Raw genomic sequence first — 144179 nt, forward strand, 5'->3', positions numbered from 1 at the left:
CCTTACTGTATGTAATTATCGCTCGCCTCCATAGTCAGTCAGCTGCCCCCAACAGTCGGCTGCGTCGTCAGTTCCGCCTTTTCCGGATTCAACACAGAACGCTTTACCGCTCTGTATACCACACGACTGGCCATCGGTGGGTTCCCGTTGTTCCTCGCTCTCTCAATCATCAAGTGTTGGAGGCTTACCACAACGATGCCACTGCCGGTCATTTAGGCCATCACAAGACGCACGACCGTATAAAAAGCCGCTACTTTTGGGCCGGGCTTTCTACCAGCGCCGCAAAATACTTATCATGTGCGCCTTGCCAGCATCGTACGCGGAAAACATCTCTTCTTGCCGGCCCCCTGCGACCTCTTCCTTGCCCATCCGTGCCTATCGATTTTCTCGCGACTGATGTAATCGGCCCCCTACCACTCACGCCCGCCGCTCATCGATGCGTTGTAACCGCTATCGACTATCTGACGTGTTACGCTGAAATAGCCCCTCTTTGCTCCGGTGCCGCTTGTAAAGTTGCGGAGATTTTACCTGCGGGCGCAATCGACTTGCGCCATGGTGCTCCCCGTATCTTGATTAGCGACCATGCCAAGACATTTCTTTCCCAAGCCCTGGCGGAAGTACTCCGCGCTGCCAACACCGTTCACAAGGAACATCTAGTTATCATCCTCAGACAATTACCTCATCGAGCGCTTTCACCACACCTTTTCCGACATGATATTCGTGTACGCTAGTCCTGATTATGTATAAGAACTGGGACTCCATTTTGCCTTTCGTTGCCTGTGCCTATTAATCCGACAGTTCAGCTCATCACTAACTACAGCCCGTTCCTCTTAGTTTATGGCCGTTAGCCCACAACACTAATTCGACATCACCTTATTCCCTGCTCCTGCCTCCCCATCGTTGGACGCATCGTTAGGCGACCAGTTTTCTCCATGTATGGTCCACTGCTGGCAAACTGCTCGCCGCAGCATTGAAGTCGCCCAGCAAGAACAGAAGTACCGCTATGACCAGCCCCCCCCCCCCCCCAAGCAGTGCCTGCTTCTCTTCACCCGGTGATGGAGTTCTACTCTGGACGCCAGTCCGCGCTCCTGGGTTGTGCGAGAACTTTCTCGACAGCAATATCGGTGCTTACACCGTGCTCCAGCAAGTATCTCTCGTGAACAACCGCGTTGTCCCATCGCATATAGTTGCCAATTGGCGTCGGCGCTCAGAAGTTCATGTTTCGCGCTTGAAGCCATACACCCGCCGCCCCGCTTCCATCTAAACAGCGACCAGGGTGGCCGTTTCCTAGCCGGGTAGATTTTTGAGAGCGCGGTGCCAGAACGCTCACCCTTTTCACGTGTACATATGCAGGATCGTCATCTTTCACCGGTTTTCGGAAGAGAACGCGCACAGGTCTAGTTTCGGGCCGGAATAAAGACTTTTATTCGAGCAGTAACTCACAATTTATATATATATATATATATATATATATATATATATATATATATATATATATATATATATATATACGTATATATCGCTACCGACACATCGCTACCACCACTATGACTACTGACGCAGCTACATCTACTGCCGCCACACCTGCTGTCGTCATGGCCCATCCCCGTGACCCCGGAACCTTCTGTGGGACCGACGACGTTAATGTCGATGACTGGCTGGCCCTATACAAACGAATTAGCAAGCACAACAGGTGGACACCCACACTTCTGTTCGCTAATATCATCTTTTACTTGACTGGGACAGCGCGGGTGTGGTTTGAAACCCATGAAGAGGACATCACATCTTAGGATATCTGTAAACAGAAGCTCCACGACCTGTTCGGAAAGCCCATTGGCCGTCACCTCGCCGCCAAAAAAAGCGCTCGCTTCTCGCGCCTAAACGCCTACAGAGTCTTACATCACTTATATAAAAGACGTCCTATACCTGTGCCGCAAAGTCGACCACGCCATGCGTGAGGAGGATAAAGTCGGCCATATAGTAAAAGGCATTGCAGACGATGCTTTCAACCTCCTTTTATGCAGGGATTTTTCCACAGTGGACTCTGTGCCACAAGTGTGCCGACGTTTCGAACAGGCGAAACGGAGGCGCATATTCCATCGTTTCGACCGGCTACCGAACGCGGCTGCCAGCTCCTCCTGTGTCGATCTTCAGACTCCTCGACCGCCAGCTAACGACACTACTTTGACCCGCATCGTCCGCCAAGAGCTTGAGGCAATGACTCCCGCAGCTTCACTCAAGCATACCTCCGACAAAACCTTGGCTACAATATCACTCATTCAGGCTGTTGTTCGCCAAGAGGTTGCGAATATGGGTCTCCCTTCTACCTGCCGCACCGACACCGTGGATTCAGGATCTACCCCTCCAGTGATTGCAGCTGCCTCACCCACCGCCGGTTTCACGCCCTGATATCGGTACCGCAATCCGAATGAGTGCCGTACCCATGACAATCGCCCCATCTGCTTTACTTGTTCCCGCGCCTGCCACATTTCCCGTCACTGCTGTAGCCGTTGGTACAAGCCATCTCGTATATTCACCTACGTCGACCGCCGCGGAGACTATGACCCTCGCTATTCCTCACCTCGCCCCGACCAGACCAGTGTTAATCCCGGTGTGCGTGTTTGTGCTGCCAACTGCTCACCACCCCCGCAAACCCGACGCTCGCATTCTCCTCTTCCTCGCCGCAGTTCGTCCCCGTCCTATTCCGGCCACATACTGGAAAACTAGCCAATGCAGCTCCTGGAGGTGACGCTGCATTTGTGACTGTCATCCGTTAATAATTAGGGGGATTAATAACGATACGCCCTTAATGGTGCGCACACTCCCAGACACCCTTAGAGTGAGTGGGGGTAGCTGTCTGTTCCGGTCACAAAGGAGATTCCCTCGACCTGCGTGCAAGCTTAGCCGGAATTCAACTACCTTGTAGTGACAGAAGGGGGTGGCCGTTTGGTGCCCAGCTGCCGCCGGTTCAAGCCAGAGTAACGTTCGGAGTCAGAGGTAACAAACAAAACAAACTTTATACACAGCAAGAGACGATACATAGGAATGCACAAGAACACTTGAAATGCAAAGACGAGAGGTTCACAGTATACAAACGCCAAGCATGCAATTACACAGGTATTCAATATAACACAGAGGCTTTACAACACGGATGAAACACGAGAGAGTCACAAGAACAAACACCAAATTGTTCACCGGGCACTGTTGCAGTCCGGCGCCTCGAGAGTCACGATGTGGCCGCCATAGAAGACTACCGCCGCTCCCTCGCAGGTACGTAGGCTTGCCAGCAGCGGGTGATCCCCGGGAATCCAGTCGAAGCACAGGCGAACATTCCACAACCACTGACTGACTGACTGACTGACTGACTGACTGACTGACTGACTGACTGACTGACTGACTGACTGACTGACCGACTGACCGACCGACCGACCGACCGACCGACCGACCGACGACCGACCGACTGACTGACTGACTGACTGACTGACTGACTGACTCAACAAGCGGCGCGGTCTCTTTAAATAGGGCGCGCCGCGTCTGTGTTAACACGTGCCAAAGCTAGCGCGCACACACATTTATTTTCGCTGGTTAGAGTGCTCCCTTCTCCTCCCGTCGAGCCGCGCGTCGTCTTTGGCCCCGACGCGTAGAAACGTCTGGAGATCTCTGGCGTATTCCTGTCTGATGAGTCGCCGTCATCCCCGGGCAATGGGAAAGAGGGTGACGGCGACGCGTACAAAGCTACGCTCTCTCTCGCGCGGGGAAGGAGGCTTTTTCTCGAACTTTATGGAACCGTCCATGCGGCGGGGACCTCGCGCCGCGCCGACTTGATAAAAATGTGCGCCGATTTCGTGACAGTGACCCGGACTGAAAAACCTCTGCTGACCCCTGCCCTACAAAAAAATGGCACTGACGTCCTTGTGGATGGTGTTCCCGTTTCTGCTCTTATTGATACCGGTGCCCAACTGTCCGTTGTCAGCTCCTCATTTCGCCGTCGCCTCAAAAAAGTCCTTACTGCAGCCGTCTCGCCCATAGTTCGCGTCGCCAATGGAAGCCCTGCTGTCGTGGTTGGCATGTGCACAGCGCGAGTTACCATTGATGGTTGTCATGCTCCAGTGTTGTTCACCGTCCTCCAAGAATGCCTCCACGACGTTATCCTTGGCATTGACTTCTTAACAGCCCACCCTGCCCTCATTGACAGCTCTACCGGGTTACTTCGCTTGGACCTTCCTCTCTGCTCTGAAGACCCCTCCAGCTCACCTCGCCTTCGATCAGAACAGTTCTGCCACCTTCCTCCTGAAGCTGCCATTTACATCCCTATGTCGCCATTCCCACCCGTCCCAGACGGCGACTATCTCGCGTGTCCCATTACTGATGTCAACCTGCAGCGGCACGTCCCCCTTCCCTATCTGATTGTGCACATCTCCGAGAACCGTACCACTCTCTCGGTCCTTAACTTCAGCTTTATGAACTCAAGTTCTGCCAGAGGGAATTTTACTAGCAGCGCTGTCCCTGATGAGTTGTGCCATTTCAGCTCTGACTACCGATAATCCGAATGCCGTCCTTGCAACCCCTCCCTCGTCCTCTACATCGCGCCCTAATCCTGTCAAAAGCATGATTGCAGCTGATCTCCATCCTGAATTCGCCGCAGAACTAAAGCAGCTTTTGCTCACCTACAGTGACCTTTTTGACTTCGGTATCCGCCCATTGGGTCAAACTACAGTTGTCAGTCACCGCATTGACACCGGTGACGCCAGTCCTATTCACAGGCAGCCCTATCGTGTTTCGCTTGCCGAGCGACGTGTCATCCAAAAAGAGGTCGACAAAATGTTGGCGAACGACATAATTGATCCTTCCAGTAGCCCCTGGGCATCCCCTGTTGTGTTGGTCAAAAAGAAAGATAACAGTTGGAGATTCTGCGTTGACTATCGTCATATAAATAAGATAAACAGAAAAGATGTCTATCCTCTTCCGTGTATTGATGACGCGCTTGATACTCTGCACGGAGCTAGCTACTTTTAGTCCATCAGCCTTCTTTCTGCCACTGTCAGATCTCTGTCGACGAGAGAGACCGTGAAAAAACAGAGTTCATCACCCTTGACGACCTTTATCAATTCAAACTCATGTGCCGTTCGGCCTTTGCAATGCCCCAGCAACCTTCGAACACATGACGGACTCTTTGCTCCGAGGCTTCAAGTGGACCACTTGTTTGTGTTATCCTGACGATGTAATAGTTTTTTCGTCTACGTTTGAAAGCCATCTCCGTCACCTTTCTACAATCCTAGCGCTTTTTCCTCCGTGCCGCACTGCAACTAAACTCCAAAAAGTGCAGCTTGGTCAACAACTAATCAAAGTCCTTGGTCACTTGGTTATTGCTGCCGGCGTTCAGCCTGACCCCGACAAGATTCGTGCTGTCAGAGAGTTTCCCACTCCACGTTTATACAGCGATGTTCGAAGCTTTATTGGCCTATGTTCTTATTTCCGACAATTCATCCCGAACTTCGCAGCCCTAGCTCGTCATCTCACCAATCTCCTCAAGAAAGACGTTTCATCATTTTGGGGGCCCGAACAAGTTGCAGCTTTCTCGGAACTTATTGGTGCTCTCACAACTCCATCCATACTGGCCCATTTCAATCCATCTGCGAATACTGAACTCCGCACTGACGCAAGTGGCCATGGCATTGGAGCTGTACTTGCCCAGCGACAACACGGCCGCACAAGGGTGATTGCGTATGCCAGCCGCCTCCTATCTACGTCCGGACAAAATTACTATATCACACAGCGAGAGTGCCTGGCACTTGTTTGGGCTATTACAAAATTCCTCCCTTATTTGTTTGGCCGCCCTTTTTCTGTTATAACAGGCCATCACGCCTTGTGTTGGCTTTCCTCCCTCAAAGATCCTACAGGCCGTTTGAGGCGCTGGGCGCTTCGATTACAAGAGTATACATTTTCTGTCGTTTACAAGTACGGCCGGCTTCACCAAGATGCAGACTGCCTGTCCCGTCATCCTGTCGACTCCCCTAGTCCTACCGACTCTGACGATGACGCATGTGTCTTGTCTGTGTCGGCCTTTTCTAACATTGCCGACGAACAACACTTAGATCCTTTGCTCCATTCCATTATCCGCCATCTGACCTGCGACCGCCCTGATATATCTCTTACAACAACAACACTTAGATCCTTTGCTCCATTCCATTATCCGCCATCTGACCTGCGACCGCCCTGATATATCTCTTTGCTCCATTCCATTATCCGCCATCTGACCTGCGACCGCCCTGATATATCCACGAGAACATACTATACCGACGCAATATGCGACCAGACGGCGCTGTTCTTTTGCTCTTCGTTCCTCAACATCTGCGTTCCCCCACCCTTGACTAGTTTCATGATGCTCCTACGGCTGGCCACCTGAGTGTCTCCCGCACATACGACAGCCTGTGCCGACGTTTCTACAGGCCGGGGCTCTACAGCTTCGTCCAGCAATACATTGCCGCATGTGAATTGTGTCAGCGTCGAAAGAAGCCCACAATTTTGCCTTCAATTCCCATAACCACTGACCCGTTTTCCCTTTTTCCCGTTGACCTTCTTGGGCCATTTCCATTTTCCGCCTCATGGAACAAATGGATCGCCGTCGCCACCGATTATGCTATGCGGTATGCTATTACCCGAGCCATCCCGACCAGCTGCGCCACAGACGTCGCTGACACCCTCCTAGAAAACATGATTCTACGTCATAGTACCCCTCGTGAACTACTAACTGACCGTGGCCGCTGCTTCCTGTCGTGAGTGAATGACGAAATTCTCCGTTCGCGCTCCGTTCGCCACAAATTCACCACAGCCTATCACTCCCAGATCAACGGCCTCAAGGAACGTCTAAACCGTACCCTCACAGACAGGCTGTCCATTTATGTGTCTAACGACCACCGGGATTGGGACGTTCATCTGTCCTTTGTTACATTCGCCTACAATTCATCTGTCCATTCCACCGCTAAATACTCTCCATTTTATCTGCTATTAGGCGACACCCTTTACTGTCCACGACATCTCACTACCCGCGGCAGACGCCCCCAGTACTTACGCCAGTGATGCCGTAGCCCGCGCTCATGATGTCTGCCGGGTAGCTCATGCCAGGCTCTCTGCTTCCCAAGACTCTCAAACGTTCCGGTATGACAGTCGCCACCTTGATGTCCACTACACTTGTGGGTCACTCGCCTTGCTGTGGCTCCCGTGCCGTCGCGTGGGCTTGTGTGAAAAACTTTTGCCCCGTTACACAGGTCCTTACCGGGTTTTGCGCCCCGTGACCGACGTCACATAGGAAGTTAAATCTGTGCCTCCGAAATCCTCATCCAGAGCGCCATCCTCTGAAACAGTGCATATGTCCCGCCTGAAGCCCTAATATGCACGTTCTGTTTCACTAGCATATAACGCACCGAGACTGTGCTTTTACTGAGGGAAGGGGGGGGTAGTGTTATTGAGTGGTATTCGATGGTCCGATGCTGACGCAGACGAGTGCTGTGCTGTGACCATCCTCAGTGGTGTGGAAAGCTGTCTTACTGTGAATACTATTCCCCGTGTTGTTTTGTTCCCTTAAGTTGCTCTCCAAGGAACAAAGGTTGGAACACTTATCACCAAACAAATTATTTATTAGAACCCGACGTTTCGGGACCAACTCGGTCCCTTCCTCAGGGGCGACTTAAGTTCGAGGCCTGCAGTAGCAGGCAGCGGCCTACGCTTCCCTTTTCTGAACACGTCGCTAAGTCCAATTGTGTACACGGAAGGGTAGCGTCCCCGGTTCCTTTTTCACTGCTGCAGCTGTCAGCCGGATTCTCAAACTTTTGTTTCAAGTACCCAACCATGCGGAATTCCGCCGAAGATGTTCCCTCTCCAAGGAGTATTCCGTCTGCGTCTAGGCAGAAGGAAGCGAGCCCAGCTTTTCGTTTCCACAAACTTCGTAAAGGTTTAGTCGGGGAATAAAATATTTTAGTATATGTTCTTGTATTGTCTTGCTTGTTTTTGTCAAAATGAGTTTATTCTTATTTTTTATTGTTCCTCCTAGCCAGCGAGGGACAAACGTCTCTCAATGCGGCCCGCATCGCTTTTCGTGTTTGACGCCTCTGGTTTTGACGACGCGCAACGTGGGCATACCAGTATCAAAAAAATGCTTCAGTCACGTCAAAATGAAACCGTGTCCCAAAGTGCTCGACGTGGGGCGAAATCAGTGTTCGGCTTTCTGATACGTCAAAGAAAGGTGAATTTTCACCATGCACGCTTGATCAGACCACAGCCATCGATGTTGCAATGACAAGTGTGCGGGTGTAAAGGCAACAGCGACGGCACGTGTTCCACATGGCTGGCTACTCCCGATGTGCGGAAGCTGGTCTTGTCATTCATTTGAACCTTTTAGCAAAGAAAAGCACTTCATCATTATCATCATCAGCTTGGCTATACCCACTGCAGGGCGACGGCCTCTCCCATATTTCTCGAATTAACCTGGTTCTGTGCTAGCTGCACCCACTTGACCCCGGAAAACTTCTTAGCCTCATCCACACACCTAATTTTCTGCAGCCCCCTGCTACGCTTTCCTTCCCTTGGGATCTAGTTTGTTACCCTAAGCGACCATTGGTTATCCTCTCTTCGCACTATGCCCATTGCTTCTTAATTTCCACTACAATGTCAGTAACTTGATTTATTTCTCTGACCAACTCGGCACGCTTCCTATCTCTTAATGTTCAGTTCAGGCGTTAAGTCGTGTCCGACTCTCCGTGACACTATGGACCATATCACGCCACACTTTCCGGTCTCTCACTATCTTCCTAAAATCACATAACTTCATCTGCAGCGCCTCGACGATGCCATTTACCATCGCGTTCACTGCCTACCCCTTCTCCGGTGACCCTCAACCTTTCCCAACATCAAATCTTTCTCCAGCGACTCCTCTCTTCTCATCAGATGACCAAAGTAGCTGAGCTTTAACTTTAGAATTTGACCCTCTAATGAGCAGTGAGGGTTTATGGTCGACAATATCGACTGATTTGAGTTTCTGGCCGTCTAAGGAAGTCTCGAGAATCTCCGCTAGCACCACTATTCAAACGCGTAAATTCATCAGCGGTCAGCCTTCTTCACAGTCCAACTCTCGCCTCCATACATCACAACTGGAAATACCATAGCACGAGTTATACGAGTCTTGGTTGGCAGTGTAATGTCTCTGCTCTTTACTTGGCGGTCAAGGCTAGCCATGGCTCTCTTTCCCAGAAGCAGGCGTCTCCTAATTTCATGGCTGCAGTCTCCTTCCGGAGTAACCTTGGAGCCCAAGAAGAGAAAATCTGTCACAGCTTCCACTTCGAGTCCATTGATGCTCCAGGACTTGATAGGGCAAGACGCCATGATCTTCGTCTTTTTAATGTTCAGCTTAAGCCCTAACTTCTCAATCTCTTCTTGTACGCGCATCAAAAGTCTCTTGATGTCCACTTCAATTTCTGCCATTAAAGTGTTATCATCCGTATATCTAAGGTTGTTAATACGTTCCCCAGCAATCTCCCGTCCAGCTGAAGACTCGTCCAGACCAGCCTTCCTCATGATGCACTCGGCTTATAGGTTAAATAGGCAGGGCGACAGTATGCAGCCTTCTCTCACTCCTTTCTCAATCGGAAACTCATCAGTAAGTCCATGCCCAGTTCTGACTGTGGCCTCTTTCCCTTCATACAGGTTGCTGAGGAGACAGATGAGATGAATTGGAACTCCCATCTCTTGGAGAGCTTGTCACAATCTGCCGTTATCTACGCGGTCAAACGCTTTCGCATAATCAATAAAGAAGAAGTAGATGGTTTTCTGGAACTGTCTTTCTTTTTCCATGATCCAGCGAAGGTTTGCAATCTGGTCTCTAGTTCCTCTGCCCTGGCAAAACCCAGCTTGCACGTCCGAAAGCTCCCCATCCACATACTGCTACAGTCTACCTTGGAGGATTTTCAACATTACCTTGCTAGCATGCGAAATAAGCACGATCGTGCGGTAGTTGGAACAATCTTTGGCACTGCCTTTCTATAGGATGGGGATGTAAACTGGACCTCCCCCAATCTTGTGGCCATTGCAGAGTTGTCCAAATTTGCTGACATAATGTATACAGAACATTAACAGCGTCGTCATGGTTAAGGTTTTGAAGCAACTCAGCTGGAATGCTTTAAATTCCGCTAGCATTGTCTTAGCAAGGCTGGCTAAGCTCCATTCAACTTCACTCTTAAAGATGCCCGGCTCGAGTTCAGTAATCACAACCGTCTTATGTTGGGTTTGCACATCCGGGTCCTTCTTGTACAGTTTTTCTGTGCATTCATGCCACCTCTTCTTTATCTCTAAGGCTTCAGTGAGGTCCCTGCCTCGTTTGTCCTTTATCACGCCCAGCTTAGCACAGAAGCTTCCTTTGATATCTTTGACTGTCTTATACGGAGCTCTTGTGTTCCTCAAATGGCTGCTGTCCTCAACTGCTTGGCACTGTATGTTCAGAAAGGCATTCTTATCTCTTCTAGCTATTTTCTGAAAATCCGCATCTAGAAGCTTGTATCTTTCTCTTTCCCCATAACTTTTGCCATCCTCCTTCACTCAGCTATTTGCAAAGCCTCTTCCGATAACCAGTTTGCTTTCTTGCATGTTTTTACTTTGGAACTACCTTAGTAGCAACTTTTTGTATTATATCACGAACATCAGTCCGCATCTCTTCTGGCTCTCTGTCTTCTAGATCGAATTCTTGAAATCGATTCCTCATTTCCAAAGCATATTCTGATGGTATTTGATCCAGATCATACCTGAAAGGCCTTCTAGTTTTCTGCGTTTGAAGCCTAAATTTGGCCACAAGAAGCTGATTATCGGTGCCACAATCGGCCCCAGGCCTTGTTTTTACTCCTTGTATAGCGCTTCTCCATTTCTTCCGGCAAAGAATATAATCGATCTGATTCCTGCACAGAGCGTCCGGTGAAGTCCATGTGTACAGGAGCCTCTTGTGCTGTTGAAAATGAATATTCGCTATGGTCAGGTTGTTTTTTTGACAAACCTCTACTAGCCTCTGCCAAGCTTCACTTGGCTCACCAGGACCGAACTTGCCTGTAATTCCGGATATTTCTTCACTCCCCACCTTAGCATTCCAGTCTTCTATGAGAAAAAGGACGTCTGATGATGGAGTGCGGTCTAAAAGGCATTGCAGGTCAACATAAAATCTCGCAACGCCAGCTTCATCATCAGTAGTGGTTGGTGCATAGACTAGAATAACTGTTATGTTGAAAAGGTGAACTTGCATCCGAAATGAAATCATTCGGTTGTTTTCGGGGTTGTACCCTGGCTCTGCTTTGCCCATTCTTCTGTTTACTATGGGAACGACCCCATCCCTTCTCTTGGATTCGTGCCCAAAATAAAAGACAAAAAGCTCGCCGATACCCAAGATATCAATGTTCAATCTGTCCATTTTTCGCTTGACGACATGCAGTTTACCTTACGTCATAGATGTTACATTCCATGTTGCTATGTGATATATCTCCTTGCAACATCGGACTTTCCTGTCGCTTCCCGACACATCCACAACTGAGCGTCCTTTTGGCTTTAGCCCAGCCGCTTCATTCGTCCTTATACCCAGCAACCTGTGGGACACCTTCCAACCGGGGGGGTTCATCTTCCGGCGCCATATAATTAATGCTATTGTGACTAATCATGGGGTTTTCTTGGCAGGAAATACTGGATTGGGTTGCCATTACCTTCTCCAGTGAATCACATTTTCTCAGAACTCTCCGCCGTGACCTGTATATCTTAGGTGGCCCTACAGAGCAGAGCTCAAGACTTCATCGAGTTTCGCAAGCCCCTCCGCCGCGACAAGGCAGTGATCCATGAAGGAGGTACTCTTAATTTTAACCCTACCATTTTTCGTTCCATAGCCCTCTGAGTTGTTCTCAACTTTAGTAGAACCCTCTTGGTTAGCCTCCACGTTTCAGCCCAATAGGTGAGTACAGGTAAGATACAACTGTTGTATACTTTCCTTTTGAGCGATACCGGTAAGCTGGTAGTCATAATCTGCGAATGCTCGCCAAATGCGCTCCATCCCAATCTGCGCATTTGCACTTATTTAGCACCTAATAAAGTAGAGCACTTATTTACTTCATTTTCAACTCCACGCTGTAAAGCATTGAACGGTGAAGTGTGTCGGACGGCTATTAGTGCATGGAGCAAAAAACATAACTTTGCACAATTGCCGCCTTGATTTGAGCGCATTCCTGCGCTATCAAAGATATGCTCATAGCCCCAACCATGTGTGTTGGTACACTTCTTACCACGCAGCATACACAGCATTATCGGCACTAGTAGCATATGAACTAATTTCTGGCCTGACTATAGCGGGCTAACGTCGGGCACATTGGCAGACCGGAGCTTGATATTGTAGCGTTAAATCTTTCACTCTCGACGGCATTGACGTGAGATCATCACAAACTGGCCTTGCTCTGTTTCTGCCTGCCTTGCGCTACAAATTTTCAGGGTATTTTGGAGCTAGCTGTATACATCAGGCAAAACACAGCTGCCACAGCTGTTCGTTCCAGGCTTAGACCAGCTGCCGCACACCTGATCGTAAACACGGTTCACACCGCAGCTCTTCTCCAGTGCATTGCATAGAGCAGGATACAAAGCTTTCAGCAACCAGCATTCGTAGTACTGTGAACTGTGACGGTCTATCGCGAGGAAACGTCACGGCTATCTAGTCACCTATAATCTCGCCTGAATCTCCACAGAGAATCCACCCTAAGAAAAGGTCCAAAGGTGCAACCGTTGAGATCGCAAGATCATTTTTCAGACTTCTTTCTGGCATCTGCCACTTCGATTCGCATTTCTGCATCTGTAAAACGCTTGTTGGAGTTTTTCAAGCTACAATATCCGCTGAAGAGTTCGTCATGACCACCCCGTCGAAAGGAAAAACTTCGACCCTATGTAAGGAGCCAGTGCAGGACCGTTGTTGGATAATACCCTTCGTGGCTGCTAGCGCCGTCTTCCTCGTTGCCATGATTGAATCCAGCCGGGGATACCTGTATGTCCTCTACATGGACACATTCCAAGTTGACCACGCTACGGCTTCGTGGCCTGGAAATATTTACCTAGCATCTGGACATCTTTCGGGTAAGAAGGAATCTATTTTGAGGTTGTAAATGTATTTGTGTTGTCCGGTGACACAAAATCTTTGTTGTGTGTTTTTTTCTGATCCTATTTCATCTGTCTTCAATTGTTAGGCTAAGGCGGCAATGGGTGGGATTTAAATGGCATTACATTTTATTCTTCTAAGCGTTCAAAAAAAACAAATGTACTGGCTGAGTTATCAACGCACTGAATTCCAATAGCTACATGTATCCGCATCTCAATGCCAACATTTCGATCACCCTTGGAGATGGCTCATCGAAAGCATGGTAGTAGTAATAAGTTCATAAGGGTGAAGATTTGCTCGGTATGTCATATCACTGCGAAAGAACTTCTGTAATGTTACGTAGAAAAGCAGGAGCAGAAAAGACAAGCACTGCTTCGCTTTTGCTGACTGCGCTTTCATTTGGCGTTTTGTTCGAGTTCAAAGTAAATTTATAATAGCACCGGGATACCAGCAGGCTCTCTTCTCTCGCCATTAGATTGCTTTGTGCAGGGCTCATCTTGTTGTTATCGTTCCGTGATTCGGGTGCTCCATTAACTCATATTAGATAATTACCCCCTTACGGGCTGGTCTCTTTCTTCAAGCAACGTTTCTGTTTCTACTGCAAGCAAGTGTATAGGGTGGACGCTCTGAATCAAATCATTATCATACTACGAAATATTTCTGCTGCAACAAACCCGTATAGCCCATCGGCAGATTTAACATGATAGAGGCGCCCAACGCCCAAACATAGCCCTATGACCAAACGCGCGGCCAAAAACTGAACAGGATCAGCGCGACACAAAACTGAAGGCAAGAGCACAAGAACGTTTTTCTATAAATACTTACTTTCCTTAGCATATTACAGTTGCAAGTCTAGTGCGAGGCCGGTCAGCTCTCCTGTCAATATTTTCACGCTAAGTAAAAGTAGAGATGTTGTATATCCAATATCCAATAAAATTTATAATAATAATAATATACTTAATAATAACAACGACTATTTCCGGCGTACAAATATCAAGTGCCTCAATAAAGAGTCTTGTCTAAACTATCAGTGGACATCACACTCTAGCCACCATCACAACCGCAGCAAACAGCACAGAATGTTAGTATATCATTCCTTCAGCAGAGGAAAACAAACCACGGGGTTTGTGAAACACTTTCATAACACCGTACATTTGCCACCTAGATATGACTCCGTATATAGCTGCATTATCAGCAAAGAACTCAATCTTGCTTTCGAAGGTTTCGGTAATGATGTTTTAGTGTGTTTATTATTGAATTGAATCACAGTGATGATGGAGTGGTCAAATGACTCAGATTCCGTTCCTTGCGAGCCCTAAGCACGCTGCCTAAATCTTGGTTTGACAGTGCGCAAATCTGGGGATCGGAATTGCAACATGGCTTGCTTCAGGGGCATTTTCTTGGTGCGACAGCAACGAACGCGAGGAAAGCAAGGAAAAGAGTACCTGTCCGATTCTTTCTCCGATTGTTCTGCAGCGGTAACACCTTAGAAGTTGAGCCAATTGATTTTTAAATGAATCAGCGTCGCGAAATTAACATCCGACCATAATAATTTAAAGGTGCACGTTCGTTCACAACTAGAGGTCGAGCACTTGCTAGTGCACCAGCTCTAGGCCAAGATGAAACAGCTGACTGCTTAGTTTTCACAGAAAGTCTAGAGCATGTAGTAACATACCTTGAGCAAACAAGTCAAGCCATAATTAGTGTTAGCCAAGTGCAATGAAATTTAATCGATCCGTGTTTTTTGATGGTCGCAATTAAGTAAGCTCGCATAAAGAGCCTCACCGGAACGTGTCAGACACTGGAATGTGACGGTGCTATTTTAAACAGCATCCTACGTAGCCTTAGGATGCTTCATTCAGCCATGTAGAGCAGACTGAAAAGAAGAAAAAGTACATGCGCTTAGATGGCTGATTCGTAGAAGGGCGAAGCAAGACGTCAATAAGAGGCCTGGCGTTTTTAAATGTTCTGACTTGAGTTACATTTTCAATGGCTCAGTTACTGATTACCAAGCACCCATGCGCAGCTGAGCTACGGAGAAAAACAGTACAGAGGTCACTGAAATATTGTAAAGGAAAAGAAAAATTCGCCCTTCTCCGGGGCTAGAACCTCGTACCACTGCCATTTGCGGTCAGTGGCTATTTCGACCTAACAATTGCAAAAATTTTATTCTTTAAAACATTGCTGTTGGTGCATTAGAATGATGTCCTATAAATATAACCTATTTACGAATCATGCAAGAAAGTGCTATTAAAATCACCACAATACCGAGAACCACATGGCAAGAATCACTGGAAATGTGGAGAGATTGAGAACTCCGTCGATAATTAGAGCCTCTTTTGCCCAAAGTCTCTCTGGTTAGAAATGTTTGTTTTTAGAAATTAAGAGAAATTTGGCTGAAGTTTAACTTAATGGAGACAGCGGTTTCAGATTGTCGCTTCATGATTCGAATAATCCGTAGGTTGTTTAGCTCAAAGAGAAAGAACCTATCTCCTACGGATTTTCCGACCGAAGAAAACGTTGTGAGGCACCGTCCACTGCGGCGAGTAAAATGAGTTTAACGCATTTAGTGCTTGTTCTAGCTCATCTTAGAACAATTGCGCACAATTGCGCATTTTTACAATCAATGAACAAATGCTGACATTTTGTGAGAGTGGTTCTGCAGCCACGCCTCATTTATCAAGCACAGTTTAAGTGCTTGGCAAGAGCTCAATGGGATTGTCTGGAAGCAGTGAATAGAGAAGCTATGAGAACCATCAATGTCTCTCCCGCATCACACCGGTGGTGGCATTACAAGGGAACGGTCAGCTCAACACATTAGATGAAATGGTAAAGCAATGCCGCAAAGCTCGAAGCCAAGAGGCAACCCTTTCGCACTCACCACGAGCCCACCGGGCCTATGCTACATCACACACCATATTGTGGCCGCAATTTCCAGTTCTTCCTCCATCAAATTTTGTTCAGCTGAGCGAAAACAAACCTACTGGTCTTCATCGACAAACCACATTTTACGCGGCTTCACCCCTTCGTGAAAGGATCACAGAAAAAGATACAATGCTGCCCCATGGTTCGATAATTATATATGCAGATGCCAGCATTGACGGATGTCAAACGACAACTGCACTTCCTACTGGAGAATACTGCGCTACTTGATAGACAGAGACAGGTGAAAGGCGACACACGAAGCACAAACAACTGCTTATCTTTATTCACAAAACACGTACATATATACATATAGCATTCTCGTCAAATCACAAACACATCATTCATGCGTGTGATCTCGCACGTTGTCACTTCGGCCACAACTCCGCATCTGAACAGCTATCATGTCTAGCTCCTCCTTTGTGAGAGCGACAGTTTATGTACGTGCTCTTCTCTGCTGAATCAATTAAGAAGGCTTCTACGATTTCTCTTTGAATTCTTTCCTTTTGTTTGCCTACAATTTCGCACCGCAAGCAATGTTGCGCAAGATTACCAGAGTGGCTGATTCTCCCACAGTCATTATGATCTTCCTGGAGCCACTTATTAACACACTTTCCCGTTTGTCCTATGTATTGTTTTCCGCGCGAAATGAGGATCTTGTAAATGATTTCTTCCTGACAAGGTACGAACCTTTTTTGATGTGCAGTTTCACATCGATGTGGTCGAAGTGATAACGTGCGTGATCACACGCATGAATGATATGCTTGTGATTTGACAAGAATGCTATATGTATATACGTACGTGTTCTGTCGATAAAAATTAACAGTTGTAAGTTTGCGCTTCCTTCTTGTGTCGTCCTTCACTTGTTCCTGTCTATCAAGTAGCGCAATATTCCCCAGTATGATCAACCAACTGGCCCCCGTGTTTGCACTGTTAGCTGCACTTCGTTGACCTTGCACGCCGGCACTTAATAGAACATCCAGATATCAATTTGCAGATCCTCCTCCTCCCTTCTGAGCTGAGCTGGTTGGCGTCAAAGACGCGCTTCGCTCTGTAATCGGCATAACCTCACCACCTACAGCAAAAATTACCATCCGCACCGACGCTCTTTAAGCAACACGTCTGCTCGAGCGCGTCAGTCGGAGCCCAGAAATCTCCCAGAATATACAGCGTCTGGCGGCATCATTTCACAAACCGATCGAATTGAGTGGGTTTCATGTGACCTACTTAGTTCGCAAAGCTATGCAGATTCTGCAACCCGCCAGGCGACTCTATCCTCCTCAATGCCAAGCTTCCTTAGTATGGATGATGTCACTGCTTTTCACAGGAATGGAGCACCTCCGGCGCCGCACACGTGCTCTTGTCCCAACGTGTATGGTAACCCTATCCAGCGACCTTACCCGCTCAGAGGAGGCTGTGCTACGGATGATCGGGGTCGGGGTTGCCCTCAATCCTCATGTAACACGAACATGGCCCCAACACCAATATTTAATCAACGTCCAGGAGGTCCTGTATGCAGGCATAAAATGGTGAGGCAGATATTCGCCAATTTTGTGGATTTACCCGGCACTGAAGCCGACGAGAATTCGGCACCTGATAGCAGTGGTCCTTTTGCCGAAGAACCCATCTTCTTACATGTCTTGGATGCAAAGGCTTAACCATCGTTCCCTCTTGAACTTTACTAGAGCAGCCAACCATTTGCTTTCATTTAAAACTCCGACAGTTTTCTTTGTTCTTTGTTCTTTCCGGTATGCCGCATAAATGGCAGTTTATCGTTGACGCAAGGATACCATTTTTTTTGCAAGCACTTCTTTACAGGAAAATCCATGCCGGCCGCTCGTATGAAAGATGGTCTTTATACGCCGATATACTGACATTTTAATAAACTGGTACAAGAGCGTCACGTGTGGCCAGCCATAATAAACAGAATGGTTAATTGATGGAACTAGATCAGGGGTAAAGCGGTTCTTTGCACAAGCTTTCCCGCGTAACTGAAAATCAAAATTTAATAGGTTGGCTGCTTTGGTAACTTTGCGGGATTGAACATCCCAAAGCGTCTTATGCTATGAGAGGCGCCATAGTGGAAATCGCCGGAAATTTTGATCACCTGAGGTTCTTTAACGTGCACTGAGGTTCTTTAACAGCACACAGGCGCCTTGCTTTTCTGCCGCCATCAAAAAGCAGCCGCCGAGGCCGAGGTTCCATCTCGCATCCTTGGGCACAGTAGCCGAAAATTACTAATGAAAACGCACTGCTTTGGTGTTACTGCTTGTTTTAATAGGCGCAGAGCCTTAGACGTCTTCAGATGTAAGCAGAACATTAGCTGCATTCCTAAAATTCACCTGTATTAGGTCATCGGTAGGGGTAGGGGGTCACCGCAGACTGCCAGCGCGAAAGACTGTGCGCTCCCCTGAAGAGGGTACAAAACGGTGCCAATAATTACAGCGTGCAGTACAACGATGACGATAGCCGCGTGTGGCCGACTTTTTGACAACCAAAGGCGACCTTCCAGGCTTCTAAATGTGGCAGTGGATTCCACCAACTGCTATCGAAAGGGGAATGCCACTGACACCATTCGCCAGTTACATATCCCAACTCAAGGTCCGCGTCTGTTCCAGTTGTGTCACCCTCCAGTTTTCCACGCTCGCTGTTAGGCATGCTGTCGCAATACCGTAATGCGACCCAAACTGACATTAAATAGTACTAATTATTTTATGGATGAAATATATTCACTATAGCCACAGTACAAAAAATGTATGCATTGTTTTGATGATCTGGATGCAAAAGCAGTTTCATCCTGACTAAATTTGCTTCTGGTTCAATTACAATGCAATGACAGTGTGGTAGGCAATAATGCTGGCTGCCGTCGTACAGCATAGCTCGGCAATAGGCCGATGGATTCTTTTCAGAGTATATCAAAAATCCCCCCTTTCAAGAGGCTGTCTTCTTTCTTAGTGACGAAACGATGAAGGCTAACACAAAAATGAATACCTGGAGGAGCAATTGCACTATTCCGATGTGTGTAGCCATATTGTTCTGTTTGATACTTATAATATTATTAGTAATAATAATAATCTTTCTTGTCTTGCCACATTGTATACAGTGCAAATGCGGTTCAGGCCCATCGAAGCTAACATGAGGCTTCAGTAACTGGGCCTGGCAACGAAAGCGAAGCAAAAACAGCAAGAAATCTATTGAAAATACTAATCTCAGGCCCATCGAAGCTAACATGAGGCTTCAGTAACTGGGCCTGGCAACGAAAGCGAAGCAAAAACAGCAAGAAATCTATTGAAAATACTAATCTCGGCAAATTGTAACGCAAATATAAAAGAGCGCCATTAGGACAAAATTCACAAATCGACCACCAAGCCAGAGTATATAGGCAAAGAAAAGAATCATGTGCACCTTCATGATAAACAAAAAACGACCGTGGTCAACACCGAGCTTTGAAGTGCGTCCGCAACCTAATGAACATAATTACTTCCTTATTAGGTCAAATTGCGCGCTTCCCTAACATTGCTGACCTTCAAGAACAACACACAGGCTACCACGTTCTGTCCGGGCCAATAAATGATAAGACATTGACTGCAAATTTTCTTTGTGGGGACACAAAAATCTATTATAAAGCCTCATATTCACCAAAGACAACTTCTCTCTGCTGGTACTTTGCAATCAGTTTGCATGTCCCTGCATTCATATAGGGTTGTGTTAATTCAGTAAACCCAGAGGGATCCAGCCGCTCAGGAGGAACTCGCAGCGGAGCGTCAGGCGTAGCAAAGCAGCAAGGCAGCGACCAACTTCTTCTTCCTCCAGTGCGCCAGCACGCGATACTTGGCGGTGGCTATGCAGACGAAGATTACCACAATATATATATATATATATATATATATATATATATATATATATATATATATATATATATATATATATATATTTCCCGAAGAGTGGCTGAGCAGAGCTGGATGCATGAGCCCTTTAGTCACTTGTCAAAAAGATTGCAGTCAGATCACATAACACCATGCCATTTGGATTACTATGATAACAGTAGACCTTTCAAAATGCCAATATAGAAATCGAAAACGATACAAAACATTGCGCAAGCTTATTTTAATGCTGTGAATTAGGCATGCAGAATTGTAGCAAGCATGAAATTTTTATAACCATTTGCTTTCAAGTGCTGCACTGTGCACATAAAATTTATTAATTAAACTAAAAGTCATGTACATTGGTGGTACAGTGGTACGACACTCGAATAATGTGGCGGAGTACCAGGTTTCGATCACGACCGCGGCAGCAGCATTCCATTGGAGGAGAAACGAAGAGGCGTCAATGTGCTGTGCGACGTTGTTGTTGCTGTTGTTGTGGCTGTAGAAAGGAGGAAAAGAAAATGCACGGGCCTGCTACTGGCTCTGTAGCTGAGCCACCTGCGCTGGCTCGCGCGGATTGAAAAGAGAAAGTAGAGAAGGAAAGAAAATGAAGAGGAAGACGCGCGCCGCAATATCCATCGTTCCCCATCTCGGCGGTGGCGGGTGCAATGACGGCCTACAACCGGCAAAATTTTGGTGGCTAGCTAGCCATCGCAGCAAGCGGCGTTGACCCACCATCCCAGCACCGTAGGGCCAGGAACAGCCACCCTTCTGCTGTGCAATGTCAGCGCTCGTTAGCAAGTCTTTCTGATGATTATAGTATAATTGGTTCACAGGAAACGAAATGCGCAGTATCTGTCACACTTGTCTTTGTGACCACCTAAGCCGCCCCGTAAGGAAGGAGAGGAAGGGGGGAATGAAAGTGAGAAAGAGGCGTCGTAGTGGAGGGCTACGTAGTAATTTCGATCACCTGGGAATCTTTAACGTGCGCTGTGCGATGTCAGCGCTCGTTATGTGGGCATTACAGAGTGACTGTAAATCAGGGCATTGAACTCGATCACTATCCGCTGCCTCCGCTAAAGGACATATTCGCGTCACTGGTTGAAGGGACTGTGTTCACTTTACTGGATTTGGCTAAGGCCTACCTGCAGCTTGAGCTAGATGAGGAGGCACAAGAATTGCTGACGGTGAATACGCACATGGGACTGTAAGGTTCCGGTGACTGCCGTACGGAGTGGTAAACACCCCCGCAACGTTTCAGGCCGTGATGGACCAGGTGTTACGAAACATACCTGGAACTGCCTGTTACCTGGACGATGTGTTAATAGCAGGTAAAGACCTGACGGAGTGTTATCACCGTTCCGAGCAAGTGCTACAAACGCTCAGTAAGCACGGCATCCGTACGCTGGGAAATGCAAATTTCTGAAAGAAAATGTTTGTTACTTGAGACATGAGCTAGATAAGCATGCCGTATACCCAACACCATAAAAAACAAAGGCGATTCGAGAAGCACCTGAACCAACTAACGTGACTCAACTAAATGCATTTTCTGGTCTAGTAAACTACTAAGCCAATTTTTTGCCTGACCTTGCAAACTTGCCAGAACCTCTCCATCAGCTGTTAAGCAAAGGCAGCACATGGAAATGGTCGGGCCAGTGACGCATGTTTCAGACGCTGTAAAATATTGATCAGTGAAAACATGGTTTGGGAACTGTATGATGCAAAGAAATACAGCTAACATATGACGCTTCTGCTTACAGCTTAGGCACGGTGCTGTAGCACGTGATTGAGGGCGTAGAGCGACCGACTGCGTTCGCATCTCAATAACTGACTTTTGCGGAGCGTAATTACGCGCAGGTAGAAAAAGAAGCTCTTGAAGTTGTTTTTGCAGTAAAGAAATTTCATAAATATCTGTATGGGCGCACGTTTAACGCGATCACCGATCACCAGTCGCTAACTACTATTTTTGATGTAAAGCCCTGCACAAATGCAGTACCTGCAGCTTGTGTGCATCACTGGGGAATTTTTCTAACAAACTACAAATGTCGCATATTGCACAGAGCAGCAACAAAGATAGCCCATGCAGATGGCTTATCATGCCTTCCACTGCCTGAAACAGGGGACGAGGCAGAAGAGATATTTTATTTTTCGCCTGTTAGTGAACTCCCCATAACTGCGAAAGATAGCGAGCGGGAAAATATGAAAGATCCAGTTCTTATTACTGTTCGTGATATAGTATAGGCACGGATGGCCGCGTGCTGTGGACACACCTTATCGGCCTTTCTATGTTAGGCGGTTCGAGCTTTCAGTCGATCGCGGCTGTTTGATGTGGAACAACAGAGTCATTGTACCACAATCGCTTCAAAGTCAAGTTATGTGCTTGTTACATGAGAAACACATCACTATTACAAAGATGAAAGCACTTGCGAGGTCAATGGTTTTGTGGCCACAGACAGACAACTGCCTCGAACAAACAGTGAAGCAGTGTGAAATTTGCCAAAGTACAAAATCTGTGGGGCCCCTAGCGCCGCTTTCATCTTGGAAGTGGTGCATAAGTAGTTGGGAGAGGGTACGGGAGTAGTCAAAAGTTTCCAGGCTGCTCCGAATGGCCGGGGAGCGGTTCCTCTCCGCTATCGCGTCGCTGTATCAGATGCACGCCCCGTCGCGCGCTGGTGGCAAGGGTATGCGATGAAGAAGGTTCGGCCCTTTCTTTCTCGTTCTCCTAGATGACAAAGCAATGAAAACATAGTGTGGCGTGCGCGTTCCTAATGCCTTCCTCGGATTCCGCTGCGCTGCAGCCCGTGGCTCGGCAAACGAACGTTCACAGGAGTAAAATAGGAAGCTAGTCTCAATATTTAGTTGTACTATGCGCGCTTCTGTGTACTTTTCGCCTTTTTGGTGTGCGATAACTTGCGTTTATCTTGACATCGGCTATTTCAAAGCGTGCGGGGCCGTCCCTGTGCCTTTTCTAATCGTGTAGTTTGATGGCAATTTACTGCACACGAATCGAGGTAAAGAGCATATTGTTTGCTTGTGCTTTCGAAAGGTTTCTTTGTTGCCTTATATCCAGCTCCTCATCTCAATCCTTGTATGTGTTGAGTATCCTCACGCGCGTGATGACCCGCTATTGTTGAGGATTAAGCACATGTTACTGACATTTCTTCATTGCTTTTACACAGTATGAACTATCACGGTTGTGTTTTGAGCACCTGCGCTCGCCTTCCTGCTTTCAAGAAAAAGAAAAGGGTACTATTCCCAGTTGGCAGAAAGCAAGCGGGCAGCGAATGCGGGCCTAAATCGCGGACCGGGTTGAAGAGCATGTTACCTAATCGAAAAGAATTAATAATCTGACCAAGTGCCATGAGACGCCTTTTTTGTCCGCTTGTTTTCTGACAGTAAGGAAAAGTGCGCTTTTCATTCTCGGAAGAGCAGAAAAACATGCGGAACGCATTGAAAACGTAACAGTGATAGTTTATACTGCGTGCAAAACAATGAAATACTTCGCAGAAACACCAGTAAGATGTTAACTCTCCAACACACGCAGATCTTCAAGTGGTTCACCCTGAGTTTCACGTTGGTGAGTTAGCATGCACTAATTGTGTCTCAGAGTGAAATGCTAACCATCAACGTAAACACTTCAGAAACCCCAACAAACAATGCGTGTGCTATCCCAACTCGTGTGAATTAAATTGCCAGCAAACAACGTGATTAGAGAAGGCACAGTGACAACCCCGTATAATGCGAAAGAGCTAATGTTTACGTTAAACACAAGTTATTGTACTCCAAGAAGAAGGACAGAATGGAGAAGCGCGCATAGTAAAAATAAATATTGGGACTAGCGTCACGCTTCACTCCAGCAAGATCAAAAAACAGCGCGGCTACTTGGGACAAACAGAGAGGAGAAATGGTCGTCAGCCTAGCCAGGGGCTCCAGCGCCGCGTAATTCGAAGAAGGAATCGCGAAGGCGCGCACCGCATTATCTTTTTCACTGCTTTGTCATCAAGGAGAGCGAGAACGAAGGGGCCGAACCCCCTCTCAGCGTGTACCCTCGCCACCGGCGCTCGGTGGAGCGCATATCCGATAGCAGCGCCGCAATAACGGACAGCAATCACTCCTCGGCTGTTCGGATTGATCTGGGAACCTTTGACTACATCTGTACATCTATAGTGCTGAAAAAGAAAAAAAAACGATGTTTTTTTCTAGCTGTAGATTTCTATTCCAAATCATTGGAATTAAGAATTATGACGTGAACAGCCACGCAAAGCACAATCAAACAGTGTTTTCGCTGCTCGCAAGTCATGGCCTGCTGACAAAGATAACAGGTCGCAGTTTCGTGCACAAGAATTCGAGGAGTTTCTTTTGCACACGCTTACGCCGCCATATTATCGTCAGTCGAACGGTTCGGCAGAAGGTGCTATCCAAACAATAAAACAGTCGCTGTTGAAGCAATTGCTGGAAGACCACAAGAACAAATGTTCCTGGTCACTGCAGCACAGGATAAGTAACTTTCTGTTCGCTTACAGAACAACGCCGCATACATTCTACGGCTAATCGCCAGCTGAACTGTTTTTGAGGAGGAAGTTGCACACAAGGTTATCTTTGTTGAAACCGAATCGGCAAGATGAAATTCCACATCGGGAGAAGAATGTTCGCAGTGCAAAAATGCAAAGGCGTTCACCCAGATCAGTTTTGTTTGTGTTAGAGTGTTTGTGCGTTCAGTACGTGGAGAATGATAGAGCGTTTGTGCGTTCAGTACGTGGGGGAACAGGTGGAGTAACATCCAGGCGTGGTCATGGATGTTAAATCAGCAATGACATACCTTCTGGATCTAGAAGGACAGATGCGGTTTTTGCATGCTGACCATTTGCTACGTTCTTTTGTGAAGCCTGCTGTTCTGAACGAAAGTGATACAAATCTACCCCTTGAAAGTGGCTTGCTGGAAAGTGAACGACCTCCTGCAGCTGCCTCGAACCAGCCCGTGTTGGATCGGAGTGATTGTTGTCCACTTGCAAGTCACGCCCAAAGTGCATCAACGTCGGAACAAACCGATGCTGGGTTACCTGTGCTACCAAGGCTAGCGCTCGTGATAAGGGGATGCCGGATCGTCGGACTTGTAATAGCTTCTGATTTTGTTGGAGGGGAAGTGTTCTATCGGGGCAACGCTTATCAATCTTGCTGCCGCCTTGATAATATGTGCCGCCTTTACAATGTGTGCCGCTTGGCTACTGTGTGCCGTTATCTGATGTACGCGGTCACGGTTCGCGTGTGCAACTGTAGCGGTTTGGTTTGGTTTGGTTTGTGGGGTTTAACGTCCCAAAGCAACTCAGGCTATGAGAGACGCCGTAGTGGAGGACTCCGGAAATTTCGACCACCTGGGATTCTTTAACGTGCACTGACATCGCACAGCACACGGACGCCTTGCTTTTCGCCTCCACCGAAAAGCTGCCGCCGAGGCCGGGATTCGATCCCGCGTCCTTGGGAACAGTAGTCGAGCGTCGTAACCACTGCGCCACCCCGGCGGGCTGCAACTGTAGCGGTAGCCAATAGCATGCCTCGGTTGCACCAAGGCTTTCTTTATAAAACGAAGCCACTGAATCCTCGTTTGTATGGTCGTGTTGCTGTCGGAATAAAGTCTCGCCTTCTCGGCGTCTCGGAGTAACACTGCTCAAGTTCAAATGCGCAAGAGAGCGATTTGGAACCCAGGTTGTCTAAGTTCCCGGAGCCCTACACTACGGCGTTTTTGGCTCAAGGTCAGTCTTGGTTGAAGGAAAAAGGGAACAAATTTATACTCTCGGCCACTCAGGCGTTCAAGCTCAATCGCTTTCCAGCCCTCCGCCATCAGAATTCATGAATGACATGGCTCAGCACGTATGACTAAACACCTTAAAATAAGGTTAACTAAAAATAACTGATAAGAACCTTAGCAAACGCAGTCAGTCAATCGTAGCAACCCCGCCGGGGTGGTGCAGTGGTAAGACGCCCGACTACTGTGCCAAAGTACCCGGGTTCGAACCCGACCTCGGTGGCTGCGTTTCGATGGAGGCGAAACGGAGTGGCGTCCGTGTGCTGTGCGATGTCAGTGCACGTTAAAGAACCCCAGGTGGTCGAAATTTCCGGAGTCCTCCACTACGGCGTCTCTCATAGCCTTAGTCGCTTTGGGACGTTAAACTCCACAAACCAACCAACCAACCAACCAATCGTAGCAAGGCAGAGTCAAGTACTCGAAGCAAAAAACAGTCAAAGGAAACAGAGTCAGGTATGTGAAGCAAAGGCAGTCAATCGCTCGTAGCAAAAACAGAGTCATGTATGCGAAGCAAAAGAAGTCAAAAACAAACAAACAAAAACTTAACAACGAGAACGAACAGGGAAAAAGTTAACGAACCACCTGTATCAATAGCAGTCAGTCACTCGTAGCAAAGGCCGTGTTATCTATGCGAAGCAAGGCAGTCAAAATCTAAAACGTTAGACAATGTAAAATAAAACGGATTACTTTATCACCTAAGACAGGTCGTCAAAGCAAGTAACAATCAGTTGACCCTGGGCCTCGCGATTAAAAATCAACTCATACGTGCAGCGAGCGGCCCAAGAGGTCATGTCTCACGTGCCTAATTTTCATACCCTAAATGCCGTTTTCAAAAAGGCTCATTCATTTCTGTACAGGAAGACTGACGCGTCACTAACGCAGTTACTATCGTTCTTTATAAAAAACGCTTCCAAAATCTCACATGCATTGGCACTATTGCCCCTGCCAAGAATCTTTATCTCATGAAGCCGTGGCTGACATTTGCAGGTTCTGCAATGCTCAGACAAATATGTGCTAATGTGTTTATCGCCTAGTGAACGTTCATGCTCCCCTGCCCGCTCATTTATGCAGCGCCCAGTCTGGCCTATGTAGGCCTTTCCACAGGTCAGTGGTATGGTGTAAACTACACCTGTCGCGCATTTGACAAAGGGCTTCGTATGTTTTTTGGTACAGCCACCTTTCCTTTCTTTCTCCTTTGCGGTGCGTGAGCACTGCTGGCCTAGCTTCTTTGGTGCCGAAAACACCATGGGTACTGAGTACCTGCCGGCCACTTTCTTCAGGTTGTGCGCGACCTTGTGCATGTAAGGTACCACGACCGGTCTTGTACCATTGTTTGGAGCCCTTCTGCGCGCTTTTCCCTTCAGCTTCTGAAGCAGGGTTTCGGTTACTGCCGTCCGTATCGCACAGGGGTAGCCCGCCGCTTCCAATCGAGACATTTGGTTTTCGAAGCTTTCACTAATTTTGTGCTCGCATGACTTCATGAGTGCGGACTCAAGACAATGGGTAGCAGTGCCTCTTTTGACCGTCTTGGAGTGTGCCGATTCAAATGGTAGAAGATCCTTTGCTACCCTGGGGTGGTACATCCAACACAGGTGATTATTGGAAAGAGACAGTTGCAAGTCCAAAAACTGTAAGGTGTTTGCTTTGGGGGCTTCATGCGTGAAAGTCAAGCCCTTAAAAGTTTCGAGTAAACGATCCGTTCGCTACCAAGCATTCGAAGGAAGTTACAGCGTACCTGGAACAAAATAGAAACTTTGGATACATGTTTTCTGTTGATGTGGAGGACCTTTTTTATTCGGTTCCTCACGACGAGCTTCTAGTTTCTGTTAAAACCTGTATAGACGAAAATGGAGAAGTGTCCTTTCAAAACTCTGTGGGTATGAATGCAGACAATTTTATCACTGTTCTTGAATTCTAGCTTAACAGCACTTTTATAGAATATGACAACAAGTTTTACTTACAAAGGCAATGTATTTGCATTGGATCTTGCGTGGCGCCTGTTTTGCGTAATATTTTCTTATCCTATATTGACCGCACCCTGACGACTGCATTAGAAGGCATGAAAGTTTTAAAAGTGTACAAATATGTAGACGACTTTTTAATTCTATAAAGCAGGATGATGGGGATTTTACTGAGTTGACGACTAAAATTTTAGAACAGCTTAAAATACTGGGTAAGGGCTTGACTTTCACGCATAAAGCCCCCAAAGCAAACACCTTACAGTTTTTGGACTTGCAACTGTCTCTTTCCAATAATCACCTGTGTTGGATGTACCACCCCAGGGTAGCAAAGGATCTTCTACCATTTGAATCGGCACACTCCAAGACGGTCAAAAGAGGCACTGCTACCCATTGTCTTGAGTCCGCACTCATGAAGTCATGCGAGCACAAAATTAGTGAAAGCTTCGAAAACCAAATGTCTCGATTGGAAGCGGCGGGCTACCCCTGTGCGATACGGACGGCAGTAACCGAAACCCTGCTTCAGAAGCTGAAGGGAAAAGCGCGCAGAAGGGCTCCAAACAATGGTACAAGACCGGTCGTGGTACCTTACATGCACAAGGTCGCGCACAACCTGAAGAAAGTGGCCGGCAGGTACTCAGTACCCATGGTGTTCTCGGCACCAAAGAAGCTAGGCGAGCAGTGCTCACGCACCGCAAAGCAGAAAGAAAGGAAAGGTGGCTGTACCAAAAAACATACGAAGCCCTTTGTCAAATGCGCGACAGGTGTAGTTTACACCTTACCACTGACTTGTGCAAAGGCTTACATAGGCCAGACTGGGCGCTGCATAAATGAGCGTGCAGGGGAGCATGAACGTTCACTAGGCGATAAACACATTAGCACATATTTGTCTGAGCATGGCAGAACCTGCAAATGTCAGCCACGGCTTCATGAGATAAAGATTCTTGGCAGGGGCAGTAGTGCCAATGCACGTGAGATTTTGGAAGCGTTTTTTATAAAGATTGATAGTAACTGCGTTAGTGACGCGTCAGTCGTCCTGTACAGAAATGAATGAGCCTTTTTGAAAACGGCATTTAGGGTATGAAAATTAGGCCAGTGTGACATGACCTCTTGGGCCGCACGCTGCACGTATGAGTTGATTTTCAATCGCGAGGCCCAGGGTGAACTGATTGTTACTTGGTCTGACGACCTGCCTTAGATGACAAAGTAATAAGTTTTATTTTACATCGTCTAACGTTTTAGATTTTGGCTGCCTTGCTTCGCATAGATGACACGGCCTTTGCTACGAGTGACTGACTGCTATTGATACAGGTTGTTCGCTAAATTTTGCCCTGTTCGTTCATGTTGTTAAGTTTTGTTTGTTTGTTTTTGACTTCTTTTGCTTCGCATACATGACTCTGCTTTGCTACGAGCGATTGACTGCCTTTGCTTCACATACCTGACTCTGTTTCCTTTGACTGTTTTTTGCTTCGAGTACTTGACTCTGCCTTGCTACGATTGACTGACTGCGTTTGCTAAGGTTCTTATCAGTTATTTTTAGTTAACCTTATTTTAAGGTGTTTAGTCATACGTGCTGAGCCATGTCATTCATGAATTCTGATGGCGGAGGGGTGGAAAGCGATTGAGCTTGAACGCTTGAGTGGCCGAGAGTATAAATTTGTTCCCTTTTTCCTTCAATAAAGAGTTGGGAGTTTGCGCTCGTCCCGTGCTACGTGTCCCTCTTACTTTTGTGTCGTGTTTGTTGCGCAATTTCACCATGACTACAGTAGACATTCACCAACTAGCCCGCCAACAGCTCCTGTTAAAGTCAATCTTGGAATTGGCAGTGCGAATAGCAGAGCGCGCGATCTCAGAAATACATTCTATAAAGCTGTACTCAATTTAGCAAACTGTCCGTCGAGAACTATCTAGACAGTTGTGCTCACGAATACGAGATTGCATCCAGACCTTGGCAGGCTGCGTTGCGATGGAGGCAAAACGGAGAGGCGCGTGTGCACTGTGAGATGTCGGGGCACATAAAAGCACCCCAGATGGCCGAGATGTCAGGAGCCCTCTACTGCGGCGTCTCTTATAGCCTTAGTTGCTTTGGAACGTTTGGAATATTTAGAAAGTCGACTGCTAGAGAGCAAGCAACTCAGAATTTAGACAAATCAAGATGGGCACTCAAATTTCCTCCCCTCTGTGCCTCCTGCAAAACCGATCCTTCAAATGTCGGTTCACCAATTACCGAGCTGTGCGCGCTTACTAGATTTTGGGCAAGCAAGAGAGGAGAGGAAGGGATTCACAGCATCAGGCATACTTACGCTATCAGCCGAGATCGAGCATTTTCCGACCATAAAGAGTCCTTCACGGAACAACAAAAAGTGTTTGCTTGTTATAAAAACCGATAATCATGCCGTCAGAACGAGAAACACACGTGAGTTACCGCATGCAAAATTATAGCAAATATCTACGGGCTGCCCAGCGACCATTATCTTCCGAAATAGAAATGACGCAATCACAGTCTTCAAAAGCGTGTGAAAAGACGACAGAATCATAGTTCTTATCGACTGTATATTTACCAAGTACATTCAGATAGTTGGTTTTCTAAGAAGTACGTAATAAATCAAGCATGCAGTTACAATTTAAAAAATTGTTTTAAATCGCAAATAAAATCCCAGACGGGAATGCAGTGCATGATTTGAGCAGGAACGTCCCAAGACTGGATTAAATATTTTGCAAGGTACCTAAACTTTCTTCAACTGTATAAGAGAGGAACCGTTTGCAATAAACACTACGTACCAGAGCTTGTGAAAGACTGTTGTACAGGCTTAATACAATTTGCAGACGCGGCGCTATAAGACTAAAACAATCTGAGGAAACGCGACACACTTGGAGCCAGCGTTGATGGTACATGTTGCTGCCATTGCAGCCCTGAGTGCTCGTTCTTATTGTGTTGTCACCGATACTCCATCGATAGCGACGTTCCCCACTGGCTTCTTTGTCGCTTGGGTAGAGATGCCCCTGCTTTAGCAAGTCTATACATTCAGGTACTGTGGATCTTTAGCACATGTAATAGGTCGCGTAATCAACACAAGTTCCTGTGCAAAAGACGAAACCGGCTTCAGTATTGCTTCCATTGCGAACTAATATGCGCACCTGTCTAGACTCTAGGCAAGTCTCCACTCAACCAAGTGCAGCTGTCAGCTGCTTCCGAATGAGCTGCCACCACCGAAATAGACAGCAGTCCGACTGTCATCCACCAGAGCGCCTCCAAACTAGGACACGTCAAATAATCTCGCGACGACACGCAGCCCGCAGAACAGTCAGCGCGGCCCGCGTCACCTTCTGAATTCCATCTTATAACCCGGCCATGCCAAGTTTATATACCCCGCCTAAACCCCGTTTCACATGCGGCGATTTTGTCCTGCAATGCTGCGATTCTCGTCGGTCTAACCGTAGAGCGATCGTCGCTCCAGCCACGGAGGAATTGTGGTAGAGCACTGTAGTTGCGACTAACCAATGAGGAGCTGAGAAGCGTCGCGACGTCATGTGGTGTCTGGTAACGTGAAACGAGAAGGCGCTGCAGAACCACGCCTGGTCTCGAAGGAGAGATCGGCGCGCGCATTGAGACCGGCTGTGGCAGCGAAGAGCTATATCGACGCTTAGGCAAACGGCGCTATTTTCACGTCCGAGTGTTTTCATTCAACGCATAAACGCACTTTTTATGCTGAAAATAGTTTTGTAAATAGTTATGAGTTATCATTTAGGATCTACAATACTTGTGACTATATAAATTAGACACGCTCTTTGCACGCATTGTTTACCAACCATCAAACAATCCTGAGGTGTCGCCAAATTCGCACGCGGGTTCGCTGCAAGTGAAAGCACTGTGCAAAATCGCACTGCGGCGTCACCGACTTCACTGGAAATTTTCGTTGCAGTCGCAGCATGTGCAACGGGCCTAACACTCAGCGGTTCGTACTGTCACGTGGCCTTGTAAAGTCCTCACCCTCAAACCAAGTCAGAAAAAGCCTCCGGCACTGCAAGACACAACGAAGTCATTTTGTTCATAGCAGATCAATTAAGGGGAAATAATAAAGGCGGTGATAATTTTGTTCATGTGAACCATCGTGCTGTCGCTTAAATTTCAGGATTAGTTCACTGATAACATCGATATCGCCTGGTTGGAATAACTACAAACAGCAGAAGACGTGGCATCGAAGAATAGCTGATTTATATCAGCGAAAGCACTAATCTGGAATTGACCATAATCATATAACATTCGCATGTCTGCTTCGTTAGACTCATCGCGTCATCCTTCGCCGCCCACTGCCCCACAATTGCAGAGCCTCGCAAAATCGTCTAACGCTTGTATCTCCGCTTGTTCCTCACCTTTTTTCTCCCCATTACGGCGCAGAGGATTCATAGCCTAGCAAGATCTCAACACGGCTCTAGAGCGTGCTTTCGCACCGGTCCTAGGTTGATTGTCTGGGACAAACCGTCTCTAAATTTCTACATACATACATACATACATACATACATACATACATACATACATACATACATACATACATACATACATACATACATACATACATACATACATACATACATACATACATACATACATACATACATACATACATACATACATACATACGTACGTGCGTGCGTGCGTGCGTGCGTGCGTGCGTGCGTGCGTGCGTACTTACATACATACATACATACATACATACATACATACATACATACATACATACATACATACATACATACATACATACATACATACATACATACATACATACATACATACATACATACATACATACATACATACATACATACATACATACATACATACATACATACATACATACATACATTACATACATACATACATACATACATACATACATACATACATACATACATACATACATACATACATACATACATACATACATACATACATACATACATACATACATACATACATACATACATACATACATACATACATACATACATACATACATACATACATAGGCGATGAGGGACAAAGTTGCATACGTGAAGGCCGCAAAAACGCATACGCGGCTCGTGATAGCAAGTGCGCGAAGGCACTGGTGTGATGATGTTAAGTTACGTGTGATAACAGCGCTCAGCAACAGCAGTGGTGGCTGAATGGATTTGGTTGTTCGGCTGGTGATCCCAAGTCAGAGGATGCAAACCCTGCTATCGGTGAAGCTGAAACGCAAGCGTAAGCATTTCCTCGTTGTAAAAATATTTCGGAAGCCATTCCTGCCGCATCCTTCGTAAGTCTTGCGTCAATTTAAGATGGTTAACCTCACAGTTCAGCATTTTAGTTGGTCGTGATTATTAGCCATCGAGCACAGCGGAGCTTCGGTCAAAGAGCACCTTGTCCAATAAGATAAGCTTCACAAGTGGTGGGATCAAAGACCCTTCTAGAGACGTTTTGTCCGAAAACAAAACTGTGCCCTAATCCATGCTAGTCATTGGCTGATGTGCTGCAGGAACGTATGTATTTTACTGAAATTTCAGACTTCATGCATATTTAATTAACCGCACAATGAAGGCTGTCGGTCAAGAAACCTTCTCACACTCTCTTCATTTCGCCACTGGTAAGCACCTACGCAGCAGTAGCGTATACGACGTAGAAATGAAGTAAGCGAGAAAGAGACAGAGAAAAGAGACAGGTACAGAGCGCACTCGGGAGCATTGCTTGTTGGCCCCTCTCGGACACAGTTACGAAAAAAGCGAGCACAAAAAGACGCGTTCGCAAACAGAAGGAGTACACAGGCTAACAAACCATGGAAACAGAACTCCATTTTACTGGGAGAAAATTGCCACGCAGAGCCGTACGCACATTCCGTCAAGCAAAAGCATCACCCAAACAACCAAAAGGAGATAATTGCTCAGGAGCTCATTGTGGGGTGTCAAAACACATGTCCCTTTCACCAAATTGTACTGTGTCCTTGTAAACCTGACGGTACTGTCACTCACTCTATGAGTGCCTAAGTCCTTTATTTTAACTGTTTACAGATTTCTCTTTCGGTCTTTGATTTTCTGCAAGATTGCAACACTGGTTGCAATGCTTTTTCATATCGGCCGTGGTATCTGGCTGGAGCATTGTGAGCTGCTGTCTCAAGTGTCCATTACGCTACTCCACATGACAGAAGGACAAGGACGCAAAATGCTCATCTGTTATCTTTGTCGATTTAAACACTTGTTCTTTTTTTACTAACTAAACTTCTCCCATCCCGCACAGGAGGCTATTTCTGAAGCCATTAGGGTAATTCTGTAGTCCAATCTGAACTTACAGCACATTGTGAGCCGTACAGTTCAAATGTCGACTTTAGGTAAAGTTTTCGACTCTTCCATTAATTTGTTTTCATAACCCTTGACACGTCTTACAGCGAAATGTGCTGTACAAGTGTTGAGAATTGTGCGTGTGTTTTCAAATGCAGAATAATGTGAATGAATTTATTTCTGATGGTCTCGGGTATCGTAGGATCCGCCGCTTTAAGATTGCAAATCCCAATTTATCCTAATTCCATCCAAGCATCTAATCAATGATATGATCATCCGTTAGTATTAACAGTGCCTTTCTTTAACAAACAGTATAGAGGCGCCAAATGAGGCAAGCTAAATTTTTCACTCAGCGGTTTTGGCAAGTAACCAATAGATAGTTATTTTTGTAAGCATATTTGTGTAAGCAAGAACGGCAGTTAAAGTTCGAAGGTGAGCGACGCCATGTTAACGGTGCCAAGGCCACACATTGCGCGTCACCACGCTGTGGGAGAAGGTGAAATACGATTGGGTTGATTGAGTGACCACGGGTCTTGCAACACAGCGCATTCAAGAGGTAATAATAACACTAGTAAAACGAAGCCTCGGCATTTAAAAAAAAAAAAGAATGTTAGAGTAGAAAATGTTTATTTCGCATCAGAATCAAGAAGCACGCATTTATTGTAGACGTATTTTTCCCAACGTGAATTTCTGAGTAGCACTATTATTTAGCATAGCAAGCAATTTCGCTGCCAATTATGCGTAGTAAAATTCTGAATATTTACAACCATCTGCAGCAGCCTTTCTTGTCACGCACGGCGCTTTTCTTTCCGTCGTCTGAAAAATCATTGTCCTTAGGAATCACAATTATTCTTCCTAGTAGAATCTGAAAATGGCGTCCTAGGAAGAGTGCCTGATCTCTGTGAGAGTCAAAATAAAAAAAAACGCAAGGCAAAATCCTCTCCCAGTAAAGCAATGGAGTTGCTTGAATCCCCTCCTGCAAGCTCGAGCTTTCACAAAATAATCCTTCAGAATTATTGCCATGAACGCGACGTTGTACACGTTGGATGCTGTGCATGCGGACTTAACGAATGCCATTAGTATGGGCGACGATCGTATTCGAATTTTTAAATTCAAGAGATGTGAGACAATACAAAATAGGACGTTCTGCTTTGATTAATGTATCCTGGAAAAAAATTACAGGCTCTCTTGAGATATCCCAAGAGGTGAACGGCGAAAGTCCATTCCTCCTGCTCTTATCATTCTCCACTTTTTCTTGTCTCTTCTTTTACCTATTTCTCTTTCCTTCTTTTTCTTGGCCTCTCATTTTAGTCATCACCTATTACTAACCATTTTTTAATCTTTATAATGAATGGTAGTCATTAAATGTCGTCGTTAGACATATTGACATTCGTAGTCATTAGTAGTGATTGCCACTCATTAGTAGCCATTATAGTCGCTTCTACTCCTTACTAAGTGCTTTAGGCATTTCAAATTCATTGTAGCTAAAGGTAGCGGTTAGACATATTGCTCATTACAAGAGATTAGTAGTCATTAAAAGTCTTTATTAGTCATTACTAATCATTTTAGTCATTTCTAATCAGTTCTTAAAAGTCGTTGTTAGACATATTGGTCATTTGTAGTCATTACAAGTTTTTTCTACTCAATACTAAGCATTTTAGTTATTTAAAATCAAATTAGTCATTACAAGTCATCATTAGACATATTGGTCATTACATATCATTAGTAGCCATTTAGTGATTACTACTTATTTCTAGAGGCCGGATTTTTAGGCAGTAAAATTCACGCTTTTGGCCCCGAAAACAGCAGTTAAAATTCTATTTTAGGCACCGAACGGAGAAAAATAGGTACGAAAACTCAATCAAAAGTGATCATTATATAGCATCTGAATGTCAGCGCAATCGGCCTAAAATGAAAAAAATAACAAGCGCATTGATTTGTGACTTGATACAGTCCACCTAGAAATAACTTTACGTCCAGAGAGTCACTAGCACGCAAACACCATCTCCTGGTTATTGTGCTCCAAGCTATTCCCCTTCAAACACCTAAAAAATGTACACTGAAAAGAAATACTCGATGTCAACGAATGTTGCAAGAACCCGTTTCAAATTGGAAACATTCGAAGCCTTTGCTCTTCATAATTCTATAAGTTAGCCAACATTTACTCTTCAAATCTGCCTAAGCACTGAAAACCCTTCTATTTTGCTCAAGGTGTACTGCAATTTGCCGAAAGAATTTTCATAACTTCCCTACAAGAAAAAAAAAGTGATTCTCTGCTGTAAATTCTCAATTCGACAAACTCTTAATTCGTTCCTCCCCCCTCTATTTTTTCTGGCAGTAGTCGTGAGAGAACTGAAGTTGTGGCAAAATTCCGTCAGGTCTCCTATCGGGTTGTCCTGAGAGAAGGAAATATGCGCCCTACTGATGAAAGCCCTCTTGTCACCTGGGAAACTACTTATGACGATCTTTAGGTCCGAAAAGTGACAGTCGTAGTATTCAAAACATTTCCGCCACGTTAGCAAACGGGTCCTCCAGTCAGGAAAAGAACAACTGGTAACCCGAGAATGCGCTTTCAGGACACAGCCTTGACTAAATAAATAAATTCGTTAACATATTTGGAATGCTTTCTGTGTTCTTCCCAAATATGGTGGAGCTGAGCAGGTAGCACGGATAAACTTCGAGTAAAAAAGGCTTTTTCCGACGTGCGGCTTTCTTCATAGAGGTTGCAGCATCCTTATCAAAGAAGCGAAACCTTGCTGCTTTACGCGTCATTTCTGCACGCGACTTTCAAGGATTGAAGCGGTAGGCTATAATTTTGCTGTTTGCTCTGCCCAAAGCTTTAAGCATACAAGAAGTCTTGTCTTTGAACCGGCTCCATGTTTTCGTGCTGCGAACTGTTGCGAACAAACCGTCCCTTCACATATGCCGCTTCATCTACTTAGGGCCAAAAGCAGAAGTCCCCGCGCTCGTCTTGTATCCTTCCAATGATTTCTTCTCGCATAGGCTAGAGGCAGTTTTTTTTTTAATTGTAGAGTTGGATGGCATGTTTTATTGCAATATTTTGAAGCAGGTGTTCAAATACCATATCTTGAGTTTTTCCTCGCAATCTTTGCTGCCACTAAAACATAGCACAAGTCGGAGTACAAAGCTGAATTGCTTCGTATCGTTCTTAAAGGCTTCACTCAAGAACGATTTCTTCTGATATTAAACATTTGCCAGGCATCCTGCAGTTTCTTTTTTGTGGTAGTCCGGATCGTATTTATCTGCGCGAGAAATATGCGACCACTAGGCAGACACGCCACTCTCGTGCCCTGTCTTTAGCACCTCAGTTTCAAGGACTAACTTATACAATTCTCCTTTTTCCCTAATACAATTGCAGATTGGAATAGTTTGCCTGCTTCTTCCTTATATTCTTTAGATATGCTGGAATTAAGTATGTAATGACTTATGAAATCTTGCCTACTCTCAGTTCTTGGGTGTCGGTTTTGATTGTGTCAGTCTTTTTTCTTGCTGTTGTTGTGCTTATATTTTATAATAACCGCTTCAACTGATCTACTCAATGTGTTTGTGTGTTTTGTACATTGTGCTTTCATGCTTTTTTTAATTTTATGTAAAGGTATGCCACTCCTGCTTGGGAACTCAGCCGGCAGTATGTTCAAAATAAATAAATAATACCTGTTACACACGCTATAAAACTTTAATGCAATAACAGGCTAACATATTCCATGGTGTGTGTTGCAAACGCCAGCGGCCGGCGTTCGCCTGCCAACGGGTCGGCGGCGGCGAACCCGTTAGAGCCCCACGAGACTGATGGCTGGGGCAGAAAGAACTCGGTTTATTGTGTGGCTTGGGTTTTTATACCAAGCCAAAGAAAAAAAAGAAGAACGAAAGGAAAGCTGCAAGCAGAGGCTGCCGGGACGCTTGGTGATGACGAGCAGAGCGGAGGCGGGCACACGTGGCGCTGACGAATCATTTAGCAGTTCGCAGCATCCCCCTTTTCTTGGAATCCATATCTTACTACGGGCCTCCCGACATGTGTTGACCGCCGCAGCACCGGACCCTCGATGTCGCTGGCTGTGGGAGCGTCCGTTCTCTCCAGCTCCACGTCTGAGTGATCCGCAGGTACTCCAGGGCAAGCAGGGGGAGTTGAAGCAGCAATGGGTGCATCGGTGCTTCTTCTGCGGAGCTGGTCCATGTGACGGTGAACAACCCCGTTGTCTGTCTCCACTTTCACGACACGCGAGCCCGTGGTTTCCTTGACCTTGCCCGGCGTCCATTTCTTGCCGCTGCTATAGTTGGGGATGTATACCGGATCTCCTGGGGCAAAGCTCCAGCCGGCGTTTTCCCGTGACTGGGCCTGGTCGACTGTCTTGCACCTGGGCGGGAAGCACATATCTAGTCTCGTGCGCATTCTGTACCCGAGCAACATTTCGGATGGCGAGCGCCCTGAGGGTAGCGGCGTGCTTCTATAGCTGCACAATATTCTTGCCAGGGCCTTCGTTATATCCCATTCTGAGCACCTTTTAAGTCCATCTTTAATGGTTCGTACAGCGCGTTCAGCCAAACCATTGCTTTGTGGGCGATACGGCGGTGTTCGAATGTGTGTCACGCCGTTCCGCTCTATAAACTGGGCAAATCCCCAACCGATAAAAGGCGTCCCATTGTCAGAGACAACTGTGCGGGGTAGACCAAACTGACTGAAAATTGTCCGGAGGGCCTTTACTGTGGTGCAGGAAGTGGCGTTGGATAGGGGTATGGCCTCAATCCACTTGCTATGCGAGTCTACGATGACCAGGATCATCTTGTTTTGAATAGGTCCCACAAAATCAATGTGCAACCGCGACCATCTTTCCTGCGTCTCTGGCCAGCTAACAGGTGCGTGGGTAGGCGGCATAGGAAGCGCTTGAACGCAGGTTTGACACCCAGCAGCCACCCGTTTAATATCTGTGTCGAGACTGGGCCACCAGAAAGTAGACCGCGCAACGGTCTTCATGGAAGAAGCCCCTTGGTGTGCTGCGTGTAATCCTTCAAAAATCTTCCTCTGGCTGCTACCGTAATCACAACACGGTGGCCCCAGTAGAGCAGGTTCTGACTAACGGACAGCTCGTGTCGCCTTTTCGAGTATTCCGCCATCTCCCTCCCTTCCATAACCAAGTGCCTCGGCCAACCCTCCAAGACACACCTACAGACCTTCGAGAGCACTGCGTCTGCTTGCGTGAGCACTTGCAGCTCCTTTAGGGGCACGGCAGGCTGGTCCCAGGCGTCCAAGGTCAACACGTACTCTGCCTCGTCCTCCGAATCCTCGGGAACCTGCTGAGATGGTAGCGGTAGGCGGCGTAAGGCATCCGCGACGAACATGTGCTTACCAGGCTTGTACTGTAACTTATACTTGTATGCGCCAAGCAGAATGGCCCATCTCTGTATTCGAGCAGCTGCCATGACGGACGTTTGCCTGTCATGCTTTAGGAGACCCAACAAGGGCTTATGGTCTGTAATGAGCGTGAACTCCCGCCCGAGTAGGTAGTCTCGAAAACGCTGCACACCGAAAACTAAAGCCAGGGCCTCCCGCTCAATGTGAGAATAATTCCTTTCAGCGGCGTGTAACGAGCGCGGGCGAAATCCGATCGGACGATGTTCGCCATCTATGCGATGGGAAAGCGTGGCCCCAACACCATAAAGTGATGCATCGAATTCTAAAAATAGCTCTTGTTCCGGGTCGAAGTGCGTGAGCACCGGGGCCGTGGACAGCGCCTCCTTCGCTAAGGAAAATGCATCTTCTTCCTTAGAACTCCACACCCACTTAACACCCTTTTCGAGCAACCGGTACAGGGGGGCTAGCAACGTATCCATGTCAGGCAAAAACTTGTAGAACGTTACCATGCCCAGAAACGAGCGCAGCTCGCTCACACTTTGGGGGGAGGGCGCTGATTTGATGGCATCAACAGCTTTTTCAGTCGGATGCAGTCCGTCCGCATCAATACGGTGACCGAGATAAGTGACAGACGTCTCGTGAAATCGACACTTGTCAGCACGCAGCTTGATGCGATGCTCACGAAAGCGCTGAAGAACCGCCCTGAGGTTATTGCTTTCGCCATCGTGGTTTTCCGCAATCAGAACGTCATCGAGGTATGCTTGTACCCCGGGAGCCTTGCAGAACAGTTTCGATACGCCTTTGGAATGTGGCCGGTGCAGAAACAATTCCAAAAGGCAAGCGATTGAAACAAAACAACCCTTTGTGGGTGTTGATTACGGCCAACTGGCGGGATTCTTCGTCTAGCTCAATCTGATTGTAGGCATCCCTCAAGTCCAATACGCTGAATCGCTGCCCTCCTCCCAACTGAGCAAAAATATCATCTATAACTGGCAGCGGGTACTGTTCCATTTCACGCACTAAGTTCAGCGTAACCTTAAAATCTCCACATATGCGCACTCGCCCATCTTTCTTGAGAACTGGTACAATAGGTGTGGCCCATTCTGCGTGAGTGACCGGTGATATTATGCCAGCTGCCACAAGCCTGTCCAATTCCTCTGAAACTTTATCGCGTAGAGCGTAAGGTACTTTTCTTGCCTTGCAGAACTTCGGCTGTGCTTGTGGCTTGACCTGCAGGTGCACTGGTGGACCTGTCATGCTTCCCAGGGCCTCCGTGAATAAGTCTGCGTAGTCCTCCAGAACGGCAGTCTGTACAGCAGGGGTCAAGCTGCGGTCCTGTGGCGAACGCAGAACATGTAGCACAGCTGCTTCTTTGGTTTCGAGTTTCTGCAGCAAATCCCGGCCACAAAGTAGGGGTCCTTCGCAATCTAAGACGAGGTTGCAATCGACAGCTGCAGTCTTATAGCGCACCCGCATAGGCAACACTCCGAGTACCGGCAGTCTCCCCAGATAGCAAGACAATTTAATCGTCGGTTTCTGCAACTCTGGCCATTGATTACTGTGCTTCGTAGGTTGTCCTAGGAATGACACACACTGGCGATCCGGTATCTACATCCATTAACAGCTTGATGCCATTCCAGCTGAAAGTTTTTCTAATTGGTGGCACCAACAGTTCGTTTGTAGTCACTGACCATAGCTGGGCTGCACTAGTTTCGCTATCGCTCTCTGTATGCGCTGTGACGTTCACCGAATAGTTTCTTTCCTTTCGGCACATTCGAGCCAAGTGGCCTTGTGTGCCACAACTGTAACAGCGTCGGTGACGCATCGAGCAGGCGGCATTATCATGACCGCTGTTTCCACAACGCTCGCACTGCTTGTCACTCGCGTTCCGCTTCGCGCGCCAACGCCGCGGCATCTTTAATGCTAGCAAGTCAGAGGAGGCTTCTTCGTGGCTTATCTTCTGCGAATCAAGCTCTGCATGCTCGGATGCTATCGCAAGTGCTGTCGCTTCAGCTAAGGTAAGATCTTTTTTTGCTAGCAATTGTTTTTGCAAGTTCTTCGAACGGACGCCACGTACGATGCGGTCTCTCAACATCCTGTCGAGCATTGTTGCAAAGTTGCAGTTCTGAGTAATTCGTATTATTTCGACAATAAAATCTTGTACTGACTCCCCTTCGTGCTGTTGCCGGTGAAAGAACTTGAAGCTTTCGGAAATCTCGTTCGGCGTAGGGTCGTAGTACTTGCTTAACTCGTCTACTACTGACTGATAGCTCAAAGAGTTTGGCTTCTGTGGGGCGACTTGTCCGCAAAGAATATCAATGGTTCTTGACCCAAGCGCGGCGACTAGCAAGGCTCTTTTCTTGGCATCGTCAGTTACTTGGTTAGCTTCAAAATAGGCTTCAACTTTGACGAGGTACGATTGCCACTTATCTTTCACGTCGTCGAACTCAGGCAGGTGGTGGCCCATGGCTGCAGGAAGGTCCGAGGCCTGGATACTATCGACAGACCCTTGTGTTGTGGGAATCCTCGTCGCCACTGTTGCAAACGCCAGCGGCCGGCGTTCGCCTGCCAACGGGTCGGCGGCGGCGAACCCGTTAGAGCCCAGCGAGACCGATGGCTGGGGCAGAAAGAACTCAGTTTATTGTGTGGCTTGGGTTTTTATACCAAGCCAAAGAGAAAAAAAAGAAGAACGAAAGGAAAGCTGCAAGCAGAGGCTGCCAGGACGCTTGGTGATGACGAGCAGAGCGGAGGCGGGCACACGTGGCGCTGACGAATCATTTAGCAGTTCGCAGCAGTGTGAAAAGGAAAGAATTGTGGTATATACTACGCCATGGCGCCTTTAACACCGCTTTTTCATTCTGCGATTTTCCACTTTTTGGTTGGTTTGGGGGGAAGGTGAGGCACAATATCTGTCTTACTTGCGCGTAGACTCCTGAACTTAATTGCCGGCATACAGTTGTAGATATATATGTATGCCATAAGTTCGAATCCCTGTCGGAAACTAGCATCCACCTTAACTAATAGATAGACGCTAAATGGAAAGCGAAGAGGTTGACACCCTCCTGAACGCTGCAGGAAAGTATGTTGCATCACGCTTTGTGATAAGTAATCATGTGGATACTGCTACGTGAAGGCTTAATGTATTTGCAGGATATATACAAGATAGCCGCAACTGACATAGCAACAAGCAGCACCACGAAACACGAAAATTCGCCGTCATGTACCTTTTCCCCTCCCGTGAGGCAACATCTTGGTAGAGGTGTGGCCGTTCATCCTGGCATCCGCCGGATTCCCTACTGGACGATGCTTCAGGATACCATCCCTCCACCAGTCAAGACCTTGCCATCGGTCATCGTCACCCACTAGCGCGATTCTGGTTGTTTTACTTGCACTAACACTGAAGTCGTCAAAAAATGGATAGGCAAGTACTAGCGTGTCACATATAATCGCTCGGACTCCGCAATTATTCTAACCGACGTTGTTTTGTACCTCGAGGCCACGGCGCTAGCTTAAAACAAGACTCAAGAAGAGCAGTTGATAAGTTGGAATACTTGTAAACAGAAGCTCCGCGAAATCTTTCGAAAACCGCCTGGTCGACAGCTTACCGTAAAGGGAACCCTCGCGACCTGTGCCCAGACATCTACCGAACCTTAAGTGGCTTATGCAGGATATTCTCGCCCTTTGCCGCAAAGTAGATGACCAAATGTCAGACTTCGATAACGTTGATCACGTCTTGAAGACTATCGCAGACAATGCATTCAATTTGTTGTGTGCAAAGACTGCGGCACTCTTGATACCATCATTTTGAAGACGCCAAAAGCCGTCGCATCGCACCGTTATTCTCCCTCCTCCCAAAACTGCTCTGACATCTTCGTGTCAAGATTTGCTGCCCCAACAACCGCCGCGAACTCTACGTTATCTCTCCCGCTACCTTTCCGCCACATTTTGGCGAAAGCCACCATCGGCACGTTCCCTTAATTCAGACCAATGTCTGCCAAGAGCTCGCCAACTTAGGTCTACAGTCCGTTGCTGCTATCAACCCACTTACTCCCGCCCACGCTCGCGCTCTTTACTCTGCCTGACCTGCTTATGTCGTCCCAAGTCGCCGTAATCCAGACGCCTGGCGCACACCCGATAATAGGCGTATGTTTCTTGTAGCTAAAGCTGCATTGGCTCCGAACGAGGAGTTTCGTGCGGCGGGGGGCATAGAGCAGTTGCCTAGCAACCGCCGCCGCTGACGAACGCCGCGGCACTCGCCGCGCCTTTTGGCGATCAAGAAGTAAAGGGAAGAAGATGTCTGGTCTTTAATGCAACAACACAGCCAGACAACCAGACTAACGCCCGGGATCGTGAGTAGCGCATCTTAATTTTCCTTTTCTATCGTGAGATGACAGTAGTAATGATGATAGGGTCGTCATTGGCGCATTTTGAGCGAGCGTGTACTCAGCATTGGACATACTTGGATTGAACTAGTTTAGACTGGACTGGATTGGACTCAGTTGGAGTGGTTTAGATTGGACATGTTTGGATTGAATTGGACAGGATTGGTTGGATCGTATCTGACTGGAACGAACTGTACTTGATTGGACTAGATTCGATTAGACTAGATTGGAGAGCGAGAAGACATTGGATGCCCCGATTTCAGCGGGACTGTGGTACAATAGGAGCACAACGACCTGAACATTCAAAACCAGTCATGTATGAACAAATCTTCAGTTGCCGCTTGATCTGTAGAGGATACGCATAATCATTACTGTACACTCTATATCTGTTCGGTGGGATTTTGCATTATCGACCTTCTTCATTCTGGCTACGTCACTAAAATGCTGTGATGCAGTCGCCGTCAGTGACTTCCGCGTGGTAGGCAAAACAACAATCAGTCGCTTGTGATACAGTGACTGCGGGGTTGTTTGCTGTTGCCGAAGAAAAAAACAGCACCATGCCGTCTAGTTTCCTCGGCGTGTAGAGTGTCGGAAGACAATGAAATGGAAATTTAGTACGCTTGCACGGGTTTTTTGCTGGCGAAGGTCGCGTTAAACAGATGGCCGCCGCGGTGAAGCGAGAAGGCTGGAAACCGACTAATACCGACGTTGGCTCATCGAATAAGCGGCAGACACCTTGTCATGGCAAAGCTAGCGCGTATTCACTTTTATGCCAGATCGGCCGACCGGCTCAAAGGTAGCGAATAACTCGAGTTTGGTCTTCTTTATGGCAGGTAATGAGATCTTTGTTTGGGCGCAGAAGCGACTATGCTGTAACATATTTAGAGGAGGCAGCCGGTATATCGTGACAGGCCGGCATGTTTATTTGTTGAAACATGCGTAGTTGTTTTGTAGCACAAGCTGCATTGGCCAGCAACGAGGAGATTCGCGTGGCGCGAGGAACAGATTCGTTGCCTAGCAACCGCCGCAGCTGGCCGATGCCGCGCGCTCGCCACACCATCTGGCAATCAACAAGCAACTAGACGAAAAACAAGACGTATCGTCTTTAATGGAACAACAATATATCTAGGCATGGTAAGTAGTGCATATTAATTCTCCTTCTATAGCGTAAGGATGATAGTAGTTATGATGATAGGCTAGTCAGCGGCGCATTTCGGGTGAGCGTGCACTTAGCATTGGACAGGATTGGATTGGGCTCGATTGGACTGGTTTGGATTGAAATTGACAGTATTAGTTGGATTCTTGTTCACTGGAATAACCTGTACTTGATTTGACTGGATTGGTTTGAATTGTATTAGATTAGACTAGATTTTATTGGATTACACTGAATTGGATAGAATTAAATTGGATTGGAGAGAAGTAGGCAACCCAGTGTCTAGTACACACGCTTTCGCTACGTACACCTGGCCTAGCTGAGCTAATGCCACGGGCAGTTTTCGTTTGCCCCTGCGCCAGTCATCCTTATTGTCGAAGCGGATGGTTCCAGCCACAAAGCTACATGTTCCACCCTTTTTCTCATACGATAACCGCTCGCGTCTCTTCCCACCTCGTCACACTTCAAGCACTGCCTTTGATAACGAGCCTTCCCGTATCAACCGATCGTCCTCCCCACACCACCGTCCATCCCGTTCGCCCAAACGCCGTCGCGGTTATTCTCCAAGTCCCTATTGCCGCTCCCCATGAAAAATTAGGTGCTGCAGCATCTAGACATGATGCTGAGGTGACGCCACAATCTTAAATCCTTGTCTAGCTCCTCGTGCGCGGCGTAATTTGCTCACCACCGTCGTTTTTGAAGCCCTAGTTGATACGTTAGAGCAAATTTCCGTAAATAGGCCTGAACTCCATTGCAGCCTGCGAAAAGTGCTGACCTCAGCCTCTACACAGGTCGTGCTTATCGTAGATGGCTCAACGTCAAAGTTCGTTGGCTTGTACCCTGCCCGCGTAACGATATCTGGCGGCCTGACTATCGTCTTGTTCTCAGTACTACAGCATTGCCCTCACGACGTCATTCTTGCATTGACTTTCTTTCTTACAACACATCCACCATAGACTGCGCTACAAGGCTGTTGAGCTTGACCTTGCCTCTGGTTTTGACCTGCGCTCTCCCGATGTGCACCGCCTTTGTGGTGTCGACTCTGTACGCCTGCCACCTGAAGCCGCAACTTACGTCACTTTCGGTTCTGTATCTTATATTCCTGATGGACATTATCCCTGCATCTTCACTAAGATGTTACGTGACGGATTACTGCATTTTCAGAATATTGTTACGTGGCGAAAAGCAAACGAACGGCACAACATGGTAACATGATGAAGGAATAATAAATGGCTGGCCTACTGCAAGGGCTCCTCTCGCCACTGCCGATCGTCTTCTTAGCAACACTTCCCAGGGCCACCGAGCTATCGTCCCGATTCTTTGAAGTCGATGGTGATGTGTCCGTGCAGATGTTCAAGAAAAGATAGAAGAGATTGATGCGCTTGCCACCACGATGACGATGAGCACGATGATGCGTGGGTGATCCACTTCGCCTGGAGTTCATCAACCAAACGCCACCAAAGCATCCATGGAACCGATGGCTCGAGGTCGCGTCGGGCGGCTGGGCGGGGCAGGAGCTGCGTGTTCTTGTCTTTTGGTTCTTCGGGTTCGTCAGGTCTTTGCTCTGGTCTGGTCTCTGGTCAGTTCATGTGTGCGCCTTGTCTTCAGATCCGAGTTGGGGGCTGGACGGTGGTAGTTGGTCGGGTCTGGGCAGGAATGGCAGGGGAGAAGCTGCACGGCGATAAACCAGAGCTCTCGGTCGATGGTCCCGGCGTAAGCATGGCGTCGATGCTCCAAGGCAAGTGTGGTGATGACGTACCACGCACCTCCAACCAAAATGTTACGTGGCGACAAGCAAGAAGACGGCACATCATGGCGACATGATGAAAGATCATTAAATGGCTGGCCTAAAGCAAGGACTCCTCTCGCGCCACTGCCGATCTTCTTCGCAACAACATTTGCCAGACAAGCGTAACTAGCCTAGCAGCAAGCAGCACCACGAAACAGTTCCACTTCGTCGTCATCTACCTTTGCCCCTTCCACAACCAGGAGAGGCAAACACTTTTTCCTCATCTACTCCTTAAAGAACTTTTCGGCCATCGTTCCACTATTTTTGAAATCTTTCAAAAGCTGGATACAGTGACGGCTTTTCGGTCAAACGAGCCCTATACGCTATCACGCCACAGACAAACTTTTGTGCACTTTCTTTTTATTGGCAACTCATTGTGATACAAACGTTGCCGAAGGGCAACGTTTCCGAAGGCCTGAAGCTAGCGCTCTTCCACATTTCTGGATTTTTTATTGCTGTGAGCTATTTGTGATCTTGTCAAACTTCGGGATGGCGGGCGCACGACACCTGCGCCCACCCGCCACCGTCGAACATTTTGCGGCATACTCGGCGGGTCACCTCAACATCGCGGACGTGGAGCTTCCGGACTCGGCAGATGACTACACAGTGACTGAGATTGATTCTGACAGCAGCTACATGCCTGTACAGTCGCGTCGCCTGTAAAGGAAGCTGCGCCGTATATCAATAATGAGTGAAACACCGATAAAGAAGGCTGAAAAGCAAGGGATCTTTTCCGTGGCCTTCGTACCAACAACGGCGACGGCAAATCTGAATGTTATAAACAGACAGCACTTTACCCAGTTTCTCGACCAGCTAGTTCCCGGTGAAGTTGACGAGGTCAGAATTAATCCCTGGAAGAATGTTCTCACCGTGGATGTCAAGTTCCAGGCTACAGTGGACAAACTGAAAGGAATTGGTGCGCTTGGCAACATGCCGGTAGGTTCCTTTCTTGCACGTGGAAAAAGACTACTGCAGGTGTAATCACTGACGTGGACCCCGAGATAAGTGAAAGCGATCTCTGCACGCTGATCAAATCTATGGCGCGCATTGTGGATGTTCATCGTTTCGGCCGCTCAAAGTGCGTTAAAATAGTCTTTGAAACTGAATCCCTCCCATCGCACGTTAAAGTGGGCTATGTGGGACATCCAGTTGGAATGTATGTTCCAAGACCTGTCCAACTCCACAAATACAACAAGATCGGACATGTGAGTGCCGTATGTCGAAACGAGGTATCCTGCCGTCGATGTGGCGGTACGCACCCTCATGACACATGCCAGACGGAGACTGTCAAGTGTGCGAAATGCTTGGGTGCCCATGAAGCGACGGCGAAGGACTGTCCTAAAATTCGGAACGAAAGACGTATAATAAAGAAGATGGTGTGAGACAATTCCACTCGTCAAGAATCGGCTGCGTCTATTCGTCGTCGCAAGCACCCTTCCCGACGCCGACACAAGAAATCGGAAGGCAAACCTAGCCTGGATAAGACAACTCTACAGTTAACGTCAGCTCAGGTGACACAACAGACTGAGCCCAATCCCGTCAAGACTACTCTGGCTGTAATGTCACAGGCAATGTCACTGGCCAATGATCAGACAGAAGCTGTTGTATTACCTGCCGCCTTTGGTGCTGAGTGGCCTGCTCTGCCATCAAAGGCCATCGCCAGGCCTCATCCCAGTTTGGTTGCCACACGTGCTGAAAATTCTGACAACCCCGACAGCCAACAGGTGAAAAAAATGCTGAAACAGCTTCTTTGTTCAATGCGGGTGCTGCTCTCTAGCATCAACACGCAAACAGCAAAGTTTGCTGTTCAGTTTCTGGACGCATTTGAGTCGCTCTTGGCGGCATTGCAATAATTTACAATGGCGCAACAAACTAACGCCAGCTCTGTGACGATGCACTTGCGCCGCAGTGTAGTGATGCAATGGAATGCCCGAAGCCTGCATGGTCAGCTGAGTGACTTCAGACAGCGGGTACAGAAGTACCGCTTTCCTGTGATAGTGATCTGTGAGCCCAACATGCTGACTACTTTCGCCTTTCTGGATACGTTCTGCTATGGTCTCAAGAAGCAGACGAAACATGCAAAGTGCTGGTGTGTATACGCCAAGAAATTGCGCACGTCCGCCACGCTCTACAGCCCCACAACACGAATCACTACATTTGTTTGACATTACCCTGAAAGGACGAGTATGTTCAGTAATTGGCGCTTATATTCCACCGAGGGATGGTTTGGACAATTCATACCTATTTTCAACAATCCAGTGTTGTGCAGCTCCTCGTATTATTGTGGGGGACTTTAATGCTCACCACTCTCAGTGGGGTAGTGCCATAATGAGCAATCGAGGAAGAGACCTGGCAGACTTTATGCATACGCAAGATCTCGTCAATATAAACGACGGCTCACCGACGTTTCTACACGGAACAACCTACAGCAGCTGCTTAGATGTGGCGTTTGTTTCCAGAAGGTGTAGTGATGTGGAAATACATGGGAGTGATCATATACCAACGTACATATGCATCAAGTGGTTTGCACCTGCCACTTCACCTCGTGTGCAATACACAGACTGGCCCACCTTAGGGCAGCGGTGGAGACTTCCAGCGTGGACCTCCAGTCTCCATCTCAAATAGAGGGACTCATTACTTCCTCTCTCAGTGAGAACACTCGCTATGTTAGTGTGCCGGTGTCAGTGTCCAGCATCGACGTGGAATTCGAGCGGCTTCGCGCGATCCGTCGGCGGGCTGAAAGGAAGTACAGAAGAACGAAATCCGCGCAAGATCTCGCACTTTCTCGCCGAGCTAAACGACAAGTTTTGCGTCATCTGGAGAGGTTAGGACGACAACGTTGGAGACAGTTCTGCTCATCACTGGATCGCCGTAAGCCCCTGTCGTGTATCTGGCATGTTGCGAGAAGCTTGCGCACACCTCCGCGAGAAAGGCACCCTTTTCGTTCCCTGGCCCTTTACCAACGCCGCAATGAAGTTGACGTAGCTGAATATTTTTGTAAAATGGTTGTGGGCACAAACCAGGCACAGTTACCAATCTCAGAGGTCTTTGCACCACCTTCGCCCAATGATCAATACGACGTGCCCTTTACAATAACTGAATTAGACGCCGCTCTTGCTTCTTGTCGGCATTCATCTGCACCTTGTCCTGACGGGATTACTTATACAATCTTATCAAACCTAAGCAAGGATGGAATAACTGCACTGCTGAATTATTTCAATAATATATGGGCTTCTAGTACTGTTCCTGAACGCTGGAAGATTAGCCGCCTGGTTGCTCTTTTGAAGCCTGGAAAGCCCCCTCTCGAATTTACCTCATACCGGCCAGTTGCCCTAGCAAGCTGTGTTGGAAAAGTTATGGAGCGAAGGGTGCTGGCAAGACTTGAGTGGTTTCTAGAGAGTAATGATCTTTATCCGAATATGATGACTGGGTTTCGCCGGAGACACTCTTCCATTGACAGCGTCATCGACCTTGTGGCGACCGTAAAACACGAAAAGCGTCACCGTCGACTGCTGCTGTCTTTTTAGATATAAAGGGAGCTTACGACAACGTCCTCCATCATGCTATTCTTAATGGAGTTGACGATGTGGAAGTTGGTGACCGGCTGTACTTGTGGATTGTGAGTTTTCTCAATGGCCGCTATGTTTACATGACTACGCCTGAAGGAGATACTACCCGCTTTCAGGTCGGTCGTGGAGTTCCACAGGGAGGAGTCCTCAGCACAACTTTATTTAACGTTGCGCTAATTGGCATTGTGAGTGAACTGCCAACTAACGTCCACATAAGTGCATATGCTGACAACATCTGCATCTGGGCCTCTGGTTCGACGCGCCCACAACTACGTGCGAGATTACAACGAGCTGTGTCATCGACATCGATGTACTTACGGCGTCAAGGTTTATTTTTAGCGGCAGAAAAGTGTGCAGTGATCGTGTTTACGGGAAAATGTGTCAGCCACTACCCGATTATTATTTATGGAGTCGCAATACCATACGTCTCCAGGCACAGATTCTTGGGAGTAATTATTGACCACCGACAATCTTGGTCGAAACATATTACTATGGTGAAGAAAAAGCTAATTAATTTTTGCCATGTACTTCGTTTCATAGCTGGCATCAAATCGGGTCCAAGTGAGCGCTCCTTAATACGACTTTACGAGACTCTGTTTGCTGGCTACATCCGATAGTCTCCCAGTACTCTCTAGCATGAGCATTTCCTGCTTGCGGAGTTAGCGTGCACGCGCAGGCACTGAAAATATGCCTTGGACTGCCCAGATGCACCTCTAACAAAGGCACAATTGAAGAGGTCCATGCTCGCCCAATATCCATATACGTGTCACACGAACCACTTTGTGTATATTTGCGAGCACTACAACGACACCGTTTTCACCCACTCAGAAAAATTCTGAATGAGCGGCCGGACTGCAGTTTTACAAGGGCACTTCGCTGCCATCACTCGCAAGTACCGACAGGTTATGCCCTCCCATATCGTCCCACCCAACTACCATGGACGATGGATAAACCTTTGGTGCACCTTCGTGTTCCCGGGATACTGAAGAAATCAATGGTGCCAATTAGTGGACTCAAACTACTCACTCTGGCGCACATCTGGTCAGAATATCCTAATTATATTCACGTATACACCGATGGATCTGTGTCAGCACGGACATCCGCTGCAGCTGTGGTCATACCAACTAAGAACACGACTCTACATTTCCTTTTGGGACATACTTCTACATGAACCGCTGCTGAACTTGTAGCCATTCAGGAATCTTTGCGCTACATATGTGGGGAACCACCTCAAAAATGGTGTATGTTCACGAACTCAAAGACAGCATTGCAAATTTTGGAAAACTTCTTACGCCACACTGCCTACCAGTCCCTGGAACTAAACATTATCGAGCTCCTAACATCTGCCCAGCGGCAAGGCCCCAGGATAATGTTTTAATGGATCCCTGCCCACTGCGGGCTCCATGGGAATGAACAAGCCGATGATGAAGCGAAAACCGCACTCATCAATGGCCTCCAAACACACATGCCTTTTTCAAGAGCGGATACAACTTGCCTTCTTACGAGCTGTATGAAGAATGCTACAGCAGCTTACTGGGCCCAGCCAGACACCCGACACATTCGTCTAAGGCTAGATCGAACATTGAAATTTTATGTTCCGCGTGATACCGCGCCATCAGGCATGTTTGTTACATAGACTTCGTTTAAATGTGGCTTTCATGCGCAAGTACTTACATTTAATTGGACAGGTGGACTCGCCGGAATGCTCAACTTGTGCCATCCCAGAGACTGTGGATCATATATTATTGGTGTGCCCAGCATATGCCTGCGAAAGACGTGTGCTAGCCGCTTGCTTGAAGCGTTTGCACAAGAGGCCTCTGTCGGAAAAACTGCTGCTGGGCGCTTGACAGGACAAGGGGATGGGTGTCCAGGCAGTGCGTGCTCTTTGCCGTTTTTTATGCGCCAGCGGACTTGATTCGCGCTTGTAAAGCAAGCCACTGTACCTGTAGATATGTATTTCATATGCCTTCTCCCACATCGTCACCCATCACGATCTTCTTTCTTCTCTCCTTCCCCTTCCCCAATGCAGAGTAGCAGGCCAGATTTGAATTATTCCGGCCAACCTCTCTGCCATTTCCTTTCAATAAATCCATCTATCTATTCACAATTTTCGAGTAACTGTAATAATTCTACTAAAATTGTCCATTAGGTGCTTACACCTTCATTCCGAATTGTTGGCAGAAAACAGTATCATTTTCTGGAGAGCCTAGCATAATTTACAGATGTTCTACTGCCGAACCAATAAGCCCTCCGAGGTCTTGTGCTTTTGGCAAGGCTGGTATGCCCGGTAGACATTTATGGCCAAATATGAAAATAACGGTGTTTGGTTCTCCAGCGCCGCTTTTGCTGGCGGTGCTTTTACAATGACGTTACTCATTCTGGCAACGAAATAAAGCTCAAATCGACGGAACATGGTGCGGGATTGACGGCAGAAGAGTGGCCCCCCATACAATCATAATGAACTGTCGTGTTAAATGTTGCTTTTGTGAGGACGCGAATATGTATTTGTACGCACACACAACTATACCAGATTCCCAGTGCGACGTGCTTTCACGAGATTGCCTCGAAGTATTATTTGATGGATATAACATACAGCCGCGGAACGCAAGGAGATATGTTGCGGGTAGTCAAAATCTTGTCCACTTAAGCTAGATCTAGCTGGTTTATGCCCCCCCTTCTAATTAGTAAGAACTGAAACCAGCGGCAAGTTACTTGGACGAAGGTATAACTGAATTGAAAAACTTTCAGACCTGCGGCGCATTCCGGTCGATTACCACTTTACTAATACAATTCTACAATCTGTAACGATAAAATGTCAGAAATAGAAAAAGGGCTGTTGCAGCATTTTCAGGTCACGTGTTCATCATGATGTTTTATCACTACTTTAGCCAAAATAAACCATTTTAAGCATGAACGTCTGAAGTAGGCAATTATAGGCACTAACCACCATAATAGGCGTATATAGGCGCTATAAGACTAGTATTAAACGTATAATCAACCCCTGATTCGTTCTCATATGTAAAAACGGTGCGCCTAAGATGCGCCGAAAAAATAGCCGTTTGCCTAAAATCCGGACTCCGTTCATTACTAAGGCTTTTATTCATTTCTAATAAATTGTAGTCATTACAATTCGTCGTTACACATATGGTTCATTCCAAGTCATTAGTAGTCATTTTAGACATCTTAACCTCTACCAACCGCTATCATAATCTCTATTAATCACTATCACTATCAATCAGATTTCCTTCTTTAATCTGTCTTCATACTGCGGAAATTTAATGATGACGCATCCGACGGTCACGTCGAGCCGACGCACCATGAGCTTAGAAAGGTTTTCACTTAAAATATGAGGCGGCAAAATAAGCCACCAGCTGCTTGGCGCTTGGGCGGTGACTGGCGCTTTGCCACCTGCCCACCGCTGAGGCTATTGAACTGCTGCCGTGTGGTGCTTCGAACCAGTTTATTAAGGAAAAGCTGTACAGCCCAAATGGTATATATGAAGTAAAATAGAAATTTGCGCGAGTTTGTACTGAGACAGAGATGGTTGCGATGCGTAGGTGTGAACGTTTGCTACCGTTGACACCGAGCGAACAACTTCGCCATAGTTCTGTCAACAGAACTCACCAAAGGCTTCCCTCTCTTGTAGGTAGGCATAGGAAGTAAATACATGCGTGTTGAATCAAACTCAACTAATGTTTATGTAGTTTCAACTGCACTTAGCGGCCAAATGTCGTTTTTGTTTTCGTTCAAAGTGAGTACGTAAGCGTGAGAAGTAAGTCAGCTTCCTGTAACAACTAGTTTTGTAGTGCTTTCAAGGCATATGATTCGATGTCAGCACTGAAATATATCAAGTAAAAGTTGTTTCCAACATTTAAGTATAACGCCAATTGATCCTACCACCAATGCGAGCTGCATTATGTCCTTCGAAGCGGTTAAGGTGGAAAAAACGTTCATACCGGCTGTGGAAGCGAGGATAACTGAGGGATGAGCACTTGCTGTAGGTTTCTGAACGTACAAACAGCTGAGTTTAATTTTTACCAACAAGGAAGCGTAAGCTGCCCGACGAACACAGGCGAAGCGGTGCAGGATCTTTGCATTAGATTCAAAATTTTTAGTTCCAAACAAAACTGAAAAAAGAGAGGCTAGCAAAATCAGACTGGTTATTATAAGGACGCTGCAGAAAAAATATATCAATAGGATGATTAGTTAATAAGAGTCCCCCCTCCCCCTCCCCCCAAAATTGTAAAAGTAAAATCAAACATACGTCGACATTAGCCAAAAGGCTAATGTTGACGTCCAATGAATTTGACATCACACAAACCCGAAGTAGATTTGTTTCTGACCTAAGGGGCTAAATAAATACGGGGTGGTGATCAGAAGTTGCGTGATGAGTATCAGTTAATAAAACAATTGGCAGTGGTTTAGCTCAGCTATGCCAGGATATACGTAGTGAGAGGTACAGCATTTGTCAACAGTTTAGTGACCAGAGGGTTCGCTCTTAAGCAGTATATTATGACTATAACAATCTTGGAAGTCCTAGCAATTGGGGAGGGGATGAAAGAAAAATCTTGCTTTTAGCAAATTTGGAAACTTAGGAATGCATTACGAGAAGTGTGTACGTTTCCCCAGCTAAACATTTGAAGAAGGGTGTACGTTTCCCTAGCCGAACTTGTGGTCATACATGTTTAGCGATGAGAGAAAGCTTTATTTAGGCCATAGGGGGCACTGTGGACCACTTAATGAAGTGAAAGCATTAGTTGCGCAGTGTTCTGAAGTCCTCCACTACGCCACCTCTTTCTATTTTCAATCCCACTTTCCTCTTTTTTTCTTGCAACTCGGTTACGGTGTCGGCGGTGAATTGTGACAGATACTGCACCTTTTCTTTCCTGTAAACCAATTTGAAACGTAGGTGATGCTGCACTGAGTCCGCTTCTCTATGCTGTGCGGTGCGGCATTCGAGGAAGCGCCAAACGAATGGCGCCAGGATCGAACGCACGGCGGGGTCAAATTCGTATATGCATGAATTGCCTGGTGACGTCATCACCAGTCAATGACGCCACGTTGACGTCACGTGCAGTCATGACGTCGTAGCCGATTACGTCGCCATGTAGTCACTAACCAGTACTAACAAATGACTAACTAGACAATAACTAGTACTAATTAATATACATGACTAAAGTCTTGACTAATGAATAATTATTACTATTAAGCGACTAAATAGTCATTAGAACTGGATAGTGGCTAATTAGTCATTATTTAGCACTGGTTAGTAACTTCTTAGCCATTAGTCATCAGTACTGCTCTGTACGTTGTTGTTGTGGCTGTAAAAAGGGGGAAAAGAAAATGCACGGGCCTGCTACTGGCTCTTTAGCTGAGCCACCTCCACTGCCTCGTGCGGACAGAAGAGAGAAAGTAGAGAAGAAGAAGAGGTAGAGAAAGACGCACGCCGCAACAGCCGTCGTCCACCACCTCAGAGGTGGCGGGTGTGCTTATTACCAAACCATATCCCGTAGAAGCACTCGAGCGGACAACACTTGAGTAACGCCACCTGGCGACGACTTGTGGATATACTGTCTGAACGAATTATAACGCATTTAAAGGCCACTGTTCCCGTTGGTTTTGTGGCGGCAGATACGTATGCCCTATACAAACTAACCCGAACTAACACCATACTGCTGTGAATACCGCGTACAACCAGTGCTGTTTAGTGACTACTGTCGAGTTGTCTTTGGGATTGGAAAAAGAAATGGAAAACGACAAAAATTTGTATGGGAAAACTGGAAACTTAATGAGAGGCTTCTAAAATATGATAGTTCTGTGGGACAAGTAGTGTCAGCTTTAAATGAGATGCACATTGCCAGTAATGAATCTCAAGAGGTAAAATGGGAAAGATTTAAACAGGAAATAAAGATGAATGCCATTTAACGATCGTGTGCTATAAAATAACAAGATAAAGAAAAAAAAGACACTTAGAAACGACCTCATGTGTCTACTGTCGCAAGAGTGCGAGCAGCCGGGCTGGTGCATGGAAGAAATCCGCTCCGTCAAGCAGAAATTGGAGGCAATAGATACGGAGAGATATCAAGATGCGATGGTGAGGGCGAGGGCACAGCGCCTATTTGCGGGCGAAATGCCCACAAAACGTGTTCTTGGATTAGAAAAGAAGCACGCCAGCAAGAATGAGATATCGAAAATAGGATGAATCGCTGTAGTCTATTCAGATAAATCAAATATAGAGAGCGCCTTTTATGAACACAACAGTGGACTTATTAGTCGCACAGAAGGGAAAATCGAGCAACACAATTCCAATTTCCTCTCTTATGCCAAGACTGGATGACGAAACAAAAAAACGTTTAGAGCTGCCCATCTCCGAAGGAGAAGTAAAAAAAGCCATAGAAGACCTCAACCCTGGATAGTCACCAGGACCAAATGGGCTTGCAGCCACCCTTTATAAGCAATTCAAAGACGATTTCGCCCCAGTTTTGACTGGATTATTTAATGAGGCCTATGACAAGGATATGCTTCCCCCATCTTTTCTAACAGCCCATACAATTTTCAAACCAAAAAATGTTCACGAAGCCAAGCTTCAACCAGTTACCGCTTACAGACCAATATCCCTGACGAACACAGATTATAAGATCCTCATTCAAATTCTAGCTAAAAGGCTTCAAACTGTAATGCACGAATCAGTAGGACCGCATCATACCTGCGGCATTAAAGGTAGAACCATATATACTAGTATCCACAAGGCACGGTCTGTGCTGGAGTGTTGCGATGCCTTGCATGAGAGCGTTGCCAGGACAGCAGCTTGAGCATGTTGGTTATTCATTCAAGAGACAAGAGACAGCGCTTGTCTCTTGTCCCGATGTTTTGCGCTGTTCCATCAAGAATGAGAGCGTTGCCATGCTCCAGCTTAACCTAGAGAAAGCCTTCCAGAAAATGCCGCATGATGTCGGGCTGTCTGTTTTAGAGCATGCAAATGTGGGCTAAGTTATTTGCAGAGGATTCGCAATGGCGTACAGAGGGTGCACGACGCGCCTGATAGTAAATAAGAGGGTGGGTGAGCTCATCCAAGTTCAACGCTCTGTACGTCAAGGCTGCCCTCTGTCGCGATTGCTTTTCTGCTTGTATACTGAGCCATTTGGTGTGAGCATTATCGAGAGCATCAGTGTCCGAGGTTTTCGTTTGCATGCAGCAGAGGTCCGCATACTGGCGTATTATGACATTGCCGTCTTCTGTACCGACAACGAAAGCATTCACCGTGTTGTCAAATTTGTGAAGGACTTTTGTTTTGTGAGTGGTAGTGCTGTGAACTGGAATAAGTGTCTGGGTTTCTGGCATGGAGAGTGGCTCACAACCCCTGCGAATTTCGTGAACATGCCTTGGGTAGCAACCTCAGTGAAGTGTTCGGAGTGCCACTGGAAAACTACCGAGACAGTGAGTCAGATGGGAACCAGCAGGTTTTAGAACTACGTGAGAGGCCGACAGACTAAGAGGATTCGGTTGGTCAAAGTTTGCACGTGCTACCATTTGTAATTTATTTCTTGTTACCAAGGTATGGTACGTGTTACAAGTACTGCATTGTTCTCGTGCGAATGTGCAGAGATTTCACTGTATGTTCGCCATTTTTCTTAGGGGAAGTACTTAGTAGCGCACCCGCCCAACCAGCTTGTTTCATCGCGTCCGCTTGGGAGGAGTTGGTTTGGCGCATTTGTATTTGCGCCAAGTGGTTAAGCGTTTTATGTTCTTTTGTGATACAAAAGACCCATTTTTACAAACTGTGTGTCAGGTTAGATTGAACAACGGGCTACTAAATTTAGCTGTAAGTTCGGCTAGCATGCATGGGATAATTTTCGGAATCCCTAAGGAAGCGTACATGTCATGTCGTATATTGCCCGTTTTTCGTCTGAATATTTATCAACTGTGACGCAAAACAAACTTTACAAAGACTTGAGCGATCTCTTTCTCCCGATCCCATTCTACAGATCGTTGTACTGTGCAGATGCATAGAAGTCAGTCATTAATTGAGTAAAATATATGGCCGTACCACGGGGAGCAAAAACTTTCTTTTTCAAGCTCCATAGCAATACACTAGAAGTTAAGACTTATTTAGAAATAAAAGGAATTTTTTGTACCTTGGGAAAATCCCTGTTTCATATGTCGCAAGCCGGAAACTATCGAACATGTTTTCTTAGAATGTTGGGAAGCATTTTTCTTCTGGGACATTCTAAAACGAACAATTAAAAAAGACCTACCCGTGGATGCATTCGGAATTCGATTTTTACTAATTGAAGATGATGATGGGCTACCGCTGGACATGCCCATGTTATTGGGCCTCCACAGAATCTGGCGATCCAAAATGCTATCAGGCAGGCAGACGCTGATGCGAAGAAAATACGGTAGTATTTTCGCGAAGCCGTTGCCAGTGTTAATGAAGTGTTCAAGACACAAGACGACGTGCCTGAGAGGTTTCCGAGAATGGAAGTGGTGCTGCAAATGACTGATTTGTAACGAATCACGCAGCCCAAATCGCGTGGTGTTAACCCATGTTGTGTATTTGTCGCGCAATATAGTGTGTGTGTGTGTGTGTGTGTGTGTGTGTGTGTGTGTGTGTGTGTGTGTGTGTGTGTGTGTGTGTGTGTGTGTGTGTGTGTGTGTGTGTGTGTGTGTGTGTGTGTGTGTGTGTGTGTGTGTGTGTGTGTGTGTGTGTGTGTGTGTGTGTGTGTGTGTGTGTGTGTGTGCGTGTGTGTGTGTGTGTGTGTGTGTGCGTGCGTGCGTGTGTGGTAATGCTCGTTATGTGTAAAATTTGATAATAAATTAGGCAGTAAAGAAAAAAAGATTTTGCGGAGGAATGAATTAACGTCACCCACCTCTGCAATGATACCAATGAAACATCTGTTCGACGCCTGTTTGTACATTTTTCAATTATTTCCTGCCTTCAGTGAAAATATGTTACCTTTAGGTTGCGTTCACTGACACATTTCAGTAACAATCGGTATGAGAACAGTTACACAAAGCAATTACTTTCACCGTATTTATTTCCTGCCTTCAGTGAGTGCATGTTACTTTTCCCCGCCGGGGTGGCGCAGTGGTTGCGGCGCTCGACTACTGTTCCCGAGGACGCGGGACTGAATCCCGGCCTCGGCGGCCGCTTTTCGGTGGGGACGGAAAGCAAGGCGCCTGTGTGCTGTGCGATGTCAGTCAGTGCACGTTACAGAACCCCAGGTGGTCGAAATTTCCGGAGTCCTCCACTACGGCGTCTCTTATATCCTGATTTGCTTTGGGACGTTAAACCCCACAAACCAATCCAAACCAAACTTTAGGTTGCGTTCCAGACATCTTTCAGCAACAATCGCCGTTTACAGTAAGTGTATGTTACATTTAGGTTGCGTTCAGCAACATTCACCGGTTATCCCGCTAAGAGCGTCGCCACGATCACGGCGTGGCAACCGCCGAGGCGACAATGCGAATTGTACGGCCAATGTAGATCCCGCTGAAAAAGAAAAAAAAGAGAGATGGCTCAGCTCTGCTATGCCTGGATATACGTAGCGAAAACCAGTAACCACCTTGGGATAAGAAGTTAATTTTTTCCAGTTTTCTGCGCCGTTCGCCAGCAGCAAAACTCTTCTTCGCTTCCTTGTCGAGCGCATCTAAGTTCTCCGGCGTTCTACAATTCGTTTGTAGGGAAGGAAAGGCACACTATTTGTCACTTCCCACCGAGCGTCCGATCCAGGCTTCCGTGCGGCGCCTTTTATTTGGCGCTTCCTCGAACACCGCCCACACAGCAAACAGAAGCAGATCCAGATAGGAGGCGTTAGTATAGCAGGCATCAGCAGCATTCAAAATTGATTAACGGGAAAGAAAATGTGCTTTACCGGCCACAAAAAAACTGATTTATTTATAGGAAAGGAAAGGCGCGGTAACTGTCTCACTTGATTTCTGTGGACACCGCAACCGCGCCGTAAGGGAAGGGAGGAAGATGGGAGTGAAAGTGGAAAGAGAGAAAGAGGAGCTGTAGTGGAGGGCACCGGAGTAATTTCGACCCCTGGATGGATGGATGGAAAAACTTTATTTTCGTCAGAAAGCATGTATGGATGGTTCCGTGTTAGATGGCCATCAACCCATGGCTGACGGCGACCTGGGTGGCCCACTCCACGGCCCTGGTCTGGACGACCGGGTCTGAGCTGGCCAACACGGCCTCCCACTGCTCGAGGGAAGGATCACGCATAATATCCGCCGGTGGCGGTGCTATGCTACAGCTCCATAATATGTGGTCATAGGTTGCCAGTTCCTGACACCATTTGCACTGCGGCTGAATGTCCGGGTAGATTTTGCTCAACACGTATGGGTTGAAGAAACATCTAGTCTGCAATCGTCGCCAGACGCATTCCTGCGCCTTCACCAATTGCTTGTCCGGGGGTGGGTAAATCCTCCGCTCAAGTTTGAAATGATTAGTAATGTCATGAAAGGATACCAGCCCATCTCTCGTGGACCTTCCCGGAACGTCTGGCTCACCTACCCGGCTGACGAAACCTCGAGCATTCATGTGAGCCGTCTCGTTCCCAGGATTCCCAGAGTGTGCTGGTACCCAGACAATTTCCGCCTCCGTAGTCCCTCGCCCCGTGGCCCGATTCAGCAATCGCGCCGCTGTGACAGATATTCTGCCCCTCGCCAAATTTCGGATTGCTGTTTTGGAATCGCTGAAGATCAAGTCAGCATTACTACTAGTAATAGCTAGTGCTATCGCCGCTTCCTCTGCAGTTTCTGGGGAGCGGGTTTTGACTGATCCGGAGGCGATCAAGCGTCCCCGCCCGTCCACCACCGCAATTGCAAATGCGTCCTTGTCCCTATACTCGGCGACATCTACATAGACTGCCCCGTTGTACTTCCCGTACTTAACATGTAAAGCTTTGGCTCTTGCCTTCCTGCGGTCCTCGTGATGTATTGGATGCATGTTCTTGGGCAAAGGTTTTATGTACAAGCCCTTGTGCATTTCCCGCCTAATCTGAATTTTAGTGTCACCAGCTGGAGCATCAACTCCAATGCCGATCCTTTCCAATATGTCCCTTCCTACTTTTGTTTTTGAAAGCCTACCGAGCTGCATCACCAAGTGCGCCTCCCGTAGTTCTTCTAGGGTGTTGTGCACCCCTAATCCCAGCAGCCTTTCGGTAGACGCATTGTGAGGCAACCCAAGGGCCGCTTTATATGCCTGCCTAATCATAGCCTTCACCTTGCCTTTTTCCGTCGCGTCCAACTTCAAATAAGGCGTCGCATACACTATTCTACTGAGCACAAACGCCTGCACCAGCTTACACAAGTCCTTTTCCTTAACACCTCTCTTACGATTAGCGATTCTCCTGATTAACCTCACGGTAGCATTGACCGTATTTTAAGCCTTTTCAAGGACTCGCTATTTTTCCTGTTAGTCTGCAGATACATACCCAGGATCCTGATCGTTTGAACCTCAGCGACCGGTACGCCCCCCACTTTGACCTCTAAAGGCGGTGGCGGCACATAGTGCCTCGCATGTATCCCTCTTGGCTTGTCCCTCAGCACAAAAAGCTCGGACTTGGGCTGAGAGCACGAGAGTCCTGCTTCCCCTGCTAGCTCCTCAACAATATCCACCGCGTGCTGTAGAGGTTCTTGCAAATGTGCGTCACTGCCTCTTGTTACCCAAAGAGTAATGTCATCCGCATAAAATGTATGTTTAAGTCCCGATATCCCTTGCAGCCTGGGTGGTATCTTGATCAATGCGAGATTAAATAGGAACGGTGATAATACCGACCCTTGCGGTGTCCCTCTGCCCCCCAATGGGAAGGGATCCGATTTCATTTCTCCGACTATATTCTCCGCAGTCCTACCCTCCAGAAACGATCTGATGTACCGGAAGGTTCTACCCCCCGGTCTTATGTCCGATAGGTTCCTCAATATTGCCTCATGGGTAACATTGTCAAAGGCCTTAGTTAGGTCGAGCCCCAAGATAGCCTTGGTGCCCGTGCCGTACCCAGGATCAACAACGTCTTTTTTTAGCTGTATCATGACGTCCTGCGTTGATAAATTAGCCCTGAAACCAATCATTGTTTCAGGTATCAACTCCTTGTCCTCTACATAACCCTGAAGCCTGTTCAGGACCACATGCTCCATCAATTTGGCTAAACACGACGTTAGCGAGATGGGACGCAGATTCTCAATGCAGAGCTTCTTCCCTGCTTTAGGAATAAATGTAATCCTAGCATGCTTCCACTCTGGCGGAATCTCCCCGGCCACCCAAAATTTATTCATCAAATTCGTGAGTGCCCCTACTGACTTGAAATCCAGGTTCCTCAGCATCTTATTAGTAACCCCGTCCGGACCCGCTGCTGACGTGGTACGAAGCTGACCCATTGCAAACTCCACCTCCGCCACCGTAAAGTCTGCATCTAATTCAAGGTTTTCCTCTCCCGAGTAATCCGGCAAGCAACCGCCCGCCTCTGCGTTTATGTAACGTCTTCGGAGTTCACGTATAAACTCCCCAGTCGTGCCTTGATACCGATGCACTAACCTAGCCATTTGCCCCTTCTGCGCAGATTTGGTTGCCGTCGGGTCTAAAAGGTGCCTCAACAACTGCCATGTTTTTTTGCATCCGAATTCCCCATTCATCCGGTCACAAATCTGCCCCCACTGTTTGCACTGCAACTCCAATGTGTACGTTTCGATTTCTCGTTCTAACTTGGCCATCTTTCTACGGAGCACACCATTATGCCTTTGTTTCTTCCACCTCCGAAGGAGACTCGCATGTGCTTCCCACATGTGTAACAATCTGGAGTCAGCCGTAGAGCCCTCCTCCTCCGCTGGAACCTCTTTTGTGGTACTCTTCACGGCCTGCTTGAGTGCCTCAACCCAGGCTCCTAAGTCCTCGATTTCCCCGGTCACTGTATCATTCCTGACTTCCCGAAATCGGTCCCAGTCCGTCACTCGAGTTCCTTTCACCTTGTCTTTGTGCTTAGCAGCACTAAATATCGTGGAAAGGATATAGTGATCACTTCCCAGTGGCTGTCCCGTGTTTACCCACTTTGCATCCCTGATACCATTCACAAATGTGAGATCTGGAGAGGTGTCTATGCTCACGCTGTTGCCTATCCTTGTATGATCTAGCGGGTTGTTCAAGATCGTCCATCGCAGGTCCTGGGCAACCTGCCAAAGTTTATTTCCCTTCGGGCTGGCTCGGATGTAGCCCCACTCCGGATGAGGCGCATTGAAATCCCCCACCACGATGAGTTGAGACCTAGCCGCTAGCCGTTGCGTCTTTATCAGGAGGTCTGGCAAGCCCACCCCCTTATCTTTTGGAGAAGAGTATACATTAAGAGCAAAGAGACTCTTATCGCCTTTTCTTTTGGGTAAAATCTCCATCAGGACGTAGTCCTCCCTGCTGCTATCTATGGTATGCTGAATCACTGTGGTGTTACGATGGACTAGCATGGCCGTAAAGACGCTCGATACGCCCCCTCGATCAATCTCTGGTGGTGTAAATGTCTTAAATCCCGGTAATTTAACCGAGCCGCTAGCCTCCTGCAAAGCTATAATGTCCGGCTTACTATCTAGATTTTGTATGTGCAACTGCAGGTTCCCCCGCTTGCGACGGAAGCCCCTGCAGTTCCACTGCCAAACCTCAATTTGCTGGCGAGGGGCCATGGTGAGGCACTAGGTTCACTAACATCGGCTCCTGGCCGACTACGGGAGGCAATCTAGCCTCTAGCATAGCATTTAGGTGTTTAAACATACCCATTACTTGGGTCTGGAAACCCCTTAAGTCATTGGTGAAGGCGTCAAGACGCTCCTCAATCTTGCCTAGTCTGGCTTCAATCTTGTCGACCCGACCTTCCAACCTATCCTGTCTTTCTTCCAGTTTTCCTACTCTCTCTGCAAGGGTAAGCATGTCCCTCCTAAGACTAGTGACTTTAACTACTGGCTGCGGCGTGTCCGCCGCCGAAGTTTCTGCTATTCTCTTTGCATGAGCTCCCTCATCTGCCGGCGGCGGCCTTTTGACCGTCCCCCGATTCTCCACTTCCATAGCTGTACAGTTATCGTACACGCTAGAAGCGTTCGCCTGCGCCACTTTCTGTGGGGCGTCCACGCTAGAAGCGTTCGCCTGCGCCGCTTTCTGTGGGGCCTGGGCGAGTGGCGTCTGTACCCTTTCTACTCTGCCGGTTTTAAGCGCGCGTTCCATCTCTGCCATCCTAGCTTCCATCTTTTTAATAGTTTCGGCTTGCTGCAACACCTGCCTTTGTAGCTCCTTCTCTCGAGCAGTCTCATTTTGGGAGCCTGCGTTTGGCCAGCTCACCTTTTTCCTTGTGGCACTGGGACTTCTTCCATGACCGGAACCTTGCCCTCCTCCTTTGCCAGGCTCGGGTCCGGGCAGTGACGGGAAGGAAGCTGACCGGTCCCTTCTCTTGCTATCGCCTCTCGCACCGCTAGATGACCGCTTCCTGGGCCTCGAACGCCGCTCTTCCTTGCCAGTTTGGCTCTTGTCCTCGTTGCTGTGCTGCAGACCCGTCGGCTGCTGACGGGCTAGACGAAACTTGCAGTTGCGGCTTCCCGTGCTGTGCGCCCCATGGCACACGATGCAGTCCGGCGTGCAGGTCAGCGACTCTCCGTCCGGTGGTGCAGGATGTTCCTTCCCGCAACGGCGACACAAATTAGTCTTCGGACGATAGCAAACGTCCGCCCGATGTCCCACTCGTCTGCAGTTATAGCAGGTCTCGACTAACTCTCTATACGGGATCACAGCGTACAGACAGTTCCAATAAATAACTTGCCGGGGAACGCGCTTCCCGCCGAAAGTGATCTGAATCGCCTTTGACTTGCCCAAAGGTCTGGCATCCAAAATATCCATGTCTTCGTTCTTCTTCAAGAATCCTGCGCGACCTTCTGCCAATGGGCATCCGTTGTACGCAATGTAAATTACTCCGCGCACAGAGTTCTCCGGCGCCGCCACGTACGCCGAAACCTCAAGGTCACGACTGCCCAGCTTGAGCGTCTTTACATTCGCATATGCCCCACTACGATTCATACACGGCGTGCTCACCGTCATCGTGTTGTTTGTCTCATTGACCCGCACCAGGTCTTCTTCCACCGCAGTCGCGTTCGTCAGCTCTGCTGCCGCTCTCAAGGCACATCCGAGCTCCCTCGGCGTCACTATACTCAAGTCCCAATTCTTGGGCCGGCACACAACCTTGAAATCCTTGGCTGGCATCTTCAGAAACGGTCCCTGTTTCTTCCACACCGGCGCTTTCCCCCGCTTGACTTGGGCTGCTCCGTGTGTCTGGCGCCCGTCGCTGCCCGCCTGTTTCTCGGTAGGCCTACTCTCGGAGTGATCCCCGTACACAGACTTCTTGAATCGATCTTGCGCCTTCAAAACCCAGGTCCATTCTCCCGCCTCGAACTCTTCGGGCGATATAGATTCTCCCTCAACGGAGTATTCCATTGTCTTCAGCCTCGCAAAGGCCCACAACCACAAGTCACAGCCCCGGAGCCCGGTGCCGCAAGCGTCGGCTCGGCCTAATGATTAGGCCTGATTTGCCGTACCGTGGTCGAGTACAAATCGTGAAAAAACCCCTAAAAGGGGGGAAGACTTGCCAAAATATGGTGTCCACAGGTACAGGGCAACTGCCTGCAGACGATTCCACAAAAAGCAAGTCCAAGGCACAGCGCGTTCCGCCGAAAATCGATCTCAAGGCGGGACCTCATGGGGAACACACCTCGACCCCTGGGGATCTTTAACGTGCGCTGACATCGCACAGAACACGACGCCTCTTCTTTTCGCCTATTATTTCTAGGAAGCCATCAGCGATAGTAGCCCTCCACTACTCCAGATTCTCCGCGGACTGTAATGGAAGGGAGGAAGGTGGAAGTGAAAGAAGAGAGGGAGTAGAGGTGGGGCCGTAGTGGAGGGCTACTATCGCGGATGGCTAGAAGAGCCGGCCGGTGGTGTTGGAGTGCACTCGTTCCCTCTTGATACTCATAACTGACGCAGATGGATGACGTCACAGCCTTGACGTCACCCTAATTTATTTATTTAACTCTTTTAGTCTATGGTACTTTCAAATAACGAGTCTATCGCAGTATCTGCCACTCGCGTAATGCCACTGTCATCCTCACGCTAGACAAGCGGCATTATGAAGTGCGTTTCTTGGCGCTGGGCGTAGCATAGAGTAAAGCGCTTGACTAGGGGGATCCAAGGCATGGAGGTTTGATTTGCGGATGGAGACTGATTCCTTTTTTGAAGCGAAAAGCTTCACTACGAGGGACAGAGCCAAGCTTTGCGTACTGTATGCCGTGACGACACAGCCAATGCCAGCTGCACAGCCCCCTCGCCAAGCTCTGCCGGCGTTGCCTAGAAACGCTTAAGAGGTGCGCGACTCCTCCTAATTAAAAACAAAATTAGTCTACATCCAGAAATCGAACCTTCATCCCTTGGATTCCCAGCCGAGCGCTTCACCGCTGTGCGACGTCCCGGGTAGTGCAGCGCTCAGCTTGTCTAGCGTGAGGATGATAGCGAGATTCTGCGATTGACAGGTATTGTGGTTGGCGCGAAATTTGAAAGTACCAACAACTAAAATAAGTCACTCAATTAGGTTGACATCAAGGATGTGACGTCACCCATCTGCCGTGTCAGCTATGAGTACCAAGCGGAAACGAGTACGCTCAAGTCCGATGGCCGGCGCTTCTTGCCTTCCGGCATACGGCATACAGCATACGGTATACGGTATACGGTATACGGCATACGGCATACGCGAAGCTCGGCTGCGACCCTCGTAGTGAAGCTTTTCACTTCACAAATCCGTGAGCACTGTAGAACCTACACTGGAGAAATGCGTAAGCTTGAGCGTTGCGGTGTTATCCGCGAGATGTGTCAGCGAGATTCCGCATGTGATAGATATTAACAGAGAGGTAGTTCTTGTTGGCGACGTCAGCACACCCTAAAGGCCGCTGTACGGTTGCTTTTTAGACCCGCTCCGCACCTCTGTGGGTGCACCGAGAAGACCGGTTTTGAGGGGCAGACAATAGCGCTCAACCGCATAGGTCGTCCGAAGAAAGGCTGAATCAATCTCAACTTTTCGCCCGCACATGCTGATCAGCAAGGCGACTGGATTGCAGCTATTGGTTGCCCTGTAGGCGACGTCTCCGGCTCCTCCTCCTCTATCTCGCCAGGGAAACATGGCCGCCAGCGGTGCGAAGCGAAGCGCAGATGGTAGTTGTTGCTTTCCCGCAAAAACCAATACACTTAGCGCGCATTGCTAATACTAGCGTTCCTATCGACTGTGATTTCCCCTCAAGCCGGATCATATGCGCCATTATTATCTGCGCTGAGCTGAAGAGAGTGATCTTCCAACTGGCCAAATGTGCTACGTCGCACCGGTGTCACGATGTGTTTGTGATTATCGCAAGTGTTTCTATCTAATAGCCGCAAGGACCTTCAAGGCCGACGGCCAGCGACAGTAGTTCGCGGGCTTTTTCATGCGCACGAATCGGCTCCTCAGCGCATCGAAAAGTGCCCGTGCATGTGTTGCGAAAGTACGACTTGGCGACTGCCTCCTAACAAGGAAGAGGACTGTCCATGTTTGCAAAGTTTCTCACACACTGTGTTTTTCTAATGCTGAAATTAACTTGGTGACAACTAGCCTGGCACAAGTTCCGCTGGTCGCAGTCACCGCAACAGAAACGAGCACGCAACGTTGTTTCCGCGCCGTGTCGATCACATGTGTTGATCGCGGTTAATGTGTGTGCTGTGCTTGAAAAATGACGTGCGTGCGCTGAGCCCTTCGAAAACGACATTCTGCAGAAAACGACCTTAGCTGCACGTTTTTCGGGCAACTTGCCACTATTCTGCGGTTTGCGCTTTGTGCTGATATGGGTTCTCGACGGTGCTGTGTAAACTGAAAATATCTGTATACTTTCATGGCAGCTGTCACTTCGAGAGTACCTATTTATTTTGATTTCCTGCTAGCTATGTGCACCTATGTCTGCAATACGTATCTGTGCGATGAATCAGTTGACTGAACACAACTTCTGTATGTGATGAGCTAAACACTTTATCACCACACTGGATGATTTTCAAAAAAAAATAATCTGACGCATTGCCAAACAAAGTACAGTATGGAGGGAATGCTTATGAAAAAAAGACACACCATAGGCGAATGTGCCTAATGATATGGACCCTTTGGTGTACCTAAGACATTTATTTATTACATACTGCAGACCCTTGGGTCCAAGCATAAAAGCATGTTGAGCATAAAAACATGTTTGGTTAAAAAGAAAGAAAAAATGGGAAATTATTGTGATTACAATCTGCTTTCTTCCTGCATAACTTATATGAGTCAAGTTCACTGGACAATAGCTTAGGCAAATGATGTGATGTAGGCTTTATACGGGGAGTTGCACACATTACATCCGGTATTTATGGTTGCTTTGATCGCTCTACTCTCATCGCACTACATGCCAACTAAGTTTTATCGGTATTGAGAAGCTGCATGTATTTGCTAAGGTGCACCAATTGAGATATTTACGATGCTATCAAAATCTGATGTCGTCGATGCACATGTATGTGCCTATTTATTGCTTTCATTTTGCCTGCTGAGTGATATCGCTGGTGGGCATGCTCAAACCTTACGTTTTTCGACAATGTAGGATGCATTACAGATTACTTCAGTCCTTTTTTGCATTTGCTGCTCGTGTAAATTTGTTTGCACCTTGCGCAGTGATCAGCTGGGTGTTCTTTGGTACATATCAGTTCACATTTGTTGTATGGCCACCACTGTACATGGTCTCATACCACATCTGCAAGGTATAAATACCTTTTTTTTTATCGCGTTAAGCATTATCACATGGTTATTGGTTCTCTAATGCTGATGTTGATTCATTCTGAACGGTCCTAGGCATGGATGTAACAACCGACTTTGTTACATGTAACCTTATCAGATTAGGTTACATGTAACCTAATCTAAATTCATTCCTTTTCTGCTTGGATTGGATTTGCTCTTTGCATTCACAGATTCACTCCTTTGCTTTGCACCTATGCAAACTGTTACTTTATCATTGCAGGATAAGGTTATAACAGAATGGTTACAATCTAAGTGAGCAGCTTAATCAGGGGTGGAAGTGCTGCTCCATTTGCTCCATTCTGCTCCAAACTACTTTCCCTGCTGCATCCGGCTCCAAAATGCAATATTGCTCCAACACTGCTCCAAACTGACTGTTTCGATGTCCTGCCATCAAATTTAGCAGAACATGGGAACAATGTCATTGCACCAGTAGCAGACATATAACCTTGCGCTGGGTTTAATACAAATTAAATTTTTTAAGGAAAGGAAGCATGGAGCATGACAAATATTTTTTCGCAAGTAAATTTAGTATGAGCCACCAGCGATTGAAGATAATTGCGAAAACAAAATGAACTTTGCATGTGATGTCGCACCTCCTCGGTCTTTTGAATTGCCGGTGGAGAGAAGCGAGATCAGCAAGCAAAGCAGGTAGCACAAACTACTGTTAACCGTTAGGAAGAACACTTGTCCGACTTCAAAAACTGCATGAGTTATTTTAATGGTTTTGCTGTGAAAACAAGCAGGTACTTCACCATTGAGCCTCTTTGTCAGTGACAAGCTTGCCAGGTCTATGGCAGGCAAAACCATACTTGGAGAGTTATGGGTTGGTACACCAAAACTGTCAATCACTAGGGAGCTTCGCAATAGTGTTGGAAAGGCATACGGGCTCTATCGCCAAAATGTTAAAAATGAGCACCAGCATTATTCAAGCAAAGAATGCACTATTAGCAGGAGCCAGTGAAGTAGAGAAGCATTAGGTCTTCGATCCGCAACACGGCTTCCCAGCTCTCACTGCTATTGATATTTTCCTCGACTCCAGGAGAGTCGACGCATTCCCATTAATGTGGTCGAGTGTACCCCTCTCCCCACATGCTTTAAAAAGATTACTTTCCTGTCCCCTGGTAGTATGTGAAAAGCCAATACTAGATTAACGAAATTTCCACCTTGCAGCCGCCGCCATGCGGTCGGCGCTTTATTACTTAGTGTCTTATCCGATGGTGGCAGTAGTTTTCTGTTTATTCTATAATTCTCAATGATTTCACAATGTTTGCGCGGGTTCATCTGGGTTCTGGAAGTCCGGCGGTTCTACGGTTACGCAGAAGTAGTTTGCTCGGGCTAACTCGTGTGCCGCTTCATTGCCAGGAACCGACGCGTGCGCTGGGGTTCATATTAGGTTGACTTGGCGGGTCAACTCTTTGCCGGCCAGGATCCTCGCCGCTTCCGGCGAGATTCTGCCTTTCATGAGATTCAAGATAGCAGTTTTACTATCGCTGACTACAAATTTTGTTTCCGTTCCAACGCACGCGAGTGCTATAGCAACATCTTCGGCCATCTCTATGTTGCGGCTGCGAATAGTGGCTGCCGACTTGAGGGCTCCTAGTCCGTTGACCGCGCCAGACTTCCCACTAGCGGCGTCCACGTAGGTAACCTCTTCGGGATCCATTTTTCCCAAGAGTTTTGTTAGCGCTCCAGCTCTCTTAACCCTCCTCTCGGTATTATGTTTCAGATGCGTATTTCTCGGCAGTGGGGGTATCCCTATTTTCTCCATACATATGGGGGGGGGGGGTTAGTTTTAGGGTGAAGCCCGCGGTCAGACTGCAAGCCTGCCATCTGCAAGATGACTGCCAGTGGTGGTGCTGCTAAGTCTCTCTAGCTGAGACATGCGAACTGCCTCTGCGTATTCTTCCCAGTTATTATGCACCCCCATGGACAGGAGTTTCTCCGCACACATCGAGAGTCCTAGGGCTCTCTTGATACATCTTCGGGTGCGAGTATCTAATTTCTTCTTTTCATCCGCTCTAAGAATTAGGAAGGGTGTAGCTTAGCACACTTCGCTAAATACGTAAGCCTGTACTAGGCTTCTCTCTTTAAGACCTCTGCTCCTAAGGGAGGCTCTCCTAATAATGCCTAGAATTTGCGACGCGTAGTCGTCTACCCTTTTTATGGCGCCGTCATTGTATCCGTTTTCCTGGATAAAAAAGCCCAGGATTTTGATTTTTTCGACTTTAGGAACGATTTTACCCTCGACTCTAAATTTAAATTGCTTCACAGGAAGGAAAAGGCGCAGTATCTGTCACACTGGTAGCTGTGGACACCTTAACCGCGCCGTAAGGGAAGAGAGGAAGGTGAGAGTGAAAGTGGAAAGAGAGAAAGGGGAGCCGTAGCGGAGGGCTACGGAGTAATTTCGACCACCTGGGGATCTTTAACGTGCGCTGATATCGCACAGCACACGGACGCCTCTTCGTTTCGCCTCCATCGAAACGCAGCCGCCGCGGTCGGGCTCGAACCCGGGTACTCCGGCACAGTAGTCGGGCGTCGTACCACTGCACCACCCTGGCGGGACTCTAATTTCGAATTTTGAGCCTATGTTTCTCCTTATCCTATATTCCTCAGTATATCCATGTTGTTGTTGTTATGAACTTTATTTTTCCTCCGATGTAGGAGGTTCCCACCTCCCCACTCCTGGGACGCAGGCCTATGGGACGGAGGCCGGGGCCTCCGCGACTAAAGACAGGCGAAGCGACAGTGTTTCTTCGCGGCTCCAGCCGCCAGGCGGACAGTTTGCTGCTGGTTGGCGGGGGACTCGCTCCGCAGTAGCAGTTACCAGGCTTCTCTACTATTTATATTTTCCTTGGCGCCAGGGGAATCAAGGCAGTGCCAGATTATGTGATCCAGAGTACCCCTTTCTCCGCAGGTTTCGTATTTATCGTCCGGTGCGGTGACTGGGGCCCGTGAGTCCACGCCTACCAAAATCTTAGCTTCAGCTACTGTGCGCACCAGAACCTCCGAGGCTGCAAAGGAAGCAGCCATCGCGCTGGCTATCGCTTTTACCGAAGCAGATGTTATAGTCAGTGATTCCAAAACAGCCGTACGGAATTTCGGGAGGGGCCGTCTGTCGGCTGCCGCCAGGAATATTCTTAAAAGCTACCGTCCAGTGCCTGGTAGGACGATAGAACTGGTATGGGTTCCGGCTCACTCGCGCAATCCCGAGAACGAGAAGGTTCACGAATATGCCCGAGGTTTCGTCGGCCGGGCGGTGAGCACCTCGTTTCCTGCGGGTGCGAGGGAGGGCTTGATCTCGTTCCATGATATAACTCGCCATTTTAGCCTGGAAAGGCGCATCTTCCCTCCACCGCACAATTCATTAAGCAAGGCCCAGGAGATACTCTGGCGCCAGCTACAAACCCGCTCCTTCCCCTGCCCCAAAGTTTATTCATATATATTCAAAGAGCAGGTTGACCCTGAATGCAAAGAGTGTGGCGTCGACGCTACTTTAGACCGCATTACATGGGGGTGCGCGGCCTATCCGCCACCCGCCGATTTGCTGCCAGCTCCATCTCTGGAGGAGTGGGAGGCCGTGCTGCGCTGCTCGGACCCGGCCATCCAGGCTCGGGTCACTGAGTGGGCAGAAGAAATCGCCGACAGGGCGCAACTGGCGGCCATCTGGCGAGGCCAGCAATCAAACTGAACCACTTAAAGCCGATGAAATAAATGCTTTCCCATCCCATCCATACATCGTCCGCCTTTTCCTCCACTTGCGTGTGGAAAAGCCAGACGGGACTTGGGAAATTCCCAGCTTGCAGGCGCCGCCAAGCGACGGCCTCCTTGTTAGTTAGCGTTCGGTCCGGTGGTGGCAGGGACTTTCTGCTAAGTCTGTAGTGTTCTAAAATTTCCTGATAAGTTTGCAGCCTCTCGTCCATCCCATCGCAATCAGGAGGTTCTACGGCTGCCCGGAAGTAGAGAGCTCGGTCTAGCTCGTGCGCCGCCTCGTTGCCGGGGACAGACTCATGCGCGGGGGTCTAAATAATTCGAATCTTTCAAGAGGTGGCGCAGTGGTTACGGCGCTCGACTACTGTTCCCAAGGACGCGGGATCGAATCCCGGCCTCGGCGGCAGCTTTTCGATGGAGGCGAAAAGCAAGGTCCCCGTGTGCTGTGCGATGTCAGTGCACGTTAAAGAACCCCAGGTGGTCGAAATTACCGGAGTCCTCCACTACGGCGTCTCTCATAGCCTAAGTTGCTTTGGGACGTTAAACCCCAAAAACCAAACAAACCATATCTAAAATTTTGGCCGCCTCCGTCGAGACCCTCCCTTTTCCAAAGCTCCAGACAGATGTTTTGCTGTCACTAATAACTATGCTGGCTTCCGTTCCAACGCAAGCGAGCGCTATTGCAACTTCTTCAGCCGTGTCTACATTTCGGCTTCTAACGGACGCGGCGGCGGCGGACACGCCGCGGCCGTTGACGACCACAGCCACCGCAACTTCCGACATACCGCTAGCCGCGTCCACGTAGGCGACCTTCCCCGGCTTCATTTTGCCCGCTTTCTGTGCGAGAGTCTCGGCCCTCTTTTGTCTCCTCTCCTTGTTGTACGTAGGGTGCATGTTTTTAGGTAGGGGGGGGGGGCACTATTATATATTCGCGATACTCTCGTGGAATGTCTTCTTTGTGGCTTGTTCCTCTATATGAATGCAGTCCCACCCAGCCGAGGATGGTTCTGCCCGTGGTGGTTCCACTCAATCTTTCTAGTTGCGCCATGCGCACAGCCTCCGTTAGTTCGTCCAATTGTTGTGCACCCCCATTTCGAGGAGGCGTTCAGTCGAGGTCGAGATGGGTAGCTCCAGAGCCATCTTCGCGCATCGTCTGATGAGTGCGTCTATTCTCTGCTTTTCGTCTGATCTAATGTTTAGGAATTGTGTGGCGTAACATATGCGGCTAGTGATGTAAGCCTGCATTAGTTTCAGGAGGCTTCGTTCCTTAAGGCCACGACCCTTGAGTGCGATTCTTCTGAACAGACCCGTGACTTGGGTGGCGTACGCGCTCAGTTTCTTTACCGTTGTATCGTTGTACCCATCTGCTTGTAGAAACAACCCCAAGATCCTAATTTGTACGACTTTTGGCACTATTTGGCCGTCTACTGTTACGCTGATGTTTATCTGGCGTTTACACCTGAGCACCTTCGGGTTGTAGATAAACAGTTACGATTTTTGTGGAGGCCACGAGAGGCCCCTTTCGGCCGCGTAGGACACCACGGTGTCCGCCGCCGCTTGCAAGCGCTCCTCGATGCTCGCGTCACTCCCCTGGGTGAGCCACAGGTTGACGTCGTCCGCGGACATGCTGAATTTCAATTTTTCCACTTTTATCAGCTCTGCTGGGAGGTTTCGCATGGCAACATTAAAGAGGAACGGGGACAGCGCCGAACCCTGTGGCGTACCCCTGCTTCCTAGTTTGACGGTGGAGGATTCAATGTCCTGAAACTTTATCATTATCGTTCTACCCGACAGGAAGTCTTTTACGTAGTGGTACGTTTTCTTTCCGACCCCCAATTCTTGGAGGCCAAAAAGAATAGCAGCGTGTTTTACGTTATTGAACGCCTTTGTCAGGTCTAGACCTAGTAGTACCCTCGCGTCCCTGCTTTCGCTTTCTATTATGTCGTGTCTCAAGCGGAGCATTACGTCCTGTGTGCACAGGCCGGGCCGGAACCCAACCATTTCGTGCGGCCACAGGTCGTTAAGCTCCATGCAACGCGTTAGTCGCGTTTGGACTACCCGCTCCATCAATTTCCCTATACAGGATGTTAGGGAGATTGGTCGTATTGCTTCGGTATCAAAATTACGTTTGCCGTCTTCCACTGTTGTGGGAGGCGGCCTCTGTCCCATACGATTCTCCTGTATTTGGTGAGCGTGCGGATGGAATTATCGTCCAAATTTCGGAGAACCTTGTTTGTGATTCCATCTGGGCCGGGAGCAGATTTTGTTTTTAGGCGTAATATTTCGGCGCGAACCTCCGCCTCCGTGATCGGCGCGTCTAGGGCCTCGTTTAAGGGTCCTTCGTAATCCGGCAGGGGTAAGGTTTGTGTGTCGCTTACGTACATGTTAATTAGTTTCGCCATGCGTTCCCCGTCCGTGCCCTCGAACGCGTGTCTGGCTTTCGTCAGTCTTATGCCCGATTGAGTTTTCGAATTGTCAGGATCAAGTATGTGTCTGGGTAGGCTCCACGAATTAGCAAGGCTCATGTTCCCTTCCATCTCGTCACACCTACTACACCAGTTTTGTTCGCAAAGTTTTACTGCGTTATCTTCAATCTCTGTTTTATCTTGCTATCCTTCGCCTAAGGTTCCTGTTCCATCTTTGCGACCGGAGACGCCTCTCCATGCCGCATTTCGCTTCCCATATATGAAGGAGTTTGCTCTCAACCGTCACCGGCGCATCATCCTCCCGTAGGGTCGTGGTTGCTTTCTCTACTTGAAGTACCCTGCGGAACACGACATGCTCTGTCCTTTTTGTAAAAAAGAAAAGGGCACCCTGCCGCACGTTTTGGCAGAATGCAAACAACTGAAACCCCCCCCCCCTCCTCCCCTTCCCACCAACACCCCCAATCCCCAACCCCTTGAGCGATGGGAGACCTTGTTGTCCAGCCCCGCCCTATCGATCCAGCTCGCACTGACAGACAGGGGCCAGGAGCTGCTGGAAACATATGGGTCCCGCAACTAGGGAACCACCCCGTCTGGTGCAAGCATGCACCACCGAATTATTTCGGGCTTAATAAATGTTGATTCCTCCTCCTCCTTCTCTACTTGAATCGCCTGGTGACGTCATGACCTCTCGATAGTACATCACGCGCCCCTTGTTGAACACATCCAGCATTTCATTGAACCTGTCAAAGATACAGGCGTTATATAATTCCTTAGGAGAAAAAGAGGAGGAGGAAAAACTTTATTGTGCGAAGAATTCGAGGCACGCAGGCCTCCTGGGTCTCCGCACGATCCCACTCGAACATTCATGTATGTTGATTCATGACGTAAGCGGCCCAGCTGATGACGATCTTTTGCCTGGCCAGGTCCGTTGACCCAACACCGCGGGTCTCTCAGTCCTCCAAGTTTCGGAGAGGCACCAGCCCGGAGGGGGTAGGAGACGCCAGGCCGGATAAAAGAATTACCCCACCCATTCCTCACTACCAGAGGACAGCCAATATGGCGTCACATGCTGACACGAACGCTGCGACACCAGCTCTGCTTTCTACATTAGGCCGGTATCCCTCATATGCACTTTGTGCTTCCACCCAAAGGCCACCCTTACCTACAGAAAAGGAAAGACGCAGTATCTGTCACTCGCTGAATCCCACTATTATTCTTACGGTACACAAGAGGAATTATGAAGAGCGTTTCACGATGCGTGGTGTGGCGCAGTGGTAAAGCGCTCGGCTGGGTATTCCGATTTCATACTTTCTAAAGCTTTCTAAACCTCATCTTTCGCCTCTCGCAGAACGTCTGGCTGCCTTTCACTACTGCCTATATATCATTGTTGTCCTGACTACATCGGCTACTGTAGAGACAAGTATAGAACTCCTCGGCTACTTTGACTATTATGTCTGTGATGACATAGAATGTCTTGTCCCTTAGCGCATACATCTGATTTTTGCCTATGCCCAATTTCCTCTTCATCGCTTTAGCGCTGCCCCTTTTTTATAGAGTATACTCAATTTTCCACTTTACGCTTAATGATTAGCTTTGACATCTCTGCCATTTCGATCATGTCGGGTTGGTTGGAAGCTTTCAGACTGGCGTTTCTTGATCAAATATTTTGTCTCTTTAGATCATTTACCGCTATCCTCCTATTCCTATCTTACCGCCTACTTCTACCGCACATTCAGTAAAGATATCTCAGACCTTATTGTTCATTGCTTCTACGCTAAGGACATCATCCTCGGTTAGTGCTGAATATCTATTCTATAGCGAGATCCTGACTTCTTCCGTCCTCCCTCTCACTGCTAATTCTTTCACTGACTTATTTCTTACTAATCTGTTTCGTTCCCTCTTCAGATCTGGACTAACACGAGACTTTACAATCATGTGGTTCCTGCGTCAAAACTTTCTGATTACCTCTACATTCTGCATAATGCAGGGTTATAACACTGTATGAAGTCAATTTTAAGTCTGTCAAAATGAATTATTTCGGAATTAAAGAACGTTATGCATAGCTAAAGACTCAGCCAAAGAGCAGAGCCATCATGCTGCCTCATTTACCGCAGGCATTCTGATCGTCGTCCTCCAGAGCAAGCTATCCGTGTTCATCATCACGCTCCTGGTCGTCGGAACATCGTCGGCCACAGTGGTGGCTGCCGCATTCTGCCCGAACATGGCCTGCATGTCAGTCACGCTGGGTGCCATATACGGTGAGTACGAGAGGGGCTTGAGACCGGCATACATGCAACGATATTTTCGACGATGTTCACGCGGCGAAAAGCGGCACGCTGGAAATATATATGGAGCCGCGATCGCTCGATGCGAAAGAAAATGTGATCAGCGAGCATAAATAGAGCGCAGCGACGTGCTTGAGGGAGACGATGCTATGCCGTCCCTTAAAAACGTGAAATTGCTCATTTAGACTGCACTATGGTCTTGGTTGCAAGATCTCATAAAACTTTGCATGCTCGAATGAAAGAACCCGCATGCAGATTGAAACCTTCAGTGCAAACGAAGAAGACCAAAGACGAAGGGACAGGAATCAGCGCGTGCTGACATCTAATCTTTATTGAGCTAAACGTGCGCAATATAAACGAGAGCAGTGGCGGAACAATTAGATACAGTCAACGTCACATGATGTAAAGAGCCATAAGAGCGATAAAACACAAAACACATGATAGGCTAAAAGATGACTGAACGCAAAAGAATGGTAAAACGTTCCGTTGTTCCGGACGAAGTATATATAACAACAAACGAACACAGACGATGAATCAAACAGGCATACGCGGAAGCAGTTTCACAAAAATCCGATAGGTCAACGCGACAGGTTGTAAAGGGCCATAAGAACTATAAAACGAACTCAGGATAAAAAGCTAAAAGAAGTTGGCAACTCAAAATAATTCCGTTGTGCTTGACAAAGCGTACAAGAGTGCACGGACGATGAATTAGTCAGGCATGCGCGATCAATAACTAAAATTTAACAACGTGCTTCTAAGAAGAGAAGTTCATTTTCATAGAGCGATTTCAACGCGTCACTCACACATGCTGAACATTTTTTAGTTTATAAATAAAGGTTCCTTCAATGGACCTTTGGGTTGGATGGATGGAATATAGAAGCGTCCCCTTTGAAACGGGGTGGTAGCAGTAGCTGTCATGCTCATTTTCTCCCTATATCTTAATTATTGATTTAAATTGGTTAACTAAGCCATCATTCTATTTCTTAAATGTTTTGTTTCTACATTACTAACACTTTGTCACTTCTCTGCTTTTAAGCCACCAATCTTCCAGTCGTTTTCTGCTAGTTTCCACCGCCGGTTTATTCACCCGGCCATTTGATCTCCAAACCCTAGAGCTTCAGGAACAGTTACTGCGCCTGCATCAACTTCCGGGTGGATACCATTACATCCGAGTATAATATGGTCAATTGTTTCACTAGAGTTACCACATACAGCACATGCGTCATCTTCATTGTTAAATTTCATTTTGTAGCTGCGTGTTCTAAGGCACCCTGATCTAGCTTCAAAAAGTAGGGCACTGCCTCTTGAGTTATCAAAGAAAGCTTCCTTCCTGATCTGCATTTTCCACTTTCGGCATAATTCCACACTCTGTTTCTTCTCCATCGAATTTATCCAATTTTTACCTTCTGTGTTTTTCCCCTGTTGCCTAATGCTCTTTATTTCTCCGTCCTTGTGACTAGCGTATACTTAGTAGTTAGTTTCCTAGTTCTTTCCCTCAATTGGGAGTCAACGCTTTTTAAGTGCAGGTGTTTAAATACTTTAGCTGCCCATCTGTCACTGTTCAATTTCCTCATCATCATCATCATCATCATCATCATCATCATCATCAGCCTGATTATACCCACTGCAGGGCGAAGGCCTCTCCCATATTTCTCCACTTAACCCGGTTCTGTGCTAGCTGCATCCACTTGACTCCTGCGAACTTCTTAATCTCATCCGCCCACCTAACTTTCTGCCGCCCCCTGCTGCGCTTTCCTTCCCTTGGAATCCAGTTTGTTACCCTCAGCGACCATCGGTTATCCTCTCTTCGCACTACATGTCCTGCCCATGTCCATTTCTTCTTCTTAATTTCCACTAGAATGTCGGTAACTTGAGTTATTTCTCTGACCCACTCTGCACGCTTTCTATCTCTTAATGTTACCCCTACCATTTTTCGTTCCATAGCCCTCTGGGTTGTCCTCAACTTAAGTAGAACTCTCTTGGTTAGCCTCCACGTTTCAGTCCCATAGGTGAGTACAGGCAAGATGCAACTGTTGTATACTTTCCTTTTGAGCGATACCGGTAAGCTGCTAGTCATAATCTGCGAGTGCTTGCCAAATGCGCTCCATCCCAATCTTATTCTTCTTGTTATTTCTTTTTCACGGTCCGGATCTGCGGTTACTACCTGTCCTAAGTAGACATATTCGCCTACTACTTCCAGTATTTCGCTACCTAATGTAAACTGCTGTTCCTTCCCGAGGCTGTTGAACATTACCTTAGTCTTCTGCATATTGATTTTCAAGCCTACCTTTCTACTTTTACTGTCTAGGTCATCAATCATTATTTGCAGTTCATCCCCCGAGTTGCTTAGCAAGGCAATGTCATCAGCAAACCGCAGATTACTGAGGTATTCTCCATCTACCCTTATCCCTAACTGCTCCCATTCCAAGTCTCTGAATACTTCCTCTAAACAAGCTGTGAATAGTACTGGGGAGATTGTGTCTCCTTGCCTAACACCTTTCTTTATGGGAATTTTGTTACTTTCTTTATGCAGAACTATGGTTGCTGTGCAGTCACTATATATATCTTCCAGCACTTTCACGTACGGCTCGTCTACCCCCTGATTTCGCAATGCCTGCATCACCGCCGATGTTTCAACTGAGTCAAATGCTTTTTCGTAATCAATGAATGCTATGTATAAGGGCTGGTTATATTCCGAGCATTTTTCTATCACCTGATTGATGGTATGGATATGATCGATAGTAGAGTACCGTTTCCGAAACCCTGCTTGATCCTTTGCTTGATTGCAGTCTAAGGTTGTCCTGATTCTATTAGCGATTACCTTAGTAAATACGGCGTTCCTAATACAACATTTTACTCTGAGCTTCCCGTACTTCGAAAGATGCTCAGCTCATGTCTCCCTGTACCGCCTCATTTGTGGTTTTGCCTTGGGCACCTAGTGCTAATCGTCCAACGCCTCTCTGATTTATTTCTAATGTCGACTGTACCTCTGATTTTAGGCACAAAACCGCATTTCCGAAAGTAAGTCCGGGTACCATAATTCCTTTCCAAATACCCCTCAAAACCTCATACCCGTTGTATCCCCACAATGCCCTATGCTGCATTATCCCGGCATTCCTTCGTCCTTTGGCCTAAAGTGATTGCTCATGCTTTCCAATGTATGCCAATCCTTCGTTTACCCATACCTCCAGATATTTGTATTCTGCTACTCCGGGTATTTCATGGTCATGTATTTTAAGACCCTCAACAGTTGAGCCGTTGAAAATCACCAAACCCGACTTAACTGCGCTAAAGCTGCAGCCTAGAGCGTCCCCTTCGTCTCCGCAATACTTAACTAGAGTTTGCAGTTCTTCCAGACTCTCAGCTAGCAGCACAATATCGTCTGCATACATCAAACCGGGGAGGCGCTGCTCTACCGCGTTTCCACCTAATCTATATGACAGTTAAAAAATAGGTTACTGTCTTGTATCCTCCGTTCCAGATTTATCATATAAAGCATTAACAGCAGCGGTGATAGAGGACAGCCTTGTCTTAATCCTTTGCATGCTTTGAAATCTTCCGTACTTCTTGTCCATTCCCATGTAATTTCTACTGTGTTATCCCGGTATATTTCCTGTAGGAGCTCTATTATCTCATAACCGATACCTTCTTCTTTTAATATTGTCACGTACACGGTGACTAAGGATACCAATGATAGCAGGGGGTAGCCCAGACACAAGAACACAGCAGCACAGACGCAAACGTGCAAGCGACACTTTGTCGTCTTCAACTTCGTCCTCCTTTCACACCTCAGTCATGCGCCACCTGGCAACGCTAGGTGGCATTACCCCCTCCCCCCCCAAAAAAATGAGAAGGGCCGGTAAAAATGGTGTGAAAAGCAAGAGAGTGGTCACAGCGGGTGACCATACGCTATCGGTGGTAGTTCGGCTTCAGTCGCACAATGTGCAAAATGTCCGAGCTGTGCTTTCGACGTTTTGGTTGTGTGGCACCGTCTGGGATAACTTCATAACTGAGGTCACTCACACGGCGCAACACTTTGTACGGCCCGAAGTAGCGGGAAAGGAGTTTCTCTGACAAGCCTGGACGGCGAACTGGTGTCCATACCCAGACTTGGTCTCCAGGCTTGTAGTCAACCTGGCGGTGCCGGAGGTTTTAACGGTGCGCGTCAGTGGTTTGCTGCTGCCCAATGTGCACACGGGCGAGCTGGCGGGCTTCCTCAGCGCGGATGACATATTGCTGGGCATCTGAGGATAGCTGGTCATCATCTGGGCACGGGAGCATGGAATCGAGCATGCTCTGAACTTCGCGTCCGTAAACAAGTCGAAATGGTGTGAAGCGCGTTGTCTCTTGTAAGGCTGTATTATACGCAAATGTAACGTACGGCAGCACCTCGTCCCAGGTCTTGTGCTGCATATCGACGTACATTGCCAACATGTCCGCAATCGTCTTATTCAATCTTTCTGTAAGGCCATTGCTTTGTGGATGGTACGCTGTGGTTTTGCGATGGGTCGTGCAACTCAGCTCAAATATCCGGTCGATCAGCTGTGAAGTGAAAGCTGTCCCTCTGTCGGTAATGACGTAGGAAGGGGTGCCATGCCGCAAGACTATGTTGTGCATGAAAAACTCTGCTACTTCGGAAGCTGTGGCATGAGGGATTGCCTTTGTCTCAGCGTATCGAGTCAGGTAGTCAGTAGCGACTACTATCCATGTGTTTCCGGCCTGCGACAAAGGGAAAGGGCCAAGGAGATCCATTCCAATTTGGTCGAACGGAATGCGGGGTAATTTAGCGGGCTTGAGAAATCCGGCAGGCTTCTGGGGCGGTGTTTTACGGCGCTGGCATTCGCGACAGCTTCGTACATAGCGTTTCACTGCTGCGGAAAGTTCTGGCCAGTAATACATGTTGCGCACTCGAGCAAGAGTCCGTGAGCAACCCAAATGACCAGACGTTGGTTCATCATGGCAAGCAAGGAGAATATCCTCACGGAGCTCGCATGGCACTGCCAGAAGGTAAGTTCTGTCTTGGCTCTGGGAGTTTCTTTTATACAAGACGCCTTGCCGTATGCAGAAGGAACCAAGGTGCCGAGATAGGTGTCGCGGCAGAATCGTATCACGCCCTTCCAGATAATCGATGAGTGGAAGGATGTCTGGATCAGCTCTTTGTCGATCCCTGAGCTCAGATGCGCTGAGAGCTCCTAGAAAAGCGCTATCGTCATCGGCTGCAGTATCGCCGGTGTCAACGGGTGCTCGTGACAGCGTGTCGGCGTTTTCGTGTTTGCGGCCGGACTTGTAAACAATGGTTATGTCAAACTCCTGAAGCCGTAAACTCCTGCGTGCAAGTCCTCCAGATGGGTCTCGAAGATTTGCCAGCCAGCACAAACAATGATGGTCGGTGACGACTTTAAATGGCCGGCCGTAAAGATAGGGACGAAACTTCATAGTAGCCCATACGACCGCCAGGCATTCCTTTTCTGAGGTGGAATAGTTCATTTCGGCGCGAGAGAGAGTGCGGCTAGCATAGGCTATCACTCGCTCAAACCCGTCTTGATGCTGAACAAGGACCGCGCCAAGACCGATACTACTGGCGTCAGTGTGTACCTCAGTGTCAGCCGCTTCATCGAAGTGCGCCAGAACAGGGGATGTTTGAAGGCGCTCACGAAGCAAAGAGAAGGCCATCTGCTACTCAGAGTTCCACACAAAGGGGGTGTCCTCCCTTGTAAGGCGCGTCAGAGGTTCTGCGATCTGAGAAAAGTCCGCAATGAAACGCCGATAATATGCGCACAGGCCGAGGAAGCGCTGAACAGCCTTCTTGTTAGCTGGAATGGGAAATCGTGCGACGGCAGCAGTCTTATCGGGATCCGGGCGCACGCCATCAGCGCTTACAACATGGCCGAGGAACTTGAGTTCTGTATACCCGAAGTGGCATTTCTGGGGCTTCAGCGTGAGATCAGCAGAACGGAGGGCTTCCAGGACACCTCGAAGGCGTTCGAGGTGTTGGTCAAATGTTTCGGATAAAACTACATCTTCCAAGTACACAAGACAGATCTGCCACTTGAGGCCAGTGAGGACGATGTCCATCATCCTTTGGAACGTAGCTGGGGCAGAGAACAATCAAAATGGGAGTACTTTGAATTCATATACGCCTTCTGGAGTGACAAATGCGGTTTTTTTTCGGCCTCGTTCGTCTACTTCGATTTGCCAATAGCCGCTTTTTAAATCAATAGATGAAAAATACTTCGCACGTCGCAATCTGTCCAGTGAGTCATCGATGCGCGGCAACGGGTATACATCTTTCTTTGTCACATTATTCAATTTCCGATAGTCGATGCAAAATCGGAGAGTGCCGTCTTTCTTTTTGACCAGGACAACTGGTGAAGACCACGGACTTTGTGAAGGCTGCACAACACCATCACCCAGCATCTCCTGAACCTGCGTCTGGATCACTTCTCGTTCCTTGGCAGACAAACGATAAGGCTGCTGTCGTCTTCGGCGAGCGTCGTCATAAGTAATGATGCGAAGTTGTGTGATGGGCGTTTGACGAACCTTCGAGGAAGAAGCAAAACAGTGCTTTAAGTCTAGCAGCTGTTGATCTAATGCCTGCCGTTTCTCCTTTGACAAGTGACAGTTAATGTCTATGTTGTCAAGAGATGGCTCGTTAGTTTCTACTGCCGTGGATGCAAAACAGACCGGATCGTGCGCAAAATTGTCAGCAAAAGCGATAGCAATCCCCGGGAACAAGCTTCGGTGCTCATTAGAAAAATTTGTGACAAGGAGGGCAGCCCGGCCATTGTGAAACGACAATAAACTTCGGGGAGCGCAAATGCCTTGAGCAAGCAGGAGTGAATGGTTCGCCTCTGCTGCAGCATCACCGGTACGGAAATCGTCACAGGTAACTTCCACAAGAGCACTGCTTCGCGGCGGCAGCGAGACGCTCTCAGCGGAAACACTAAGTGCGGTATTGCAAGGACTGCTACTATCTTGTTCGGTAGATTGTCCCATCGAAAACGTGACGAGTCTATTTCGCAGGTCGATAACTGCTCCGTACTCCCGCAGAAAGTCAATGCCGAGGATAAGGTCACGGGAGCAGTCACTAAAACAACGCAACTAACGACGAACGTACGTCCGTTAATCTGGATGCGAGCCGTGCACATCCCCTTTGGAGTAACTATATGACCGCCGGCGGTTCGAAGGTACACACCTGGCCAAGCAGCGAGCACCTTCCTCAAAACAGTCGCCATGCGACCACTCAAAATTGAATAATCGGCACCGGTGTCCACTAATGCATTGACCGTAGTGCGACCGTCTAAAATAACCGGAATGTCCAGAGAAATGCTTTTTGCTTCCCTAGGTGACTGTACCAGCAGCTCGCGGTCGGATCGAAGCGGCGACGACGGGAGGTCTTCAACGCAGCGACTGCTAGCGGCCTCGCCCCCGAAGGTCGCTGTTTTCAGTTTTCCCGACCAGGGATAGACGAGCGGCCTTGGTCCTCTCGCGAGGAACCGTGAGTGAACGAGGAGGAGCGCCGTGGCGAAGGGGAGCGGTGCTGACGCTGCGAACGAGATGAAGAACGCTGCTCCGCCAGGTACTCCTCAATAACTCGGGGTCGTTGACCAAACCGGGGAGGAGGCGAGTCGATGCGGAAGCCGTGGAGACCGAGGCGCCGATACGGACAATCCCGTTAGAGATGTCCTGGTTCACCGCAGTGGAAGCAAAGCGGACGGCGGTCAGGCGTGCGCCAAATGTCGGCTTTGCGTCGGGGCAGCGGACGATTGTCGAAGTTCTGCACTGGCTGCACCGAGGGCAGCGGAACTGTAGGTGACGCGAGAATGGGCGGTGGTGAAGGGGGAGCCTGACTCTGCAGAACTTCCGCATATGTGCGACGATTGTCGGTCCCCGACAGCAATTGCGGGCTCGGAACTACAGGCGAAAGAGGGCTCTTGAGTGCCTGCCGCACCTCCTCAGCAGAAACGGAAGATGGCGATTGCTGCAGAGGGCTCCAGAACTTGCTTAGTACTTCGCGCACGACGCTGCGAATCAGTTCGCGCAATGCATCGGGATGCCGCTCTGAAGATGCAAATGATTCCGCGATTGTGCTTGTATGAAAAGGTCGGTCATAAGCCACGGCACGTTGGTGTAGCACCTTTTCCATTGTGGTGGCCTCCGCAAGGAATCCGTTTACAGTCGACGGTGGGTTTCGCACAAGGCCTGCGAACAACTTCTCTTTCGAACCCTGCATCAAGTGCCTGACCTTTTTGTCCTCGGACATGGCGGGATCGGCTCGCCTGAAGAGGCGCGTCATGTCCTCGACGTATGCTTGGACACTCTCAGCGACAAGTTCAAACTGAAGGAACCAGTCCTCCACATCCTCAAAGAGGTTCCCATGGAAAGTCTTCGGTACCCGAGGGGCCTGCAAGGTGTAGTTACAGGCCGGTGCGACGCCCGTCACCTGCTGCGCAGGAGCACTAGATGTCATGGCGGAGGGTGATGGCTGAAACTCCGGAGACAGTCCCTGGAGCCGTCGACTGGAGCGATGCACGGGGGTGTCCAATGGTACAGGGCTGGCGCGACGTCTTGTAGATGGAGATTCTTGCATAGGCGATCGTTTTTCCCAGCAGCTCCACCAGAATGTCACGTACACGGTGACTAAGGATACCAATGATAGCAGGGGGTAGCCCAGACACAAGAACACAGTAGCACAGACGCAAATGTGCAAGCGACACTTTGTCGTCCTCTTCAACTTCGTCCTCCTTTCACACCTCAGTCATGCGCCACCTGGCAACGCTAGGTGGCAATATGTTCCACAGGAGTTCCCTGTTTACGTTGTCGTACGCTACGTTTATGTCCAGGAAGGCCAAATACAAAGGTCTTTTTTCTACTCTAGATATTTCGATGCATTGGGTAAGCAGGAACAGGCCATCATCTAAGCGCCTGCCATTTCTAAAGGCGTTCTGAAGTTCTCCGAGTATCTTGTTACTTTCTACCCATGATAGCACCTTTAATTTCACCGCCTGCATGGCCAACCTGTACATGAGAGATGTCATGATAATCGGCCTGTAGGATTTTATGTGCATCCTTTCTCCTTTCCCTTTATAAATCAAATTCATTTTACTCTGTGCCGTCTGTCCTGAATTTGCTTATTCGTTATGACTGTTTCCAGACCTTTTAACAACGTTTCCTTACTTTTTGGACCAAGTTGATTAATCAGCTTGATCGGAATTCCATGTATTCCTGTAGATGTGTTTTTAGTAATATTTTTTCTGCCTTTTTCCACTTTAGATTGCTCAGTTCTAAGCTGCTTTGTATTCTGCTACCTTGTGTTGCTTCCTGATTTGCGGAGATTACCTTATAGTCGCTTTTAAATGACTCGGGTATAACTGATGTAATGTAGTTCACTGCGTTGTCTCCCTTTAAACAATTTCCCTCGTTATCTTGAGTCCGATCTTGCTTTCTTTGATTCCTTTTCCCTAGCCAGCTTATATGGTTCCAGAATTTTCTTGCTCCGCCTCTAGAGGCATCGTGTATGTCGGCCATCCAGAGATCAGTGGACTGCTTTACTTTACTTTGAACAAGGGCCTGTGCCTCAAGTTTCTTTTGTCGATATGATTCCAATTTCTGCTCGATTTCCTCCTGAGATACCTGTGCTTTCTCTGCCATTCGATGTTCCCTTGAAGCAGCCCGTCGTTGTTCAATAGCTTCCCTGATTTCCTTATTCCACCAGCTCCGTGGCTTCCTCTTTCCATTCCAGTGTTTTGCTACTTTAACCTCCTTAATTTTCCTCCTTATGAGTAGTTCTACCTGTTCATAATCCCAGTCTTCCATGGGGCTTTTCTCTATTGCTTGCTCCATGTTTGCTGCTATCTGCGCTATTTGATCGTAGTTTAATTTTGCGCTTACTTTTTGTCTAAGTTCCATTTTTATTTTTATCAAGGGTCCCATCTGCAGACTAATACGTTTATGATCACTTCCCAGACTACACTCCCCTTCTTCGTCTATTTCCATTTTTGTGACCTTGCTATAAATTTCCTGCGTCATTAGACAGTAGTCAATGGTCCTCTGCCTGTTGCGGAATTCCCACGTGATTTGGCCTTCACATTTTGTTTCTTTATTTACTATAACTAGATCGTTTCGCTCACAGAAGTCTAGCATTAGCTTCCCGTTACAATCCGTGTATCCATCCAGATCGTCGATGTGGCCGTTCACGTCCCCCAGGAGAATAATATTGGCCCCGTCTCCAAACTGGCTTATATCGTCACTGAGACATTCAAGAAGATCCTTATTTTCTTGCCTGCATTGGTGTCCTGTTCCTAAATAAACTACCCCTAGTCATGTCCTTATGCCAGCAATCGTTCCTGATACCCAGGTATGTTCTTTACAATAATAATAATAATAATAATAATAATAATAATTGGTTCACAGGAAGGAAAAGGCGCAGTATTTGTCACACTTGCTATGTAGACACCTGAACCGCGCCGTCAGGGAAGGGATGAAGGTGGGAGTGAAAGTAGAAAGAGAGAAAGGGGAGCCGTAATGGAGGGCTACGGAGTAATTTCAACCACCTGGGTATCTTTAACGTGCGCTGTCATCGCGCAGCACACGAACGCCACCTCGTTTTGCCTCCATCGAAACGCAGCCGCCGAGGTCGGGTTCGAACCCGGGAACTCCGGACAGTAGTTGGGCGTCTTACCACAGTGGCACCCCGGCGGGGCCGTTCTTTATAAGATGATTTAATTCTTTGCCAATTTGTTCCCTGGTAAATCAACTTACCTACCCCTCCACCCTTTTGTTTTTCGTTCTCATTCTGTTGCACTCTTCCCAGACGTAGCCTTCTATAAATGGCGGCTCTTCTAGATCCCTGAGATGAGTATCGCAAAGAGCGTACACACCTATTTTGTCCTCCTTCAACTGCTGTTCTATCTCTAGCCATTTCGCTCTTTTTCTACCTCCTTGCATTTTCATGTAGCTGATCCTAGTGCTAAATTTCTTTTTTGTACTTTTCTTTCTCGACCTCCTCCTTGCCATTTTTGGGGGCTCAGCCTGAGTTATTACACGTTCAATTCTGCTTCACTTCTAACTACCTCTGTGCACGGAGTCCTTGCGGACCCCCTAAAAAAACTACAAGCCTGCCTTCCAGGCGCCAGCCGATCTCTGCTCCCACCCTTCTGTTAAAATGAATGCCACCTCGCTGAAAAGCCCTACCAAAACCTGCTTTATGTACCTCCCTGTTTACCTCAACCACTTCGAAATGCTTCCCCAGTCTTAACTTTCTTATCCCTGATTAACTGTCACCACGTCCTTTTCCAGCTTTCCGTTCACTCCTACCGCCTCCTGTACTGTGCATACAACTATCTGCGCTTGCTGTGCTATCTATCTCCCTGAAATCGTCAACTCCCTTAGCTAAACTTTCCACCACTCCTGCAGGGTCACCATTTAGGACATCGTTTAGCCCGGCGGCTACTATCACCATACTGCGCTCTGCGAAATTTTTCAACAGCCTATTTTTACTCTCTTTCAGCACTGCCCTCATTGTGCTCACTGCGAAGGCTCCAAACATCACTCTCTTATCACCCTTTAGACGTTCCAAGATATCTCGCTTGCACCTGCTCATGTTAGAATCTCCGGCGACAAGCACCTGGGCCTTTTCTCTCCCTCTCCCAACTGTTGGCTCCTGCTTTCGGTTATCTGTGCCCTTCTCTCTGGGATTTTCATTCTTCCTTACTATTCCCTTTTTCTCCGGCTTGTTAGTAACTGCTTCTAAATAACTCTGTTGGATCGGATCCGCCTGACCTACTTTGCTTATGCCTTCCATGCCAGTGCTGGTCCCAGCCACGTGGCCCGCACTGGAATGTTCGTCCTCTTTTGTTCCAAGGATAAAGTCGGCCTTTTTCTTATTTTCCATTTGAGGAAGCTGTCCAAGCAGTTTCTGATTTTCTGTCCTTAAGAAACGTACTTTATTTTCTAAATCACCTTTTTCACGTTTGGAGAGCACCCCTAGCGGCGGCTGTTGAATCACAACTGGTGGTCCAGGCGGTTTGTGTGGCACAGTCAGCTTGATGTTCCGTCGATGGGCAAACAAATGCTGAAGATTTCTTGCTCTTCCGAAAGTTCCGACTATAGTGTTTCATTCTGGGAACATTTTCTTTCTGTGTTGTTGACAATGTTTTCGCAGCCGGATTTCGCGCAATGTTTGGACGAGAGCAAGCAGTGCAACAGCAACCAGACTTCTGTGCTGCCGGTCAGTGAGAGCACGAGTGATGTGCACTTCGGAACATGAAACCGGCAACTGCGGAAAGGATAGGCTTTTAAAGTGGAAAAGTGCATTCGCCGCATTGAATGTTGCATTCATCAGCGCAACTCTCGGCTACTGTATTTATTTTCTTCGACCTCTCGAAGCGGGCGAGAGTCCCGACGCCACTAGCGTTCTTGTGTTTGAAGATTGATAGCACGCAATCAGGGTGGTCCACGAAACGAGAAGGCACCCCTGTAAAAAACATAGAACATATATGTATACGAGAAATGCACGTCAACTTGACCCTTTTAGGAACTGTGCACTGATCCTGCTCTAACAGCTATAGTTTCAGGAGTAACTAACGAGAAGCAAATGTATTCGAAAGTCCGATCGGGGTACCTAGTCGAGTGTGCTCGTCGTTTAATAAGGCTGCGGCACAGCTGTTAATGAGGCACACGATCTCGCAACCTGATACCGCGAAGTGGATCCACTGAGCTCGAAGCGCTTGTAGGCTGGCTAGCGAGCGCACGAAAGTTTCGTTGGGGGCGCCGTCCGCTAGTATCTAGCGTATAGTCTACTATATAGCGATATCCTGAAATGGGCACAATCCACTGCAGAAAAAATTGGTCGAGGCGACTGCTTTCGCAATGGAGTTGCTCCTACGCAGAAGGTGTCCGGTGTTCTGGAGCTGTCGCCGCCGTTTCAGCGAAACGGTGGCCGCAGTGCGAGCACAATACGGCGGGCGTAAATTCCTTCCACAGTTCACCTTTCGCCCTCTCTTTTAGGCTCCCTTCTATTCGCATGCGGCGGTGATATATAGATGCAAAGAGCAGCACAAACCACGGAGACATGGACGGCGAAGAGGCAAACACGCACACAGACGCAACGTTCGTATGCTTCTTTGCCCCCGTGGCTAATTCGCGCTGTCGTTTGCGTCTGTTGAACCAACTAGCCTGACAAGTTTCTCATCCCCATGATGCTAGGAGACAGGCCGAGCAGTTTCCGCTTTTTTCATGCACAAACTTGTGCTACACGTAACAACAGAGATGTCGCACCCTGTTTCGCTTTACATCTTCTCGGAAGTGCAAGACAGCAGAAAAGGAGCTCTTACCTGTCACAATGTGGTCGCTGCAGATACGCTAGTTGGCTGTTGGCTGCCACGAAGTTCCATCAACATTCACATGGCCCATTGCCTGCACCCACTTTGTCCTTAGATGCGTGAGAGCAATACCGCGGGGATTGTAAAAAAATCTGTCATTTCTTGGCTTTTTGCTAGAATTAAAGTCCCCCACGGCAGCGCATCGCTTAGGCATCACGCCAGTGATTGCAACAGGTACGCAGAGCGCGGACATGACAACAGCGCAGCAGCGAAGGGACGAACGAAGCAACCGACCGCACTGGTCCAACAGCCGCACTGGCAGACGAACCACTAAAAAACATGGCGGTCACCAACTTCCCGCAATGTATTTCGCGCGAATGTGCAGAGCGCCACCATGAAAAAGGTCCATTCACGAGATACACTGTGTCGACTGGTATTCAGAATCACGGTACAAAGTAACCGATGCATGCATTCACTTTTGCTGCAGTGAATTGCTAGATTGGACCCTGTTCCTTTTCCGAGCAAGCATTCGTGGCCCCTCAAGCGATAATTCAGGCATCTTTTCGATTGTCCTATATACACCTTGCCACGTGTTAGCGGAATCTGAATCACCCTTTCTCTACGATTGACAAGCATATGAAAATTCCTAACACAGCAAGTTTGCTATTTAGAGCGTTCCTTGTTGACCCTGGAACACAATGTAGCCAGCTTACGACGGGTGGAAAACGCTACAGGCGCCTTGAACATATTGGCGACTTTCTTCAAATTATGCTCTGCACAGTGGGTGTACGAAATAACTGATCTCACCCTCCTGTTATCCTCTACATTATCATTTATTTTCTTGCCCTTGATCTTAAGAAGCATACCTCGGAATGCCCGCTCAGCAGCTGATGTCAGCGACGAGGTTTTCTCCAACACATTTCGCTTTAAGTAGGAAACACAGACGTTTTGATCCGAGATAAATTAGGTTCTGTGCTAAAAACAAAATTCTATATGACTAAGCATTTATTTTAACTATATACCTATTTCGGTGCCAACATAGCCGTCGGCCGTGGCGGCCGTGCCATTGACCTTGGCCGTGCTGTTACGTCACCGGCAGCTCGAACTGGAAATGGAAGCTTTCTGCACTGCTATTGGCTCGCGCTCGCAGCTGTTTACGCGGAACGCTACGCCGGCGACGCGTCCCATAGCTGGCAGATACAGATCGATGAGGCTGCGGGCGTTTTTTCCGCGGCTGGGCGTCCAGTGTGCGCCGTCAGATGAAAATGGGCTTTCATTCATTTCGTCTAAAAACACTTGAAGATTGGTAGATGTTTCAATGCAACTTGACGAAAGGTATTAGCGCAGTGAAAGATACACGCTCTCTAGTGTGTCCTCCCGTGCGCTATTACCTTTAGTCAAATTCATTCCATCCTTTACGCAGTCTTGTAACCAAATGAGATTACACTGTCATCGACAACATTAGCTTCACTGTTTCCACCACAGGGTAAATGATTTTCCGAAACTTCCCCATTAGATCTGCACTTTAAAAGATGAGGCCTCCTTAGCCTCAGAAATTTTCTAATTTTGTCCAGAAAAAGAGCCTTTGTGCTTGCTATTTCCACCTCATAGAATCAACTCCTCGCATTAAGGGACGCCCCATTTTGTAGGCCTCACATTACAGTTCATGTCCATGACCATTTATTTTTCACGATTTCGATTAAAATATCATTAACTCGTGTTTTGATGTCCTAATTTCCATGTCCACATATAATCTCCACATCCTAATCTCGTCTTTAGATTTTTTTACCGTGCATCTATCACTTTTATTCTGTAAGTGCATGGGCTGCACCACTTTTCAATACAATCCTTTTCGTCATCCTCCACGCTTTTGTAATTTCACCCACAAATGTCAGTCTTGCTTAGGCGCATGACTGGGATGCTTTCACGTGTGGGTAGTAATTGAAGAAATTCGGTAATTGCTTTAGAGTAAAGAACAAACGTTCTTCACAATATTTGTGTCCCACAGTTCACTACTACAAATTGTTGCCTTACTTCAAGGACTTCGCAGATGCTTTTTGTACCCGCTTCCTCCCTCCATACTTTTTTTAGCCCTTCAGTTCAACTTTTTTTTTTTTAATATTACTTTTCAGTTCCTTTTGTACTTTCCTTCTGAAGCTGTCGCCCTATTCTAAAATAATGTATTACACACCTAGCAGTACAACGTAGCGGGTTCACAGTATAACTGAACATCGCTGAGGTTTCACCTATTGACGACAGAATATTTTAAGGTATTGCAGGAGCTGCCAAATGTGACAGCGGCCTTCGCTTTGCGTTCTCGTCGCATCCCCAGCAGCAAGCGATAAATTTTCTGACCACGCTGTATCAACGGACAAATAGGTAATAGAAAGGGACCATGCGCCAGCTCTCTTTTATTCGTCAAATGGGACAAAAAATTGTTAACAAGTACTATTCTCAAAGTTTGCGCAAATAAAAACTTTAAGCAAAAATAGCTTAAGCAAACGCTTGCAATTACAGGATTCGCAAGCCATGGATTACAATGCAACTATTTGAAAAAATAAAAACTAAACACAGGCGCTATACGATAAATTTATCAAATCACGTAATCCAGATGACTGGACTGAGTTCAAATGCTTTCGCAATCGCCTCACAAACGAACTGCGCAGCGCTAAAACCAACTATCATACCGACCTGTTCAAGTCATGTGAAGGCGACAGTCCGAAGACTTGGAAACAACTTAATGTGTTACGGAACCATACGCCGAGTTCCCAACTACCTGTGCAGATTGTTAAAAATGGTGTACAGATAAGCGACGAGTCACTGCCTGACTCCTTTAATGAATTTTTAACCAGCACTAATGACATTCCCGTATGTATGACCGCCTGCGATTTCATACATTTCATACCAACAAGCATTCGGGATACTATATTTATGCACCCAACCAATGAATCCGAATTAACCTGTCTCTTCTCTGAACTTAGCAATAGTCGTAGTCCTAGACAGCATGCAGATAATGCCAATTAAGTATATCCTAGATATTATTACTCCAGTGTTGGCATATGTTTACAACTTATGCCTAAATGTCGGAATCTTCCCGCAGAAAATGCAAGTCGCTAAAGTAATCCCGTTATTCAAGCGTGGTGACAGGACCCTAATAACAAATTATAGGCCTATATCAATTCTGCCAGTTTTTTCAAAAGGTCTCGAAAAGATAATATTTAAACGTCTCTCTACATTTCTTGAGGATAATTGCCTCTTAACTCACTGCCAGTACGCGTTCCGCAAACACCTGTCTACTCAGCTTGCCCTCTTGGAACAAAAAGAATTTATCCTTAGGAACATTGAAGATCGCCTACTTACACTCGGTGTATTAATAGATTTTACAAAAGCTTTTGACTGCATTAATCATGAACTTCTACTTAAAAAATTAACTTACTATGGTATACGTGGCGTTGCTCATGTAATAATTAGGTCATATCTGGGCTCTAGAGCTCAATATACACATGTCAATAACATATCCTCTCAAATAAAAAACATAAGAATAGGAGTGCCGCAGGGTAGAATAGGAGTGGACCCCTCCTCTTCAATATTTATATTAATGATATTGTTAATATTGATCATGACACCAAATACATCATCTATGCTGATGATACCACACTCCTGTTTTGTTCTCATGATACCTCAGACTTAATAAGAATTGCTAATAAAGTACTAGAAAAACTACATGTATGGTCGATCAAAAACGGTCTCATAATAAATGCAACTAAAATAAAAGCCATATTATTCCAAGCCAAGAACAGAAATGTTACACTACCTGCAGACATCACACTTAATATGGATAAAATTGAACTAGTGAATTCAGTAAAAAGCTTAGGAATTTTTTTCGACCATGACATGTCATGGAACAGCCATTCATCATCACTTGCAAGCAAACTATCCCAGGTAGTTGGACTAATTTTTTCCCTTTGGTATCTTCCCCGTAATGTAAAATTGCTTATATATATATATCTCTCTCTTTATGAGTCACCTTAATTACTGCTGTCTTGTCTGGGGTACCACGTCTGCCACAAATGTAGGTTGGTTATTTGTCCTTCAGAAAAAATTTCTGCGCGCGATATGTAATGTGAACTGGGATTTCCCAAGTGAACCTTTGTTCCAAGAGCTTAATATATTGAAAGTGCATAATTTATACAACTACATGTTAGTACACGCATACATTAAAGAATGCAAATTGAATAAGTTTGCCATACGGTCAACAGCCAATCCTAAACAAAATCTACTTCACTACCAAACGCGATGTCCGGAATACTGGTATGTAACACACACGCGAACTAATTACGGTAAGCAAATGATTGCTCACACCCTACCTGCCTTACTCAATGCACTAATCTCGGAAAATATTGATGTTTTACATGTTTCATTATCTACTCTACACAATTATTTTTGCCAGTAATATTGAGTGTGTATTTATATTGTCAACCATTGGTTTAGTCATTGTAAATCAGCACTATATATGTTCCTTGCCAATTGTACTTCTTTTATGACTGAGTGAGATTGTTTTCATGCTGCTGTATGTTTTTTTATACTAACCTATGTAGCTTTGCAGATTCACCTTTTTTGTTCGTTATTTTTCTTTCTTTCTTCATGCTTGTGCTTTATTGTATTGAAAGCATTGCCATTCCGCACGGCTGCTGCTGCCAACAAACGGGTTTCAGGACCTGTCAAGCTGTTTCCGCAGCTTTTTTCCTCGAACCTGTCCGTTTACAACTGTACTTTGCAAACGGAAAAATAAAGCGCTTAAAGATTTATATGTAAGGCACCCGTGCTTTAATGACCAAGAAATGAACTTTCCGCAGCACGTTGTTTACGTTTTGCTACAATTTTTCAATAAATTTGCAGTAAATGTAAGGACCAAAATGCTGTAATTTACTTTTAACTCTCACTAAAATTGAAACCTTTCATATATTTTGCAATGTCAAGATGATTGGCACTACTCGACAGAGCTGGATTATTCGTTGAGCACGCCTATTTTAAAGCTTCATCATACAGAATACGCCCTGTGCGTCCGTAAACGTCATGCTGTCTCCCAGTTTCGCGAAGATTCCTCCCTTCTGAAAGTTAGAGCAGATTAGTGAAGACGCTCCTGACACGAGGTGGAGAGGACGGCTGGCAGAAGAGCTTTTTAGCAGGATAATTAAAAAGCATGTGTGAGGAAAAGGAAACGTAACAGAAAAAGCGGAAAGTAAAAATAATTAAAGGATAGAAAGAAAGAGAGAGAAAGGTATGGAACTCATTCTTTTAGCCCGTGACAATTAGGTAATTTTAATCGAAATACATGGCATATTTTGCCACTTCATCGTCCTCACTACATCAGCAATTCTAGTTTGTGGCTTTTCAGTACTCGTATATCTTCCAATGGAATGGCTGTGTTTAATAAAAATTATTTTGATGGCGTTCACTACTCAGAAAGAATTATTTTGCCTGAGAATTTCAACCAATACAGGCCAACCGAATTTCTTTAAACGACTTTCTTAGATTTCAACACAGCGTTTTCATGTTTATTTTCAAATTAGTATCTCCGCTGATCAGTTATGAGAAGTATATACTGCGAAGGATAACAAAAGAAAAGACAGCCTTACTGTATTTATATAGTCATTATCAATGTGTATTCTTTCATTGAGCTGTTCAGTCGACCATTCATTGCAAAGCTAATGAGACGTCATGCAACCGGGGATTGGAAGAAACGGAAAATAAGTTCGCACACTAACGTTCCTCATTTATTTGTAATATATGCTCTTATGGTTACAGGCATAGGATTTGGAGCGAGCCTGACATCTTTCGCCATCTACACATTGCTCTACTTTGACAAGTACACGGCAACAAGCACAGCAATAAAATACTCGGCCTGGTCCGTCTCTGGATTGGTGGGACCTTTGATCATGTCTGCTTTTGCCAACTCTTACGGCCTACATGGGGCACTGCTTCTCAGTGGTGGTCTTGCGATGAATTCAGTGCCACTCATGCTGCTACTCAGAGAGCCCCGTCCCCTGAATTGCTGCACCAAGAACCGTGTCTTATCTGAGCAGCGAAACTCTATAGCAGGTAGAAATGGACTTCCGACAATAAGCAAGAAACAAAATGGCCCGGAACCGACAACTTCCCTATTATTTACAGCCCCCGTCCCTCCAATGGCAAGCATTGACAAGCTTGGTTTAACCCTGAAGGGTGTGGCGAACCTGTTCCGAATACCGGACTTCTACGTCCTGCTGACTGTGTATGCTGTCTTTGACTGGACCGCCTTGCTCCATTCCACTACTGCTGTGGACTACGGACGAGACAAGGGAGTTTCCCTGGAGAGCGCGAAGTACGTGCTGACATGCAATGCCTTTGGTCACCTGGTGGGTCGAAGCGTTGTGCCCGCTGCAGCGGACAGGATACCATTCAGCCACTGTCCCATTGCGGTGGCGAGCCTCCTCGTTTCCTTCCTGTCCTTCCTCGCTGCTTCGTATGTACGCTCCTTTACATCGTTCATGGCCATAAACGTAGTTCTCGGTGTTGGTCAGGGCTACGTGACCTGCATAAGAAGTGTCCTTATCACAACCTACCTCGGTGTTGAGCGCCTACCGGCCTTCTTTGGTTTCCTGGGCCTCCTTCTTATACCGCTGGCATTGGCGAGTGCAACAATATTGGGTAAGAGAGCTGAGCGCTGTGTTTGCCTTTGAAGCTAAGTTATAAGGAAAGTTATTTAAAAAGCCTCGATGTGGAAAGGGGCTACATGGTAGGATCAAGTGGTAGCAAAACTCCCATAAAAGCCTTCGTGTCGATTCTGGGCGAGGCTTTAGTTTCTTGGCGCCCCCTGCGAACTGTGATGCAACGGAAACATGTGACGTTGTGACGTCGCGAAAGCTGGTGACGTCAGAGTAACATACCATTGGTGGAATTTGTCGTTTTTTTTTACTTTGGGCAAATAAAAAGGCCAACGACAATGGAGGCAGAAGGACGTTCGGATGGACACCATACCTGTTCAGCCAACGTTACTTGAATGAATTTTTTCTGTAAAGTTTTTCGTTAACTGAAATCTTACGACATACCCAACTACCTTATCGTAGCATCTTTGTGACTCCGTCGTCGTTACCCTAGTCTATCTTGGCATTGTTTGGCTTATTTCTTCGGGCACGTTTCTGAATATAAGGGGCATTCGAATTTGGCAAGCAGATGAATAAGAAAGATAGAACAATTCCGCTAAGGGCGTAAATAAGTGAAGCTGAGCTAATTCTAAAGCTAGGCTTTATTACCTCATGATTAACTACATAGACGCGTCAGCGTCACAACATGTAAATCTTGAAATATATAAACGCCACCGTCTCTCATTTGTCTTCCATGGTCTTATGTAATCCTCGTGATAACAGAATGACCTGAACATAGGTTTGCAAATAGGTTGCAGTGAGATTATGAAAGAGTAAGAAATTTTGCGAAGAAGCAAAGTGCCATCAGTGCCAAAGAATCAAGAAAAACTAACGGGAGATATCTTAAAGCTCGCGTTAGAACACCTACCTATAACAGCTTAGGTAAAAAGTTATAACGGGGATCATTAATATTTAGAAGTTATTGCGTCTGAGAAGTGAAAATAACTGCAATACAGCTTCGCTCCCTGAAACTGAAATCATGCCTGGTTCCCGATTCTATTGTTTTGATAGCGCTTAGTTATCGCTGAATGGAGTCGATTTGTGAGGCAACAAATTTGTGACAACTTCAGTATTTATCATATTTGTGAGAGCAATACGAGTCTCCCAATGATAGAAGGTATTAAAAAACAACGCGAAAACGTTTTGTGTGGTCTATTTTACGTTTTTACGCTGTTTATTATTAACTTCTATTAAGCACCAACTAGCCCGCCAATATGCTTTCTCCCAGTCAGACCTGCTAAAGCACGTTAAAGCGAATATTGATGCGGTACTGTGACGCTATAAGCAAACGCGCAGCAAAGTGAGCATACCGACGGCTTTGTGCTATGTGACACACGTCTCTATGGCAATGAATCTCACTTTCACCATTCAATTAAACAAAGATGCAGCGAGACGCCGTTCAGGAAGTCGTGCATCCGCACAACAAGGAGCCATTCAATTAAACAAAGATGCTGCGAGACGCCATTCGGGAAGTCGTCTATCCGCACAAGCAGCCATTCAATTAAACAAAGATGCAGTGAGACACCATTCGGAAAGTCGTGTATCCGCAAAACAAGTAGCCATTCAATAAAACAAAGATGCAGCGAGACGCCATTCGGAAAGTTGTGTACACGCACAACAAGCAATCATTCCATTAAACAAAGACGCAGCGAGACGCCGTTCGATAAATCGTGTATCCGCACAACAAGCAGCCATTCAATTAAACAAAGATGCAGTGAGACGCCGTTCGGGAAGTCATGTATCCGCACAACAAGCCGCCATTCAATTAAACTAAGGTGCAGCGAGACGCCGTTCAATAAATCGTGTATCCGCACGACAAGCAGCCATTCAATTAAACTAAGATGCAGCGAGACGCCATTCGATAAATCGTGTATCCGCACAACAAGCAGCCATTCACATAAACTAAGATGCAGCGACTAAGAAGCAGGGAGACGCCGTTCGGGAAGCCGTGTATCCGCACAACAAGCAGCCATTACATTAAACAAAGATGCAGCGAGACGCCGTTCAATAAATCGTGTATCCGCACAACAAACAAAGATGCAGCGAGACGCCGTTCGGGAAGTCGTGTATCCGCACAACAAGCAGCCATTCAATTAAACTAAGATGCAGCGAGACGCCGTTCGATAAATCGTGCATCCGCACAACAAGCAGGCATTCAATTAAACAAATATGCAGCGAGACGCCGATCGGGAAGTGGTGCATCCGCACAACAAGCGACCATTCAATTAAACAAAGGTGCAGCGAGACGCCATTCGGAAAGTCGTGTACCCGCACAACAAGCAACCATTCCATTAGACAAAGACGCAGCGAGACGCCGTTCGATAAATCGTGTATCCGGACAACAAACAAAGATGCAATGAGACGCTATTCGGGAAGACGTGTATCCGCACAACAAGCAGCCATTCAATTAAACTAAGATGCAGCGAGACGCCTTTCGGGAAGTCGTGTATCCGCACAACAAGCAGCCATTCAATTTACCAAAGAGGCAGCGAGACGCCGTTCGATAAATCGTGTATCCGCAAAACAAACAGCCATTCAGTTAAACAAATATGTAGCGAGACGCCGGTCGGGAAGTCGTGCATCCGCACAACAAGCAGCCATTCAATTAAACAAGGACGCAGCAAGACGCCGTTCGATAAATCGTGCATCCGCACAACAAGCAGCCATTCAAACCTCTACCACGGCCAGTACAATGAAATACTGATTGTTTGACACCGATAATCCACTTTGCACACCGATGCTTGTAAAAGGCAACACTTAACATTCAACTATAAGTCCGCTGACGCACCAGCTCTGCGTGCAAAAAAGCTTCGTTCTGATTACATGTCCGAGCTTTGAGTATCTACGCTGCAGATGATGAGTGGCCGAGAAAAGTCACTAAAGACAAGTTAAAATATACTTACAAATATGACACTTCTTTAGGTAGAAAACGCAAACTGCCATTATTTGTGCGCGTGACTAATATAGTTACTTTCTAATTTTTGGAGTAATCGCACTTTTTAGACTAATATTTGGTAACATAGTTTGCAGGTGTCTTTTTGCATCATTCATCATTATCATCGAGTTGATGCCGCTTGGAGGCAGCAGGATGCGTTTCGCTTCAAGAAGCGTGGAATTTTTACTAATCTTGCTGCATCCATCTCGGCAATGCGTTCACTTGTCATCTTTAGCGCTTCAAATAGACCTCCGAAACTGCGGTGTATGACATTTAGTCCTCTGCGTACATATCGTGGCAAAGATCTTGTTGTATGATGACTGCTCGGAATACACGCAACGACAGTGATACGAAGGGAAAATGCCTAGACTAATAATCTAGTGAAAGGCATTTTAATGTCTGCGCTTACTTTTTTCACTCCTACAAGAACACACCACCAAACATGAACACACAGCAAGTACGGCGACATACCTTCTGACACAAGTGCTGCTTGCAAGTGTCCTTGCACTTTCTGGAAAACATTGTGACTAGCATTATCTTTAATATCGTATTTATATCAGATCAGTCGATTGCGAGTGAGCTAAATTTGCCACCACAGCAACAGAGCGCCGATATTCTCAGCAGAGATACCGATCGGTACAGGATAGATTGCTGTCACAAGATCTGCACAATATCAAGTCGTACGTTGGAAGCAGTGCTGCAACCCTGCCTAGAACCGGTGGTAGGAGACGCTTGCAGGGTTTTGTGACTTTATCAGAATTGTGGATCCAGCAACTGACTGAGGCTCAACGATGGAGAGATTAAAGAGATTGGAAGAGTATTAGTCATGCTACTTCAATCAAATGCGGCTAAGGTTCTTGCGCAAATGTATATTTGAGCGCTGTAACAAAGGAGCGGACAATCGCCGCTGTGTGCTAAGATAACCAGGATGAAGCAGACGACGTCCTGAGGTACCTGTAGTCAGTAGTGTGTGCTCAGGGAAGGAGTGTTTTTTGTAGCATGAACACAAACCCGTAGAAGCAAGGTGAAATATTCCTACCAATGCAATTATTCGTAGTCCGAAGTTCCTAGCCGTCAGGGGAATAGGTACTTTCTGCTATGCTCATAATGTTTTTACATTACCTACAGACAGACAAGCAAAATAAAATGTGCAAAATATACTTTTCTTGTGAAAATACTTATTATAGCAGTTTTCATTACATTTTGTGACATCCTGTTGTTCGTTATGACTTGGCAATACTCTCATTTTCCTTCGTTGCTGATGCTGTTTTACGCGAAATGTGTACAGTCTGTCCCGCCCCAAAACGCCATCGCCATCTCAGTGAGCCGTACCCCAAATTAAGAAAAATGGTGCCGCAGAAAATATGCACGTCACTTCGACCAAACTTGTGAGGGAATAATACTTTTTGTAGCATAACGGCTAGGATCATACTGCGTTACTCCTCATTTATAGTTTGTCTCCTAACCCCGTTGGACGCTAGTTCTTGATAGAGATGCTAACTGGGGACATATGCACTGCCTCTGATAAGTTAGGTGTCCGCTCATTCACAAAAGTCAAACAGATCCTGCAATTTAAATCATAAATATAAACGCTTTCGCGAATGGAGAAGGCGGTTTTAAATGTGCTTGATCGTCCCCCGAAAGTTTTTTGTTGATGAGGCGTCACCGTAATGTTGCAGCATTTTACAAACATACAGGGAATTTTTTTTATGAGAAGCCGCCATAGTTGTCCCTCCTTGGACCTAGAGCCGGGTACATAGGCTAATTCTCGACGGGCAAATACGCCTAGCCTAGCTGCCATATGCGATGCAGCAAAATATGTTAGAAAGGAATGCACTGGGTTGGGTGTCATACATCTGGTGGAACGGTGTCAAGGCCTCAGCTGTTGTTTTCAAAGCCACCGTCTGTGTCTGCCTATGTTTCTACGTAGTGCACTGGATACATATCTCGTTTCGTTTATTGGGTTTAATGTTGGCAGGTGATTTAGAATACGACGTATATCGCTGTGGAAGGCCGCCGAAGTTTCGACTAACGGAGGCTCCTCAACATTTAGTGACATCGCGTAATACATGAACGCGTTGCTTTTCGCCTAAGACGAAAAGAAGCCGCCGAGGCTAGCATCCTTTCAATCAGCAGTCTAGTTTTAAAACCATGGAGACACAGCGACAAGGCTATAATACATATTTTACCCTTATTTAGAGCACTGTTTACACCCTTTTCAAACGAGACGACACATTTCTCAGTACAGAGCTTTCATTGTGGAATGAGTACATCTTGCTTTGTGATTTGGTGCATATACTGACCGACAAAAAAAAAGAAAGGAGCGAAAGCGTACACAAGATGGTCAACGTGAATTTTCTATCCCCTAAGAATTTTGTTTTCCTTTTTTTGTTCCCCCGCCCCACTACCATTTTCTCTCAAAACCTCAGCGTTCTTCAAGGACACGCTTGGCTCGTACGACAACTTCTACCGTGTCTTCGGAGCGGCCAACTGCACCGTGGCGGTGCTTTTGTCATTCCTCGCCTGTCGGGACAAAACTCGCAGACGGGCCTGGACAGTAGACAAAAACAACGCCGCATCATCGAAAGGCTGTGCTGGGACTCCTTAAGGATTATCTGCGAAAAGAAAAAGCATTGAGGGGTCGCGCCACTTCACAGGCGCTGCACTGAAGTGCGTTGAATTCATAAAAATTGCCAGTGTGTCATCGAGACAAATGGTTTTATTTCGGCCGAACCTTTGAATAATTTTATGTGAAAACTTCTTTTAAGACAAAAGAGTGTGATACGTTAGCGACCATGGCATTACCCAGTTTGAAAAAGGCAGCCTAATACACTTCACTCCGCGCTGCTACGGATAAACATTTCGGACAGTGTATTATGAAATGGGCTATGACAAAAGTATTTTATTCACTATCGAAGTTTCTCGTCAGTGTGAAACCTTTTCCAGGGCTGGCACAAGGCCTTCCTGGCTGCTGCCTTACTTGGGGTTCCAGATATATGTACTCGTTCAGTGCGTATCTGCCACGATTTGTGCTACATGTCTTGCGGCCGCTTTTTCTCAGTTCTGTTCGTCGTCCCTCTCTCTACACGTAGTCTACCTGGCTGCTTCTGGGGGATTTCAGAACGCTGCTGTCAGCTTTTTATTGCGAAGGTAATACTACGTCAGATCTAACCGCATGTCGCTGTATGCGATTTCCGGGTCCGTGTCCGTGTCCGTGGTAGCCCTCATAAAAAAATCAGCCTGCACTGAGGTCTGAAATCACGTTACCCCTATGCCACGGGCAGGAGCTGCCTACTCGGCTCGCTGCTTTTGTACGGGAGGGTGATATCAGAATCAGCCTACCAGAAGCGTATTGCCGTTCCCCGAAAACTGCAGCAACGGAAGTGCCGGGTGCGTCACTCAACAATAAAACGCAACCTTACGTTTGTTTTCAAGCATGAAGCGCGGTGCGGAAATTCAAATACCATATTATTAAGATAGATTTATGGATTGAAATTACTTACTGTATAGAGCATAATACATCGGTGGCGTCCGTCGCGTCATCGTTGCTACGTTGAATAAGTTAACTTGAAAAATCATCATCATCATCTGCCTGACTATACCCACTGCAGGGCCTCCCATATTTCTCCACTTAACCCATTTCTGTGCTAGCTGCATCCACTTGCCCCTGCGAACTTCTTTAACCTCCTCCGCCCTCCTAACTTTCTGCCGCCCCTGCTACGCTTTCCTTCCCTTTTAATCCAATTTGTTACCCTAAGCGACCATCGGTTATCCTCTCTTCGCCCTACATGTTCTGCTCATGTCCATTTCTTTTTCTTAACTTCCACTAGAATTCCTTTAACTTGAGTTATTTCTCTGACCCACTCTGCACGCTTTCTATCTCTTAATGTTACCCCTACCATTTTTCGTTCCATAGCCCTCTGGGTTGTCCTCAACTTCAGTAGAACTCTCTTGGTTAGCCTCCACGTTTCAGCCCCATAGGTGAGTACAGGTAAGATGCAACTGTTGTATACTTTCCTCTTGAGCGATACCGGTAAGCTGCTAGTCATAATCTACGCGCACTTGCCAACTGCGCTTCATCCCAATCTTATTCTTCTTGTTATTTCCTTTTCGTGGTCCGGATCTGTGGTTACTACCTGTCCTAAGTACACATATTCGCCTACTACTTCCAGTACTTCGCTACCTAATATAAAGTGCTGTTCCTTCCCGAGGCTGTTGAACATTACCTTAGTCGTCTGCATATTGATTTTCAAGCCTACCATTCTACTTGTCCTGTCTAGGTCATCAATCATTATTTGCAGTTCATCCCCCGAGTTGCTTAGCAAGGCAATGTCATCAGCAAATCGCAGATTACTGAGGTATTCTCCATCTACCCTTATTACTAACTGCTCCCATTACAAGTCTCTGAATACTTCCTCTAAGCAAGCAGTGAATAGTACTGGGGAGATTGTGTCTCCTTGACTAACACCTTTCTTTATGAGAATTTTGTTACTTTCTTTATGCAGAACTATGGTTGCTGTGCAGCCACTATATATATCTTGCAGCACTTTCACGTACGGCTCGTCTATCCCCTGATCTCGCAATGCCTGCATCACCGCCGAGGTTTCAACTGACTCAAATGCTTTTTCGTACTCAATGAATGCTATGTATAAGGGCTGGTTATATTCCGAGCATTTTTCTATCACCTGATTGAAGGTATGGATATGAACGATAGTAGAGTACCGTTTCCGAAACTCTGCTTGATCCTTTGCTTGATTGTAGTCTAAGGTTGTCCTCCATCTATTAGCGATTACCTTTGTAAATACCTTATACGTAAAAGACAGTAAGCTGATTGGTCTGTAATATTTAAGGTCCTTAAAGTCCCCTTTCTTGTGAATGAGGATAATGTTTGCATTTTTCCATGGTTCCGGTACCGTCAATGACACCCGGCACTGCGTATACAGGGTGGCCAGTTTTTCTAGCACGATATCTCCCCATCCTTCAGCAAATCTGTAGTTATCTTATCCTCTCCAGCTAATTTCCCCCTTTTCTTAGTTTCTAATGCTTTCTTGACCTCGTCCTTCGTCACTGGCGTAACGTTTGACTGTTTTTCCCTACCGCCAATCTCACTACGGTCCGGACTACTTTGGCTACTGTAGAGACCTTTACAGAACTCCTCGGATACTTTCACTATCTTGTCCATATTCGTGATGACGTTCCACGCCTTGTCCCTTATCGCATACATCTGGTTTTTGCCTATACCCAATTTCTTCTTCGCCGACTTAAGTCTTCCCCTGTCCTTTACAGCATGCTCAATTTTCTCTATGTTTTACTTCCTTATATCGGCCACCTTGTGCTTATTGATAGCTTTGATATCTCGGCCAATTTGATCTGGTCTGTTGGATTGGAAGCTTTCATACTCTGACGTTTTTTAATCAAATCTTTCGTCTCCTTCGACAGCTTACCGGTATCCTCTCTAACTATCCTATCGCCTACTTCTACCACACACTCGGTATGATATCTTTGAAATTATTGTTCATTGCTTCTAGGGTAATGCCCTCCCTCTCACCGCGAATTCGTTGATGGGTTTCTTTCTCAGTAATCTGTTGCGTTCCTTCTTCAGATTTAGGCCAATTCGGGACCTCACCATTCTGTGGTCATTGCATTGCACTTTCCCTATTACCTCTACATCTTGCATAATGGCGGGGATTGAAAACACTATGAAATCAATTTCATTTTTAGTTTGCCCGTCAGGACTTTTCAATGTCCAATTCCGGTTCTTCCGTTTGCTGAAGAAAGTATTCATGATTCCTAAGTTATTGCGCTCTGCAAGCTCTTGCAACTCCCTCCTGCTATTCCTAGAACCAATGCCATAGTCACCTACTGCCTGGTCTTCTGCCTGCTTTTTCGTCACTTACTACCTGGTTTCCTGCCTGCTTTTTCCCTACCTTGGCACTGAAGTCGCCTATTAGTAGAGTATACTGCGTCTATACTTTTCGCATTGCCGATTCTACATCTTCGTAGAAGCTTTCAACTGCCTGGTCAACATATCTACATGTAGCTGCATAGGCCTGTACGACCTTCAGTTTATACCGGTTAATAAGCCTAATTACATGCTTGCCACCCTCTCATTAATGCTATAGAATTCATCTACATTACCCGCTATATACTTATTGACAAGGAAACCTACTCCTAGTTGTCGCCTCTCTGGTAAACCTCGATAACATGGTACATGCCCGTCCTTCAGTCCAGTGTATGCCTCATTTGCCTCCTAACCCCACTAAACCTTATGACATCCCATTTCATACCCTCTAGTTCCTCCAATAACACTGCTAAACTAGCTTCACTAGCTAGGGTTCTAGCGTTAAACGTTGCCAAGGTCAGTTTCCAATGGCGGCCTGTCCAGCGGAGCCTGTAAATACTAGCACCCTGCGTCACAGGGCTAACCGCCGCCGTGGTCATTTGTTCCGCAGCCGCATGGTGACTGAAGGCCGGGGTTTTATGGAGCTTATCTTGAGAGGTTGCGGCCGGTTACTGCACCAGGGTGGCCAACTGCTATTCTGATGAAGGAGTGCGTTGCCGGAGGTGTTCACCGGCATCAGGTCGCACCCCAAACCTGTTTATGCAATTCCATTGACACGCGGATGTTCTTTTTTTGTTTTTTTTATCCGGTGGAAAATTGTATCGCACCGGGATTTGAACCCCGGTCCTCTTGCATGCGAGGCGGATGTTCAACCGCCACGCCACCGCCACGTCACGCGGATTTAGGCCGCGGCGTAAATCCGTAAAAAAGAAAAAAAAACGAAGTTTAAAGCATGTTACAAGGCGGTTGTTGCCGAGGGTTGTCGCTGAACGCCACCTAAGGGTAACATAACTCACTGAAGACAGGAATTCCTTACGATGAAAGTATTTGATGAAAGTATTTGATGAAAGTATTTGTATAGTACAACCGTTGTCATATTGCCACATGCTGGCTGCGTTCTCGGCGGCTTTTGCTCGTATTAAAATAAAAAAAAACATCGTATTGGGCTACCTAACGGGGAACATACCTGTTTATGCATTGCGCCACAGAAGCGATGGATAGTGCGCATCTTTAAATGTGCTGTTTTTCTTTTTTATTCAACGTACTAAAGATGGCACGACAGATGCAACCAGCATGATCAGATGATTACTGCAAGCAATTTTAATCGATCAAACTATTTAATTGCGTATGCATTTTAGTTCATGCACTGCAATGTATACTAAAAAAATAACGTATGGCTTTACTGACTTCCTTTTTGTTGTGTTTTATTTTTTAGTGACTCCACCGGCACTTCCGTTGCCGCAGTTTTCGGGGAATGGCAATATGCTTGTCAGAACCATTTGCAGTCTCATTTGCCTAACGACACGCAGGCACGTAGGTGGATAATGTATCAGGAAAACGAAGCTTCCGCCGTTGCTTTCGCAATTCAACTAGGGTTAACCAGAGCTAAGCCGCAATTAATTTTCCCGCAGTAAGATAGCATCCTCCTTTACCAAATGACAAATCAGTCGACCTTGTACCTACTTACTTTCCCTGCTGCATCTTTCTTCTCATGCAGTCTCAGCCTAACAACTTGGTTACGCAATATTTAAACAATAATTACATTTAATACGCAGCTACCTTATGGACAGATTTCAAGTTGTGCAGTTTTTCTAAGGTCATTTCTAATCCAGCCGTTATTATATGTGGTATTCACAAGGACTTTATTTTAGGGCCAATCCTTTTCCTTGTAATATTAATGACCTCCCAAACGGTCTCCATAACTTTATTTGTATGCTCTATGCTGATGATACGACTAATTTCGCGGTGATATCGATATTTGTAACCTTGCATAATAATATGTGAAGATCTTCATCAAATTTGATTGTGGTGTGAAATAAATTTACTTCAGATTAATCCTGTCAAAAACTAAATTCACGGTGTTTCATTATAGCAGCTAAAAAAAGATAATAATTACCCCACAGATTCATTTTTGTTACACACGTTATTAAAGTATCAGACCCCACCATTTTTTGGGGGATTGTCCTTGACTCTATTTCGCCGCCCATATTCGACCTGTAACATCTGAAATGGTATTTGGAATTCACGTAACAACTAGAACATGGCATTATTTTTCACTGCATATTCTTCTCTCTGTTTATTATTATTTCATACATAGTCATCTCATTTATTGGTTGTCATTGTGGTGAAATGCCTAGCATGCACCTTACGTTCCTCTGTCATTTGCAAAATCAAGCGACTTGATCAATCACTTTGGCCCCACGAAGATAGGCTACCTTAAATAGGTACTGTAACCTAAACATTCTTCCTGTCGACCTTCAAATTAACCTTAATTTAACGCTACTTATCTTCATGCTAGTAATACTGAAACTAAACTAATTAATTGTTTTGACCTCCCTCTACTGTCAAACGCTATGATAAGAAGATATTCAGGAGAAAATAACCACTTCTTCCAAACATCCGCACTATAGGTATATGGTAAGTGGGTGGCGCAGTGGTTACGGCGCTCGACTACTGTTCCCAAGGACGCGGGATCAAATCCCGGCCTCGGCGGAAGATTTTCGGTGGAAGCGAAAAGCAAGGCGCCCGTGTGCTGTGCGATGTCAGTGCACGTTAAAGAACCCCAGGTGGTCGAAATTTCCGGAGTCCTCCACTACGGCGTCTCTCATAGCCTGAGTTGCTTTGGGACGGTAAACCCTAAAAACCAACCAGCCAACCAAACATTGTTCTTTTTTAGCAATATTCGTAGGGAAATCTTTACCCACTCACTTGAAATTACTACACACCTCATGCTCATTTCATCAGTCCTTGAAGAGCTACTACCTACGTTATCATAGTTATTCTTGTCCTACCTGATGCTAGTCCTGATATATTAGGTCCTTTTGAGATGAATTTCGCTTCATGTTGCTTTTACATTGTACTTTGCCCTATCCCATTGATAACATCCCTTTCGTCTTTTGTTATTCGTTTAATAGTTTTGATGACTGCTATTATTGTTTATATTTGTTTTTTATACTTCTCTATGTACACGGTGACCACAAATTTTGTTAATACATTTTAGTGCTAATTTTATTTTATACGATTAAGTTTTTTTGTGCTCTCCTTGCGCCTCTATTGTTTTGCGGTCTTACCTTTGAAGTTTAACTGATACATTAAATAGCAGGAGGTTCCCCTTACGCTTATTATCTTCGGACCTCCTTCAGTACAGTTTTATTCAGGTGTTCCTCGTGTACAACATGAATAAAAATTAAGAATTCAAGTCAAATCAAATACCATATCCTACTACTGAGAGACCCACGAAAGGAAGGAAGAGACAAGTACACGGCAAGGTGCTCATCTACGCCACAATAACTTTTTACGCAAAGTCGTACCGTTTCTGAACTTTTTCCCGCCTTTTCACTGAGCAGCGCTTTGCCTCAGGGAATAATGCCCTGTTTATTCATGATTACTTGGTTTAGTTCATCTAATGATGTTTCTGATGTACTGTGATAGTCAGCACTTCAGCCATCGACATGCACCTGTGCGTTGTGCGACGAAGAAAAGAAGTACGCTGGGCTCGCCGTTGCAAGGTCCTGTCCTCACAGCTCTCCATCCTAGGGTCAATAAACGCCCTATTGATATTGGCGGAGGTGCTGGGTAACGATCCCACCCAAACTGGAACTGCGAAGCCGTACACTACCCTCTACGACCGCCATGCAAGACGAGTCCACTTCGACGCTGCCGGCCGTTCCACCCACGATCATGTGTGCTGGCGTCGTGCGCCAGCGTGACCCTTGCCTGTTCAGCGGCACGGCCGATCAAGATGTCGACGACTGGCTGTCATCGTATGAAAGAGTAAGCAGCTACAACAAGTGGGATGACTCATACAAGCACAGTAACGTCATATTCTTTCTGACGGACGTGGCGAACCTCTGGTTTCGCAACCATGAGGCTGACCTGTCATCTTGGTCGACATTTAAAAAGAATTTCGCGGAAGTGTTCGGCCGCCCGGCAGTGCGTAAGCTTCGTGCCGAACAACGTTTACACGATCGTGTTCAGCGCGCTGATGAGACCTTTAACAGCTACATAGAAGACGTCGTTGATCTCTGCAAACGAGTCGACCCGGCCATGCCGGAAGCAAACAAAATCCGCTACATCTTCGAGGGCATTTCTGAGGACGCCTTCCAGATGCTGGTAGCGAAAGATCCCACCAGCGTTAGTGAACTCGTGAAGCTTTGCCAGAGCTACGACGAGCTCCGCAAGCGACGCGCTTCTAGGCGCCGCTCCAGTGTGTGCGACGAAGGCGTATCCGCATTAGCCCTGGGTGGTTCGCCAACTTCTGAAGGGAGCCCGCTGAATCAAAAGATCAAAGATTTTATTCGTGAAGAGGTCGCACGTCAAATCTCACTCCTTCCCCATTTTCAAGACTCGGGCCGATTCGTTCCTGAACTGGCTCCATCTTTGGCCCCTGCTATACGCTGTGTCGTGCAAGAACACATCGCTGATGTCTTGCCGTCCAACCCCTTGGTGCCGCCTGTGACGGCACCTCTCACGTATGCCCAAGTAACGGCTAGGCCACCACCTTCGCCCTCGTCTGGCTCCTATGTGCAGGTCCCTGCCTACCGTTCACCGCCGCAGGCTGAGCCTTCGTTTCAAGCCCCACCCTCAAGGTTCCGCCCACATCCTATGAAACCTTGGCGTACTACGGACAACCTTCCGATTTGCTATGCCTGCGGCCGGCCGGGCCATGTTGCGCGCCTTTGTCGCCAGCGCCTCCAACCTTCACAGCCTGACATTCGACTTTACCCGTACGATACCGACTCACGCTCGCAAATGATTCCGCCCGGTTCTCAATTTGTCCCACAAGATCGCCAAACCTATACCACTCGTCGATCACATTCTCCTCGGCGCCGATCGCTTTCTCCAATGCTGCGACGTTCTACCAGCACCGTTGAGGGAAACTAACAGTCGCAGTTCCGGGGGCAAGAACTGCGCTTGTTTCGAATTCCTCAAGTCCTCCATGTCGTCCCGCTAATGTTATCAAAGTTTCTGTAGAAGGCGCCACAGTTCTCGCTCTCGTCGATACCGGTGCAGCCGTCTCCGTCATCAGTGAAGCGCTCTGCCGTCGAATTCGCAAAGTGACCACTCCGATTTCCGACTTTTCGCTCCGCACCGCCTCATCACAGCACATTCACCCCTCCGCATCTTGCACAGCCCGTGTGCTTATTCAAGACGTCTTGTACCCCATCGAGTTTATTGTTCTGCCGAACTGCTCGCATGATATCATCCTCGGATACGATTTTTTATCGACTCATCAAGCCGTTATTGACTGTGCTCGAGCGCAAATTGCCTTCGCCCCCCTCTCTGATGCCCCCTTTTGTGATACCCCTCCCCGCACTGCAAAACTTCTCGTCGCCCATGACACCGACATTCCTCTGTTCTCTGCTGCCCTCGTACCACTGTCTTGTGAGTGGGTGACTCCTTTTACTGCGATTTTTACACCTTCCGAAGCCACCTCCCGTCATCCCTGCCTCCTTTTTCCGTTCGCAGTTCTCGAAATTCAAGACGGCAAGAGTGCACTTTACGCCTCGAACCCATTTTCTTGCCCAGCAGTCCTGCTCCGTGGCGAATGCATTGGACGTCTTGAAGAGCTTGATCCCAGTCATATCACCACTCTTGCTGACTCAACCCCCTCCTTCGACGTTAGTCTGTGCTTTTGCGATGTTGCGACCGCTTCGACGCCCTCCGACGTTTTCCAACATGCTATTGATGCTGAGCTTCCACTTGCGCAACGTGAGTAACTTGTCGCCCTCTTGCAGAACTTCGCTTCTTCATTCGACTTTCCTCAAACTGACTTGGGCCGCACGTCTGTCGTAGAGCACACCATCGACACCGGTAAAACTGCACCTTTGCGCCAGCGCCCCTACCGCGTGTCGGCTTCGGAGCGCCAAGTAATTGCTGATCATGTGGACGACATGCTACGTCTTGGTGTCGTTCGGCCATCCCACAGTCCCTGGGCGTCTCCAGTTGTGTTGGTACCTAAGAAAGATGGCTCCTTCCGGTTTTGTGTCGACTACCGCCGGCTCAACAAGATCACGCGCAAGGACGTCTATCCTCTGCCACGCATCGATGACGCACTAGACTGCTTGCAGGGCGCCGAGTTTTTCTCCTCGTTGGATTTACGATCTGGCTACTGGCAGGTGCCAATGGATGACGCTGACCGCTCTAAAACTGCCTTCATCACACCAGATGGATTATATGAATTCAACGTCATGCCCTTTGGGCTTTGCATCGCCCCGGCCTCATTTGAACGCCTCATGGACACTGTGCTTCGTGGATTCAAGTGGCGAACCTGTCTTTGCTATCTCGATGATATCGTAGTCTTTTCTACCGATTTTCAATCCCACCTGCTCCGACTGAAGGACGTTCTTACTTGTCTCGCTACCGCCGGCCTCCAACTGAATCTGAAGAAGTGCCGCTTTGCTGCTCGCTGACTAACAATTCTAGGTCATGTCGTTTCTAAGGATGGCATTCTTCCCGATCCCACCAAACTTCGTGCAGTTGCCGAATTCCCACGCCCAAAATCACTGAAGCAGCTACGAAGTTTCATCGGCCTGTGCTCCTACTTTCGCCGCTTCATCTTAAATTTCGCCTCTATTATTGCTCCCCTCACCCAGCTCCTCTCCGGCAGCTCCGACCTCTGCGCATGGACACCTGCTTGTGATGACGCCTTCAACACTTTACGCCGTCTTTTAGTTTCGCCTCCCATCCTCCGCCACTTCGACCCGAATGCGCCAACTGAGATTCACATTGACGCTAGCGGTATTGGGATAGGCGCCGTTCTCACCCAACGCAAACCTGGTATCCGAGACTATGTGGTGGCGTACGCAAGCCGCACCTTGACCAAGGCAGAGTCCAATTATTCTGTTACGGAAAGATAATGCTTGGCCATTATTTGGGCCATCGGCAAATTCCATCCGTATGTCTATGGCCGACCATTTTATGTGGTCACTGATCATCACGCTCTGTGCTGGCTGGCGTCCCTCAAGGACCCGTCCGGCCGCCTTGCTCGCTGGGCTCTTCGCCTCCAAGAGTATGACATTCGTGTCATATATCGCCTAGGCCTCAAGCATACTGACGCGGACGCTCTTTCGCGCTCACCGCTGCCTCCCTCTTCGTTGTCTGATGAGATCTGCGCCTACGATTTGTCTTCGCTTGCCACTATCGACATGGCCACGGAACAGCGGCGCGACCCGTGGTTATCTACACTTCTGGACTTTCTTTCAAGTCACTCTCCAGGTCGTTTGTCTCGGGCGCTTGCCCGCCAAGCTCACCATTTTTCAATTCGTGACGGGCTGCTCTATCGCCGCAATTATCTTCACGACGGAAGGAAGTGGCTTTTAGTCATCCCCCGTCATCTCCGCGCCGAAATTTGTGCTGCTTTCCATACTGATCCCCAGTGCGCCCACGGCGGAGTGTTGAAAACCTACACGCGCTTGCGTCTACGCTTCTTCTGGCGTGGAATGTACCGCTTTGTCCGCCATTTTGTCCGCTATTGCCAGTCTTGCCAACGCCGAAAAACTCCTCTCAAGTCCCCTGCTTCGTTGCAGCCGTTGTCCTGTCCTGCCCGTCCGTTTGATCGTGTCGGCATAGATCTATACGGTCTCCTTCCTACAACATCAGCTGGCAACCGCTGGATTATTGTGGCAGTGGATCATCTAACCCGCTACACTGAGACATCATCATTGCCCTCTGCTTCCGCACGCGACGTGGCTGCCTTTATTCTGAAAAACCTGGTTCTTCGCCATGGTGCCCCTCGCGAACTGCTCAGTGACCGCGGACGCGTTTTCTTATCAGACGCTCTTGAGGCTCTCCTGAAAGAATGCCGCATCATACACCGCACCGCTACCTCGTACCACCCTCAGACGAATGGACTGACAGAACGTTTTAACCGCACTCTCGGTGACATGCTGGCTATGTACGTGAACACCGACCATTCCAATTGGGACCAAGTTCTACCGTTTGTTACTTACGCATATAACACCGCGACACAGGCCCCTACTGGATTCTCTCCATTCTTTCTCCTTTACGGGCGCGAGCCACCCTGTACTATGGACACACTTCTTCCCTACCGCCCTGACGTTTCCGAATCTTCCCCGCTATCCGATGCCGTCACGTACGCAGAAGAATGCCGTCAGATCGCCCGCTCTCTCACAACAGAAAATCAGTGGCAACAAAAATACCTCCGTGATACCGGCGAAGCTTCGTCATATCTCCCGAACACACTGGTGTGGCTCTGGGTGCACTCCACAACCCCTGGCCTTTCAAAGAAGTCTCTTGCTCGCTACCACGGGCCATATAGGGTCCTCCAGCAAACATCTGCAGTCAACTACGTAGTTGAGCCCGTCACGCCCTCTGCGGACCTGCTTTGCCGTGGTCGTGAAACAGTTCACGTGAACCGATTGAAGCCATTCTATGACCCCGCTGTGCTTTCCGCGCCATAAGTCGCCAGGATGGCTCCTTTTTTTTACCCGGGGGGAAAATGTACTGTGATAGTCAGCACTTCAGCCATCGACATGCACCTGAGCGTTGTGTGACGAAGAAAAAGAAGAAGTACGCTGGGCTCGCCGTTGCAAGGTCCTGTCCTCACAGCTCTCCATCTGAGCGTCAATAAACGCCCTATTATACTGATGTTATTATGATGTCATTCGGGGCGTCACTGCGTTGGGACCCCATCTTTGCTGTGACGTCAAGCATTGATGCAACCAACACCAACGGCGCACAACACGGACGCATGGCCTTTGCAGTCCTAGCTGCCGAGGACAATAAGCAGGCAGAGCGACGGACAACAAGAGGGCAGAAATAAACAGTCAGCATCCTCAAAGATTATCCCAGTTTTAGTAGGCGAGGCCAACCAGACAAGATACGGCGAAAGCAACTTGGTGAACAGAGTGAGCTGATTTCTGTAACGCACTGCATACATATCCCCATGACTTTCTGGCGGATCTTTCGCCTAACCTACCTTATGAGTGTACCGTATTTGTTGCCGCCCATACAACTGCTTATACGGTTTTTAATTTGATTTGTAAAGCAATTAGCGGTTATGCAGGGTTGTGAATGTCTTCGAATATAGAATAAGCCTAGGAAGATAGGTGAGATTACGAGCTCATTGGAGTAAACATGTTGCTCTTGTCATATCTGAGAGAAACTGTCGCCCATTGCTGCTCTATACTTGCGTATATATGTTCATGCGTAGTCATCGTTACATAGAGCGCACATTATATTGTATTAATTCACATGCATATAATTTGCATTTAATGTATATAATTTGTGCTCACATGAAAGAAAGAGTTTTCTTTCTGTCCCTGCATGTAAGCTTCACTATAGCTGAGGGAAAATTTTGTGCAAGCATGTGAAAATAATAGACTTATTCAAAGAATAGAAAGCATTCGATCTGTCGGCTGTAGACTAATTCCGTGTCACAAAGAGCGACGTCTCGAAGAAAGAGGCTTTTTCATTTTGTGCTACTGTTTTCCCTTACGTATTATGTTCGTATTCTTCTTTTGCTATATCTATAGTACTCTTCTAGAGTTAAGTGGAGGTTTTCGTTTGTGACTACACAAAAGTCTAATGTCACTGCAGAAATTTTCCTTGTTGCAGCAGGTTTTGTTTGTGGGATCTAACATCCCAAAGTAATTCATGCTATGAGAGACGCCGTAGTGAACTGCATCAACAATTTCGACCTCCTGTGGTTGTTTAACGTGCAAAAAGCACAGAACACATGCTCCAGCATAAAAAAGCGGTCACCGCGGCAAGGATTCGATCCTGCATTCTTGGGCACGGTAGTCGAGGGCCGTAACCACTGCACCAACATACTGGGTTTTTCGCAACAGGTTCTATGTAAATAATTGCACAAAAAGTCTGCTGTGAAAACAGAAAGTGTTCTGTTGTTTCTTCGACCAAGATTGCTTTTCGGTGATAACGCTGACCGCACGTCCTGGCGAGAACAAGGAAGCTTCAATATTTTAAAGTCTTTATAAAATACGTCAGTCTCGCTGTTTCTCCCATTGACAGCTCAGTAATATATAATGGCCAGACAAGAAATTTACGCAAAAGCAGAACTTCGACAAGCCTTCAAATAAAATTTCCAATTAGAAGAAAGCAAATATGTGGTTGCACTGTGTAGTGCAGAAGCTAGCTTATGACAATAGCAAGCTAGTAAATCTACCATTTCTTAGCAAAAATAGATCAAGGTGTAAAATAGGGGGCACGAAGTCATAGCATACAGAAAAATAGGTAGTTCACTAGTCAAGGTTTATGCAAGCTGACTTGTCATCTACTTCGCTGCGGGTCATCACTAGCGGATGTATTTTATGTACGATTTTGTTTCAGAACTATGAAAGTAACAGATTTGAGAAGCGGCGAGCAAGATGACAAAAAGTGAAATGATTTCCTTGCATACTGCCGCGTGCCTCTCGGAAGCGAGGAAAAAACAGGACAAAGCTGAGTGTGTGAGACTGATTCCTTCAGGGGACTGCTCCGTTGCCCTTGAGGGGTAGAACTCAGCAAAAGAGGAATCGTACCTGGCTGCTCCTCCAGAAAATGTAACGAGTAGAAGGCGGCAACGAATCAGTCCCCTGAACGGATCAGTCTCACACACTCAGCTTTTTCCTCTTTTTTTTTCTCGATTCCGAGAGGCACGCGGCATTGCTTCGTCCTCTTTTGCCTCCGTTCCGAGAGGCAAGCGGCATTACCCCCCTCTTCGAAAGCGGCGACTCGACGCTGGGTGTGTGTCCTCAAAATACATGCACACAGGAAAAGCAGAAAACACAAAGCTGCACACGCACAAAAGATCACTCCTTCTCATAATACGCTTTCATCCGCACAACGTGAACAGTTTTAGCACTTGAGCGCCGCCGTATTGAGGGTCGTTGACACCGAGGAACAACTTCGTATGTCACGTTACTAAGACGCCGAATGACCCTGTATGGCCCAAAGTAACGGCGAAGTAGCTTCTCGGAGAGTCCTCGTAGGCGCACTGGTGTCCACACCCAAACAAAGTCGCCAGGTTGGTAGTGAACGTCTCGGCGTCGAAGGTTGTACCGATTGGCATCACGGTGATGTTGAATACGGCACCGTGCGAGCTGGCGCGCTTCTTCGGCCGCTGCACAAATACGTCGCCGTCCGCATAGGCATTGGTGGCATTGTCGCCGTGACCTATGGGTAGCATAGCGTCCGACATTGTGGTGACGGGACGACCGTAGACTAGCTGGAATGACGTAAGACGCGTGGTCTCCTGTTCAGCCGTATTGTATGCGAAAGTTGCATACGGAAGGACTTCATCCCACGTGTGATGCTTAACGTCGACGTACATGGAAATCATGTCTGCAAGCGTTCTATTGAGGCGTTCAGTCAGTCCGTTTGTTTGCGAATGGTAAGCAGTGGGCCTACGATGACTTGTGCTTGTAAGGCTGAAGAGAGCCTACATCAGTTCGGCCGTAAAGGCTGTACCACGGTCAGTAATAATAACCGATGAGGCACCGTGGCGCAGTACGATGTTCTTGAGAAAAAACTGGGCTACTTCAGCAGCAGTTGCATGGGAAAGTGACTGTGTCTCAGCATATCGCGTTAAGTAGTCCGTTGCCACTACTATCCATCTGTTCCCTGATGCGGACGTTGGGAAGGGCCCAGAAGATCCATGGCCACTTGCTGGAAAGGGGGCTGTTGGCGGAGGTATCGGCTAAAGACGCCTGCAGGCTTACGCGGAGGTGTCTTTCGCCACTAGCAATCTCGGCATGTTCTCACGTAGTGCTGGACTGAAGGCAGCAACTTAGGCCAACAGTACTTTTACCGAATGCGTCCTAATGTTCGCGTGACTCTTAAATGACCAGCCGAAGGCTTATCGTGGCATGCATGCAAGATTTCTGGCTGGAGGTCGGACGGCACAACGAGAAGAAAGGTTTCCTTGTTGTGCTGAAAGTTTCTCTTATATAGGATGCTATTGCGAATGTTGTAGAAGGATAAACCCCATGCGAAAGCACGTGGGAAAGCTACATCAAGGCCTTCGAGATGCTCAATAAGCGGGCGTAAAGAGGGGTCAGCCCGTAGACGCTGGGCCATGTAGGTTTTCGTGACTACACCAAGAAACGTGAAGTAGTCGTCTTCTCGGTCGGGAGGAACAGCATCAACTGGTGCACGCGACAAGCAATCGGCGTCGTTGTGCTTACGGCCGCACTTGTATACAATCATAATGTTGTACTCTTCGAGGCGGAGGCTCCACCTTGCAAGCCGTCCAGAGGCGTCTTTGAGGTTGGCTGGCCAGCATAAAGAATGGTGGTCGGTCACAGCCCTAAAAGGGCGTCCATAAAGATAGGGTCGGAACTTAGTTATCGCCAAAACTACCGCAAGACATTCCTTTTCCGAGGTTGAGTAGTTTGCCTCTGCTTTTGAAAGAGAGCGACTCGCGCAAGCGATACCTTTCTTAGTGCTATTTCGCCACTGAATCAGAACGGCACCGAGTCCAAAATTACTGGCATTGGTATGAATATTCGTAGCAGCGTTTGCAACAAAATGGGCAAGTATCGGGGTGGCCTCCAGTCACCGGCGTAACTCGTTGAAGGTATTCTCTTGATCTTCTTGCCACGCAAAAGGGACATTCTCTCGGGGAAGAAGCGTAAGAGGCTTGGCAATCGCTGAAACATTTTCGACGAAACGCCTGTAATAGGTACGAAGTCCCAAAGATCTTCTAACTTACTTTTTGTCGGTTGGGCTTGGGAAGTTTTCCACAGCAGCAGTCTTGTCGGTATCTGGTTTCTTGTCCTCAGCACTAATAACATGGACAAGAAAGTGGAGCTCCTATAATCCGAAATGGCATTTCTGCGGTTTTATCGTCAGTTGGTCTGAACACAGCGCCTGTAGTACCATTCGCAGCCGATCGAGGTGCTCATCAAAACTAGACGCAAAAATGACGACATCGTCTAGATACACTAGGCACGCTTACCACTTCTGTCCAGAGAGAACGGTGTCCATCATTCGTTGGAAGGTTGCTGGCGCAGAACAGAGACCGAAAGGAAGCACTTAAAATTCATAGAGGCCGTCGGGGGTGACGAACGCTGTTTTCTCTCTGTCCCTGTCGTCCACTTCTATCTACCAGTAGCCATTCTTGAAGTAAAGCGACGAGAAATATTTGGCATTACTTAACCAGTCCAATGCGTCGTCGATACGCGGGAGTAGGTATACGCCCGTTTTGTTACCTGGTTTAACTTACGATAATCGATAATCCATTTGTCTTAGCTGGGCCCCTGTGATCGCCTAACAATAAAAAGATTTCTATTTTATTACAGCTCATATTTTCCTGAGGAGGAAGTGGGAAAATCAACAGCTGTTTAAGCTCCGTGAGAGATCAAGTGCAGGGAGATGGTGCCAAGATCTGGCAACCTATGTATATATCTTATAAAACTTAAGTGCAGCGCCACCACAAGCTTATCTTTGCCTCGAGCAATGACAGGCCGTGTTGCCAGCTCAGACACGGCCTCTAGATTAGGATCGTCGAGTGGACCACCCGAGCGGCCGTCAGCCATGGACTGATGTCCATTTACCACGTAATCGGAATAACGTTTTTTCATCCATTCACCATCCTCTGGCACATGCGCCAAGCAGACATGGACGCTATCCCCTCTCCCTACCGCTCTCCCTGCTCGGCCCGCAATACGAGTTGAACAAGCGAAGAGGCGCAGCGCAGGATGGATATGAACACAGTGAGGCACGGTGCTGTAAACAATAAACGTCAAAATCAGACAGCACTTGTCTATGTTTCTCCATGTATTCTTCAGATCACGCTGTCTTTGTCAAGCCTCCTCTAATCCACAGTGGCACTTGGCTCTGAAGAATGGGAACTGAGGCTACGACAACAGCTGCCATCAAAAAAATATTCTGGTAGAGACAAAATGCAAGCAAGTGCATACGAAATCGGAGCACGAAACCACAAAGAACAAGCCTCTCATTTGATACGCGTTAATGAAGCCCGAAGCGCGTGAGAGGCAACTGGCCAATAAAATTATTCTAAATCAACTTAACCAAAAAAAAAAAACACGTAAGTACGTTATTACAAAGAACAATATTTAAAGTAAATCCAATAAAAGCGTCGCACATATCCCTGTCGGAAACACAAAGCGCCTGCCACACCGCTACATAAGTGAAAAGCGTTGACCCCAAGTACATCCGCGCAGCTGCAGAGCTCTCAGTCGCAAACACATTCCGCCGACCAGAATTCAAATCTTAGCCCCAAAATCTAAATTAATTAAAGCCGCAGGCCTCTTCACTGCTGCCGCAGCTTCGCTGCGTCAACTTGACTGATCGTGCCAGTCAGATTTTTCAATTAAATTTTTACGAAGTTGGAGAGGGGGGGGGGGGGGCACATTCCTACTACGACAAGATTGTCATTGTTACGTCGACCGGGAAAAGTGTAGTTCTGGTCATAAACGTAAAACAAAAATATAAGAATTTCATTCAGGGGTGTGAAAGTACAAGAATAAAGAACAGTGCATAAGTAACCGTAATTTTGAAACGGTTACTTGGATACAGGTAACAGCACGAGCAGAAGGTGGCCAATCACGAAACAAATCGCTACTTGCAACTATTCACTTTTGTCAAAGATTGTATATATACACGATGCTATACAAAGCATGCCCGTCACAGCAATGGTAAGACCATGCTCTGTTGTAGATTCAAACTCCTGAACAAAATTCGAAAACACTTTGGTGACTAAAGTGATGAAAGGCGAAATCTTGAGTGCTGCATTCTGCTACGCGACTGTGGCGCATGTAGCGATGAATGCTGCTACAAGTAAAGCGAGCGACTACTCCTTCACATTCTGCGAGTGCATTTAATTAATGAATTCTGCTTGGCAGCGACGGAATCGCGCTCCTTGTATCTTCGCAGTTGTTCTACGTTTACTGTAGGTTGGTTGATTTTACCGGGTGCGCGGCAATAATTAATAATTATTTACGCAAAAGTCACTAATTAGTTATTATATAACTAATTAGTAATAAATGGTAATTAGGAACATGTAGTAATTTGTCAATAGCAATTATTTATTAGGTCATTATTTAGTAATTGATCATTTATTGGCACATGGACATATAAGGCACGCATTCGCGCATACTGTGGTCGTGCTCTGTGATTGGTCGAGAAATCCATGACGTCATCCCGTCTCGACTAATTAGAGCCGCCGCAAAAGCGTGACACTTTTGCTGTCGACAACGATGAGGCAATAAAGGCTTTCGCCTTAAAAAATCAACCTTCCCTACAGTGTAACTGAGCGCGTGCTAACGCAGCAGTCCTTAAAGGCCCACTGTCCACCCTCCGGTCGAACGTATTTTCATCCCCGCTGGCTGTGAGACTTCGCCCCCAGAACGCAAGGCCGCAAATGTTTTTGAAAAGAGTAGCTAATAACGCAGTTACAGCCACCCCAATCACCCGATTCTGTCGTGTTTCTCTCCTTCCGTTCCCTAGCAAAGGTTTTCCACTCTCCTACCCGGTTGTCTAGCCTAGACAAATTCCCCTTCCTCCTTCGCGTTTGGCGGGAAGTGGGGCGTGGCGCTCCACCTGCGCGAAAAAAAAAAAACAAAACGGACGAGGGAGCGCGCGCCTCTGGACTCAGTTGTGCTGTGGCGTGGGAAAAGCGCGCACCGAGCGGTAGACACTCATCCTTCAACCTCAGACAGCGAGACGGACCAATGGACGTCGTTCGCGGGAACTACGTCATTACTGTGGCTCGACGGGCCGGCGCAGGAAACGGGGAAGCTGGCTTCCCGAAGGAGAGCATGAGAGAGCTTTGATTTGTATTTTCGTTGCTTTGCGGCGCGCGTGTCACTGTATCATTTTGCACAGACTATCTCCGGTACCTGATCGAAACACTTAGCTCCTTCGCCTAAAAGGTCCTTACCTGGATAGTGGCCCTTTAATGACTATCTTCGTTGGAAATGCCACAATGATTTAACATTCCCTGCCTCCACCTTTCATTTCCACAATAAAGTTGTGCTGTCCTTCCCCTTCTGTCCTTTTATTTTCGTATCACATCGAATTTCCCGGTTTTGCTGCTCAGTTACATTGTGAGTAGAGGGCCGCTACAGGTTCGATTATTCACCTGTTTGAAACAGAACAACGCACCAACTATCCACTGAGTGGCACCAACTATCCACTGAGATAGTTGGTGCCAGTTCTGTTAGTTTAAATTGCTTCTTGTCCTTGTTTCATTCGCGCCGTTTTTCTGTTTCAAAGATGTGGAACCAATTAGCGCAAACCAAATATACTTACAGCATGTTTCTTCGCATGTCCTTGTACTCTCTTAGTCTCTTGTTTAGGCACCGCAGCGCGTTTTCGTAGGCACATTCACACTTCCGCGCAATTCGTTTAGATGAAATTTCCATGACAATACCTATTTGAGGTAATGAATCCAGTTTTCTTTTTCCTGCACATCCCAACCTGTTTACTGCAACGGACAACATAACCTGAATGTCACATTCAGCTGTAATCTCCTTAAGCCTGCATGTGTCGTTTCTCTTTGCCTTTCAACAACTGTGATTTTTCTGAGCAGTTTTTCTGCGATATCAAATAGGAACTACCCTGAATACCCGAACGGGGTTTTATTTCGCGCACTCGCATCCAGCAGACTCTTGCCCATGGCTAAACATTAATGCTGAATCGCTCATCTATGAAAGGCCCATGAAGTAAAACCAATTCGGTACAGTGACCACTACTTAGTGAGTGCCACATTTAAAAGGAGGCAGCTTAAAAGCAAAACTATCTGGTAAATTTGGAAGGTTAATGTGAAGCCAACCTAATTTTTTGTCCAATCCTCCCCTTTGTTAATCATGTAATAAATAAGCCCCTCATTTTAAAAATCGACAATTGGGCTAGCTGCTACATAACCAGTAAACACTTGATGCCTTACCTGTGCCCATTCTTTGTTCGTCCTGTTCATTTGGCGCTCTGTATCTACTACCCCTCATTTTCCCTGCGTCAGTTTAGACACAGCTGCAAACTACATGTGCATAACCATATTTTCCAACTACCTGTTAAGATTGAAATTCTTTACCCGCGTCATTAACCGTCATCAATGGTCCCAGTGAGCTTAAAACTGTCTGTACAGCGGGAACTAAATACGTATTGTACTTACATTCATTAACTGAAATACTATACTGTTTTTGTGCCCCGCTTCATATTACTGTCATCAATTCGTTTATGTTTTTTGTTGTAAGAAAGTTATCAACCAGAACATTTTTACGTTTAGTGTTTGTCGTCTTGTTTTAATTATAACCTTGTGTTTGACGCATTATAACTATAGTCACTTTGGCGTCATAAAACTGAATACAATGCAATCTTGTTTTAATTGCGCTGGAAGTTCTTTTTATATGAATTACACCTCTCTCTGTATTGCACTTTATATTCTGAGGATTAAACAAACTTCACGCCTGCTAAGTCAGGTAACCGAGGTTTCTGGTCACAGATGTAGGCGTGGTTTCGAATTGCAATTCTACCGCATTTCTTTTCTGTCATACTTCGAGAACGCCGTGTAGTGCTGCAAGTAAAGTTACGCTGGTAGCATTGTCAGGATGTCCGAGTGGGACGAAGAAGAAGAAGCTGTTCTGTGTGGCTGTCTAAAAATGCACTTTGCTTGAAACAGCGCATCAGCCGTTCGCCGAGGTCTTCTGACTTCTGAAGATACTACATACTCGTGCAAAGTTGTCCTTCCTCGACTGCCTGCTGGTAATGTTGTCCTTAATGTTGTCTTCCTGCATGCTGACTTTCGAGCAACCGGTACAGGGGGGGCTAGCAACGTAGCCATGTCAGGCAAAAACTTGTTGTAGAACGTTACCATGCCCAGAAAGGAGCGCAGCTCGCTCACATTTTGGGGGGAGGGGGCTGATTTGATGGCATCAACAGCTTTTTCAGTCGGATGCAGTCCGTCCGCATCAATACGGTGACCATAAGGTGCATGCTGACCTTATGGGTCGCCCGTAAGAAACTTCATACTTCGGAAAGGCCCTAGCACAAAAGTATGACCTCTGGGAAATTTTGTGTAGTGCTCAATACCAAACGAGCCACGTGTGGATGGTTACCTGCGAGAGTAACAAGCAGAAGCTTGTTAACAAAACAGAGATTCCTGTCAAAGGACTCAGGTGTATGGTGTTTGACTCGAATATAAAGAACGTCAGGGTTAGGCTCCTTTAGCTTCCCCGCTATATAGAGCACCGGAGGATTGTGGAAGCTTTAGAGCCTTATGGAACGATTCAATCTGTGCAGCATGAAAAGTGGCGGTGCCCAGGGATGGAGAATATGAAAACGGCGAACCGTGAAATCTCCGTTACGCTCAAGTACCAAGTGTCAACAAGCACAATTCCTCACACTCCTAATGTTTATGGGGGCAGGCATTCGTTTTTATTCCAAGATCTCCACTGTGTCTCCAATGTATTCGGGTTGAATATGTACGGCGCCAGTGCCGCACGCGTCGATGCACCCAGTGCCGGCACTTCGGACATGCTGTGGAGAACTATGTCTTGAGTTATGCTGACAGGCTGCGTTAAGGCTAGTGGTCACGAGAAGAAGACGTGGCATCAGAACACAACACGAATATGTCAGAGGTTGTCGATGTGATCGGTTAGCTAATTCGTGAACCCCAAATTAATGGGGACCAGAAGCCTTCTGCACGTCATGTCAACACAGAAGAATATGCAATGACTGGCCATGTAAAATCTGAATCTCCAGAGGAAAGACCGCCGGCCCCACGCCTGCCTGTGAGTGCCACTCAGAGTGATATGCTTGCTGCACAGGAAAGGCCTGTCACCAAAGGACAGCGTTTGGATAAGCCTCCTGTGAAGTCAGTGGCGACGATACAGCCAGCGGATGGTCGCCAATCCTCCTTCACCGCTGATTTTTCTTCGTCGTTGGAGGGTAACAGAGAGCCGTGTCTGGCGTCGATCTCTGGCATGTCCGGTTCTCTGTCGGCTGTCAGTGTGGCTGCGAGGGATGTGCTCCACTCGGGTTCGTGGGCAAGATTGGCACCAAAGATGGCGAGCATTGCAGCATATCATGTCGCTACCCTTAACGTTAGGGGTATGCGTAATCGTCAGAGGCAACAGCAGTTAGGGCATCTTTTAAAGAAATGGAGATTGTCTGTAGCAGCCATTCAGGAAACAAAGTTGTCCTCTGATGAATAGACAGAAGCTACTCTCTAGCCGTTTTTGCCGGAGTATCACATTATTGTTAGCCACGCTAGAGGCTTATCTGGAGGGTGTGTGCTATTCATGGCAGTACGCTAGAAAAGACACCATGTCTTTTTGCATAAATGACGAGGGGCGACTTTATGCTGCCACCTCACAATTTCAGGTGTGCAGTGGCGAATTATTTGCGTTTACGCCCTTGTAAAGCAGCGAGAAAGAAGACTTTGCTTCTTTTCATTAGTTGACAATTTATATTGTTGGGATGTTTCAATTGGGTTTGTACGGGTGCGGACCAATCAGTGTCATGTAAAAGATATGAGTGTAGGGCTGCATTGCTTACTGATATCGCTTGTGAATATACTCTTGTGGATGTGGGACAGGAAAAAGGCGACAGCATTCATTTCACTTGATTCCAAGGGAAGGTAAGCGTAGCAGGGGGCGGCAGAAAGTTAGGTGGGCTAGTGAGGTTAAGAAGTTCGAAGGGGTCAAGTGGATGCAATTAGCACAGAACCGTGTTAATTAGAGAAATATTAGAGAGGCCTTCGCCCTGTAGTGGGTATAATTAGGATGATAATGATGATTCATTTCACTCATTTTCCGTTTTCCTTTATTGCACACTGACAGGATTTACCCTTCTGTAGATACGTTATCGAGTGTGTTTAGTTACTGTGGGCAGCCCATCTTCAGCGTCAACTGCATGGTGTCTCTTTAGATATGGAGGTACAGTCGGCATATACTTCACCCTCGATGGGATCTTTGGAAGATGAATAACTGTCTGCTCTCAGATGAAATCTTTCAGCGTTCTATAACTACTTGTTTAAAACACATATGGTCACGTCATGAACTGTCAGTTCCAAAGTAGGACTTGTTTAAACTGGAGACCAAACACTTGGCAATTGAAGCCGCAGCAGAAATCGCGTTCTTGAAGAAGCTCTATATTCGTGAGTGTGAGCGCACTCTAACTGGGCTACATAAGCTTGAGATGGTTAGCCCGGGTGCCTGTGTCGAAGAAATTAATAACCTAAAAGCAGAGCTTCACCAATATGCGACGGAAAGAAACAAGGGGGCTTTGATAAGATCTAGGTCCCGAAAATTTCTTGACGAGCAACCTTCTCGTCGGGCCCTCAGTGATGAAAGAGAGAATGCTCTTGCGAAGGAAATTTGGAAATTCAGCACATACAACAATGCTCCTGGTATTCTTGCTGCTTTTTTTTTCTATTATCGGAAGCTCCTTGGCAGCTGTGAAGATCCAAATCAGGGTTCCGATTGCAATCCCTTACTCGAAAGCTTTTCTCAACTAGACGATGAGAAGTGTGCGTTCAAAGTGGACTCATCACTTTGACCGATTTTAAAACAGTCATTTCTGCCTTTCAGAGCCACAAATCTCCTAGCTCAGATGGTACTAGCGAATTCTTTAAAAAGTTTCGCCTTGCCTAGCGTCTGTTTTATTGGACGTTTTTCAAGCACCTTATGATGTGTGTTTCCTGCCTCCCACTTTCTACGCTGGCCAATCAACATTAATTCCCAAAACCAAAACTACTAATCGGTTGAAAACGCTTAAAGGATATAGTCCAATTTCCCTCTGTGATGTTGATTAGACTTTTTTTGCCAAGGTTCTTGTTGTCTTCTGCAGATAGTCATTATGAACTTGATAGGTTCGCATCAGGTATATGGGATCAGAGGCCACAGTATTCAAACACATGCATGTTGCACGTTCAGTATTGGAGACAGTATCATATGAGACAGACCAAATACCTCTTATTCAAATTGACCTGGCGAAGGCATTCGATAAAGTTCGAAATGATTTCTTGTTCGCGGTTTGGAGTATGCAAACAATACTGACGTTTTGCTCGAAGGCATAAGGCAGTGCTATAAGAACTCTTAACGAGGCTAATTGTTAATCTATTGCTAACGAAATCAATACCACCACAATCACCTGCTCGTCAAGGATGCCCACTGTCTCCATTGTTGTTTGCCCTATATCTCGAACCCCTTTCTCTCAACATAATTAACAGCGCAGCTATTCATGGCTTCTCTCTGCCTCAATGTGAAGTAAAGATTTTAGCCTATGCTGATGATATCGCCTTCTTTCGTTATGACTGTACTTAAGGCTTTACATTTGACTAAACAGCTCTGCCTGTATCAGGCGTGGCTCTTAATTTAGATAAATCTAAGGGCTTTTAATTGGGTCATCGGGGCACTAGGCCACGCTAGTTTGCTGGCATATGCTGGGACTGTAACCCTCTCCAATACCTAGGGGTTCCGCTGCACCAAGTTCGCAACAGTGAAGTCTATTGGCATTCACAAATCATACCTATGCGGCGACAAATACAGGCTCGGATGGGTAGGGAACTCTCAGTGTTTGCTAGGGCACAGGTCTGTAATATATTTTTGTTAGCAAAGCTTGCGAAGGAAGTCCTGTATTGTGCGATGAGGAATATAAAAGTAATACACAGAATATTTGCAACATTCGTGTGGCACTCTCATTGGGAGCCAATGCGGCGTGGCAACTTGTTCCTTCCCCTAGAGTTTGATGGAGTGGGCCTTATTCACCTGTTCGTGCATCAACTTGTTTCCCGTTCTTTTTTTTTTCAAATCGGCAAACCACCCGTTTTCTTGTAGTTGTGCTCATTACGCGTCTCAGTCCTCATTTGCCTTACGTATTTGTATCGTTGTGTTCCGCGGACGAAGCGTGACCAGAGGCACCGAGCAAGGGGAGCAGAAGGAATGCCCGTTTATTGATCAGCCGGCTACTTATACAGTGAGGTGGAGAGGGAGTGTTCCCTCGCCAGCATGCCTCGATTGCGATACAGATATCGGCCGCGTCACACACGCTGCTGATGCGAGGGCCCCGCCGTGCTATATACGATACATCCCCTTTTCTTTCAAAGGAAAGCAAACATGGGATAGAAATGAAATACCGAACCTAGGAAATCTGCACAAAGTTTCGATCATAAGTAAGCCTCTGTGGCGGCCCTCGTTCTCGGGTAGATATTCTGCATACAGATTGTTGGTGCTGTTGTACGGTTGCAGGAGAGTTGACGGAGGCAGGAATGCTGGCAGTTGTGGCCGTTGACCCTATGGAATTCCGGCTGCTGGATTCTGAAGAGGTGTGATCTGCTACTTGGCAGGGGTTGTTGTCGGGCTGATAGCAGACTTTCTGTCGAAACGCCTCCCTTGTAGGCAGCAGATGCCGGCGATTGCGGCGCAAGATTGTGCCGTCTTCGGTGATTATGTTATAGGACCTGGGATATCCGGAAACTTGAATGACTTGACCTTTCGTCGCCCATGCCCCCTTTTTGATGCGGACCGTGTCTCCAGGGTTAAGCGGTGCTAGTTGTCGGTTTGAATTTTCGGTCTGATGACGCTTCTGCACGTTGTGGATTGGAGATGGCCGGACGTCGGGTAACGTTGTCCGAAGTCTTCTTCCCTGAAGCACCTCGCCTGGTGATGGCCCGTATTCCATTGGCGTTGATCTGTAAGCAAGAAGACCGAGCCAAAAATCTTGATTCATTTCAATGGTTTTCTTTAAAATCCTCTTCACTACTTGTTCGCCATTTTTTGCCTGACCTTTGGATTGGGGGTACCTAGGGCTTGAAGTGATGTGGTTGAAGTCGTACGTTCGAGCAAAAGCGGCAAAAGCATGGCCAGAAAATTGGGGTCTGTTGTCTGAACAAACTTCCACTGGTATGCCGTATCTGGCGAAAATCGCGCTTGTTGCTTCAATGACAGTCTTCGCGGAAGTATCTTTCAGCAGCTCTACTTCAGGAAAGTTTGATAGTGCGTCGTAGATGCATAGGTATGACCGTCCGCCATGCACAAAAATATCTATGCCTACACGATGCCATGGTTGATTAGGTACCGGGCGCAACATTAACGGCTCCGGTGGCTGTCTGTAGGCGTGTGTCCTGCACGCAGAACATGTCTGTATAAATGCTTCTATATCGGAGTTTATTCCTGGCCAGAAGACCAGATGCCGTGCCCTTGATTTGCATTTATTAATGCCCAGATGGCCTCGATGAATTCGTTCCAAGGTTTCTTTTCTCATGGAAGTTGGAAAGACAACTTTGCACCCCTTTAAGAGTATGCCTTTCACATGAGAAACTTCTCCCTCAAACGGCTTCCACTTTCCTTTAAGTGGTTTTCCGGCCGCCAGATCGTCACACACTTGCTTTAGGTCTTCATCACGACTAGTTTCATTTGCCAACCTTCCCCAAGTACTCTCGGTAACACGTGAAGAGATCACACTCACTGCGTGAACTTCAGTCTCGTCGTTAATGACGTCGTTTTCCGCGATGGTCTCGGTTGTTGCCCGGGACAGCATGTCGGCGAGGAGTAGCTTCTTTCCTGGAGTAAACTGCATTTTGACGTCGTAGCGAAGAAGGCGCAGAAAAAACCGCTGCAACCGTGGGGGCATGTCTCCAATGGCTTTCTGCGAGATAGCGAGCAAGGGATGGGGATCAGTCTCAAGGATAATCGATCGACCGTAAACAAAATGATTGAATTTCTCGCAGCCGTACACAACCGCCAACGCCTCCTTTTCAATTTGCGAGTACCGCTGTTCGCACTCTGTCAGTGCTCGAGAAGCGTACGCTACCGGCTTCCATGTGTCGTTGTGACACTGCAATAGCGCGGCCCCGATTCCGTTTCGCGATGCATCACAAGACACCTTTGTTGGTTTTGTTGGATCGAAAATGGTCAGCAAGGGCGGAGTACTTAGACTGTCGCACAGCTGCCTCCACTCTTTAGCGTGATTGGGCGTCCAGGCAAACGCAGCACTTTTCTTGATAATGTTTCTGAGAAGGGTGGTCCTCTGGGCTAACGACGGCATGAACTTACTGAAATAGTTCACGACGCCCAGCATTCTCATAACCGCGAGCTTATCAGCCGGTGGTGGCATTTGTGTCATGCCTTTTATCAGTGATAGGCTTGGCTGTATCCCGTCCTTGTCAATTACGTCACCCAGAAACTCTATTTTGTCGACACCAATGGAGCACTTGTCCGGGTTAAATGTCAATCCAGCGCCTTCTGCTGCTCGCAGTACCGACTGCAGGCGCATGTCATGCTCCTCTCTAGACGACCCCCAAACTAGCACGTCATCGACGTATACTCTGACGCCGGGAAGACCCTCAACAATTTCATTCAGGGTTTTCTGGAATACCTCTGACGCTGATGATATACCAAACGGTAAGCGCAGAAATCTGTAGCGCCCGAATGGCGTTGCAAAGGTGCAAATCCGGGAGGTGTCGTCGGTGTCGTGACCAGAGGCACCGTCCTCTGGCTTTCAAACAGACTTTCTAAAAATCTTGAAGGAGGGTTGAAATCTGGGTCAGTTGGTACATAGTCAGAGAATAAAAACCAGCCAAGGGACGAGGACGAAGAAAGACGATGTACACACGGAAGCTGGAACTATCAACTGTGCTTTATTGAAATAATATCATTTTCCAAGAAACCATACAAGGCATGCGCAGCTCGACGTCCGCAATCCGATAACAAACGCAATCCCGCAATCCGACATCCGACATCCGATAACAACCGCAATCCCTACAATTGTAGGGATTGCGGTTGTTATCCGCTTTTTCAAATGTCACATTTCTTGGTAGGGGCAAGGGTAAGGTAGAGCGCGAAGTTCTTGAAGCGTATCACATATGTATGCAAGGAGATAATTGTATTAGCACAGCATCCATATCGTTGATGCAGAAAGAAATAAGTTATTTATCTCAAAGACCCTAGTATCTTGGCTATCTCCGAAGCGTTCCTTTTTGTTTGTCACTTTTATGATGTGTGTTGGACGTCGAGCTGCGCATGCCTTGCATGGTTTCTTGGGAAATGTTGTTATTTCAATAAAGCACAGTTGTTAGTTCCAGCTTCCGTGTGTACATCGTCTTTCTTCGTCCTCGTCCCTTCGCTGGTTTTTATTCTCAGACTTTCTAAGATTGATGCCTGCACTAGATGACTAAAGTAAAGCGCGCCTAGAAACACCGATAACGTATCAGGAGATAGAATCTACAATAGATGACGTGACACCTGGGAAAGCCCCTGGGCCGGACGGTCTAAGCGCTGTCTTTTTTAAAACTTTTCAGCAGTATGCGGCTCAGTTTATGCTCTGTGTAATCACTGAAGCTTATGAACGTAATACTGTTCCATTGTCTTTATCTACATCGCACATTGTTCTAATACCCAAGACAGATGATCCGGAGAAACGACTGTTGGTGGGGTCATATTGACCGATATGCCTCACCAATGTTGACTACAAGGTGTACATGAAGGTTTTAGCAAAAAGATGCAAAGCGAAATAAAAATATTGTTTGGGTCTCATCAAACGTGCGGACTCAAGGGTCGATCCATTGCCACGAATGTCGCAAGAACCGTATTAGAATGTGTCGATGCACTCGGTAGTCAGATAGCCATGATGCAATTAGATTTGGCGAAAGCCTTTGATCGTGTTTCTCACGAATTGCTTTTTCAATTTCGGAGCATTCTAACCTTGGTGAAGTCATAGTGGACGGTGTTAAAATGGCTTATGCGAACTGCACGACCCGTATTATAGTGATTAGTGAACTGACTGACAGCAACACAGTACGTTCATCGGTAAGGCAGGGCTGCCCGCTCTCACCCCTGCTTTTTTCACTGTATTTAGAGCCACTTTGCTTGGCTATCATTGATAGAGATCGCATTTTAGGATTCAAGCTGCAATCAGCACACGTGAAAATACTAGCATACGCTGATGACATAGCAGTGTTTTGTGCAACCAGATAGAGCATCTGTGAAGTCACGGGTGTCGTTCATACATTTTGTGATCAAACCGGATGTAAGATATATTGGGAGAAAAGCTCTCCGTTTTGGCACGGTGATTGCGACGTGACACCTGATTTCTTCTATAAGTTGCGATGGTCTGCTCTCCCAACGCGATATCTAGGCGTGCCTTTAGATTGTTATCGAGATTCCAACGTGCACTGGATAGAAGAAACTTCCAGAGCGAAAGAAAAAGCGGATGCATGGCAAGGAACGCAACTCTCCATGTTTTCGCGCGCTTCTATTTGCAATGTTTTTCTTATTTCGAGGCTGTGGTACCTCATAAATGTGTTGTGTATCTCACGAACCTCAATTCAGAAAATGCACCGCGTTTTTGCTGTTTTTATTTGGGCATCCACATGAGAAAAAAACCGCTCGGACGAATTTGTTTATTTCTGTTAAAAGGGTCGGGCTTGGCCTTGCACATCTCTTCTTGCGTCAGGTGGTTTCGCGATTTATATTCCTCCGTGATCAAAAAAATACCTTTCGAAGAACAGTGATGCAAGTGCGATTGCAGAGGCTGCTCCCTGAATGGATTGTCATGTGAAAAGTTCCTGGTACTGTGACTAGCTACCTGCGCGAGGTTGTTTTTTCGTGCAAGTTGCTGGAAGTGTGGTTTTCTTTTGATTACCTTTACAATGTTCCCCCCAAAAAACTGTATAAAGATCTCATTGACGTGATGCTGCCGGTGCCTTTTTGCCTGGCATTACACTGTGGAGACCTAGGGCAGGACGTTTTGAAAAGAATTAAAAAGATGCCCGTGAGGCCATCTGCTAAAACATTTCTTTTCATACCTCACTCTAATACGCTCCCTGTTAAAACCTGGCTGAATGATAAAGGTTTCTTCGTCCCATGGACAACAAATTGCCTGCTGTGCAACAAACCGGAAACAATTGAACACGTTTTCCTACAGTATTGGGATGCTGTCTTTCTATGGGACGTCCTCCTGAGGACAATTAAAAACGAAGTTCCATTAACGCCTTACGGTATAAGATTCCTACCAGTGCAGAACGATGATGCACCTTATGATTTAATTATGCTTCTTGGCCTCCATAGTTTGTGGAAAACACGAATGCAGGTGCGTCATGTAGATATAGATACACGATCTGCTCGTGAAAACTTTATTGCAAGTGCTGTGTATATACGCGAACCTTTCAGGAGGCAGCAGGATCCGCCACAATGGCATTGTCTCTTTGATGAGTTAGTGCACTTGAAAAGATTTTAGCCACGTACGCGTTAGCTCAAGTGTAGTTGACGTTTTTTTATCATGTGTATTTTGTTTTGTGTTTCACGGCAATAAAGAAAAAAGGGCAAGATGGCCGTGTGGTCTAAGGCGCCAGACTGAAGGTTTAGTACCTTGCTCGCTATGCGGGCTAATCGAGACTTTTGTTCCACGGATGTGGCCGTGGGTCCGAGTCCCACTTCTGACACAATCATTTGTTGTCCTACTTTGAGCATGAAGTGTATTGAAGCAGCTAAAATCCGACTGACGGCCGTGTCAGGATGGCCGAGTGGTCTATTACAGGGTACACATTTTTCAATATTGGACTTAAGTTCCTAGCCTACGCTGACGACATTGCAGTGTTTTGTGCGGACCAAGACAGTGTAAAGAAAGTTGCCAAAGAAGCTGTGGAGTACTTTCTGTAAGGCTACTGGCAGTGCAATTACCTGGACTAAATGTTTAGGTTTCTGGCATGCAGACTGGGAGCACCCACCGGAATACTTTTTCACCATTAGATGGATGATAGCACCGGGCAGATTCCTTGGTGTACCACTTGATCAGCACAAGAACACTAAAGACTACTGGGAGGAAGAAACGCAGCGAGTTCAAACTCCAACGAATAAGTGGGGAGGACACAACTTTTTCAGGATTTCTGGAGCTGCTGTGTGCAACGTAGTTTTGGTTGCCAAGATATTTTATGTTCTTCAAGCTTTTTCGATGACAAGCGTGTCTGTACAGGTACTTCACCGCGTGTTTGCAACGTTTATAAGGGCATCCACATGGGAACGCACGAACCGGTGCAATCTATTTCACGCAGTTCAGAATGGGGGCCTTGGATTGACGCATCTATTTCTCAGGCAAATTGTGACTAGATTTTCCTTTCTGCGTGAGCATAGGGACACCTTTCTAAGGACTGTAATCGAAGTGAGATTACGCGAGTCACTGCTTGAATACGTCCTATCTGCTTTTTCAAAACCGGTGGAATTAAGCCCCTTTTTGAGGGAAGTTGTTTTATCTTTTCGTATCCTTGCGCCAAGGTTCTCAACTGAACATCTGTCAATTGTGCCGCGGAAGACGTTGTATAAGGATCTGCGCGATGTGTTTTTGGCAGTGCCAGTGTACCGCGTTCTGTATAATATAGGGTCCGAGCGTGACGTTTTGAAAAAGATAAAGCGTATGCCTGTCAGAGCTGGTGCAAAATCATTTTTTTTCAATTACATTCAGGAACTCTTCCAGTTAGGCCATGGCTACCGAACAAAGGGCTCTTTGTAACTTGGTCTATTGACTGCATTATTTGCAGAAAACCCGAGAATATTGAACATATTTTCTTGGAGTGCCATGACTCAGTTTTTTTCTGCGATAACTTGAAGCGAACTTTAAATAGGAATTACCAATAGCACCATTCGGAATTCGATATCTGCCATGCGCTGACCCTGAAGGAGTGTCGATTGACATGCTGATGCTATTATGTATGCATAGCGTATGGAAAACGCGTATGGATATCAGGCATGAGTGAACCGTTGTACACCCCGCTCGACACTACTTCATCTAGAGCGTGGTATACTTGAGAGAAATACTGCGTGCACAAGATAGTTCTCCTGAGTGGCTACCTGTATTGGACATGCTGGCTTCAGTAAAACCCTTTTATATCTAGCGCTTTAGACAGAATGGGCCTAGGGCTTTTAGCATTCCTTTTTGTTTTGGTTTTGGTTTTGCGTATTCACAGTGTATGCCGGCCGAGAGGTATAAGGCGCCAGACTCAAGGTTTAGTACCTTGCTCGCTATGCGGACTAACTGATGCTTCTGGTCCAAGGATGTGGACGGGGGTGCGAATCCCACTTCTGACACATTTATTTTTTTGTCATGCTTCGAGCATGAAGTGTAGTGCAGCAGCTAAAATCAGGCTTGCGGCAGTGTCAGGATGGCCGAGTGGTCGGCAATCTGTCTTGGGGGTATAGCTCAGAGGAGAGTAGACTTCCGGCTTCGCTAGCGAGCGGACGTTTCTCATGGGCTCCCACGAAGCGGTGTCAGCGGCCCAGCAGTGCCGCGGTAACAGGTTTCTTCCTCTGAGAGTGAGTACCAGGTTGTTTTCCCCGTTTGCCCACAGTTCGGTTAGTTTTCAATATCTTATTTTTGCAAGCTGACATAACTTCCCGGCCGTATAAGGTTGAGAATTTTCGAGACGCCCTCGCTCAGCTTTCGATGCTCCCCGAAGGTATCGCTTCGGGGGCGTATCGAATGAGCCGTGTATGGGCCGTTATACTCAAGGATGCTGAAGCAGTCAAGAAGGTGGTCAGCGTTGGCGAACTACAAGTGCAGAACAAGCGATGCCTCGTCATTGACCCGGCCAAAAGGGATATACACATGAAGGTGCACTGGCGCCTGCACAGTTTACGAGACGAGGACGTGCGTCTCGCCTTCGCTCCTTTCTGCAAAGTCAGTGACATCTCTCGGGAGCGGTGGCGTGCTCAATTAGTGGCCGACAAAGGATCTACCACAAGAAAGGTGACATTGAAGCTGAACGTCGGTGTGAAGGTTGACAATATACCTCATCAACTGAGCGTGTCCTATTAGCTAGATCTTTTTGTTGTGCCGGGCAGGGCACCACTCTGCCTTCGCTGCCGAGCCACAGGCATATATTCGCCGTGAGTGCTGTATCCCGAGGTGCGGTGTCTGTCCTCGCTTCCGCCAAGACGAGATTCAATGTTCGTGGACCTACGCCAGCGTAACCGGACCCGTTGGCAGTGAGTATGTATCTGACCTGCTCATGGATGAAGCAGACGTGGAGGAAGCATCAGCTGCAGCAAGTGCGCAAGCCACTGTGGAGACGTCAAATCACCCTATACCGCAAGCGGGGGACAACTGTGTAGAAGAAGCTGTGGTTGAAGATTTGCAACAAGTGCCTTCACGAAATGTTGTGAAGACGTCGAAGGGCACGGACGGAATGCCTGGAGCCACAACCGTGGCCGTCAGCCAAGCAGCCGCGAACAACATAGACACTACGTTCGGAGCGGCTAACCTCCCGGCCGGAAAGCGGCCACATGATGGTACCGGCAGCAAGCATTTGGAACAGGAAGGAAGCGGTGGAGACAAACCACCAGCGAAAACGCCAGGGCCAGGGACGCGGCGACCATCCTTCAAGCCGCGACCGAGCATTCCCGTCGATGCTCGGCACGAGGGTAAGCCGCCTTCGTAGTTTTCTGCTGTCAGGGTCGTAATAGGTTTGGGGGGGGGGGGAGATATTGGTGAGTACAATGGCTGAACTACTGTGTAAATTATTATCTGAACGGATGCAGAATAAAGGCGCTTACATTTCTTTTAAATCCACAGCAGAATTTTAGTTGGGAAGCCTGTGGCTCTCATGGTATCACAAAGGTATCAAAGAGAAACACGTTTCATTGTGATGGGCACCATTCGGTCGTGCAGCCATGGCAAGCATTCTTGAAACAGCGTTACGAGGAGTCACTCTAAACGTAAGAAGGCTTTGTGCAAAGAGACGGCAATGCCAACTTAGTCCCGTTGTTCTTGGCAATGACCTACATGTAGTTACCGTCCAGGAGACAAAAATTGAAAATGAAGAAGCGACTGATCGAATAATGTCCAATTTGTGTATGCAGGCTCATGTATGTGTATGCCATGCAGATGGTGGATCATGTGGTTGTGCCCTATTCATACGCAATAACATTAGAATCTCTGTATAATAAGTGCTTTCTTGTCAAAGTGGGTGCCGTTCAGTCGTTGATTTCACCTATTCTGGTTTATCTTTCCGTGTCTTCTGTGCCTATGCACCGAATGTTGAAACAGAGCGTAGATATTTCTTTGAGCGTATTGATGCTTACATACACTGTGACAGAGCGATAGTACTGTTGAGAGACTTCAACTGCATGTGCTCAGCTTGGGATCGCGCTAAGCGTGAGCGGGTCCGCGACAGAAGTGCAGAAGTGCTTAATGCAAGGGTACATGAATGCAATCTCGAAGACATAGGTAGCGTGCTGACCGGTGAAAATCGTCCGCAGTATACTCATTTTCAACGTGAACGTCATGCAAGACAAGACAGAATTTATGCATCACACGAATTGGTGTCCTTATGTAGTGCCTAAGAGGTCAAGCCCGTTCAGTTTAGTGCTCATTGCTTGGTGATGGCAGCGTTTGGGGAAAAACAGATGAATATTCGATTCAACTGGGACCTATAGAGATTAAATGTGAGGTTGTTGGAGGACGAAGTCTTCGCTAACGCAGTAACTGAAGAATTTGAAAAGTTACCTGAAATGCTGCCCCCCTATTTTGCTGTTGAATGGGAGGAATTTAAACAGCGAGTAAAAATGAAAGCCATCGCAAGAAGCAGCCTCATAGCATATCCGTAAAGAAAGAACGAAACAAAACTTCAGCAAGAACTGGAGTTCTTGATAAGCATGGAAAAAATTCAGCCTGGTAATTACACGAAAGAAATAAGGAACGTTAAAAGCCAGCTGGAAGGTGTGGATGCGAAACAATGCAAAGCGGCGATTGTACGCGCTTGATCAGAGAAGCTCTGGGCAGGAGAAACGCCAACTAAGCAAGCCCTATCTGGCGAAAAACGGTATGCATGTCGGAAAGAAATACGAAAGTTAGCAAACGGGAACGCAATCACATTGGATAACACTGTTATCAAGAAAGTGGTTGCCGATCGTTTTAAAGATCTGTTTAGTTGCTCACGCGAGGCAAAAGACGGATTCCAAGGATTCCTTTCACTTATGCCACGTCAGGACGAAACAGTCAAGAAGCAACTGGAGCAGCCAATTACTGAGGGCGAAATAGAATGCGCAATCGATGCCCTCGTCCTAGGTAAGCACCCGGGCTTGATGGTCTAGGAGTGGCTATTTACAGTTTTCAGACCTAAGGCAGGCCGCTTGTTGCTTAAGGTTCTGGATGAAGCTTACGGAATAAAAAGATTGTCCTTGTCTTTTACAACTTCGCGCATTGTGCTCGTACCAAAGAGTGATGACGCGGATAAACGTTTGTTGTAGGGTCCTATCGTCAGATCACTCTTACCAACGTAGATTAGAAGGTTTTTATAAAAGCTCTGGCCAAACGCTTGCAGTCAGGGATAACTTTAGTTGGATCGCACCACACTTGTCCATGTTCTTGAAGTCTTCTTGAGTTGCGACGCATTTGTTGACCGCGTGGCGATGATGCAGCTCGACCTGGCGAAGACATTCAACCGTGTCTCGCACGAAGTTCTGCTATGCGTTTTAGAGCATTCGAACGTGGGTACTGTTATAACCGAGGATGTAAGAATGGCCTACACAAACTGCTCAACGCGAGTCATAATAAACAGACAACTAACTGGCAACCTGCCAGTTTTATCGTCGGTGAGGCAAGGATGTCCGCTGTCACTCTTGCTGTTCACTGTTTGCCTCGAGCCACTCTGTTTGGCCATTGCAAATAGCCAACTTATAACAGGTTATAGACTGCAGACGGCCCATGTTAAAATCTTGGCGACACGCCGACGATATCGCCATTTTTTGCTCAGACAGAGACAGTATTCAGCATGCCACAACTGTTGCACAATTTTTGAGTGCGCCGGGGCCCAGATAAACTCGGAAAAGAGTCATGGCTTTTGGCATGGTGACTGGGGAGCCACGTCGGATACTTTTTGTCGGCTCAATTGGTCATGTGTTGCAAAACGGTATCTAGGTGGGCCGTTTGATTCCTATCGCGACCCACAGCCATATTGGGCTACCCAAGCGTTGTTTTCAAAAGAAAAAGAAGGCAATTATCGACGTTTTCACGAGCCACAATCTGCAATTCTTTCTTGGATCTAAGATCTGGTATGTAATGAATGTGTTGGGTGCCATGAGAGTCAGTGTACTAAAAATTCATCGTGTTTTGGCTGTGTTCATTTTGGCTTCGGCATGGGAGACAACACGTCGAAACAATCTTTTCCTTCCTGCTAAGAAGGGAGGACTAAGGCTTGTGCCTTTATTTCTGCGCCAGGTTGTATCGCGCTTTATTTATCTATGCGACCAAAACACTCCATTTCTCCGAACAGTGACACAAGTCAGGCTCAGCAGACACCTTCTAGGGTTTGTGGTGTCATGTCAAATTATGTGCGGTGCCGTGACTGGATATCTGCGTGAAGTTATGCTTCCCTATAGGTTGTTAAATGTGCATTTCTCTCATGAGGATCTGTGCAATGTCACCAAGAAGAATCTCTATAGAGACCTCACTGACATCGTGCTTCCCCAGCCATTGTACCGTTCACCATACCGTGGAGGCCCCGGACAAGACGTCCTTAAGAGTTAAAAGAATGCCGGTAATATCTTGAGTCAAAACATTTTTCTTTAAATTGCACATTAACACGCTACCCGTTACGACATGGCTTCATAACAAAGGCATTTTCATACCCTGGACTGCTAATTGTTTTTATGCAAAAAACCTGAAACAATAGAACATGTTTTTCTTGATTGCTGGGACCCAATATTTCACTGGGATGTTCTACAACGCACACTGAAGAAACAGTTACCACTCAATCCATATGGAATAAGGTTCTTGCCGATAGAAACTTCACAGGATATACCATATGGTTTGATTATGCTTCAGGGCCTGCACGTAATATGGAAAACGAGGATGCAATTTGAACATGCTGACCTTGTTGTGCGTCCTGTTCGCGAGCATTTTGTTGAAAGTGTCGTTTCACTAAGAGAGTGTTACCGAGCTCTTCCTGATCCACCAGAATAGATTACCTTGCTTGATGTTTTGGTGTCACTGAAACAATTTCATTCCGTGTTTGCCGAAGCATGGCTTACGCGGTTTATGCATTGTATCTTTGATATTATTTTCAAATGTCTAGGTCGGCAATAAAGAAACAAAAGAAGGATGCCCGAGTGGTATAAGGCGCCAGACTCAAGGTTTACTACCTTGCTCGCTATGCGCACTAACCGATGCTTCTGGTCTGTGGATGTGGGCGTGGGTTGCAATACTACTTCTGACACATTTATCTTTTATCATACTTCGAGCATGAAGTGTAGGGTAGCAGCTAAAAGTATACTGGAGGCAGTGTCAGGATGGCCGAGTTGTCTAATGCGCCGGACTCAAGTTTAGTACCTTGTTCGCTATGGTGGTTAACCTAGACTTCTGGTCTGCAGATGTAGGCTTGGGTTCGAGTCCCAAATCTGACACATTTATTTCTTTTGTCATACTTAGAGCATGAAGTGTAGTGCAGCAGCTAAAATCAGACTGGCGGCAGCGTCAAGATGGCCGAGTGGTCTAGAGTCTGCTTCCGGCCACGCTAGTGAACGGACGCAGGGTGTAGGGCTTCTCAGGAGCGGCTGCAGCGGTCCAGCAGGGCTGCGGTTACTGGAATATTGCCTCCGACAACGAGTACCAAGTTGTGGTGCCTAGTTTGCCAACAGGGCGTTTAATTTTCAATACAGTTTTTCTATCCTGTGATGATAGGGCCCGCCCGTACAGGGCGGAAGAATTCCGCGACGCGTTCGCCGAGTTATCGCTCATGTCGGATGTGATTGCCCTCGGAGCCTGCCGCTTGAGCCATGTGTGGGCGGTGACAGGGTGGAAGAATTCCGCGACGCGTTCGCCGAGTTATCGCTCATGTCGGATGTGATTGCCCTCGGAGCCTGCCGCTTGAGCCATGTGTGGGCGGTGACTTTCAAGGACGAAGAAGTGGTGAAAAAGATAATCGACAAGGGTGAGCTTCCGTACAGGGCGGAAGAATTCCGCGACGCGTTCGCCGAGTTATCGCTCATGTCGGATGTGATTGCCCTCGGAGCCTGCCGCTTGAGCCATGTGTGGGCGGTGACTTTCAAGGACGAAGAAGTGGTGAAAAAGATAATCGACAAGGGTGAGCTTCTAGTGAAAACTGTCGATGTATTGTGATTGATCCAACAACCAGGACGTTCGCATGAATTGGCTGCTGCACAGCATTCCCGACGACGACGTACGGCTTACCTTCGCGCCATTCGGAAAGGTCACAGACGTCGGCCGAGAGCGTTGGCGTGCGCATGGCCTGACTGATAAGGGTTCAACTACAAAGCTGGTCACCTCGTAATTGAAGCCCGGCGTAAAGCTCGACGACCTGCCACACCAGGTTAGCGTCGCCGGGAAGTTGGCCCTCGTGGCCGTACCAGGCAGAGCTCAACTCTGCCTTCGGTGCCATGGCACGGGCCACATTCGTCGTGACTGTCGCATTCCCAGAGTGCAGTGCGTGCCGACAATTTGGTTATGAGAGCAGCCAGTGCGAGCGGACATATGCCAACGTAACAGGAACGACAACCAGCGAAGGCGCCTCAAACCTGCTCATGGATGAGGTGGGCATGGAGGAGGCAGCATCGGCGGTAAGTGTAACAGCGGAGGTCTCCAGAAAGGCGGCGGTACCACTGCCGCAGCAGGAGCCGCCCGGAGCTGAAGCGGTCACGGCAGAGCACCAACGACCTCCTTCATAGGACTCTTCGACCGTTCCGAGTGCCGAGTTGAAAACCTTAGTTGATTCTGGGCCGGCTCCCGGCACTTCAGAACCTGAGGTTATGAAACTACTTACCAGTTCAGCCTGCCCGCCGGTGGGGAAACCACCCCACGGCAAGACGCTCAGCATGGAGACGCAGGAGGACGGTGGGGGCGGAGACGAGCCACCGACCAAAGCCACATTTATGCGGAGGCATACCTTGAAGCCGCGACCGAACATACTGGCCGATGCTCGGCAGTTGGGCAAACCGCCTCCGTAAGCGTGTTCTGTATAGCTTAGGTGGTTGGGGGGTTTCGTAAACGCCATGGCTGTCAGCCTACGCGGTTCGTTGTTTGTATGTGGACTAGGAAAGAGGCGCCAAGGTTACTTTGATTGTCGTATTTGTACGGTCGGGTTTATTTTTTTTGTGCTGTCCGTCGACGTGCTTATTCCTACAGTATCATGAACGCACACCCTCGGGCTGTTGTAACGGGCACCATTCTATCGTTTAGCCATGGCAGTTAGTATCGAAAGAGCGCTACGGGTAGCGACGTTAAACATACGGGGCCTCGGAGCAAGAAGACGGCAATGTAAGCTTAGTCGCCTTCTGTTAGATAATGACTTGCATATATTGAGTGTTCAAGAGACAAACATTGAGAGCCAGTAGCTCATAGACCGAATGGTGTCGAATTTTCAAGCTCATTTTGATGTGCGTATTTCTCACGCGATTGGTGAATCAGGTGGTTGCGCCATATTTATTCGAAAAAGCTTCGGCATCACCGTGCAGTCAGTGTTTTCATGTGACAGTGGGCGCCTCTTAGTGGCTGATGTCTTTGGCGAATTGGTGTGCCGCGTTATCTGTATATATGCGCCGAATATTGACATGGAGCGGCGATCCCTCTTTGAACGCTTCGAGGCGTATATAAACTGTCACAAAATGGTTACACTGCTGGGCGATTTTAACTGTGTGTAAAATGTTGACGACCGAGCGAAATGTTCGCGTGTTCATGACAAGAGTGCAGAATTGGTTGGTTTGTGGGGTTTAACGTCCCAAGGCTACTCAGACTATGAGAGACGCCGTAGTGGAGGATTCCGGAAATTTCGACCACCTGGGGCTCTTTAACGTGCACTGACATCGCACAGCCCACGGACGACTTGTTTTTCGCCAAGAGTGCAGAATTATTGAACACGTTAATGCAAGAATATGTCTTTGAAGACATTGGTAGCGTTTTCGCCAGTGGTACTCGTTTACCCACTTCCAGCGAAACAGCCACGCAAGGCTAGACAGATGTTATGTCTCTGCAGAATTGGTGCCTTGGTGTAGTGAGTAGGAAGTGAAACCCGTCGCAAATAGCGATCACTGCTTGGTAACTGCCACCTTTGGTAAGACGCAGAGCAAACGAACCTTTAGCTGGGACTTGTGGCAAATGAATGCGCAGCTGTTGAATGATGAAGCTTTCGTCGACACAGTAACGAAAGATCTGAAAAATGTGACTACAGGCGAGCCAGTAAGCTACGCCATTCGTTGGGGAAAGTTTAAGCAGAAAGTAAAAACAAGGGCTATTGAAAGAAGTAGTGTCATCCGACGCGAGCAGAAAGAAGCAGAAACAAAGCTTCGCCATGGAGAATGCCGAATCTGGTCTGTATGGTAACAAAATAGCGGAAGTGAAAACTGAGCTTGAAAGGATAGATGCGGAGAAATACAAGGCGGCAGTAGTGAGATCAAGGTCATAGAAGCTTTGGGCGGATGAAATGCTAACCAAACGCGCTCTTTCAGACGAAAACAGATTCGCATGTCAAAAGGAAATCCTCCAGCTAGCTATAGGTGACAACATTACTTCGGACAGAAATGAAATTAAGCAAGGGGTTGCCAAGCACTTTAAAGAAATTCTACGTCATCCGCAGGACATTAAAAATGGGTTCCAACAAGAATTCCTCCCTCTGATGCTAAAGCTTGACGAAGAAGTGAAGACAAAACTAGAACAATCAACTACATCAAGTGGGATAGAATGT

At 47.1% G+C, this 144179-nt stretch overlaps 1 protein-coding gene across 1 annotated transcript; it reads left to right on the forward strand.

The window, feature by feature from the left end:
* Nucleotides 1-12911: 12911 nt before the first annotated feature.
* Nucleotides 12912-103114, forward strand: LOC146193568 (uncharacterized). Its single transcript, XM_084600584.1, has 4 exons — nt 12912-13134; nt 77393-77536; nt 96694-97575; nt 102936-103114. The coding sequence occupies exons 1-4, from the start codon at nt 12912-12914 to the stop codon at nt 103112-103114; spliced, it is 1428 nt and encodes a 475-aa protein (XP_084456710.1).
* Nucleotides 103115-144179: the final 41065 nt, after the last annotated feature.

The sequence above is a fragment of the Amblyomma maculatum genome, chromosome 4 (genome assembly GCF_055883805.1).
Source record: "Amblyomma maculatum isolate TAMU_Amacu chromosome 4, ASM5588380v1, whole genome shotgun sequence".
NCBI lineage: Eukaryota > Metazoa > Arthropoda > Arachnida > Ixodida > Ixodidae > Amblyomma > Amblyomma maculatum.

Excerpts from the sequence above, each read along its gene's own strand:
- LOC146193568 (XM_084600584.1), top strand. The coding sequence starts at position 12,912 with ATGACCACCCCGTCGAAAGGAAAAACTTCGACCCTATGTAAGGAGCCA. Across the intron at positions 13,135-77,392 it reads AGCATCTGGACATCTTTCGG|GCATTCTGATCGTCGTCCTC; the intron begins GTAAGAAGGAAT and ends CATTTACCGCAG. Across the intron at positions 77,537-96,693 it reads CACGCTGGGTGCCATATACG|GCATAGGATTTGGAGCGAGC; the intron begins GTGAGTACGAGA and ends TTATGGTTACAG.